We start from the raw sequence: 128,227 nt of genomic DNA, 5'->3' as shown, positions 1-128,227 counted from the left end.
CTCGCTGACGACTTATGGCACCAGACGATACCAGTGTTATGAGTTTGCCATGTTGTTGACAGTTGCGATTCCAAATATCTTAATGATAATAAATAGCGGAACAGTGCTTGGTATCTCCATACCGTTTTTCGGCTGATGACTAGTGATACCGGGAACGGTACAGTATAGTCAAGTTGTAACGAGGTGAAGCCGAGTGCGTTTTTGTCGTTTTCGATAGGCTGATTACTCAGAGGTTGCAGAGCCTCTCCTTGCTCAATACCCGTGATGTTAACAACTCGTTGCAACATCTTAATTAGGCTGACCTCGTTCATTTCTATGTGAACATCTTCCTTGAATGGGTCTAAAGACACGATACTGCCGGGCTGTCGTAAGACGAGATCCAGTAAAGACTGTAGCTTAACGATGTTGACGGATTTCACCGGCTTTCGTAACTCCGACGCGCTGAGTTCCATAAAATAGGTGAAATAATCGGACGGATCGAGGAAGAAATAATGCTTCAGTGAGCGTAATCTTGCGGGAAGAGCGTGCGTAGTTAGGAGCAATTTCATGAGTGATTCGTTCGCATGAGCATAGGCGTTATTGACATTATCCAAGAATCGCACGTCATCAAAAGATGTAGGAACATCTTGGGCGACTTTACTAACGTCAACCCCTCCACATTCTCGCACGACGTTGAGATACTTTCCTGCGAGGAGGACCTTGTCCTTGACGCCCTGCAATTGCGGGGGTATATCACGCTCGCGGATAGTGTATCTTCGCTCCCAGTAATCGTCGGTGTAGTCCTGTTCCAGTCGGTCTCGCCTGATGCTCTTTTGTTCTTTGATGAGAAATTCGGAATGGGGATCTCTGATCTCTCCATGATGGAGCCATTCGTTCAACATTGCCATATATGGTCGACTGGCATCGCGAAGCAAAGATGTTAACAATGACCTTGCAGCAGGATCTCCAGACATGGTGTCTAATCTCTTGGTGATCAAACCTATGACCACGCCACCTTTGCAAATCTTCTTTCCCGTCAAGTTCCCCGGCATGAACTCCTCGCCTCGCTGCAAGTTTGCTATGATATTATCGAAATCCTCCATGTCTTCATCTTCTTCCTCGCTCTCAACATCTAAAAGCGCGTTCCTCTTCAAAAACTCGTGGGCTAATGAATAAAGCTGGTACATCATCTGACTTGTGGGTAGGGTATGAACGTTGAGAAGGTGTAAGGTAAAGGTCTCATTGGTTAAGAACTGAGTCTCCAACTGAGCGACCATGACTAGATAGTCTTGTAAAAACTTCCTGATGGCAGCGCATAGGGCATGGTTGACAGCACCGAATTCATCTCTACTCTGCACATCGATGAAAGTCTCGAGGGCTGAGTAGTAGGTGGCCATTTTTAGCATTGACATTGTTAAATCCTGAAGACTGGGGTCGAGTCCTGGGAGTATTCTGAATTCGGGGCCTGCAAGTCGGTCCCTCTCTTCTTCGGGGTCATACGAGTAGGAGTAACGTATATATTGACCCTCATATCCCATAAAAACAAACAGTATATCCTCAATTATCGCTGCCTCCTGGGCTTCTAAGGATAACTCGTGAAGAGGTTGAGGCTGTAGAGACTGCGGCGCTTGGGAAGCTGAAGGGGGGACCGATACACGAATCGCAAGAGGCGCAGATGTGTGCGGTGCTAATCTAGCTACGGGCTCCCATACTGCTATAGATGGTCATGGAAGATTAGCTTAGATCCTTGAGGTAAGGGAGCATATACTTACCAGGCGCGGCGTCAAGCTTTGGTTCCTTCGGCTTCATCTCTGGTTGACGAGACTTTGGAGCTTCTTTCGCCTTCCATTTCTCCGGCGGGGGCGCATCTTTAGATCGTCTTTCTGGACTTTTTGTTCGCGAGGTGAGCTTTTCTTTGGTAGTGATAGTTGTGCGCTCAGTCCTTCGCTCTTCAACAGTCTTGTTAACCGGGCGTGGATTTCCTGATGCGGTCCGCTTGTGAGGAGGGTTTATATCGGCAGCTTGCGGGGATCGTGTACCTCGTTGATGTTGAGAACTTCGTGAAGCTTGACCACCTCCGCGGGGTCGCGGGTTGCTGTCATTATCGCTGGTGCCATTTGTGCGCCTCTCTGAATGATTGGAGACCCTCGAAGACATGGTCACTGGACGGCGACATCTGGAAACTCTTGTGATTCAGTACCATGCGTCTCGGATTGACGTAGAGTCGATGTCGCGAGCAGATGTAGTATTTAGGTCGCCTGGTAGCTTGGGTCTGAAGGTGGGAGGTTCGAATGTTGTCCAACGTCTAATGGATGCTTAATGTCCAATTGAGAACTTATCGATAATTGGGTGTCGCGTTGAACGGAAGTAACAGCGCGTTATATGTAGATAAGCATGATTGGCGCTTCGATTTGCGAATATTCTATTTACTTAAGCAGTATCTGCCCCCCTATTCAAACCCCTTTATTAGAGTATTCCATCTCCCCCCAAAATATCTATTTCTCCTTCCCCTTTCCCTTTCCCTTCCCCTTCCCCTTCCCTTTGCCTTTGCCTTTGCCTTTGCCTTTTTCTTTGCCTTCCTTCTTCTTATCTCCACCTTCAATCTTCGAAGTCTTCGACTTCTTTGTAAATGGCTCATCCTCTACTGAGCTTGATATCTTCCTCTTCTTATCCTGTTCTTGCTCAACAGGGACATTAGACGCTTCGACTTCGCTAGTTGTATTCACCTGGGGTACTATCTTTATCTGTTCTAAGTAGGAGAGCTTTGACTCGGTTTTCTCCTTTTTAGGTACTCTATCTGGGTACGCCACCTCGTAAGGCGGCCTTTCCCAGGCAATGTTGATTCCTTTTGACAAGCAACGGTCTTGAGTCATAGCAGGATCCAACGGGATATGCACGAGATGCGGCATCCGTGGAACATAATGTTCATCTTCCCACTCCATAAGAATTTGGTTCTTCGCTTTAGTACTGTCCAAGGTTTCTCTGCGCTTTTTGAGCCATCCATCGAGGTACTCTCGAAATTCCGTCAAGTCGCAATCCAGCTTTGCCTTGACTGGCCAAGTGGGCATTCGTTCAAGTACCTCGGAATCATAGTCAACTTCACCCTCCAACCATGTGTCCCAAAATCTTTTGTTTAAAGCCTCGTAGTCTTGCGTGACTACTGAGTATAAATTCCAAACAACGAGAAACAAATCATCTTCCATCCCGTTCCCTGAAATCGCCCGCGCTCTCTCGAAGTCGCATAGTAAAAGTCTATCAGAATCTTCGTCGATTAACATGTTGTCCAGCTTAAGGTCGGTATGTACGATTCCTAGCGACCAATTAGTATTTGCATATGAATAAACGTCATTCTAGCCACACTGGAGTTGTACCTTGGTCAAGGTGAAGAAAATCCAGAACCTCGGTAAGCTGCTTAAGCCACTTGAGCTTAAATGTCCGATCTTTCTTCGACAAAACACTGCCTCCTTTGATGAACTTGGTGGTCATGCCAATGATGTGACTCTTGTCATCTAATACAACACGGTCAAGGGGGACTATAGAGGGGTGAGGCTGAATCGTCTTCAGCACATTCATCTCATGCCAGATCCATCTCATTTGATAATCCTCAAGTATGTATTTAACGACCAAAGGAGCATCGGGCTGATCAGCTTTTAGCTTCACAAGGTCAACATTGGGCGTGAACCGGTCCAATTCGATCAATTGCGTATGCCGAAGTGTAGGCCAGCTAGAAAACGGAGTATCGGAAAGGAGTGGCTTTGGCATATCTGCAAGTGTCTTTATATCGCTTGTTTCTCTTAGGGAGTCTACTGCTGCTAGGTTTGAAGTGACCTCTTCCAACAGACCGTCAGCGTCCATACGGAGCATGATAGCTTCGGCTGAGAGGCTTGGAAGAAGTTTGTATAGCTTTTTCAAGAATACGTTTTTCGCATTCGCTTCATCCGTGAGAAACTCTGCTGGAGCCGTGACAAAAATCTCACGGCGGCGATCTGATAAAAGCAAAGTCATTGTGACCATTCCTGCATATTTCTTGCGGTGGTCTTCATCGCCGAGGTAGTCGTACTCATGATCACACTCCGAGATTCTCATGAATGTCTGTTCCGGGTCGATCATGATGAATAATATACTCCCGACAACGATTTGGATATAATATGACAGAAAGTATTTGAGTGAAATGAAATTGATGAAAAATCTAAAGCTAGCTGTACATTATACAAATCATTAGCGAGAAATTTTAAGGATGTGTTATTTATAAAACATTACTATCGCAGACAAAGAGGTGTTCTAAGTAACTTTCTTTATGTTATATCTGCCAACTCAGAACGTCATGCAAAGCCTTTCTAATTCCGGGCGTTCTTAGAGGTACCTGAGGTTGTACTTGAGACAATCTCACTTTATAGTCTTGCTATGATGTTGAAATATGAGAAATTAGATGCAATTTACTGAACAGTTTCAGATATTCCAGAAACAGATATTATACGGCTGGAAGATGACGTATAATAACAGATTATCAGGGGAGAAACAAGTAATATAATAACTATGGCAGAATATATATATATACATATATATCATTGCTAGAATTATGAGAATATGAATGTCGAATATAGAACTGCGCCTTATTCGACAGCTTATACCGCGATGGACGAACACTCTTACTTATCCCAGTCTAACCAAACGGAAGCTGACTCCAAGAAGAGGAAGCGTGCGCCTGGTCCTAAGCCCAAATGCACATGTGCTAATTATCAATATTATTCTGCAATTTATGAACATCCTACACAATTGATGAAATATAGATGCGGCGGAAAGATATCGAAAATTACAGGCCTCCCTGTCCTCTGTGAGGGGCCTGCGCCGTTGGTTAAATCCTCTGACGGTGTCATCTGCTCAAAATGTAAACATCGTATTCAGGGAAATCGTCAAACGGAACATGTTGTAAAAGCAGAAGATGGATGCGAAGAGCAGAAGGACAAAGGAGACGATTCCACCAATAGTCAAAAGACCAAGCGACGGAAGCTAGAGAAATCTAAAGCTAAAGGGGGAATTGGTAAAAATGTACCCAGACCGAAGAAATGACTGGTTGCCATTCGGAATTGCCTCGAGATGGTATATAGAAACTCTCATGTTATTTTCGTCTTTAGCTTCAGATGCACGGCTTGTAATGAGGAGGGAAGGTTGAGTGTTAGAAGACTAATGAGAATATCTAGGCAGTTTAGGTAGAATAAAGAGCTTCTTGTTGAACTTTCCCTTGGAAAAACATGTTAGCTACTGTTTCCCGAGCTCATTTAGATGCTAGCTTGATGTCTGAGAGTCGCGGCTCCCATCTTTATAGCCAGCCCTAGGGATATGTAGTAAAAATGGGAAGTTACTATTGACTTATGAACGGTAGACATTGACCACAAGTAGGGAATTTGTATGATATAAGTCCACCCACCTTATCGATAATAATATGAATTCCTTGCATCTCCACGTACCCAAGTACATACACGTAAATGGTCCAAGCTTCCAGCCCCCTGTCCGCGCCTAGCCCCAAACCCCGGTTGGTGCAAACAAGACCCGAGCTTCGTAAACGGTGTAGCAGCCTTGAAGCTTCCAAAGCTTCGTAGCCTCTTCGCCTAAGATATTCAGCCTCCCGCTTCCCCCAACTTCAACTCCCCATTCCTCTCCCGCGACATAAGAATTCTCGACGTCACTGGCCTCGTAACCCATTTTTTCGAGACGCATACCCTTTCCTCCTGAAATCCGTCAAGATGTTTATGTCAAGATCCGAATATGGTAAATCCCCCCTCCACCCCTCTTCAAAGCTTCCAAAGCTGGGTGTTATCTGCGACCTGTGTTAAGCTAACATGACGAACGACGACCAGATCGGGGTATCAAGTACGGCTCCCTCTCCCCTCCGCTCCGCTCCACGCCACCTACCGCTCTAGCCCTTCCGGCACCCTTACTAACCCTTATCCCAGCACCTTCTCCCCCGAAGGCCGGCTCTTCCAAGTCGAATACTCGCTCGAAGCCATCAAGCTAGGCTCGACGGCCATCGGTGTCGCCACATCAGAAGGCGTGGTCCTCGGCGTCGAGAAGCGCGTGACGTCGACCCTCCTCGAGACCTCGTCCGTCGAGAAGATCGTCGAGATCGACCGGCACATCGGGTGCGCGATGTCCGGGCTGCAGGCGGACGCGCGCAGCATGGTCGAGCACGCGCGCGTCGAGTGCCAGAGCCACGCCTTCAACTTCAACGAGGACCTGCGCGTCGAGTCCTGCACCCAGGCCATCTGCGACCTCGCCCTCCGCTTCGGCGAGAGCGCCAACGGCGAGGAGAGCATCATGAGCCGCCCCTTCGGCGTCGCCCTCCTCATCGCCGGCTACGACGAGGACGGCCCCCAGCTCTACCACGCCGAGCCCAGCGGCACCTTCTACCGCTACGACGCCAAGGCCATCGGCTCCGGGAGCGAGGGCGCCCAGGCCGAGCTGCAGAACGAGTATCACAAGGTATATTATATATATTCTATATCCAATCTTAATATTTGACGTTTTACGTAGCGTATAACTTGCTAATCACATTCCCAGTCCCTCACGATCGCGGATGCGGAAACGCTGGTCCTTAAGACCCTGAAGCAAGTGATGGAGGAGAAGCTGGACTCCAAGAACGTGCAGCTGGCGAGCGTGACGAAGGAGCGGGGCTTCAGGATATACACGGACGAAGAGATGGCCCAGGTCGTGGAGAGACTACCCGCAAATTAGGCGAACCAACCAACCTTAGGGGAATAAATAACACCTTGCTTCACTACGAGGAGTTTTTTTTTTTGGCATCCCGGGTACGGTAGGCCGAAAATATAAAAGCATGGATCGCAATTAGACGTGTCTATGGGGGGCAGAACAAGAGATTTCGCCCCCCCCCTGCTACTGTTACTGAACTAATCCCGATATCAAGACCTCTGAACTTTTGACTCTGACTCTTTGAAGTTTGAAAAAGCTGCGCGGGTGGGTTTTTTTATATAAAAGTGCCAACCGGATCCGACGGTACTATTTTTGTACTGAACAGGTATCCCCTTTTTTTCCGACGCGAGGTATCCAACGCACCTGTGTTTTTATTTCAACTCAAACGCCTGCAACGTAGTCTTCATTTCCATTTCCATTTCCATATCCATTTCCGCATCCGTATCTAATCCGTGCAATCATGAAACGTAGTGTCCTATTCCTAGATCTCCACGCCCTCTATTTCCCATCCCCCTCAACGTCACCCTATCTTCTCTTTCTACATACCTACCTAGGTAGGTATCTAAGTGGTATATAAGACCGCCAAGGGAACCCTACCGTCCATTCCTCTCGCTAGTCTCCAGATCCAGCCTCTCCAGGTCGTGCTCCACGGCCAGCAATCCGATAGCATAAGACGCCTTCTCGCCCTTCGCGAGGACGATCTTAGACTCGTCAAGATCGATCTCTTCAATGCGCTTGTCGAGGCGGCGGGCATGAACCCAGACCGAGCCGGGCGGATCGATGTTCAGGTTGACAGACCTCGCGTATGGCGGTCCGCGGCCCATCTGCGCGGCCTTGATCCACGCCGACTCGCACCCGACTGCGATTTGCCGCGCCGACTGCCACCCCGTCAGCCGCGCGATGTCGTGGAGACGCTGAATTGTCCACTGTCGCTGGAAGTCGTCGTGGTACTGCGATGGTAGTGGTTAGTTACGTGTTAATACGTGTATATATATAGGTAAGTACGGATAAATGCGACAAATAGGTAATTCGGATCGAATTTAGGTAGTCTGTTAAACGCAATCTTGCGGGAACTTACCTGAATGCCCGCCACGAACAACGGGAAACAGCACTCAATCAGCGCAGCTGCCATCAGCGTGCTGACGTTTGAGAGCTGCTCGATATTCTCCTCTAAGCCCGCCGCGATGCGTCCAACCTCCATACAATAACTCGCCGTAGTCCTTGCCGAGAGGCCCGCGGCCACCATGGCGATAGGTGGCATAGTCGGGTGAGCGCGGTGCAGTACGATAAGGCCCATGTAAAAGTTCATCCAGATACCTGCGATAGAGTATGTTCTGTAGTGGGCGGCGAGTCCGAATGGCGTCGCTTTCGCGGGGTAGATGTCGGCGCCGAGGGGCTGGAACTCGGGGCCGAAGTGGCCCTTTAGAGTCTCGAATGCCTGCCGGATCTCCTCCCACTCGCGATATGCCTCGGCGGTACTAGTGTCGAGGTCGATATTCTCGGGAGATTCGTCGCCGCCGGGCGACGTCTCCCGCGGCGGGGTGAAGCCCATCGGCACCGTCACCCTCTCCGGGTGGCGAGGTACCATGCCCGGAAACATTCCCGGCGAACCGCCGCGGCCTGGCCCGTTCGCCTTGAATGCTTCGCGCTTGCGGGTTAGGTCTTTCGACGTGAAGCTTGCTAGGCGACCGAGTAGCAGTATCAGATGATCGTACGTGCCGTATCTAGTAATTGTCAGGATTATCTAAATCATTATATAATTTGTGCGATGCGTAAGCTCACATGGCGTCAAGCCTCCCTATTGGGGCCCGCGGCGGACATTGAGTCCATTGGTTATACTCCAGGCTTCGTTGGTCAGCACAGTCATATCTTGAAGTGCACGACATGACGCGAACTTACAATAATCGAGTTCCGCCAAGAATGCTTTGGTAAACGTCCATCTTACAGTACCACCAGTAGAGATCGCTCATTTGTTGGTACCTCTCCATGTCCTTTTCCGTGTACTGAGCCCTTGACCTTCGATATTGGCTTCGTTCTTCTGGAACCATCCCCAATTCATCATATGATATATCTCTACCAGTTATCGCGCTCAGTAAAGGCACATCGATTAGATCCCAGTCTTTATGCAAAGGACCGTTTTCTTCATACGTTGGGAACATTCCGAACGCATCGATTGGAGATTGTTGCATCTCTTGCAGCCTCATCTGAAGCTTGATTGCCATCATGTTTCGTGTCATTTCGGCTAATGGTATTTCTTTAAATAACAGACGCGCCCCTAGCAGATGCCTACTCCATTTATCGTGGTCGGAATTCCACACCTCGTAAAATGATAGCACTAGCGTTGCCGCCAGGTTCGAAGGTTGGGCTCGCCTATTTGGCCGGCTAACGTTTCGCGCAATCCTTCTCAGAGCTAGGTGGTAGTGCTTCAGAGACGCTGTAGGCGGTACGGATTGGAGTTTCGCAATCTGCAAACTTGCGATGGCGAGAATCGCGTGAAGAAGAGCTGGGTGAGTCAAAGCTAAAATCGGAAATGTGTCTGGGTATGTGAGCATAGATTACAGGCACAGATGAAAGCGAGCAACTTACAGGTCCAAATATGCTGGCGTGCTTTCGGTATTGGCGTTCCTTGGAAAAGGGGTGTTGGGTCGAAAGGATGTCTTTCGTAAAGGGAGATACTAGGTCCGGTTACGTTTATAAAGTGCCAGAACACTGCAGCTATTCGTTTGTCGTTCAAAGGCGAGTTAGCCGGCGAAGGCTCATATGTTGCGAGGAGACTCTCAGGGGCAAAGGCGGAGAATGTTCTTGTTTGGGTGCCGAACATGTCATAAGGCTGATCGAGTCTTTGGAAAGCAACAACTCCCATTTCGTTGAAGTCGAGTGAGGTGCGCCGCTCACCAATCGGCATATCATCCGACTCCACCATGGACTCATCATCCGAGACAGGATATTCCCATTCCTCGAGTTCTGGCACTGGAACCTGGATAGTATCTTCGGGTTCGGCGCGAGCCTTGCCTTTGTCGAGCTGAGAGCTGCCTAGCTGTTGCTGTTGTTGGTGGTGTTGCTGCGGTGGAATATGAGAGACATTATGGCCAAGATTCTCAGGAGCAACAGGTGAAAATTGGCCAAAATTCGCAGGTTGTTCTTGCCTCCATTGATGTTGTGAGAACGCATCGACAGTCGCTGGCGAAATGAAGGTGTACTTCGATGGTGCAGGTTGAGGCCCGAATGCGTTCGGATCGAAGTTCAAAGGAGGGGGCGAGGTTTGCCCTGCTTGGCCGGGATATCCATGGCTGAATTGAGCACCAGAAAGCTGATGATATCCTACAGGTGGAGGTTTAGGGGCGATTATCTGCAAAGACTGCGACGAAGACCTTTGCTGCGCTGCCGATAATTGTTGCTCTCTTACCAACGCCTGAGGAGAAGGCGCCGGATAATGTATCGGACCAAAAGGGGCATTGGCGAATGCGCCGAGAGGGTCTTTAAAGACGACCCGTTGACTATATCCTTCACATTGTCGCTTCGACTTCAAGCAGTTGTTACAAGTTGGCCTTCCCTCATCACATTTTATTCGGCGCTTTCGACAAGCTTAATAGGAATGAGTCAGTTCCGCTCATAGAACACGGGCGGGAAGCTGGATGGATGGGGAGATTATATGAGTTACCACGTACTGAGACAACCGGTCTTCGTTCGCTTCCGAACAGTCGGTTTCTTAGACGCCGGATTGTCGTCGTCCTTATCTTCTGGCGTTGGCGGCCGGGGAGGCTGAGATTTCGAAGACGCGTCCCGAGACGCCTCATCTGTCGAATCCATTTCAAAAGAACGATCGTCGTTAGGTATACCACCTAATTCAGTCTCTGGATAGTAAAATTATTGTCTTGCAATCTAGCCGTTTAAAAGCGTTAACCCGTCACATGGTATATAGACGATAGGCCCGATCTGGGGCTAAGAAAGTACCGACTACAGAATGGCGCTGGACATGCTCGCGGGTAGTCCTCCCAATCTAGCGAATGGATGGGTCCTCAACACGAACAAAAAACTATGATAGTAGCCCACAACGTTCAGTCTATCTAATGGTCGAGTCCGGAAAGCAATTACGGTATGAGATAAGTCTCCGAAGTCCCGACTGGCTAACAAGATGGAGTATTCGAGGCAAATGCTGGATAATAGACACTGGTGGTAGGAATACACGATGAAGAGATTAATGACACGACCTGCTTGTAGGATATAGCTTATATCGTTCCGTGAAACATCTGGCGTAACGAAATAGGGCCGGAATATGCTTGCTCGCTGGCGTGGGCAATTGAGGCACTCAACCCTCTAGAAGTAGGACGGGGTGCGACGGGGTAATTGCGAATTTGAAGACGGCAGTTTTCTAGACCTAGGGGTCTTTCAATTCAGCGGATGTCCCAATATGTAATGTAGATGGTCGTACATACCTAGGTACGCACGGGGACACTGGACATTGGACGCGGGACAAGTGGTGGGAATTGGTGGGGTTCAGCTGGCTGTTACCAATGAGAGAACAGTCAGACGAGCGGTAGCAAGGGTAGCAAGGATACGGCACAGTGGGCAGTATTGAGATCTCGGCGTAGCTGGGCAAACTTGCTGGGCAGGCTGGGCTTAGCAATCCTTCAATGCTGTAGTGCCATTGGTTTTCTTCGAGCTAGTTCAGCTTTGGCGCCGATCGGTCCAGACCCGGCGTCAGCAATAAATTCGTCACTAGGCTTCGAAAGCCGGACGCCATCGACAGCCGGTACGAGGAGATGTGGGCTCAGGCCACAGTCGATGGTGACCAATTTGGGAATATGCGCAGTGAAATTGAGAGCCGCCACAGCAAAATAGACAAGGAAGATCCCGCGACAATTAAATTGTGTACATGCCATAAACAAACGCGAACGGCCTCTTTTGTATACAAAGGGGGTGCCGGACACCTGAACCGGAAGAGCTAGGTACCTAGCCTTAGCTGATTCCCATATGCAGCTCAATCCGCCCTATTACTACCCACCCATCACCACCAACGCCGAGGAACCTTACCACCAACTCCACGTGAAGGACGAAATATGCAGTATGATAACGGAAAAAGAGGTGGCAAGGTAGATTTGCCGTAGCAACCGGATACCGTATCCTTGCGGCATATTGTATTAGGCCTGGAGCCTGTAGGTAATGTAGGGGGGTCACGGCGGCGAGCTAGGGAGGTCCCATGAATGAAGCTGCTGCATACGACCAGAGTCGCTCAAGTTGCGGTAGATCGAGGTACGACATCTGATGATGCGCGACGATGTTGGGGCCCCATTTCCTGCAAGCTGGGAAATTTGACCTCGGAGAGAGCCAATTGCTCATACGGTCCACCTGTGCTACGCAGAAACGCGCATCCTTTGCAGTAACGACAAATTGTCCTACCCACCGGTTGTTTTCCGTTGGCTGGTCATCGATTCGCATCCCCAGACACACATAACATGAGTAAACCCGGGTTGCTTTTTCTGCGACCAGCTGCGCACACGTCTTGACCTCTCTTATCACGAGCCTTCAGGTGGATATGAGGATCCTTGGGCGGCACTGAAGGAACCAAGCCGACTAGTGAGCTTACGGACGAAGGAAGACCTGATTCCTTGGACATCTTTCCTCCCTTTTCTGGAGATTTTATGTAGGTATGATCAGCGGCTTCGAGCCGCCTGTTCGTACGTCATTCCACGACTTCACATAGCACATGACACAACGTCGTCAATTCGACGTACCCAGTCGACACTTGTCGTGGATGTTCTTCAAGAGCAAGAGATAATGAGATCGACATCATAGAGTGTCAACAGGCAGGCGATGTAAAGAATGCGTGTAGAAGCTAATGTACCCGCGTGTCTCGGGAGAGTGAGTCTCAGGTCCGCCGGTCGACGCAGCCGTGCATGGCATAGCGACCTAGGGGCCTAGGTACTTATGCAGGCTGTAGGAGTCGGGCATGACCACGATGATAAACTGTGCTCATACCTAAGTACAGCAGCAATTTCCGAGGCGCCATGGCCACGGCATAGAAACAGTGTTTCGTAGCGCAGGATATTTATCCCGTGACTCCGTATGGGCGCAGATGATAGAGTCCAGCGTCAGCGCCGGGATGCTCTTCTCGGTGAAGGGAGGACATGTCAATTGCCTACCTAGGTAGGTAGGTAGGTCATAGAACTATAGCGATCGCGAAGTAACCCCAGCCGTTGTGGCGATGATTAAGTCAGTATGGGTGAGACGGGTAGTGACATGAACCCTTTGGCTGGAAATCTGCGTAGACTGGAGCGGTTGCGCAAAAGTATCCATGTGGTACTGCAAGGATGAAGGAACTGCAAGAGGCTACGATATTGCCGTCCAGGCAGTAACCATAGCAGTCCTTAGGTGGTCTTAGCAGTCTTAGTCAACTGATATCGACACCAAAAGGCCCGCTCGCATACGGCCAGCCGCCGTGCCACCGTCGATCCTACGTAGAGACCCCCAGGCTTCCCTTCTCGGAGACTGGCCGGTCCTACTGGGACTTCTTCAGGACAATCTTCATCCTGCTTGTCATCCCACTCCATGACCATGACCTAGTTGTTTCATATAGTTTGCAGCCTCATGTGGGGTTCTGCTCATGTAGTGTACTATAAGCCTAAAACCATTAGCCGTATGAGAAAACCACGAAGCAGCTCCGTTGAGATCAATTGTTGAATAGAATATGAATGACATGTTGTTCTATAGCAGTTAGTAAGCGACTGACAATCATGTGGGAACCCGCGGTCAAGAGGTAAGATTATGAGACATGATTGTCATCAAACAAGGAAGGGTTCGGGAGGTTTGGTATAGAAGGTTTGATAACTTCATATCTTGTTGGGCTCGTGAAACGAAGCTATTCCGGGCCGAAGATGGTATAAGAGAGTGCTCCAATAGATTCAATCGATCCCCAGTATTAGCAAGATATATTTAGATAGGTAAACTGGGATCATATATGAAAACACGAATTTGAGCATGTATTCATTGGAAGAAATTGAAGAGAGATCCTTGAAATCGAACCTTCTGCTTCAGTAATTGATATAGTTCACGTGACGGTGGCATTTAGAGTTTCTTAGCTTCTATGGTGGGGCAGGTACGTCCGTATCGACATACCCACTTCTCTGTTAATCCCTGCAAAAAAGTTTCAACATCGACCTTCTTTTCAACTTGGATTGACCCTAAGCTTATCAAAGCTCATTCCTCAACATCAACACATCGAGATTTGGCCGTCAAGCGAAATTCGGACCGTGAAGCTAAGTTATTGGGCTCATAAGTTTGATTAGATATGTTTGCGGTACCAGGTTGGGCCGTGTCCGCGGACAATCTCAAATCAGAGACCGCGGTAGTTCCTAAGGCGACCCCGGATGAATCTACAGATTCCAAGAAGCGCAAGAGGCCATCTGGACCTAATGTCACGTCATCCAATGTTGCAGATCTTTGGGAACGGGTCATTGAAGGACGATCAGGAAAGAAGGCTAAATCTGATAAAGATCACGGTGGTGAGGGTGGACCTACAGAGCGCCCACGGAAACTAACTCTGAAGGAGAAAAAGAAGTTGAAGAAATTGAAGCTGCAGGAAGAAGCTCAGAAAGCTGTGGGTAACAGTGAATCTGTTGAGACCAGCAATGATGCCATAACGGGCAGGGAGGTAAAGGAAAAGAAAAAGAAGAAATCCAAGGATCGCAAAGAAAATGAAGCAACAGTCCAAGCAACCCAGGCCTCTGCTCCTCCGGAAGCGCCGAAGCTGACGCCCATGCAAGCCGCGATGAGAGAGAAACTCGTGTCCGCCCGGTTCCGCCATCTCAACGAGACTTTGTACACGAAGCCATCAGAGGAGTCGTTTAAACTGTTCCAGGACTCGCCCGAGATGTTCCAGGAGTACCACGAGGGCTTCCGGCGGCAAGTCGAGGTCTGGCCCGAGAACCCGGTAGACGGGTATATCAAGGACATCCAGCTACGCGGCAGCCAGAAGCCCCCCCACCGGTCGCGACACGGGCCCTCGGCACCGCCGCCCCAAAGCTCCAGCAACGTCGCCCCGCTCCCGCGCACCAACGGCACCTGCACGATCGCGGACCTAGGCTGCGGCGACGCGAAGCTAGCCGCGGCCCTGCAGTCCTCGGCCAAGAAACTGCGTCTCACGCTGCTGAGCTACGACCTGCAGAGCACCAGCAGCCCGCTCGTGACGAAAGCCGACGTCGCGAACCTGCCGCTGCCCGACGGCGCCGTCGACGTCGTCGTCTTCTGCCTCGCGCTCATGGGCACCAACTGGCTCGACTTCGTCGAGGAGGCCTACCGCGTCCTGCGCTGGAAGGGCGAGCTGTGGGTCGCCGAGATCAAGAGCCGGTTCGGACAGGTCGGCGGCGGCGCCAAGGGCAAGAAGAAGGCGGCCGGCGCGCCCGTCGAGCATAGCGTCGGGAATAGGAGGAAGGTTAACGGGAAGAAGCCTAAGGGAAGGGATGCGGAGGGCGCGGACGGAGAGGAGGATGAGGCGGAGTTGGCTATTGAGGTCGACGGCGCGGATGACAAGAGAGATGAGACGGATGTCTCGGCGTTCGTCGAAGCTCTACGGAAAAGGGGGTTTGTCTTGCAGGGCGCAGTTGACCTGAAGAACAAGATGTTTGTCAAGATGCATTTTATCAAGGCGGCGTCGCCGACCGTTGGAAAGGGGGTTGCTACGTTAAAGGAGCCCAGTCGGGGAGTTGGCCCGAAGAAGAACGGGGTCAAGTTCATCGATATGAAAGAAGATCAGGCTAAGCCGGAAGAGAGCTCTATTCTGAAGCCCTGTGTCTATAAGCTGCGATAGGCAAGCTAATCTGTTATCCATACCAGATATCCTTCACCTTCCCACGTCATGTGAATATATCTAGCCTGCAATAGCTTTAATTAGGGGAACCCAGGAGTATCTGCTCGAGTTTAGGCCAATGATGTCGTGTTCGGCGACCTGTTCTAAAGCCCTGCGGGCCGCATGCAAAATTCCTGCCAGTTTCCTATAGAGCGCCATCTACTAACTAATATCGAGTGGTGAGAACCCACACCTAACCCCGCCATGTTGCCAGGGCGTGCCATTGCGCCCTTGGACCGCGTGTGCTATGTTCCAAATGCAAGTGTAAGATTCACATCTTAGTTGTTGAAAAGGAGGGAAGCGGCAAATTCGACGTTGCCGCCGGTAGCTTCCAATGCATTAATAGCTTGCTGTCGGTCCCAACCTAGTGCCACCAATGTGTTGATGTCATTTTCCGGAAAGGTTCGTTGGGGTTGCGCTTGAGGTTGCGGTTGGGGAGGACGGGCAACGGGGGCCGCAGGTCGGGATGTGATGGGCGCAGAAGAACCAGAGGGACCTGCAGAAGATGATGCTTGGGGGCCAGTGACGGCCCCCGATCGCGCACCAATAGTTGTGCCACCTGGTCCCTGGACGGTTGGTTCCTGGTTAACCGCCTCTTCAGTTTCCTTGGGGATTTCCGATTCGCCGAGGAAATCTACCTCCTCACCCTGGATAATGAGCTTGTTCCGCACAAGATCAATAACGGCTTGGTGGCCCTTGAGAATGTCCAGGCCAATCAACAGGTCAACCGATTTCCCCTCCATGACCGTGAATGCGGCCGCAAGATGCTTCGTGCCAAGTTGGAGCATAGTGTAATGGACGCGACCTATAATGTTAGCGGTACCCACTCCGCGAGCGACACCGGCGAAGCGTCTGTCCACGAGGCGCATGATGTTGCATGCCTCAGCGCACGACGGAGACATGATCGTAGCTTGGGCACCCGAGTCAACAAGGGCCTTGACTTTGATACCGTTGACCTTGACATCGACGTATAGGAGGTGTACGCGACCAAATGCTGGATGAAAGGGTAAGTTATTAAGCGGCATTTGGGATATTTGAATAAGAGCATAACGTACATTCAGGATTGTACTCCATAGCATTCTGGAGATTCTCCATGACACCTTGTTGGCGGATCATATCCTCAATCTTGGCTTGTGCTTCGGGGTTAAACTCATCGTTGTTCAGAGCTTCTATCTCTCGCATACGGGCTCGGCGAGCTTCCTCCTGCTGGTCTGCGCTCTGGCGGAAAATCTGAGCAAATCTCTGGGGATTCTCGAGGGCACTAGCAAGAGTAGGGTTTGCTCGCTCCAACTCGCTTCTCAGTCGGGGGTCGCCAAGTACTTGCAGACGGATGAGTTCGGGGTCTTGGGCGAGGGTGGAAGCCTGTCGTCGCTGAGGCTCGCGATGAGTGGGTTCTACACCTGTGTTGCCACGCATATCCCGCACATGCAATGCTAACATGTCACCGTCAGAGATGTTAAGCTCTTGCAAGGTCTTGGAATTGTCGGTGATGAGTTGACCATTGTGGTAGATGTTCTGCGACGGCGCGGGTATTCCCTCGGCCTCGATAGAGCTTCGAAGGTCTGCGAGGGTCATATCGGGAGGAACGTCGAGGTTTATTAACTGAAGCTCTTGAGCCTCGACGGTCGGGTTGTTCACGTTAACGGTGATATGCCTGCAACGTAGAGTGCGTTAGCTGAGGTGTAACAGACAGTGGAACTCGGTACGAAGGGCGCGCAAAGGTGAGCTTACATTTTGGCTCAACACGATGGCTTGGGAGAACCTGTAATGGCTGTCGGGTTGGTCGCAAAATGGCTGATCTTGGAGTGTTAAGAAGGGCAAGATCGGAGTGGGGGAAAGACGCAAACGCCGCAGTTGGGTGCGGGCTACCTGATGGGCTACCTAAGTGCTAAGGTATGTCGTGTCGTGAACCAAAACAAAAACGAGAGTGGTGTAGTGCTGGAGTGTTGTGTTGTGGTGAAGTTTGTGGTGTGCGTCTGGATCAAACCGAATCGGCGATCAAAAAAATTTGGCGAGAATTATGGTGCAGAGAAGTTGGAAGGCGACGAATGGTAGGGTTGAATGAGGTGCTAACTGCCTTGACGATGTAACACAGGCACATGCAACAGGAACAATGGAGGACGAAGGGCGGGTAGGTGATCCGTGAAAGTGCTGGTTGGTAGATTTAAGGTCCAAGTTAAGGTAGGTAAGGTCGTATGGAGATGTCGTGTGGACGTTTAAGGAAGCCAAGTTCAAAGTGTTCCAGGTATTTCCACGACCGTTCAAATGGTTCAAATGTTGACACGGGCATGGACATGCCTAGGTACATATATGTACCTATCTGTAATATCTATCCCGCTAGTGTACCCGCGTACCAGGTAGGTAGCGTAAATTAAGGTAATTGGCCCCTCGCTCGTCCCCTCCTTCCCCAACCAACATCTACATCATCGCTTTCCCATCTTTCCGCACTCTGCACTACTTGACCACTTGCGACTGCGGACAGTCAAAGGTTCTCCACTTTATTAGGAAACAGTCCCGTCCCGTTGAACCCCGCTAGCAGAGCCTAGACCCTAAATAGATTTCTTATTCGCAGGGCTTGTAAATGGGTAACGTCTCCACCTGGCTAAGATCCCCCTTAGCTGAGGCCTCATTTGATCGCGTAGGGCTGGGGGTAATCCATAGTTCAAGGTTTTTGTTTAACAGTAACAATTATTACAGTACGTATCACTTTGGCATATTACATGGCAGCACGGCGACAGTATCAAATATCCATATAGATCAAACTATTACTTCGAAACCCCATTGAACTCAACTATAACAACAATAATGGTCACACGTGCAAATACCTCTGATATTAGATATTAACTAGGACTACGTCATGATGCCACTGATTATTTCTTTCTGCTGACTGAGATCCTTCGAAACTAATAGAAGAAACGCCTTATTAATTAACCCCTAGAGACAATGTCAGCCTACTAGGTACGTATGATATCGTATTGTCTATTCCAAATACATTCTGTTTCTCGCCCCTTTGCCTTCAACGTTTATATTGATCCAATGGCAATACAAATACTTCACCTCGAAGACTTTTCTCGATGATATATAGGATTGGCCTTCGCTTTGGCGAGGATGTAACTCAACTCCACTAAACTTGACAATTCAGATGGTCCCAGTTAACCGATCGTCACATGGGGATGCAGTATGCGGCCGACGACACGTCGGAAGTTATTCCAATCACGTATGAATGCATCTAGCTGTAGGTTATTATTAATACCAACTACATACATACCTAGGTACATATGTAAGTACCCAATATTATCTATAATACATAAAATACGAGATAACCTTTTGCAGGGATCGTACACTAAATTGATCGATCTTGGAATATTATACTTAACCCGTATTCCGATTGGCTTCAATGTTTATTTTTATACGGGACTTACATAAAGCTATTGATATTAGGAAGCACCTTACCTGGGCTGGTTGGCTGGTCATAAGCAGGAACGTCAACTAGCAGGAGGTCTAAACATATCCATAAACCACGTTGCGCCTCAACAAAGATATTTTGAAATGGATCTGAATCAAACATCGGAATACAACAGATACTTACTTACCTATTCATGTCTAACAGCACTAACAAACTCAAGAAAGACCCTGAGTGGATTATAAGTGATCTATCAAATATCTAATACACCATATACATGTAAAGGGGAGGTGATTATACTGTGTATTTCAAGAGATGTTTGAGAACAGTACTATAACTTGCTACTCTGCTCTTTCCTAGGTAATCATCTTCAATGATGCCTTTAGAGTTGCAGGTACGATACAGGAGCAGACTTTAATTAATATATGAGTCACCCATAACAGTATTTTAAGTTCTCCGTGAACTGATTGTCATATTCTAGGTAGGTGTATTGAGTATAAATTAGTTTTTAGTGGCCGCGTTTTCTACCTTGGACTCATATAAACCCATATCTCGTCTACCTACCTAGGTACTTCAAAGATTTGAAACAGCGTTCATCACTCCAGTGTGATACATGACAATTCATTCTTTGCGATGATTTAGAGATCTCGGACTGGAGCTACACTTTTCAATTCTTCATCGGATCTAGGAAGACACTTGATCTGAAGATAGCTTCTCACACGACATCCCGAAAATCTCCTCTTACGTTACCGTACCCATCTAACGTAATTTCCTTCTGACTAAGCGCTTCAACCTAGCTTATGACTCTCTCGAGTTCCTAGGTCTCGAGACGAAGTATTTGCTTTCATCATTGCCTGCCTTGACAAGAACTCGGTTCAACCAGGACAATTAGAGATGGACAAGGAACTGAAGTTCAGGCTATCCTGCTTAGAGAAGGAGATGACAGAGACGAAAGAGATCGCAATTAGTACGCGGGAAATGCTCAGTCAAATGGCAAACACATTACAGAACATCGAACGCATGCTATCACAGCTCACATCTTTGGACAAGAGAAAGGCTCCACCCACGACCGAAGATATTAGAAAATCCCGACGATGAAGGTCCCGACCTATGTGGCAACGAGAACGTTATTCTTTTATTTTTGTTTTCTATCGAAGAGGTAGATAGACAATGGGAATTGCGTACAGGGACATTTCAATATGGCTATACAGCAACGGCGCTACGGCTAAAGTATACGGGATAGTTTAGATAGATCCTTTAAAGACCGCCATTCTAAGCTCAGACTTAAGAATAACAACTGCATGCTCATCAGTACCATCTAAAACCGAATCACCTCCGTATCTAATTACGAGTCTGGCCAGTTCGGCTACGCAACCCCTTTCACAATGTGCCCCGAGCTGGCCTGTACACTTCCCATATTTACCTAGGAAATCAAGACACAAGGCTCAGTCTTTTTGGACCAGCAGCCAAATAAGGAGACTATAATCATCGGAACGGTGATAGGGATGAGAAGCAGAACCAGAATAAGAGAGCTGGAAAACAGAAACGAAAACATTGAAGCTCTTAATAAATCTTTACAGTATCTACTAAGCATAAATAGCTGTGATGGATAGGTAACAATAACCTGTCAAGTAAACTAGCACAGACACGCGTAACGCGGACGACTCTTCGAATCCGAACATCAGTCAAACTGGGTATCCAAAACTCCCATTTAAGATCGCTAGCTATATCGGCCATAAAACGTGTTGATATAAGAATGGGTTAACCCAATATTATTTCCATTATTACTTTGCGAAATGCTCTCGAAAAAACAAAATTCGGCGCCACTTTCCAAACTTGGTCTTCGTTAGATAGATAAATATCCAAATATAATAAATGTGGCTTCTCTTTTCAGCTTTAGCTTTTGTTTTGACAATTCCTTTTGCCTCCGAAATGATTTCCCTTTGGTCCAAACCCAGATGATATTAGATATTCTGGTCCCGTTTGATGAGTTGCCCCCCCCTGTTCTCCTTTCAGAATATTCAATGTGGTATATTATGTATATAGTCTTAATCAAAACATGGCCATCCAATTATATGCAGAAACATGAAACTTCGCTACGTATCGACCGGCTTCTTCTATAACTGACCTGACAACAATGCTTCGGTTGCTAGTGATGCCGTTAATACTTATCATTGTAGTGCGAGGGGAGAAGGAATACATACCACTGTTGATGTACAACCGCTTGGAATCGAGGGAGACGTTGAACCGCCTCTCTAACTCCTGCTTGATGCCCTTCTTCGTCACGGTCATGAGATCCGCCGTGCGCAAGATCTCGCGTATTTCTGCTAGCAAAGCATCATCGCTTGGCATGCCTGCGAGATTGGTCATCTCTACATCGTGTTGGTTGCCGAAGAATTGTGAGCCGCCGAAATGGCTCATTCGGTTTTCTGTCGGGGCAAAAGACATGCGGCTCATGTGGCCAGCGTTCTTCATGTCGTAGGGTGGCACCATGCCGGTGGTGGACCCCGGACGCGATGCTGCGTATTGGTACTCTGCAACGCCGAGGTGCATACCAGGTTTGGTTGCGTAGCTGAAGCCACTGATTTCAGAGCGAGTGTCATCACCACCTCGGCTGGTCTGAGCTTCCCATAGCTCGGCCTGGTACTCTTCCCACTTCTTGCGCGGGATGGAGGCAGGGTCGAATTTGCCTTCGTCTGTGACGACAATTTTCTTACCCTTTTCTCCGGCAACCACACGGGTATTACCCCAGTTGAAGTCGTCCATGTGCCAGAAGGCGTACAAAGGTAGAGCGAAAGAGAAAACGGGGACGGCGACAATGTACATCAACATCCATCCGATCATTTCCCACTTGCGACGCAGGATGAAAATGATAGCCTGGAGACCATAGATGGCGCCAAGCATGACGAAAGCGGTGATGGGAATGACGGACGTCGAGGTGCATACTAACACGATGAGGTACACGATATAGGCTATCGTTACGGGTTGGACAACCGTGGACAATAGATCAACGAACACGATGAAACGCATGCTAAAGCAGCAGAAACCACAAAGTTGGGCCATAGGGATAAGTTCCACCAAGTTGTGTACGGTCGAGTTAATCCAACGACGTCGCTGAGAGAGGAACACTTGCCAGGAGTCGGGAGCGATGGTCCATGCGTGGGCGCTGAAGATGTACTTTGTCTTGAATTGGGAGTGGAATTTGAGAAGCAGAGTCGTCAGGTAACGATCCTCACCAAGATGGAGCAGGTTCTTCATGTGGAGGGTATCGACACGAATTGTAGCGTAATTCTCCACGACTTCGCGGCTGACGAAGAGAGGCTTGCCCGTTTCAGCCGCGCGGATACGATACATGGAGAAACAACCCGGCAAACAAGTGACACTGCCGAACAAACTCTCGAAAGCTTTGACTAAATTGTGCGAGATGTAGTATTCGTAGACCTGGATCATGGTAACGAAGGAACCTTTTGCGTTGGTGAGGGCGGTTTCACCACATACAGCGATCAGCCGTGTATCGTCCAAGAAAGAGGAAACCATGCGCGTAGCCGAGTCGGGTGCCACGACCGTATCAGCGTCGATCTGAAGCATGAACTCGTAAAACGTGGGGTTTACCCCAATAATGTTCCGAATTTGGTGATACATCTCCAGCTCTAGCGGACTCATGGGCAGGTTGTAGTGGACACGGTTGAGGAAGCGCATCATGACCATCTGCGAATCTCGCTTACCACGGTTTCCGGGGCGAGAGACTTCGGACGGCTTGCCAACCTTGACGACGACCAAAAAGGGAACGATATGGCCCTGGACTTCATAAAGACCCGAGTAAACCTTGCCCATGTTGTGCTGCTTGAGACCTTCACCAAGAGATTCGAAGCTGAGCGGTTCGGGATCCACAGTCTCAGATACGCCCAGGATATCGAGCACGATGCGAGGGGTTGGCCTGTCATTGCCTTGACCGATAATCATACCATCGCAAATAACGACGAGCAATTTGCGCTTATCATCGTAACGCATACGAGCAGCTGAGTCGATGGCACGGCGCAAAGACTCCTCGTCTTCGGTATATGCAGGGATCTGGCACATGATGAACTTATCCAGGTTCTCTGGAATATTCTTGCCTCCGAATTGAAGAGCAGCAAAGAATTTGAATCCGATAATAGCGCACAGCAGGATAGAAACAACGAGAATGAGATACTGAGCGAACTGGCACTTGGTTGAATTTCGCGTGTCGACATCACCGACGTAGAAGAGGTTGTCGAGACAAAGTTGCATACGCTCACGCATGCCAGAGTCGATGTCGAGAGCGTTCCATAGCTTAGTTACATCAGAACCGGCCTTCTGCTGGAAGAGGTCGACAACAAGATCATCCATAAAATTGACAATATCGGGGTCAGTTGGCATGTCTTCGCCCTCCCTAACGACAACATGACGACCACCAACAAGATATTTGGTGAGATCGTACACACGGCCATTTAGAATGGCGATGGAGTTTTGCTTAGTTCCGAGGGTAGCGACGTATTGTGCGGAGTAACCAATCGTGCCCTTCTTCCAGGAGGCTTTCAGCATTTGCATCTTTTCATAAAACCAGAATGGTTGAGGCAGGTCGGTGAAGGATCGGAAGTCGTGGTAATGCGCGTTGAGATCCTGGCTGCTAACGACATTGGCGGAACCGCTGACGTTCGTCGTCTTGTAATCCAACGTGACGGCAGGATTTACTGACCCATCTTTGCCTTTGCATAAGGCCGATACCTGAACCGGGAACAAGGAAGTAATGTCCAACCCGCCATATTGAGTCAAAGTCTTGGTAGCAAGATATGGGGGATAGTGAGCAGGAGCATAACTGGAGATGTCAAAAACTTGACCGCGGATAGAGGCGTAGGCAGCATTTCCATCCTTGCCGTCATAGGCTGAAAGTTCTTCGGAACTGAAAACGTACTGCTTCGGGCAAATGAGTTGAGGGAAGACGACGATGAAAAAGGCAGCAATCAAGCAACTGAGCCAAATCATCATGTTGATAGCCACCTTTTCTCGCCACGCCTGTCGGACATCCTTGCGAGGCATCCTACCCATCCAGCGAATGAGAAAGTCAGGGATAAACCAGGTCATGAGTGTGACAATGAAGACCCATCGTTTTCGGCTAGGGCTATCCTTGAACTCTTCAACTTCTTCCAGAGACTTCTCATTTCCACGTTCAGCCATCTGTTCTCTGGTATCTAGATTCTTGAACATGTCACCGGCTCCAAAGGCTGAAGCCCCAGCATCAGAACGAGCGTCGATATCATTGCTGCCGAAGTACCCGCCTCGACCTTTGTCAGTGTATTGTGGTGTGTTACCCATAGCGAGCAACCGTTCCTTCGAAGCCCCGAATGGTAGATCGGGAGTTGATCCGTCTCCAGCATCGGACGCGTACCGGTTGGAGGAGCTGTCACCCAACCGCGCAATCTCCAACCAGCAGCGCTCGCTGAGGAATACACCAGTTGAGCCAACTTGTACTTCGTTGCTCGGCCACTGTTTGCTTTGGATGACAGCCTCGACCTTCTCTCGCTCACTGCCGACGAGAATAGCCTCGGCGTCATTAAGACCTAGGAACTCGCCGAAAGGTAAGAACAAGCTGAAGTCAGCCGACCTAAGCCGCTGACTTATCTCGGCAATGCCAAACGTCTGCACTTGGGTACGGACACATTTGCTGTCGAATTGGTTCGCGATTCGCCTATCGTTAGGTTTGAGACAGAATACGAAGTAGGCGTTGGTGTTTGGCGCCGTGATCGCCTGCTTCACGTTTTCTAGTGAGGACAAGAATTGCCCAGATGCTCCCTGTTCTGAATGATGCATACTGGGTTTCCTTCCGTCGCCTCTCGCCCGACTCTCGCCCCTGTGATCTCCTGCCTCGCTGCCACCAAAATCGTCTACAGAATCTTGTCGTCGCGGCCTCCGAGACCCCATTGTGCGGCCAGTCTTTCTTGACATGACACTGGGCGCTCGCATGGGCTTGGAGCTTACCGATGCTTGCATAACAGTAGTCCTCTCTTGGGGATGCATAACCGTTTGGAGGGCCTCTTGGCCAAAAAGACGGGTGACAAATTCGCTCTTGCTCGATTTGATCAAGTTCATCACGTCGCTGGAAATCACTTCACCATTCTCTTCGACCAATCCCTTGATGGGATAGTCAACCTCACCAGCAAAGTGCTTCACGGTGAAAGTGGCTGCCGTATTCTCTGACATGAAATTGCTTCCAGGTAGTCTTGCTGTTGCAGAACCTACGTTGATGGCCGGGTTTTTGCCTTCGAAGCGCTTCCTCAGACTTTCTAGAAGCTGCATGTCGGTCCGGTGTCGCCTGGTCTGGTCGTCTAGAATGCTTAGCAGACCGTTTCCAGGTTTTAAGAGTCCTTTAACAGCATCCGAGTTGTCGAAATAGCTCGTCGCGGGAACTGTTACTTCTTCGGTATCCAACATGTCGGCTTTTCTATCGAAGAAATTCTGGAGAGTCAAATTGTAGAGGGACTCGACGGCAGCATTGTTGAGTAGCTGATCAAGAGCAGACCCAGTAGAGGATTGCTGAGAGAAGCCAGGGAAATCAATAATATTGACAGTGTTTACAATCGATTCCTCAGGAGCGCAGATTTTCTGGTTGATATTCTCGATCACATATGCGACGAGAAGGGAATACAACGTCCTGGCCAACTCATCGGCGTTGGCGCGTGCACCGTTGGGGTCTAACATGACGGTTACACGTTCACGGTGAATCATTTTCGTTTTGTATCCCATGGTGTTCTGGAGGTCCTGGGAGCTGACCCCCAGGAAGGCGGCGATAATTCCTAACACATCCTTGTTCCGCGCAGCCGTGATATTCTGGCCACCTTCGTGAGAGAAACCACCACTGTCGTCAGCTGTTGCGGTGGTGTTCGCGGTCGTCTCGAATTCTAACTGTCCAATATGCAGGATACATGCCAGTATTTGACAGACCTCGGCAATTTCGCTTCTCGGAAACTCCAATTTTCGCAGGGCCGTCTTAAAAAGCTGAAAACCCTCAGCATCATTGATCCCGACCTTGAGCTGGGTGGGGTGACCCAGATATTTCCAACGTCTTTGCCCAGCAGCATCTCTTGGCGTATCGATACCCAAGTGTGTCTTCTCCGCCTCGCTGGTTCCCGAGAGAAGATAATATAGAATGTGGAAATTACGCTCTCCGGTTGGCACATCGGTAATTCTACTTCGCTCAAGACGATGATCCAGCAACTTACCACCAATTAGCATAGGGTTGGTAGTCGCGGCTGTATCATATTGAAGTTCGTAGAACAGACCGGCCTTGGAGGCTGTCGGCGTCGTCGCCGTCTTCGTGGTGGTAAGTGTATCGAAAACATATGCGGCAAGAGAAATCTTGCTCGATAGTGGCGTAGAGGACTTGTTCAGGAGCGAGGTTAGTAGATGAGATCGGATAGTCGTTTTACCAGAGCCAGATTCTCCCCTAGTCGGAATGTTAGTTTCTACCCATGGCCGCAATGTCTAACGTTTCTATTTGGCCAACGTACAGAAAGATGATCGCCTGGTTTTCAGTGCGATGTCCCAATCTAAGAAAAGCTCTGTCGGCCATGTCTTCAGCGCCGGCCATGGCGCTCCCTTCTTTACCTCCATCGAGGCCTTTGGTTGACGAGGTGTAGGTGTTTAAGGAGATGAGGGCATGAGAAGATAGACGGGCCGTCGGGATGGAGACGTGGAAGCGACTAGCGAGATGTGCCGTCAAGTGAGTATCGGACTGGAGATGGGCCGGCAGAGAGGGCAATGACGGTTGCGTGTGAGCCCCTCCGCCGCCGCCCATCGATGGGAGGTTGAGAGCCATGTTGGATCAAGGGCCAAGGACTGGCACCTATCGACGGACTGACGACTCAGTAGAGTTTGCTGAGCGCCGGCCGACGCTTCGTGTGCTTTAAGAAAGATACGTCGTTTCGGATCCGGGTAGAATACAGCAAACTTTTGCAACGAGCGACGTGGTCGTGCCCCTGATTTCTATCGTTCTTCGTGTTTCAAGGACGACGATGTTACGGATTATCTCCAACAGCAGCAACCAGAATTACGCGTAGTGAGTGTACATTAGTATACAGAAACGAGTGTATATTGATAAAATGAAAAGGGATGGGAAACAAACGAGAAAAGAGAAAAGCCCAAAAGAATTGAGGCTCTCTCCAAACAGTTGCTTGCTTCTCGGGTGGTCGGTTCGATGAAAGGAGACTTGAGATTCAATACGGGGACGGAGTCGCCCTTGAACAAGTTTATTTTTGTAAACTACGTAGATACCTGAGCTGTACAGTGCAACGGCTAACCACATCTTCCCTTGGTCTAGTCTTGACTAAGTACACAGGCTAGTCTAGCTGACAGGGATCACGAGGCGAAAGATTCACATCATACGAAGTCTTGGGGAGGGTACGCTGTGACCCCTTTGCCTGTCATTGGCTTACGTTTTACCTTCCAACCCTCGCTAGCTGCGGACGGCAGATCCAGGGAATGTACTCCGTATCACATACAGTGCCCCTGTACCGCTGGTACCTCCAGTACCTTACGCTAGCATTAATGCTAGCACGTTTAGCAGGTCTCACGAACCGATTGAATCGAACCGCCCGGAATTTTCTTGGATACCTGCATGATGGATGCGAGACGAGGATGTACGACCTTCGTCTTGTGCGTCTGGTGCATCTGGTGGCTCCGAAGCCTCGAATTGTTCTCGGAGCGGCCTAACCTTACCATCGCCATCATGGACATTTTCTGATCATGGCTTTCCTTTCCCCGTAAAATTGATCACCGGCCTCAATAAAACCGATGCGTGGAAGCCCAAGGAGCTGAGAAAGTAGTGTAATTGAACGTCTCTTTTACCCCCTAACTTTCTCGCGAGATCTTAGGAATCTGACCCATATGGCCCATATTAACCCATACCAGACCCAGCGCTTGTACGGAGCTAGCCAGCAGGGGGCTTGGATTTCCAATAAGTAAAAGCCCAGACGCTGACAATCACCTTGAAATCCCGGGTACAACGACAACGTCACTTCCAGGGGTCAAAAGCCGGTAATGTTAGGCTTTACCGGATTGTGGCATCGTGAGTCTCTTCTAGCAAGACGGAATCTGAGAATGATCTAGGCCTTGGAAAAACGAAGATGTCGACAACTACATCATAGGTCGTTTTCAATGGACGAAGGGATGTAATAGGCAATTGAATCAAGTGCTAAAGTAGGTACATAAATAGACAGTGCCGTATACAGTACCAGCTAGGCCGGAATGGACTTTTTGTTTACCTTTCACGTTCCTGATATATTATGCAGTTAGATTGGCGCATGTCAGCAATTTGAGAAAACACCGGCGACGACACCAAGAGGAGGAGCAGCATTTTTTCTTATTTACTGGGCGTAAGTCTCAGACACAATCAACAAACAAGCCCACTGTTGTCGTCTAGATTGACCCCGCGTGCCCGCGGTCCCGAATTCGATCTACATCTATTACTTTTGAGCATTATAGGTTTGATAGGGTGTGATTTGTCGGACGAACAAGAAAATTACTTAAGTAAGAACGGCATGCATGGTGACATACGCACATGTAAATAGATCCTCGGGGTTAGTCAGGATATCGTCGCACAAAGCAGAGGATGGCTGGCTACATACCCGCACACGAAGCCTATCAGTAAGTACCTATTACAATATTACAGTAAGTAATAATTGAGTGTATGTATGCCGTGTCAGCGTACCTAGAAGCCTTTTAACAAGCCAACATCTACACTAGCAACGCTTCCAAGGCTGATGTAGGATTGCGGTGGCTTTCTATCAACTAACACGACGGAGACACACGATATAAAGGAAGACGACTAAACAGCCTCTAAGCTGACGAGAGCAGCCTGAGTTGGCAAGGAGTTGGCTATCACACGTTGCTTTTCTTAATGCGAAAGTAGAAATCCAGTAATTCAGAAATTCAGACCGAGAAGTGCAGTATGGAAACTGTATTGTGTCTCATGGCATATGGCATCTACTTAAGGAATGCGCAACTTTTAAGCATTGAGCGGGATGATTCGCTCATTTTTGCTCGTCGTTGGCTGACGTGCTACAAGCGATGCAAAGGTCAGGGGAATACACCGCACACCTGGGCAACGCAAATAATAAAGTTGCAAAATGACAAGTCACAGTCGCACCAAAAAAGACTCCCGTCGACATGCAGAACACCAAGATTAAGGTTATTCGCGAAGGCCGGACTGAATTAAACATCCGTCAAAAACCGTCAAACCTCACCTTATAGTTAACCGTCTTATTGTTTTACCGGTATACCCGTCAACGATGATGTCGTTGTTTTTTCTTTATCTTTATCTTTTTTTCGCGATATTCTCGACGTTTGAACAATGTCGTAAAAGCATTAAAATTCTTGGTTGGCAAAACGACCTAAAATGGGTTGTTCTCGTATTGAGGATATGTGTGTGTATGCATAATGATCTTTATGTGGGCTGTGGCAATTGGAGTCTTGGAGGGCATAAGACAAAAATAAATAGATAAAAGTGGTACTGGCGAGTTCGAGAAGGCTAATCGACTGGAGTTGGCTGGAGCTGCTGGAGCCGACTGTCATTCCCATTTGGCCGCTTCGTATTTCAATTCTCCGCTCCCACCAAAAAGAAACCAAACGGCCTAACACGCGAACGGCTCGCAGGGCCTAGTTCGTGTAAAACCAGAATCATCCCATGCCAATTTGTCATGCGATAAACAAACCAACGAATTGGTAGAATTGCTGCTTCTGCCACGTCGATTCTTGTACTGTAGTTCTTTCGCAGCTGGTGCAGTTCTTGCAGTTCTTGCAGTTCTTGTCCCGAACTTGCAGGTATTGTAGCAGTCGAATTCTCTTTAGTTATCTTCCTGCTTGCCGCTCCCCACTGGCTTCGATACAAATCTCGTTTCTCTCGCTGTCTCGCTCGATCAGCGATCATCTTGTGCTTCCCTGATGAAATCCCTGTGATGCTTTCTGAATCGGGGAAGTCGGGCGAAACCCTGGAAGTGCCTGGAGAGAGACCTCCTAAAAGTGACCAGGGTCTTTCCCAGCTCTTTCCCTTACGCTGTTGCTAGACTCGCTTTACAGCTCGTAGGGTCCGCGAAAAAGAAGAAGGATCAGCACGCCTCACTACTAAAGGTGGTACACGATCCGTACTATCATGATTTGTACTATAATCCTATAGTGATCTGTTAGCGTAGGTACGGCTGTAACTTCCACCGTGACTGCCCGGATGCATGTATGTACCTCGTAATTGTCTGGCTCACTTGCCAATCTTACCAGTCTTCTCGCAGCTCTCTTAGCCTTTCTACATAAGAGCCTCCCCAGGGGGAGGGAAAAATTAGATACACGCTAGTCTATTCTAAGCCCTATGCCAAGATAGTTCTGGTCGCACTGTGCTTTGTACCTTTTCGAGGGTGTACCGATCTGCCCATATTTTCCCTGGGCCTTTTTTCATCATAGGGGAGCATTATCCCATACTGCCAAAGGTCTCCCTGTCTCACACTCGCTGTCCTTGTTGTCTTGTTGCAAGCATCAACTCGCTGTCGTCTTTCCTCTTGTTTTGCACTTTTACAACCTTCTCGTCTGTCACCTCACTCGCTTTGGTGACGATAGTCTATCGCTTCTAATAATCGCTATTGCTTGTAATCGTCTTATAGTATTGGGGTAGAGTGGTTTTGTTGCCCAGCGAACCACCCCATCTTGATCACCATAACCCCCGATAATACTATCCACTTCGAGAGAATCTATTCGACATACCTTCGTTAACCGCCCCCGTCGAACCCGTTTATAATATCATAAAAGTCTCTGTAGTCTTTGAGTTCCCAAAGACTATATGAACAACTTAATTTGAATCCGTCGCCGATATTATATAGATCCTCGATCGCTTTAGCAACAGACTTGGAGTGAAGGATTACCGTGATTGTCCGCAAGGACAACACGCTCCAAACGAGTCAAACATGGCTAACCACCAAGCCCGCATGTCCATGTACTCGGTGGCTTCCGATTCCATGGGAGGTCCCCGAGGTGCTGGGCAACAATCAACTCAAGTGTCGACAACTACGTTGCTGAACGGCATCCATAATATTTACCTGTCGTCCCAACCCTACCGATTAGACGCTGGAACGAGTCTCGTCGTCAACACATGGCTCACGGCAACCCAAGCGGGGCCAGACGGCAGGACGGGAGGGACTGTAGACCCTACCTTGGCAGCTAGAGCTTGGGAACATGCTCGACGCCGGGCAGAAGATGGTTGTATCATTCTAGGGTATGTAGTGATGTGTACTAATCCTGTTCAGCTGGTTGCTCACAAGTAATCTAGGTCTCTTCATCAGTCGACGCCCTCGCTATTGAACCCATTTTTGTCATCTCTACCCCTTTCTATCCCCTCATCCCTGTATACTGCTCTCGAAGTAATCCAGCCCTTCATACGATGTGTAACACCGTACAACCCATCAACACCACGTCAATCGGCACTGGCAGTAACATTGACTTTAAACCTCACTGGCACATTAAACACAGCCAGTGTGGCGCTGTCCCAGGGTGGCATTGATACTGTAAAGGGTCTGCTTGACATACCTGCTGAGGCCGGCTATCGCGCATTTGACGTCTTCTACTACCTGCTAACATCAGCATCAACTCCAGCTGAAAGGGAGTTTTTGGGTCTTAAGTCCGCCTCTACTTATTCACTATTGGCTAGATCCGGGACCTATAACCCCCCTTCCTATCTTCCCACGGCCGACGATGGCGCTGCGGCGGATGACTTCCGCACTGCCCTAAAAGAAATTGGTATCAAGGGCGCAGCTCATCGCAACTTCATCTCAACCCTGGCTGGACTTCTGAAACTTGGCAACACTCTGGATTACAACGTTGACGATGATGTTCTTGATGATGTTTGTGAAGACGTTGGCGGGTTACTTGGCCTTGACCCTGAAGTCTTGGCACGGCAATGCACAACGGATGATCGACGAACTTTAGTAGGAGGATTATACGAAGCTCTAGTTGACTGGGTAGTCACCAAGGCAAATGAAGCGATTGCTCTTCAAATGTCCCGTATACGAGACGGACAGGAGTCCCTTGACGGACATAGAACACCTACTTCAGAGGAGAATGGCGACACTGTTTGTATTACCGTGGTCGAAATTCCGGATCCCAACCTGGGCAAAGCTATTGCTATGCGAGGCATTTTCGATGACAGCTTAGGAATTAATGCCGAAATGAAAGAGGATGGAGTGGATGTAGTGGCTGTGGGAAGCTCGGTTCTACGAGAGACGCAGAATGCCGTTGCAGAGGTCGGACCCGATCTAGGTATTATGACTGGCCCAGTTGGACGAGCAAGGCAACACGAACTTGAGAAGAGAGAAGAAATCCTGGAGAAGGCTGGCTTCGCTAGTGACGAGGATGGTTTCTTGAAGAAACTGCTCTTTCCTGTTCCTGGTCAGGGTATCAACCTAGGCCAAAATGCGCGATTAGATCTCCCCGCTGTTCTAGGCGCTTCCCGTGTGTGGTATCATTTGTCAATTCATCCCACCGACGAAACCCCCGCGAGTCTAGCAGCCCTGCCTTCGATTACGTCAGCTTGGTCCGCTGGCACGGTCTCTCGCCAACTACGTGCCTGGAGACTACCGGAGTGGGCTAATCGCCGAAACAAGAACTTGGATTTCACCGCGGATTTTGACCTGGACGAGTTTTCCCAACGATTCGCTCCTCTAGGATGCAGGGAAGGCCGAGATGGCATCGAGACCTGGATCCTCGAGAGAGGATGGAGCAACGGTGAAGTAGTCATCGGCAAGGAAAGAGTTTGGATGCGCGAGACTGCCTGGTGGGAGGCCGAAAGCATGCTTGACCTAAAGCCTGCTCATGATCCTATGGGCGGCGGCATGGGTAGCATGTTTAGCACTCCTGGCCTCGAAAGGGGTTTCCCTAACGAAGGGAGCGGGTTCTTCCCTCCTCACATCCCCGACCATAACTCAAACAGTAGTCGGGATCAGCTTCTGAATCACCAGCGCAACCAAAGCCAGCTCACCTTTGCGCAGAGCCAGATGAGAGCGCCATCGGTTTCTCCCTCTGCTATGCGTAATGCTTCTAACGGTGATTATGGTCTTGGGTCAAAGGGAGATCAGCATCGCGAACAGCTCTACTATACCCCTGACGGTGAATTTATCGGCAACCTCGATGCTGCTGACGCAAAAGGCAAGCATGTTGAGACGACCGAACAAACCACAACTCGCCGCCTTTGGGTTGGTTTTGTCTGGGCTCTTACTTGGTGGATTCCTTCCTTTGCCCTTACCCATATTGGACGAATGAAGCGACCAGACGTCAGGATGGCTTGGCGAGAAAAGTTTGTCCTAGTCTTCATCATCTTGTTACTCAATGCCTTCATCGTGTTCTGGATTATCGTCTTGGGGCAGCTCATCTGTCCGAACTTCGACAAAGCTTGGCTACAGACGGAAGTTGCTACCCACCAAGGTCAAGACGATTTTTGGGTCAGTATCCATGGAAAAGTCTACGACATCACAAAATTTTGGCGACTGCAGCATAGTGATACCAATATTGAGACGACGAATGATCTCATGGAACAGTTTGCCGGCTTAAACTTGGACGAGTACTTTGTAGCTCCTCTTCCGCTTACTTGCCCCGGCCTGGGTATCTCTGATACCATACAGCTCACCAAGAACAACACTCCTACCTTGCCTCAGGGTGTCCATACTTCTGGTTATTTCCAACCCGATCAAACAAGCAAGTTACGATCTGCCACCTGGTACCGTGATACTTTTCAGCCGAAGATCAAGGAATACTATCATGGTGATCTAGTCTGGAATGCTCAAAATGTCAAGGATGATGGCACGAACAACAATCACATGTGGGTTACCTACGAAGGTAGTATTTACGATCTAACGGACTATTTCACAACGATCGACTACTACAAGGATCTTGCTCAGTACAACTTCTTGGACACGGATTTGACCGATGCAGTTTCAGACAATCCAGGACAAGATGTTACGACCCTCTGGAATAATGCAATTGCCGACGCCAAGGGAAACGCTACAGACACTGCCCTCAAGTTGAACAGTCTCAACTGTATCAAGGAAACCTTCTACGTTGGTATACCTGACTTCCGTTACTCGGCTAAATGTCAAGCAAACAACTATATTCTTCTGGCCTTCTCCATCGTCATCTGTTCAGTCATCGTGATTAAGTTCCTTTCGGCGTTGCAATTTGGCTCTAAACGACGACCCGCGCCACAAGATAAGTTCGTCATTTGTCAAGTCCCGGCTTATACCGAAGGTGAAGATTCCTTGAGGAAGGCACTGGATTCTCTTACCGCGCTACAATATGACAACAAGAGGAAGCTTATCTGCGTTATCTGTGACGGCGTCATCGTTGGTCAGGGTAACGATCGACCTACACCAAAGATCGTTTTGGACATCCTCGGTGTTGATCCCAAGGTCGACCCGCCGGCTTTGCCTTTCAAATCTGTCGGAACCGGCAGCGAACAACTCAACTACGGCAAGGTTTACTCTGGTCTATACGAGTATGAAGGCAATGTGGTTCCCTACATTGTTATCGTTAAAGTAGGCAAGGAATCGGAACAATCTAAGGCTAAGCCTGGTAATCGCGGCAAGCGTGACTCTCAGATCTTGTTGATGAGCTTCCTGAACCGTGTCCACCACCGTGCTCCAATGAACCCTCTTGAGCTCGAAATCTTCCACCAGATCAACAATATTATTGGTGTCGATCCCGAGCTATACGAATATCTCCTGATGGTTGATGCTGATACCTGCGTACGGGAAGACTCTCTCAATCGTCTTGTTGCTGCCTGTGCAAACAACTCGAAAATTGCTGGTATTTGCGGTGAGACCGGATTGCAAAACGAGCAGCGTTCATGGTGGAGTATGATCCAGGTTTACGAGTACTTTATCTCTCACCACCTGGCAAAGGCTTTTGAATCTCTATTTGGCAGCGTTACTTGTCTTCCTGGATGGTAAGTTCATCTTCTTCCTCATATAACTGGTTTCATGACTAATACCGTGTCTAGTTTCTCCATGTACCGTTTGCGCACTGCTGACAAGGGAAAACCGTTGATCATTTCCGACGGCATGATCAAGGATTACAGTATCTGCAACGTTGACACCCTGCACAAAAAGAATCTGTTGTCTCTTGGTGAAGATCGATACCTGACAACGCTCATGACAAAGCATTTCCCTTACATGTCGTACAAGTTCATTCCCGATGCTTATTGTCAAACTGCTGCCCCCGAAGAGTGGAGTGTCTTGCTTTCACAGCGACGACGATGGATCAACTCAACCATTCACAACTTAGCCGAACTCATGTTGCTCAAAGACATGTGTGGTTTCTGCTGTTTCTCTATGCGTTTCATCGTCTTCATCGATCTTACCGGAACGATCATTCTTCCTGCCACCTGTGTTTACCTGGGTTACCTTCTTTACAGAGTCATTACCCACACTGGTCCGCTCCCTCTCGTTTCCATCATTATGATTGCTGCAGTCTACGGTCTTCAGGCTCTAATCTTCATCCTTAAGAGACAATGGCAACACATCGGATGGATGATTATCTACCTTCTGGCCTTCCCCGTCTACTCGTTCATTCTCCCGATCTACTCCTTCTGGAACCAGGACAACTTCTCATGGGGTAACACACGTATCGTCATTGGTGAGAAAGGTAATAAACAGGTGGTTGCAGTGGACGATGAAGGCTTTGACCCCAGATCTATCCCATTACAACGATGGGATGACTACGCTGCGTTGAACAACTTGCCCGGTCGCCGTGGCATGCACAGCGAAAAGGGAATGGAGTACTACGACGATCAATATGAGATGGACGACATGAAATCCGTCTATTCTTCCGTCCGACAGCCCTCAGTTCTTACTGGTCTCCAGGGCCGTGGCGGATACATGCCGCCTCACTCGCCTGCTCCATTCCAGAACATGCGACAATCCGCATATGGCCCATACACTGACAACCCTGCCCACCGACAATCTACTGCCTCATTTGGTGATGTCAAGCGTATGCAATCCCCTTACCCAGATGCACCGAACCACCAACGTAGTATGAGCAACCTTCGCGCGGTATCGAACAATTCACCACAATTCGACATGCACCGTGCTTCCAATGCTACTCTCGGCTTCGCTGGTGGTGCTCGCCCGCCATTAGGCCAAGGTCATCAGTCCACCACGTCCTTCGACTTTCAACGAGGTCACATGGGACCTGACGATGGCATGATCATCGAAGCAATCCAATCCGTGCTCCGAGAGGTTGACCTCGACACGGTAACCAAGAAGCAAGTCCGTGCTCTGGTCGAGCAACGGCTACACACAGAATTGTCGGGCGAGCGGAGGACGTTCCTGGACCGCCATATCGACAACGAGTTGGCTAACATGTAATCGTCGCTTCGTCGTTTCGCGACTCCTAATCTAGGATAAAAATTTGGAGGACTAATCTGGAAATCTGGATGTACATATAATAAAGAAAACACAGGCTGATCATGTTTGATATGAACAAATGGCAATGTTTTTTTTGGGAGGGTCTGGGATCGTCCCCCAAAAAGAATCATGTCGTAAGTAGTTTGGTGTCAAAGAGAAGAAAAGAGTCACATGTAATTCCGCGGCGTCGACGTTATTTCAGACCCCCGATCGTTCATTTTTTTTTCGGTTTTAAGGATGCGGGGATTATCGGTTGGCCGGATTATATCTTTTATAAAGTGCGCTTGCATAGCATCGTTTCGTCGTTTTACATATCGTCGTCACATCACCATCGTGTCACGTTAGGTGCCATATATATATTGTCGTATCGCTGGGCTTCCTCTCTCCTTTTTAGGGTAGTAGTGAGCAGTTCATGCTAGGTAATATCAATCTCGAAAGCTTTTCAATGTCATTTTTGGGGTTCACATGTGTTTGTGATATTCCTTATGGCGAAATGTGCGTATTTGGCTTGTCGTGTATGTATTGATCGATGAGGCAGTAAATGGTAGGTAACTCGTTTCTTGCGGCTCTCGAGTCCACAAGCCCGTGACTTCTGTCTGCTGTTATTAGTTTTTTGCATGATACCATTATAGGAAGGAGTGACGGCCAATTAAGAATCGAGGTTGTTTCCCCGATCAAAAAATACTGATTACTGTTTTTTTCTCGTAACACAGGAGATGAAATGCGGCTTCTGCCACCGGAAGTCCGGATAGGCGCCTACCTACACTCACCTATATATACTCATATATCTACCAACCTATCCACCGAGGTCGATAACTTCTTAATACGGACACCCACTCATTGTCCAAGTTAAAAATAGATTCATTTCAGGTCCGTCAAATACGTAGCAATCAATGATAACTTTAACCTGTATTCTATATACAACCCGAATAGTCTGCATACCTACCTAATCGTAGGTACTCTACAAATACGCCCAACTCTCCGCCAAGGTACTTAAAGACTTTGCAAATCACGAAGCCCGAATCTCTCTCTCTCTCTCTCTCTCTCTCTCTCTCTCTCTCTCTCTCTCTCTCTCTCAAACCCTTTAGCACCCGGGAAACTTATCCATATTCCGGCATAAACTAGGTACCTAAACGCCTACACGCTAATCGTATCGTCGATCTTCCCCACGCCCTTGAGCCGAAGATACACATCGGTGCCCCAACCATACAAGCTCTGCACGGCGATGCCGCCGCCGAAGTACTCGGCGTAGGCGCGGCTAAGCGGCAGCCCGTAACCCAAACCGGCGATGGAGCTGCCGCCTCCACCGGCCGCCGATATGACGCTGAGCGCGTCCTTGTTGCTGCTGCCGCCACCGGAGGGCACCTCGTCCTCCTCGCTGAAGGTGGTGAAGCTGTAGCTCCAGATGTTGGGCAGGACCTCGGGCGCGATGCCGCCGCCGCGGTCGCGGATGCGGATCGTGACGCCCGGCGCGTTGTCGTCGAGCGGCTTGATGGCGTCGCCCCTGAAGGCGCCCTTGTCGCCGGCCGGCGGGTCGAGGGTCACGCGCGGCGGGCCCGCGTCCGGCGGCTCCGGCGCGATGGTTATCACGACGGGTTCCCGGTTGCGCCCGTTCTCGACGGTGGCGCGGAACGCGTTTTTTAGGAGCTCGGTCACGATGTACTCCAGGTGCATGGGCACGAAGGCGAATGTCGTTTCGGGCTCGCCGTCGATGACCCAGTGCGGGCGTACCCCGTACTTCAGCTCGCAGATGTCGGCTACGAAGCCCGCGCACGAGTCTACTACTTCGGAGGGAGAGAGCGCGGTGTCGATTACTCCGATGTAGGACGGGTGTTCGGGACAAGGTGTCGGAGAGGCGCCCGGATCGAAGTGCGGGAGAGAGCTGTAGTGCAGGGCGATGTGCTGCTCGGCGATCAGACGCGTGCCGATGCGAGTGCGCAGGTGTGTGTCGAGGAAGTGAGTCACCTCGGCGGGAGAGATGTAACGGCGGCACTCGAGGAAGCCCTTGGCGAGAATTGGGATGGTGTCCTGGTGCGTGTGCACGAGATCGGCGAGGATCTGGGTGAAGCGGATCTCGGCGTCGAGGTTGGCGATGGTGCGGTGCTTCCAGGGGAGGAGGGTCGAGAGAGAATGCAGGTAGTTGTGGTAGATCTTGCTGATGTTCGGGTTCGACACTACGATGAAGGGAAGGTTGCGCAGCGCCTGGATCCGGTGGGCGAGTCGGATGGGGAGGAGCGAGAGGGTGAAGTTGGCCGAGGAGAAGAGGGCTTCTTCGGAGATTGGGGGACGGCCATGTCTGGTAAATTGAGGGTTTGTTAATATATAATCGAGCTTAAGAATCGACGCTTCCAATGGTTACATGTGTAGTCCCTCTCGCAGTGCTACAGCTAGTAGCGGTGAATAGAAGTGACCTACTTAACCAGATCAGCGAGGCTCAAAGGATGTTGATGCTTGTTGGTAAGCTCGGATATCTCGTCATCAGCCACCGTCGCGGTGCTCGGCGGGTGGGACCATTTCTGGTGGGACGATGAAGACGAGGAGTTGGTGGTGGCATGTGATGAGTAGTAACACGGTCTTAGAACATTGCGTCTTATAATCGAGGCATTGGGTGTGTGTAAACACCGTAGCCGCCCGAGTATATTCCTCATGGCGGCATCGTGTGGTGTAAAGAGGTAAATGGTAAAGGGGGACGGTCGTATGTTGGAGATGTTGGAGCAGTTAGAGTCATAAGCGAGGGTGGAATTGAGAAAGAGAAAATTGATGATTTTGGATGTGTTGGAGTCACGAGCCAAACCCCGGAAACATCGACGTCAGTGCTGAAAATTGAATTGATAAGGGTCAGTTATCTTAGTGTGGCTGCCGATCTTACCTTTGTCGTCTAGCGAGGAGCCAGGGAGTCTAGGGAGTAAATGCTTAAGTATATTCCCCCCTTTACTATGTATTTAGAGAGCTCTTTCCAATGACTGATCTTTACTATACACTTCAATTATTGCATTGCATACATATTAGAAATAATTGTTACGAAATCTAATTAGATTGGGCATCTATTATTCTCTATTGTTGCATAAGCAAAGTCAGGTCAAGCTCTCTTGACCTTGGACTGCTCCAAGGACCCCGCATCGAATACGCGCTTGCTCGTACCATGTTCTGTTGCCCAATTGCCCCTCATCCCTGAGTCCTTATTGTGTTACCCATCATTGAGTTTTCACTTCTTGGTCGAGCTCGACGCCCTGGACATGCTCGTGGGACTCCAACGTAGTGACAGCATCGTTAGGGAATGTAACGCTAGGTAAAAGGAAAAGGTAAGTCAATATGCATTTAAGACGGATACGATCGTGGGGGATTACATACGAGAAGCCCTTGATAAGATTATATTCGTGACCAATCTTGCCGCCTTGATCCTGAGCGTGCTTCTTCGCTGCAGCAACCTGCTCGGGGCTGGCATCTGACTTGCAGGTAACCTATTAGGCAATGAGCAACATTATTCATACGACTCGTCATCTATGATGATATAGGGGAAGTAGAGGTAGGATTACAATGTAGGTAGGCATCTTGAAAGAGGCGGTTGTGTGGAATAGACGTTTAGTTGATAGTCTAGTAGAGTCTCTGCTTGCGAGGCAATACAACGAAGAAGAGAATGGGAGTTTGTGATGTTGAGAGATTAAACGTTGGGTTTGATGGATGGTAGAAATAGCTGGAGGAGAGCGCATGCCAGTTTAATAAGATTGGTCTAGTTAAAAGTACAAAGTGGTAGTGCCTGAACTGCGTATCACAAGGCGTTCTAACATCAATAAGAGTAAGGAAAGTGGGATAGCACAGCCGGACTGGTGGAAGAGCGAATACGTCATCACGGCCTGACTTTAAACACAAACTTCCCGTCCGGTTATCAGGTCGATTACATGTATCAGGTATTCACTATGTACTTACTTAGCGCCTTGGGGAAGCATTTAAAGATCAAGTACACGTCTGACAGGTTTCCCATTTCAGCAGAACTCCGAACTGGGTTTAACTCACACGATAGTTCATGCATGCAAAACGACAGCTGAATCTATTCGTCACCACTTTCAAGTGTCATTGATCGACTGGGCATATGGATGTTAAGAGGTGCTCTTATGACCCTGAAGCTGTCCAACATGAGGAGATATTAGACCTATGAGGCAAGCAAGATTGGTGTCTCTTTCATCGATAGTTGGTATGGATGCATTATAGTCAATAGACCGAGCTGTACCTCATTCCTTCGATGCCCAAGATATTAAATTATGCCGAAACTGCTTGGAACATTAAACCATTTAAAGCCGCCGATAACCTGCCGGCAGACGATCTCAGGGACCGAACGGTGGAATCTGCCTGCCCCACTTGATCTCGGCGTCGGACTAAGGTTAGAACCCACATATACTACCCACTTAGGAAGGTTCACGGTGCACGAAGTAGTGTGCGCTAGCTTATCTTATCGCATCCTTATCGATAAAGATTTATTCAAAGAAACCAAAGCATTTTTTCCGCCTTCCATTGAAGTAAGAACATAAAGTTATCGCAACAGCTTCGATAAATTGACTGTCGCATTCTCCATTGCAAAATCGCAATCATGGAGCAACAGACGCATAAGCCTCACCGTAAATCAAAAGAGAAGAAGCAGCATAATGGCGGTCGGTAGAGTCTTTTTATCTTATTATATATGATAACGTTACTGACGACTTCAGATCGCAATCCTAAAGCCTTCGCTTTCTCGAGGCCCGGCAAGCTTCAACGCACTGCCGCTAGGTCGCACGATGTATGTTCAATCCGGATGCATATTCAAATCCTGGGGTATGCTAATGTTATCATTTCAGGTCAAAGAAAAGCGGCTACACGTCCCTCTCGTCGACAGACTGCCTGATGAACCTCCACCTAGACTCGTGACCATCGTCGGACCGCCCGGCGTTGGGAAGACTACATTGCTAAAGTCGCTCATTCGCAGATACACAAAGGAGACAATTACGGACCCCCAAGGACCGATAACAATAGTCACGTCAAAAAAGCAACGGCTAACCTTCGTCGAATGCCCGAATAAACTGGAAGCGATGGTTGATTTGGCGAAGGTTGCTGATATTGTTTTACTGATGATTGATGGAAACTACGGCTTTGAGATGGAGACTATGGAGTTCTTAAATATTCTAGCTGCTACGGGTATGCCTGGAAATGTCTTTGGCATCTTGTCACATCTGGATCTCTTCAAAAAACCACAAGCTCTCAAGGATGCCAAAAAGAGATTGAAACATAGGTTATGGAGCGAGTTGTACCAAGGCGCACATCTATTTTTCCTCTCTGGAGTTATCAATGGGAGGTATCCGGACCGCGAAGTTCATAATTTGTCTCGTTTCCTTTCAGTCATGAAAAATCCTCGGCCATTAATCTGGAGGAATTCGCATCCTTACACGATTATCGACAGTTTCCGAGATATTACGCATCCAACCCAGATAGAGGAGGATGAGAAATGCGATCGGACAATCGCACTCTCAGGTTATCTTCGAGGAACAAATTTCTCAGGCCATAACCAGCGTATCCATATTCCTGGTCTTGGCGACTTCGCTGTATCAGGCATAGAGGCTCTTCCTGATCCATGCCCGACGCCCGCTATGGAACAGGCTCTTGCGAAAGCAACTGGTAAAACGGGCAGAAGGAGATTAGATGAAAAGGAAAAGAAAGTCCATGCTCCTATGTCAGACCGGAGCGGTCTAAAAATTGATGGTGACGCCATCTGGATTACCAGGGAGAAGGGTTTTAACTTCGACAAGGATGCCGAATATGTTGAGCGTGGAGAAGGTGAGGAGCTTATCATCGGGCTTCAAGGAGAACGACGGCTACTAGGTCAAACAGAGGATGGCCTACAGCTCTTCCGTGGCGGTGAGAAGATAACGAGTATTCCCGAGGAAGAGGATACCGGAAGGAAAAATCAACGTACCGTGAGATTCGCCGAAAGGGACGAGGATGAAAACGAAAATGAGGTCCCTGAAGACGAAGGCTTTGTGAGCGCAGAAGAGGAATTTAACTCCGACGAGGAAGCCGAGTTTAGTGAGAAAAAACTGGGAAAGGTGTTTAAGGAATCAAACGAGGATGGCGGAGAAGAAGATATCGCATTTGCCGACAGCGACTCGGACTTAGGCTCTATATCAGGTGATGAGATAGACGACGACGATGACGACGATGATGAAGATGATGGGGATGAAGATGACTACGATGACGAAGAGGCGTCTGCCCTCCGATGGAAAGATGACCTAGCTGGAAAGGCACAGATGCTTCACGGTGGCCGGCCATCTTACAGGACAGCAGATCTTGCGCGGCTCATGTATGATGAAGCCTTAACAGCGGACGAAGTTTTACGGAGATGGAAAGGAGAGGTCGAAGCGGATGACTCGGAAGAAAATATTGAAGATTCTGAAGATGAAGATTTCTTCAGGAAGGCGAAAAACGATGAGGATGCAGCATCGGAAGACCGCGCTATACCCGTATACGATTATGAGGACCTAGCAACAAAATGGTCGTTGGACGACAACATTGAACAACTTCGCCAGCGCTTTACGACGGCTACTTTGGGCGGAGGCGACGATGAAGACGGGTTTGACGGATTTGATGAGGATGAGGATGAGGATGAGGATGAAGACGATGAGGGAGACGGCGAATTTGAAGACCTTGAAACAGGGGAACAGCATAAGGCTGAACCCGAGCCAGCAGAAAGCCTAGAAGCGGAGCGTGAGAAGAACGCTCGAAGAAAAGAGGAGTTGAAGCTCCGATTTGAAGAGGAAGATCGCGAGGGCTTTAAGAATGATAAAGCTAATGCTAGACGCGAAGGTGGTGAAGACGAGGAGTTCGGCGAGGATGAATGGTACGATGCACAAAAGGCACTCATTCAAAAACAACTTGATATCAACAATGCTGAATTTGAAGCTTTGGACGAACGGCAAAGAGCCGCAGTCGAAGGCTTCAAAGCTGGAAAATACGCAAAAATTGTGGTCGAAAAGGTTCCTGCCGAATTCGTCACAAACTTCGATGCACGGATGCCCCTCATCGTAGGAGGCGTTCTTGCAACGGAGGATAGATTTGGATTTGTCCAAGTCCGTATCAAGAGGCATCGTTGGCACAAGAAGATCCTCAAAACAAACGACCCTCTTATATTTTCTCTTGGGTGGAGGAGATTTCAGGCGCTCCCGATTTACAGCATTTCGGATTCGCGTACGAGAAATCGTATGTTAAAGTATACACCGGAGCATATGCACTGCTTTGGTACGTTCCATGGTCCTCTCATCGCGCCGAATACTGGTTTCGTCTGTTTCCAATCCTTTTCATCCGCCAACCCGGGCTTCCGGATCGCCGCAACGGGAACCGTTTTAGCTGTCGACGAGTCGACCGAGATTGTCAAGAAACTCAAACTTACCGGAGCGCCATATAAAATCTTTAAGAACACGGCTTTCATTAAGGACATGTTTAATAGTTCGCTCGAGATCGCCAAATTTGAAGGCGCAGCAATCAAGACCGTTTCCGGCATCCGTGGTCAAATCAAACGTGCTCTATCTAAACCCGACGGTCACTTCCGAGCTACCTTCGAAGACAAGATCCTGATTAGCGATCTGGTGTTCCTCCGCGCGTGGTACCCCATTAAGCCGCACCGCTTCTATAACCCGGTGACCAACCTCCTGGGAGACTGGCAGCCGATGCGACTGACGGGCGAAGTCCGACGTGACCAGGGAATCCCGACGCCGCAGGACCGCAACAGCAAGTACCGACAAATCGAGCGGGCGACACGGCACTTCAACCCGCTGAAGGTGCCCCGCGCACTAGCGGCGGAACTACCCTTCAAGTCGCAGATCGTGCAGACGAAGCCGCAGAAGAAGAAGACGTACATGCAGAAGCGGGCCGTGGTGCTCGGCGGCGAGGAGAAGAAGGCCCGCGACCTGCTCCAGAAGCTAACGACGATCCGGAAGGACGCGGAGGCGCGCCGCAAGGCCAAGAAGGACGAGAAGCGCGCCGAGTTCAAGAAGAAGATGGAGGAGATGGGCGAGAAGAAGGAGGCTAGGGAGAGGAGGGAGAAACAGGAATTCTGGCGGAAAGAGGGGCGGAAGAGGAAGGGTGGCGTAGATGACGCTGGGGGAGGGGGGAAGAGACGGAGGTGATGGAGAGCAGAACGCCTAGCTAGCTTCTAAGTCGATAGGCTGGGTCTATGGACCTATTTTACCTAGCAGCCTGGATAAGCATGCGTATTTTCGGGCAGTAAGGGTTCGTAGTCGATGAGCTGGGGCTGCATACTAGGTTAAGATACATTTCCCGTGAATACTTCGCCTCACTGCGATTTCATCAACATGCAGAGATGCTTTCAACGCTGATTGGTCTGTGATTCACTTGCTCTTCATCATCCAGATCATCCAAGTATCGCCCAATGAGCTTTCACTTTATCACCCAATCATCGTCTAGCCAAGCGTTCCGTCATCGCCAAGCCATGCCTTCTCTACATATATATTATAGTTACAATGCGGAGCCTACCTGTCACCGCCGAATAGGGGATAGTTTCAACCACAGTGAGACGCAGACCAAGGGGCAGAAATTCGATTTTGGCTCGGTCAGGCGGTCGTCAGGTCAAGCCGACTGGGTGTATATAAAACTTCCTGGAAACTCCACCTTGTACCAAATCCTCGTCTAACACTACTAGTCATATCCACATCCATTACAGACAAAACAAACATCTTTTTCAATATCTACCTGATATTGAACTATTCACATTCTACGTTATACATAAACGACCAGTCTACATTATTCGCCAAACACGTGATTCCATAACCCATTCGTACCAAGTCAAAGGGTTTTAATGACTCACTTTCTTATCCACCCTGACGGAAATGGGGCTGCATGCCTTTGTGAGTCTCCAGGGACACACGTAGGTGCTGGAGTTGTTGAGAATTCCAATGAGATAGTCGTGGACCAGGCCCTTTATTCACCAGATTTCACCGATGAATCAGCTACTTCGATTTGGGGATGGAGTTCTAATTTAGTCCTTACGACATATCTCCGCAAAACAGCTGTAGTTTGCTTGGTGCGCCTACGCTCGGTATCAGACACGAGGGCAGCAGTCCGTTTTGTTGTCGTCATCTTCAGTCATCTTATGGGCATTGCTACTACGTTCTCGGTCAACTTAACGCCTAATCGCTCAAGAGACGCTCTTTCATCATTTGGTGATGACGGCTACCCAATCATGGTAGCTCAGGTTGTAGCATCGATGCTATCGCCTCTACTATTTAGCATTGTGTCGACTAAAGATAGATCGACTCCTCTTCGACAGAAGATAGCCTCCTTCTACTACCTTCTCCTTTCGATGGGGGTCCTCATGTCTCTTGTCTCCCTCTTGCTCTATTCATTGTGGCCGTCGGGGTACCGGATCACCAATTTGGCCATTATGGCTAGCCTGATGTTCGCCGTCCTGGGAGGTTGGCAGTTTCTCGAGAAATGCTGGAAAGAAACAAGCGAAAGCGAGGACATCGAGTTGGGCCAGCGACAAGCTTAGCTAAGTTATATAGAAGGAAAAGGTCTAGCCGGAATAAGTAGATGGTGGTGGCGGAGTAGATCGGATATTGTTACACCAGGTCAAGTAGCCCCACAACATATTTATGCCGCTTATGATTGATCGTTGGGATGGAATGTTGGAAAATGTCTTAGCGGTTTGGCATGAACAGACAAATGGTATAGGTGTATAGACATTCATTCGCTTATGTACTGCTGATAGTCATTTTCAATTATTTTAACCCTGAAATGCTCAATTTTTTTTAATAGAGGAGCTACTGATGGATTTATAAGATTCGATTCGATTAGACAAATGTACCTAGTCTTTCCCAGAGGTGGGAGATTTGAATTCGCCGTCAATTCAAAAGCTATTCTGGCACAATACTAATGCTTTCTTGGTGTTAACATGTCACCCTTATAAGCTCAAAGATTGAGGATTCCTCCTTTTCGTTAGTTGTTCATTGATTTCCTATTGTGGAAATCGTTTGCGCCTTATGGACTTCTCATTGGCTGATGAGTTTATACACTTCATACAGGGGTCTGGTTAGGTAGGGGTCCACTTGTTTCTTGTTGTTGTCATGACATCTTCATATTCCGCTTACCTATTCATTCGAGAGTTTCAAGGTTTCTAAGCTTGTATTGGATTCCAATTTCTTCCTATACCTACCTGGCATGTATTGTGCTAATTTTATGACTTCATAGTCTCTTCGTTTGTTGCATCATTCGGATTCATTCTACTACGGCCGAAAGATACATCGGTGATACTATTCTCCGTATATCAAAGTTGACCAGCCCCGCTCCTCGTATAATATACTTCTTCATCCTCCTCAACTATATGCATACCTATTCCTTGTTGCAAATACCTCTGGACGCAGCACGACAGAGGACGCAGCAGTTTCTCTCAAAGGATACTACGATGGCATCGAGCTCTAGCACATTCTTGTGCTGTAGTTTTGCGCTTGGCAAGCGCATGTCAATACAACTGGAATGCAATCACAAGTGTTCCTTCGAAGTTGTGATATTCACCTATTACATATAAATAATGCTTATGAGACATCAATTCCTTGAGATTAAAGATTTAAAGATATAAGAATGGCATTATTCAATACATATAATTCAGGATCTCTCTTCTATGAAAATCTACGATACAGGAGCTGCTTGACTTATTCTAGCGATGTTCTGCGCTAGGTCTCGCAGGGACTTGGCACCTAACAGATCAAAGATGGATATCTCACACTGCGTGGCAGGGACCAGCCAGTTCCGGAGCTCAACGGCGACCAGCGAGTCAACGCCGTACTTGGATAACGGTTGAGTCGCTTCAATGTCTTCCTCGGGCACCACAAACATGTCAGCTACCTTGTTTATTACGGCCTGCTCGATGAGCTCTGCCACCTCTTCGGTGCTCTGGGTGCCTGCGAGGCGCTGCTTTAGATTGGCCGCTGCCGAACCCCGGGCCTTCGTTGGATCAGAGGTTTCCGCAAGACTACTACCATTGAGCTCCTCGTCATCACTGGCTAGTTTGGCGAATCGCAACTCTCGTGTCCAGGGAGCAGTTGTGTTTTGATTCCTAACGGCGCTACCAGCAATTCCTGCAATGACCTGAGCTGTGCGGACTGAACGTACAGGCACGCGCACAGCGTAGTCCATCAACTGCCAGAGATCAGTCTCCTCCAGCGGCCGGAAATGACCAGAACCAAGAAGCCTATCGGCAACCGATTTATCTTCGGCCACGAAACCTACACTCTTGACAGGCCCTAGGTCAATCGTCACACACGGGAGGCCGCGAGCTGCCCTCCTTCGGGCGATGGCGTCTTGAAAAGCACCACCAGCTCCGTAGTTACCTTGACTCGGATTGCCGGTAACGCCCACGAATGAAGAGAGATTGATGAAGAAGTCTAGAGATGTCGGGTTCGAGAATAGTGTATCGATATTTCGCGTTCCCGTCACCTTCGGGCCCAGGGCCACCTGCCACTGGGCTGCTGTCATTCGCTCCAAGATGGAATCGTCGAGCACCATACCACCATGCACAACACCACGCACGGGAGGCATTGTCTTCCCACACTCAGCCAGCACATCTTGAAGATTGGCTAAGTCGCTCACATCGCAATCGCGTGTTCTTACTATGGCTCCCAAAGGGGCTAGTTCCGCTTGCAACGCTTGCGCATGAGGGCTTGAACTGGCGTGACGAGAGAGAAGAAGAATATTCTTCGCATCAACGTTGACTAACCATCGCGCAATAGACCGTCCTAGGCCGCCTAACCCTCCGATAACGATGTACGTGGCATCCGGATTGAGCCTGGCTGTGTTACGGACTGGCAAAGTCTGTAAAAGAGGAGTTTAGCAAGCCATACACACGAAGCCTTAAATTATAGAACTTACCTTCACCATATCCCTAGCCTCGGGTACCACAACCAGCTTCCCAATGTGTTTCCCAGCCTGCATCGTTCGAAACGCTTGCTCAAGCTTGGACATAGGGTAAGTGGTTATTGGTGATATATTCCGAACCTTTTTCGCCTTGAGCAAATCTATTACTTCGGTCAATACCCGCTGGACCACGCGACCGCGTTGGTCACTGAGTTGTACTAAATCAACTGCGGTAAAGCTGACAGCCTTTTTGAAGATGCCCATCTCTAGTGCCATGTTTTGATGGATGTCGCGTTTACCAATTTCGACAAAGCGCCCGTGGGAAGCTAAGATGTCCCAGCTCACTCGTAGTAGTGGCCCGGCGAGCGAGTTGATAACAGCATCGACTCCTCGTCGACCTGTACTTGCGAGTACCGCAGGGCCAAAGGAAGAGTCCCGGCTAGAGAAGATATCGGTATCAGAAATACCGTATGTGTCCTTGAGAAAAGCCCTTTTCTCGGGAGTGCCTACCGTGGCTAACACGTTGACCCCTTTCCACTGTGCCAACATAATGCAAGCCTGCCCGACGCCTCCTGCTGCGGCGTGGACCAGCACCGTTTCGCCGGGTTCTAGCCCTGCGGCTTCAAACATGGCATAATAGGCCGTTGCAAACACCAGGCCAAAGCCAGCTGCTTCCGGAAATGGCATGTCGTCAGGTATGGGAACGACGTTAGTCCGGGGCACTCGTACGCGAGAAGCAAAATGACCATGCAGGGTCAGTGCCATGACTCGGTCGCCCGCGCTGAGATCGGTCACGCTAGATCCTGCGCGGGTGACAACGCCGGCGCATTCGAGGCCTAGCTCCTGCGCTTCGTCCAACTGGCCCATGGCGGTCATGATGTCGTGGAAGTTGAGTCCGTAGGCACATGGCTGTATCTCTAACCAGTCGCCAGGTAGCGACATTCCAGCCTCCTCGTCATCTCGAAATATCATAGTATCTAGCTGACCCGGAATAGTGACCTCCATCTTCAGCTGCCGGGCTTCGGGCTGCATGAATGGTTGCATCTCGGGATTGCCCGTCGTGCCGGCAAAAGACGAACTCTCGTTTCCATCGCGTCCAATCCGCGGTACCAAAATTACGCCACCCCGTTCGGAAAACTCAACATCAAGAGGGTCACTAGAGGATGCAAAAGTAGCAGCAAATACCCGAGCCAAGATGTTGTGCGATACTGTATCCCATGCCGCACGGGCTGGATCTAGGTCGAGGGAAACGAGGCGGCGACTAGCATCTTCGGTCCTGAAGGTACGAAGGAGGCCTACTGGTAGTGCATTTTCGGGCACCAGACAGTCGATCGTGGATCCATACGTAACCCACAGCATGCCCCTAGAGGAGGTCATAAGAGATTTGATGGCATCAAAATTTGACGCGTCTATCGTATACGGTGCACCTTGGAGTCCAGACACGAATAAGCACACCTTATTTGTTACGTCGGCCTCTCCCATCTTCGCGATAACTGGAGTTATCGTTTCCCCTGTCAGACTGGAAATATCTGTCACGAGACCACGAATCCATGTCTCTGGGGGAGAAGCCGTGCATGAAGCAGCATCATAAACTAGGACTACGTCATGATTGCTGACAACGGGAAGGTCTTGCTGCCGCGCAGCCGTAGTGAGGAGTACGCTGGACGCTTGGTGTTCCTCATCCTCGCAGTCCCACACGTCAGCGTCTAGGCCGCTGAAGCCTGTATTCTTCAGAACACCTTGCCACATGTCAAGGGACATGTTTGGGCTCATGGCTCGTTCGGGTTCCTTGCTCAACCACCAGCCGGGAAGTGTGCCGAATATGAGATGCTGAGCGGGCCAGTCCTTAGTAGTCTCGACCATCAGCAGCCGACCGCCGTCCTTCAATAGCTTCCGTACGTTGCGCATTGTTGCATGTATGTCTTTTGTCGCGTGCAACACTTGGGCTGCGATAATGAGGTCGTAGCTATTCTGGCCAAACCCTTGTGGTATGGGATCTGCTTCGACATTCAACGGCGCATAGCTAATCCTCTGCCCCCAGAGGGCAAAGCGCTCGCGAGCCGCCTGGAAGAAACCGGACGAGATGTCGGTATAGTCGTAGTGTTCGAACCGAGCCGGTCCATTGCCGTCGCCACCTAGCGCGCGTAGGACGGGTTCTGTACAACCGCCGGTGCCGGCACCAATCTCGAGCATGCGAGCGTTAGGGTTCTCCCGGGCGTACATGGCTGCGACCTCGGCTAGCTGAGACGTTGATGCAGTAAAATGCAACATCTCCTTGTAGAAATTGTAGAGCAATCCACCCTCGAGCATCGTCTCAAGCGGAGCGATTTCACGCCGCAATATCTGGACCAGATGGCGCCCTACACGAACCGTGAGCTCCCCGGTCGGTCCGGTCTTAGCTACTCGGTCCAGTAACATCGCCTTGGCACCGGCCGAGGCTTTGGCCCACCTCGAGCTCTTTGGAGCTAGCTCGTCGGACGCGGCCTTTTCAAGCTGCTGCTGCATCCAGCCATACAGCTTCTTATGGTGTGGCTCGAGGGTTTGTATGTCGTTTTCTGTTAACTGGGCGACCGCGTCAGATATAAGGTAATAAGTCGCGCGTACTAAATCTTTGCCGATGGCTTTTTCTTCCGCGTTAACTGGGAGCCGTAGCCGCTCAACCATGGTGGCCGGGTCGTTGAGAGAAAAGCTAGGTTCGTAGTCGATGAAGGCACAAACGTCGGCGAGCACCTGTCTTGTACTCTTTTTGCTCTCAGCCCCGTATCCCACCGACTGGAACCGCATTCTGTCCAATTCGATCACCGGTGCGTGTGAGATGTCACCTTTTTTGCCTGCGGGAAGGACAGCCGATATCACTTCAAACCCCTGATGGTTATGGTGTTTCAGCTGGGAGAAAGCCTTCAGATGATCTCCTGGCTCTGAGCTGGTTTGCGCGGAGATGTACAAGGACTTGATAGAGCGAGGCACAGCTGTGCCTACCGTCTCCCCGGCCTCGGGAGAAAGAGTGGTGTAGGCGGCCTGGAAGACTTGATCAAGAGTGACGGGATGGATTACATGGGGTGGTTGGAAGCTATACGGCATCAAGGTTGCTGTGTCTAGCACCTGGAACTCGGCTGCAGAACAGTCGCTGCCTCCCCGAATATGGAGCAAATTCTGGAAGATCGGTCCGTGTGCGATACCGACCTTATGAAGCGTCGAGTATAGTTCCGCGGGCTTAATTTCGCGGGGCAAGTCGTCGTGGAAGTCTATATCGCCCGTCGATGGTAGTAAAGGAGAGCTTTGAGTTGACTCGCTCGTTTCAATGGAAATGAATCCTCTAGATATCTCGTCCCAACTGCCTTCTCCACCAGCACTGTATATGCGGAATTGGCGTTTACCTTGGTCCAAGGACTTCTCGCTGGTCGGCTCGAGAAACAGCTGTATCTCGACTCCTTCTGAGCTCTCTGGAATAACCACCGCTTTAACGATTTCTACCTCGCTTAGTTGGTACCCTGCGATAGTGGTCTGCTCTGATGCATGTACTTGGCGCATTGCCTCGACGGCCATGGCGATATAACCTGCAGCTGGATATACCATGGTGTTCTGTACCACGTGTTCTCTCAGCCAGGGCATTTCCTCGGCTCGGATGACGTGCCGCCAGATGGGAGACTTGTTGCTAGTACCTGGTAATCGTGTACCCAGCAATTCGTGTGGAGGATGTTCACGTTCTCTGTGCTCGACGCACATACGCGACTCGGACCAGAATCTCTGCGTATGATTCCAGGGATATGATGGAAGACCGGTAACAACGTGAGATGCGCCCTCTCCGTTCGGTGAGTTGACTTGTGCCGTGCTTACAGAATATCCTCTCTCGACAAGAAAACCTGCGAGAGTTTGTATTGTACGTACGGCGTCTTTTCCTCTTTCAAGGCAAGATGCGTACGGCACAGCCAGACTTTTGAGAGATGGGGATCCCTTCAGGATCTGGCGGATTGGACCAGCCAAGGCGCTATGCGGGCCGACTTCAATGACGATATCGACCTGCTGCTGTCCCTCTATCTCGTCGGAAATCATATTGTGAAACGAGCTCGCAAATAGCACAGGCTGCGTCATGTTTTGAACCCAATGCTGCGGACCGAGCCTTTCGGCGTCGTAGATCCGCTTTCCTGTTACAGGGGACACGAAGGAGACACCGTCATCGAAAGCTCTCTTCTTGTCCGGGTTTATATTCATGTGCTGCTTCAAGGCTGCGAGATATTCTTCCTCGAGAGGTAACATGTGGTGAGAATGGAAGGCAGCCTGTACTCGAAGTGCTCGGGCGAACGTGCCCTCTTTCTTGAACAGTGCTTCAAGTTCTTTAATCGCCGCTATGTCACCCGATAGGGTCACGCTGGACTGGCTGTTCACACAGGCCACTACGACTTTGCCAGATTGAACACCGTCGAGGTACGGCTTTACCTCATGGGGGCCTAGACCCACGGCCATCATGCCACCACTGATATCGTCGGCCTCGGCAAGGTGCTCGGAATTGATAAGACCACGGAAATAAGTGCATGCCATTGCCTCCCGAAGACTCAACGCGCCAGCGGCAAAGGCAGCAGCCACCTCACCACTTGAATGGCCGGTCACAGCAGTTGGTTCGAAGCCAAAGTCAATCAGGAGCCGCACTAGTGCCAATTGAACGGCACATGATAGGGGCATGCTGAATTCAACATCGTTAACGCGTGTTGTCGTGTCGCTGCGACTAAGTTCTTCTGTTTTGAATGAGCCAAAGCTACATAGAAAGAGGTGTCTACCATCGGGAATGGAGAAAGGGAGGGAAAAAACACACCAAGAAGAGACCACTTTGCACCAAATGAACGTAGAACGACGTCGCATTCTTTCAGCGTTCGAGCATACACCGGATACGCGCTGGCTAGCTCTCGACCCATACCGAACCACTGCGCTCCTTGACCGTTAAAAACGAACCCCAGCCGGGGCTTTTTACCTATGCTCGTATTTTGAATTGGCGGAGCCTCTAGAGCCGTGATTAAGTCTATTGGACTGCTGGCAGTGGCTGTCACGGTCCATGAGAAGCGGCTCCGCCGCTCACAGAGCGTGTATGCTAGATCTGCAAACGAAGCATCGTCAGCGTAGACGTCACGTCGCTGTTCGAGGTACTCCTGTAGTTCGGCGGCCATCCTGCTTGCAGTCGCCTTCTGGTGAGCGCTGAGCACGAACAGTTGGTTGCGGGGACGTTTGGGTTGAACAGCGAAGCCATTTGTGGCCGGCTTGTGGAGAAGCCCGTCGGCCTCTTCTAAGATGACATGTGTATTTGTTCCGCCAAAGCCAAAGTTATTTACTGAGGCACGTCGGATACCTGAAGATGACCAGGCTTGTAGACTTGTGGGTACCTGCGCGGTCTTAGCATATAGTACCAAGCGGATCTTGCTCCGGACTAAATGCGTTATCATACCTGAAGCCCCAGACCTTCTAAGTCAATATCGGGGTTTGGTTTTTCGAAGTTTATGCTTGGAGCTATCGCCTTGTGCTCGAAAGACATGACCATCTTGATTACCGATGCTAGGCCTGACGCGGCCTCTGTATGGCCCAAATTTGTCTTCACCGAGGCTATTTGTAGCCGCCTCCCGGGGGGTCTATGACGGCCGAGTGTCTGGCTGATAGCTTTGGCTTCGAGCGGGTCACCAACCGTGGTGCCCGTTCCGTGCGCTTCCACTAGATCCGTGTTGAGCGGATCTAAGCCAGCAGCGGCGTAGCACTCTTCTATGAGGCGCCGCTGGGCCTCGGCGTCGGGTGATGTGATAGTTGCCGTTTTACCGTCTTGGTTGGCTCTCGTTTCGCGGATCACGGCCCGGATCGGGTCTCCGTCCCGGACGGCATCCGAAAGCCGTTTTACTACTAGCGCCGCCACACCCTCGCCGCGGCCGTAGCCCTGGGCCCGATGGTCAAAGGCATAACACTTACCGTCTGGGCCACACAATCTGCAATCGCCGCACCCGGACTAATTAGCAAGGTTCCTTCCCCCCCCAGTTGAAATTTACTGCCTCCGGAATTCTTGAAATGCTTCTTACCCGACTGTAGATAATTCTGAAAACGGCTCAGGGCTCAAATGGAGGCTCGTGCCGCCGACCACGGCAGCATCTGTGTCTCCCGAACGCAGGCTCTGGCAGGCGAGATGGAGCCCCATTAGCGATGTCGAGCATGCTGTATCGATGGATGTGCTGTGCCCCTTAAGGTCGAAAAAGTGTGAAACGCGGTTGGCCAACATCGTGCCATAGTTTCCCGTGACAAAGGACCGTGGCGTGTGTAAGGGGTCACGACTTGCCACGTCGTCGTAGTCTCTGGTAAAAGCCCCGGTAAATACACATGTCCTGGAGCCCATAACCTTGCTCAGGGGTATACCAGCTGCAAGACGTCAGTTTCTCTTCGTCACAGCGCTATACGCAGGATCGGTTGAATTGAGTCACAAACCGCTCTCAAAGGCTTCGAATGCGATTTCTAGCTGCATTCGAAGCTGGGGATCCATTGCTGCAGCTGCTTCGGCAGTCATGTTAAAAAAGGAGAGATCGAAAGCGGCAACATCTTCCTCCAAGAAATAGCCGCCTTTCACATGCATCTACAGGCAGACTGTCAGTGAGGGACGTATGAGATGGCATGAAATTAACTCACTGTGGAAAGCCTGTTAGAATCAGGATGATAGAAGGCCTTCTGATTAAACCGACTGGTCGGGATTTCAGACCATGCGTCCCGGCCATGTGAGACTAGCTCCCAGAGCTTTTCAGGGCTCGTGGCACTACCAGCAAAACGACAGGCCATGCCGACAATAGCCAGCGGCATTGTCTTAGGCTCTGTCGTCGTGCCATTGCTACCGTCATGATGCGTCCCATTCACGCCGTTGACGGAGCTATGGCTATCACCCACCATCTTGCGAGCTAATACCTATTATATCTTAGGAGCAGGACAAGGTACAGGGTGAAAATGCAACCTGTGGCCTACGGGATAAGAGCAGGAAAGTACTAAATTCCGAGACATTATCCTATCCTTTGTACTAAATCATGTATGGTACCCGCGGCAAATTCTCTAAAGCTTCAATTATCTTCTGCGATAGTGGGACCTCACGATCGCATAGGTATCCTATCTAGATGCCAACCAGCCTCAGCTACCTGGACCCAGCTGCAGTCAGCAGCTACGCTGAATTACCTAATCCGACCAAGGACCGCCTTGTGGTAGGAAGACCCCTGACCCGCAAATTGCTCATTTTGGCATAAGCCGTGCTATCGCAACTCGCTATATTTCCAGATTCGGTAACTGCCGCACCATAAGTTATTCCAGGTACGGGAGTTATAAACGCTAAGCTAAAGGAAAACTCCCAGTTGGTACACTGCGAACTTTTCAGGCCCTTCTTATGATTGAGTATGAATTTGAGGGGCGGCCTTTCACTGGGCTGAAAAGAAAGACTATTAGGCGTCCTAGTGGACTTTTGCAGCTTACATGTTATGTGTTGTCAATGACAAACTCATCTCATCTTATTAGGTAAACTGTCTTAGTAGGTAGCACGTACTGTTCAGCGCTCTTCAAAGTTCTATGAAGTATTCGTACTCCTGCGATGCCGTAGGACCTTTCTATTGAAGTTCTGTAGAAAGTTGGTATTAGTACAAGTGTATAAATGCGTAAACTCTCGATAGACTTCCTCATATCTTCCTAGAGTGGCCAGGCCGTCCTTTATAACTCCCGCTGTCGAACATAATAACTTCTTCCGGAAGCATTCGATGTAGCTGAGACCTCCGTCCCTAAATACACTAAGTTCTACCGTTACAGTTACCGCAGGTAGTAGGTACTTTGATTGGTTGCCACAACGTCTGGTATAACGAAACTCCTATCACCAAATAATCCCCTTTACTAGACAACCCCTTCTTCCATTTCATTAGCTGTTGGACTCAGGCTACAATTTGTCTATACGTCAACAGCAGGCATGTCGACGAGTTCCAGGCAAAAAAAGATTCTCGTCTGCGGCGCCACCGGCAACCAGGGCTCAGGGGTAGTCCAACACTGTCTCAAGGCTGGACAAGCCGTGTTCGCTCTCGTCAGAGACGTAACATCAACATCAGCGCAGAAACTACAAGATAGCGGCGCCACGCTCGTTGAGGGCAACTTCGACGATGTCGAATCTCTGCAACGCGCCACAGCCACCGTGGACGCCGTCTTCTTCACCGCGACCTACACGCTCGGGTCAGAGACGGACCTGCGCCACGCCAACAACATCATAGCAGCGGCTAGGCAGTCCGATACCGTGTCGACTATCATCTACACGGGCTCGGCGAGCATGGACCGCATCCTCGCGCACCCTATGTTTGGGCCCGAGTACTCTGAGTATGAGTATTGGACCACGAAACGCCGGCTCGAGACGCTGGTCCGCGAGTCCGGGATCGCAAACTGGGTCATCGTAAGGCCGGCGTGGTTCATGCAGAACTTCCTCCCGCCTATTTCGGACTTCGTGTTCCCTGGGCTGGCTGATAAGAGGGTCATGCCTGTTGCGTGGAAACCGGAGACTAGGGTTGAGATGGTGGATGGGTCTGAGGTTGGGGTCGTCGCCGCGGCTGCGGTTGCGGATGTTGAGAAGTACAGCGGGCGGGTGATTGAGTTAGCTGCTGAGGCTTTGACGCTGGATGAGGTTGCAGAAGTGTTGAGTAAGGTCTCGGGATCGCAGGTGAAGGTTGATTATATGAACCCGAAGCAGCTAATGTCGCTACTGGGACCGTATGGAGGACATGTTGCCGAACACCAGGTCATGCATAATGAGCTTGGACATTTTATAGATCTGGAGAAGACGAATAGGGAGTTCAAGCTTACGGGCTTTGAGGAGTTCCTACAGAGAGCTCTTCATTAGGCTTTACATATATGGAATCGCAAGTAAAATATATTAAGGAGGTTCAGGTCAAAATTTTTGCATTTCTACTCGTTGGCTAGGACCGTATATCTGTATTAAGCTCGTACCGTGTGGCGCTTTGGTTTAGTGGCCAAGCTCTCTGAACTATAGTGGCTGTCCACTAGAGCTTAGCGGATAAATCGCTATCACTGTAGGTCCGAGCCTTCCAAACCTAGGGCTAATACAGTGTGCAAGACTTCGTTAGTACGAGGCTCATTGATCCATGAAGGAGCGACTTGAGATTGCCTTCAACTTTATTATCCACTCTGACATTTCCAGTGAAATATGAAATGTACTTAATCTGGATATTAACATGTGGTCTGTATGTGGTTATTTGAATATAAGAGTGGAGAACGCTCTACTAGTATCTTTTGATAACAGATCTGGATTAAGCTTCCGTTACCCCTGGCCGTATTTTTACTTCTATTTTAATATATATATAGTCTAAGTCTTTGAGACGACTATCTACCTATCTACCTAGGTACCTACCTAGATGATAGGATAGCTAGGTAGTGAGTCATCGTGCCTACCAAAGCCTGATGCACCATAGTCGCCTTTCTAGTGACACAACAACTGGGCATACTCGAGAAACTCGGGATCGCTCTCGAGCAGGGGCATCTCATCGGCAGTCAACGAAATGAGCACCTCAGCCCCGCCTTCGGCTCTCAGCGGAAAGACGTTGCAGTTCCGGCAAACGAGATCTAGGAGCCGGCGCTCTGGCCGGACATGATCGGGCACGCCGCCGTTGACAAAGAGCCGACCACCGAAGGCGATATCCAGCATCGGCAGCGTCAGCCAACTGCTGAAACACGACTCGGCGCCGTCGAACGTCGCGAAGGGCCACTTCAGCGCCCCCGCCGCGTAGCTGGGCAGCCGCGTGGCCGCTAGCCCGTACACCTCGAGCGCGCGCTCGCCCGTGACGCTGTTCACGGCGCGCCGGAACGCGCGCAGGACGGAGCGCAGCGGCGTCGACGGCGCTACGAGCTCCGCGAACGGGAGCCGCGTCGTCACGATGTACACCATCGTGCCCATGTACTGGCTCGGCACCTTGTCGCGGAGCAGGCCGCGCCCGTCTAGAGTGGTATCCAGCTCGGCGACGGCGTCGGGGGAGCTGTAGGATGGCGAGTCCGGGGCTGCGGTCTGGCGGGCGCGCATGACGCAGCGCCAGAGGAGGGCCATGAGCGCGTCGTTCACGGTGGCGGGCTCTTGCGTGTCGTCGCCCTTTTCGTCGTTAGTGGCTGTGGCTACGGCTGCTAGGCGTGCGAACGCGTTCGCTGAGAAGTAGAAGATGCTCGTTATCATGGGCGGCGCGGGTTTTATCGGAGGCTCGCTAACCCCGGGAGGGAGCAGGCCTAGAAGCCGCCAGTCCTCGGGGGTGCCTTTTGCTACGGGTGCGCCTGCTGCTTCCCACACGTCGTTTATCTTCTTGTAGTCGCAGCATTCGGCGGCGATGGAAAATTTGGGGGGAACCTCCCCTTGTTGGATTCTCATGTGTTTGGCCCAGGTGCGGATTGCTAGAACGGCGCTCGTGCCGTCGACGAGCGAGTGCAACATGGAGACGCCTAGTATCAACCCGCCTTCGACGTAGTTGGCCTGCACGAGGAACAGCGGCGTGCCGGCCTCGAGGTCGATGGATTTCCGGCCCGGTGGTAGTATTAACTCGCCGTCCATCATGTCTTGTGGGAGTCCTTCGTCCATCAGCTCGTCATAGTCGGGGTATACGGCCGACAAGTCGTTGCTGCCCACTTCGGGAGTCCAGTCGACGTGCTCGCGCGCCTCTAAACGCCCAATCGTCTTGTTGCTATCTGAGACTGGTATTTCGAAAGCTCGCCGCCTCAAGAGAGGAAGTTCTTCGCTCGCATTTACTAAGCTCTTCCGCAGCGCATCGAGGACCTGCTCGTATGTCGCCTCATCTTTCAGCCTGAATGTGAAGATCAAACTGATGAAGAAACGGGGCATGACGTTGTCCATCGCACTGAGCTCGAATTTTCGTGTGTCCGACATTGTAACAAGCTATTGGCGAAGCGCGCCACGTTACCATCCTTTGGTTGTCGTTGGGGGAAATGTCCTCACTCGTGGGTGTCTGTACACGTTAACGACATTGTATCTAACTATCTATGTCTGAGGGCACCGTCTTTCCCCGCTAGTACTTATGCATTTGGGGACATTACCATACTCAGGAATTACCCGAGGGTACTGCTGACCTAATAATAAGTGATTCAGCTCGTTGGGCCCAGATTCTCATGCGGATAAAACCCTAGAAAGTTGCGTACATACGTAGGAACCTATTATACATCTGTTTCTGAACTAACGAGCACCGCAAAACAATGACATAAAAAATTATACTAGATATGAAGGATACCTAATGACATAGAGCAAAAAGTCACTAGCTATATAGACGGTTTGCATTGTACATAATACCTAGTAGAGGCCAGGCAGATTTCCTACTATACGCACTTAGTAGCTGCAGCATTTTATTGTTATGTCCTTGTGCGACGCTCAGGGTTAGGGTTAGGGTCAATGTCAGGGTTAGGGTTATCTATTCAGACATGGTATATACGCGTTATCAGACTAATAAGAGCAGAGCTTAGCGTATTTCATGAACTCCTGATCTTCTTGCAGTCTCTTCATCTCGTCATCGAAGAGCGTTACCAAGACCTCGAGACCGTCACCCGAGGCGTTGGGCAATTGGATAATACGGCGGAAAAGGTCGTTCCACTCTTCGCCTGGCGGGCGTTCGCAGTCGGGGCTGCCCAGCGCCGGCCCAAAATCCAGTTCCGCTAGCGGGACGTGCCGATGGTTGACCATCACCATGGTAGGCCCGGCAATGCCGGCCAAGTTATACTGCAAGTTCACATAGCTAGGGAGATTGTGCACTACTCCGTAGCCCGCGAGAAGATCCTCCCGTGAGACAGAATCCATGGCTTTGTGTAGCATCTGCGCTAACTGACCGACCGAAGTCGACGGCGCCGTAACCTCAGCCAGAGGTAACGCTGCCGTGGCAAAGTAAGAGACGTCACCAAGGAAGGAGTCTAAACCGCCTTGGGCGAGCTTGTGACGTCCATTGAAAGCGATCTGGTATTCTGACAGCTCGTCTCCCGGCTCTGGATAACGTACACGCATAATACAACGCCACAAGAGTGCGTGAATAGCGTCGTCGGCAGTGATATCTGCGTCACCGGATCCCGCGATGGCGTCACGCTTCAGCTGCTGAAAAGATGTACCCGGCACGGAGAACATGCGACATGCTACCTTCTTTGTCGGATCGATGTTCGCATAGGCCCGGGCCATAACCTCGTCGAGCTTCGGTGCATCTTTCGCGCTCGGAGGGTAAAGTCCCACGACATCCCAATGCCTGTCAGAAGCTACACTCGTCTCGGAGCCTCCCTCTTCACGCCAAAGTCTCTCCAGAGCCATTCTGTCGTCTTGAGGAGAAGTCTTCTCTGCGGCGAGCCCTTGCTTCCATTTCTCTTCCCATCCTTGCTCGGTTTGCAGCTTTCTACAATGCGATGCCCAGTTTCGAGCAAAGATGTACGTACCATATGGGTCGACGGTATGGTGCCACATGGCTAGCCCAAGGAGGCAGCCGCCTTTGACGAAATTGGCTTGTGCCGCCGTGGTCTGGATACCAGCAGCCTCGTCAACATTGAGAGATTTTGTCATGAGAACTTTGGTATCGATTGCTTCCATTGGAAAACCATCTTTTCGTAGCTCTTCATAAGATATCTCGCTAGTCAAGTCTTTGAAGTCGAGAGGGTACGTGCCGTCCTGACCGACGTCTTTGGGAATGTAAACCTCGATCTGGTTCGGTTTCCACCCGGGTCGGTCCTGAGGTCGCGGTCGCGTGATGCCTCCACAGATGGGCATGTCCGCGACAGCCATGTTGAGACCTTTACGCAGGATATCGTACGTCTCGGGCACCTTAGCCTCCGCAGGCATGCTAAAATAAAATAACATTTTGACCCAGCATGGAATCATCCTGTTATCCAGGGGGCTCAAGGCCACGATCGTTCCCTCTTTGCCATCCATTGCGATTGTCTGTATCGGATTTTTGGTTGGTACACAGTGAGATCACGATGGAGGGGTGGAAGATAGTCGATGGAAAACCAACCCAACCCCTGAAATACGGCGGAAGTTCGAGCTGAAGTTGTACTCCTTCATTCCGGCGGTAGCTTCTTGTCTCGTCTGATGATAATAAGCACCGCGCCTCATCCGCGCCTTAGGACCATTTACTAGGTACATGAAGATAATTACATATATCAACATCTTTCATGCAGGTAGAGAAGCATTACATGCACGGACCTCATGTGCGGGAATTGCCCCTTATGGCTAGGTTCCGTTCCGAGCTTTGGGGTCTGACGGAGTTAGACGGATAGTCTTTCGGCCGCCTGTCCGCGGGCCCCGTGTTAGACAGGTACCTTCGTTCCCTTTTCCAAGGTTTACCTGCTTTTCCCCCATCTAGCATTCGGGATAAACCCGATCAACTCCCAACCGAACTAACGAGTAAAACAACGAACGATAAACATGCCTGGACTAAAGTTTGACAAGTCTACCATTCCGGACTTGGATGGACGAGTCCTTCTCGTAACGGGAGGTAAGTAAAGCTATTTTTTATTATTTTATTTCATGTGTTATATTCACCCACCCGCCTGTACTGACCGACGGTTCCACAGGGACCGGCGGTATTGGAGCCGAGATCGTCGTCGAGCTAGCAAAACATAATCCCGGCCGCATCTTTTTCACCGGCCGCAATGTCAAAGCTGCCGAGAAGACTACAGAGCGCATCAAGGCGGTCGCGCCTAACGTCTCTACTACTTTCGTAGCATGCGACCTGGCGAACCTCGCGACGGTTAAGGAAGCCGCCGACAAGATTCTCGCCGAAACTTCGCGTCTCGACATATTCCTCGCCAACGCCGGCATCATGGCCGTGCCGGCAGGTCTGTCGACCGACGGCTACGAGGTGCATTTCGCCACAAACCACATGGGCCACGCCCTACTGACCAAGAAGCTGCTACCGCTGCTCGAGCAGACGGCCGATATGCCCGGCTCGGACGTGCGCGTCATCTACACGACGAGCCTGGGCTGGCGCAACGGGACCCTCGACTTCCCCCATCTCAAGACGACGCAGGAGTCGGCCGTCCTGGGCCGCTGGATTCGCTACGGCAACAGTAAGCTCGCCAACATGCTGTACGCCCGCGAGCTGGCCCGTCGCCATCCCAAGCTGCTTTGCTTCAGCGTCCACCCGGGCGCCGTCGAGACCGGTCTGGTGAATAATCTCAAGTTTACCGACCGGCTTTTCGTCCGTGTCTCGATGATGGGCACGATCTCGCCGGAGGAGGGGACCTTTAACCATCTGTGGGCCGTTAGCGCTCCTCGGAACTCAATCAAACAGGGAGGTTTCTATGAGCCGGTCGGCGTCTTTCCCTCGGAGGATGCTGCGATTGCCAAGGAGAAGAAGTTTGGCCAGAAGCTTTGGGAGTATACGGAGAAGGAGCTGGAGAAGTGGATGAACTAGCTGGCAGGTGATGATGAAAAGACCACGAGAAATTGACTGCACTTTTGTCTTATAACTGCTATATACCTATACTAGTACCCTTCGAATGAACCCTTTATCCCTTTGAGCGTTAGTTATACAGTACATTTCATGGCGTACACGCTCTATAATTACGGGGGACTTGGCGCTTTACGGCGCTATATATGTAAGGACCTATAGTGAATCCTTAACATGGATTTGCAGTGGGTTATTCCGACCAATAGATGCTTGGAAATTACGCGATTATAGGCCTAGGGACAACAAGGGCTCAACCTTAGCTTGAAGGCAAGCATTTACAATTATCTTAAGAGATGCTGCGTATGGTGTACATTGACTGAAAATAAGGCTTTTGGTTTGATGAATTAAATGACACAGATCCCATTTTTATATCATTGAAACTCGCAAATTTATATACCTACCTAGGTACCTACCTACATAATATGGATTACGTAGGGGAGTCACGTGGATTGGTTCGGGCACAAAAGTGGTTAATTGTGTAGCTAGCTCCGGCGGAAGCAACTTAACAAGAACAACAACAATTATCGCAAGCACCACCACCTCCTTGTCAAGCCAACAGGTAGCTCAGATGTTGCTCCACTATTGTTGAGTAAGACTGAACAAGCTTGAGACTTGAGGGAACGTTGAGATGAATATACTAGCTACATCTAGTTTGAGCCTTCGTTCTTCCGATAGCTGTAATACACGGAAGTAACACGCACTTTCATACAGCCTAGGCAGGTAAATCAAGTCTATTCTTCCGGGTATGGGATGAACTGCTATGTTGGAATTTCTCCCTTTTACACATTTCCTCGTGGGACAAGACGAATTGGTACATCCTCAGGTGGGATGAGCGTCACAGGAGAGCCTCCGCTTCGTAGGCGAGCAGTTCTGAGATGGCGAGCAGCCGCGGCGGGATCCTTGTCGGCGAGCTCGAGTCGGTGATGCCGAAGGAGCCGGGCAATGAGGGACACAAATTCAACCCGCGCAAAGCTGCGACCGAGGCAGGCACGCGGGCCTTCTCCAAATGACAAGAAAGTACCTTTCCGGTTGCTTGGGATGGCAACCGAACCCTCGCGGATCTCGGCTTCTTGAGTTGCTGTTAGCGGCTTTGCCGGGTCTAATAAGTGCGGGTCCTGGACTAGCCAGCGGCGCGGTTCGATCACGTCGGGACTGGGCCAGATGGCCGGGTCGTAGTGGATCGCCGTGTTGTTCACCACTAGCCTAGTTCCCGCGGGAACGATAGCGGAACCTTTGTCCATTGGCACTCCCTGCTCACCAACTGCAACCCGGGCGAGGGTTTGCACAATGGGGAACACGCGCATTACCTCATACTAGGTACGTAGTTATCGTTAGCAAAACAAGGGAGTAGAGAGGAATTTCGTCATATTTGTGCAGACTTACCATAAAAGCAACAAGATAACGAAACCGCGGAAAGTCATTCTCGTAGGATAGTTCGGAGCGACCTTCCTTCTTCGCCTGGGCATACACGGCATCAATCTCTTGGAGTACGCGCTCCTGGACGTCCTGGTGGAAGGCAAGTACCAAGCTGCTAAATTGGACTGTGTTTGCAGTCGTGTCATATCCTGGAATGTTTTAGTATAGCTACGCACAGAGAGTCGCTGACAGGCTAGCAGCCCTATGAGTGCAAATATACTTACCGGCTACTAGGAATATAAAAACGTTGCCCCTAATCTCCTCGTCCGTCAATATTGACCGACCTACCGACGCATCTACCTTCTTTGCCGCAGCCAGGTTAGAGCGTACGACAGCGGTAAGCAGGTTCTCGCGGGAGGATTCGCTGCTGTTGCGCTGAAGCTTCTCACGCTCCTCGCCTAGAAACTCGTCGATGTAGCTCTCAACCTCATTAGCGGCATGATAGGCGATTGGCCAAGGCGTCCAGCGCAATAGCCAGCGCGGAAGAAGCAGAATGTGCGGCAGGTGCATAATGACTTCCGTCAGAGCGCTGACGAGAGAAAATTTGTGTCCGGCAGGGACGCTGCCAGGCGATTTACCTTCACCCCATTCTGCTTGCCGTCCAAAACCTACTAGTGACATGATGTTCATGGTCAGCGCATATATACGTTCACTGTTGCTCTCCTCAGGTTTCCATGCCGCTACCATCATGTCGACCTGCCGTGCCGTCTCGTCCCATACTAATCGCGCTACCGAGTCGGCCGCCAGGGGTGGTAGTGTGATGGCTAGATGGAATTTCCAGAGGTCCCCCTCAACCGATACGACGTTCGGGCCGAAAGGCTCGAGAATTTCTAGGCAGAGTCAGCGTCGAAGGAAAGTAAACGCTGGCTATATGCTTTTGTGTATAAAAGGATAATAAGAAATACGAGAGACCGACCCATCTTATCTGCAGGTTTGATGAACGCTTTCCGGCGCGTGACCAGCCGTGACGCCGTGTTGGGCTCGCTTATATAGCAGATCAGCCCGTTGGGCGTGACGACTAAGAAGCAATCACCATATTCCAGTGTCGCCCGGCGTCTATCTTCATAGTGCCAGTCCTTGATCATAAATCGAGCCCATCGCGGCCAGCCTTTACCCTGCTCCAGATAATCACGGTACCACCATCGGAGTATGGCGTCAGTTATGAACGCTGGTCCCTGGAGTTCGTGTACTAGCGACCATGTGTAAGGTAGGCCTGATCGCTGGGCTGCCTGTCGGTAGCGCAGGAAGCGAACGCCAGTGTAAATCAACTGGCCACCTACTATGGCCGCAACGAGAATGAGGTAAGTCAAATCCATTGGATGTATGAGTCCGACACATCTTGTCCAGATCCCGTTCCGCGGCGCTGCCAAAATAAGGCGCCCTTATAGTGATTACATGAGCCTGTCCTCTAGTAGAATAAGCCGCAGTTTGTTTTTGCTGGCCATCTTCTGTCGGTCGGTTATTACTACATCGAGACGCGCGCCGCCATCCTTGCACGGCACTATCACAGTGGCTAAACTGATTCGGATGCATATTTCCCATTACTTCTATTACACAAATTAGTTATTCCCTTGCGGCATGGTAAGTTCGTTAAGCGATTCCATACCTCAGCTCACCCCACATACCTTAGGGATTCTGAACGTCCCTCAAGCAAGTCAGAATGGCCAGTTCAGCTAGCATGGACTCCTTCAAAGATGGATTCATCAAAACTATTTCCAGCGATGTCTATGTTGGAAGACTAAGACAGATGCTGGACACTGAAAGTCTTGGGCACATCAGTGCTTGGGTGGGTTGGCGGGAGATCCTCGCCCTCGCCATCACCGCGGCCGTGCTACATATCATCTATAATCTTCACTTCCACCCTTTGGCGAAATTTCCGGGGCCCTTTTGGGCCAGAGCGTCGCTTGTAGGTAACATCTACTTGCGTGTACGCAAACCCATGCTGATACTTCGAGATAGCTATGGCGCTTCTGGCATACGATGCGCGGGCGGTCGCATCGCGTAATCCAGAACACGCACCAGAAATACGGTTCGCAATAACAGAAAAAGGAGAATAGAAGTACAAATTAGAACATAATGCTAACGTCCGCAAGGCCCCGTCTTCCGAGTCTCACCTAACGAACTCTCCTTCGCCTCGGCAACGTCTTGGAAAGCTATCTACGGCTACCCGCCTCCCGGCGCTGAGCAGCTCATCAAGGGCGAGTTCTATGACGTCTTTGGGGGAGCCTACAAGACGGGCTGTATCGGCTCCGAGCGCAACCCAGCCGTGCACACGCGCAAGAAGAAGAACCTAACGGCTGCGTTTGCCCCGAAGGCTCTTGCCGCCCAGGAATCTATTGTCCAGACCTGCCTCGACCGATTCGTCGACAAGCTCGGTCCCTTAAGCAAAGAAAGCAACGGAAAAGGACTCGATGTTGCCGTGTGGTTGGAGATGATCTCTTTCGACATCCTTGGGGAGATGGCCTTTGGGGAGAGTTTTGGATGCGTTGAATCAAGTACGACTCGTCTCTTTCTTTACAAATCATGGCCCCATTACATTTCAGAATGCATCTCCTTCATGCTCACTATCCGTGCATTTCCTTTGATCTGCGTGTCTTTTTTTCTTGGTACTGTTTAACTAATTTTACGTGATGCAACAGACCATCACCACAGCTGGATGGACCTCATCTTGAAGCATCTCTTCGAAGTGACTCTGGTAGATAACCTACGGCGCGTACAGGTCCTGGCCACTCTCGGAAAGTGGCTGCTCCCATCGCTTACTTCGGCTGTGAGGGAAGAACACTCGATGTATAGCCGTGCGAAAGTTCAGAAGCGGCTCGACGCCGACACACCACGCCAGGACTTCTTCACACACATTGTAAGTAAGGTCCGGAGTGGTGAGGTATCGCAGGAGGAGATGACCGCACACGCTTCCACGCTCATGTAAGTGCCGTTACTCAAGGCTCGCCTAGAAAGAAGAAAAAGATGCTGATATCACGGTATAGTATTGCTGGTGGCGAGACGTCGGGTACCTGTCTCGCCGCCGCTGTGTATTACCTACTCAAGACACCTAGAGCACTCGAAAAGTTGAAGAGTGAGATCCGTGGTCGTTATGCCTCGTACGAGGACATCGACGCAACGTCCGCGCTGCAGCTACCATACCTTCAGGCCGTGATCAATGAGTCCCTACGTATCCACCCACCCGGGTCCCAGGGATTTCCGCGAGTATCTCCCGGCTGTGAGATCGACGGCTTCTGGGTGCCGAAGGGGGTATCTACCTATGTGCCCTCCCCTGAATGGCAGGAGGAAGAACTTGCTAACTCGTACACAGACAGAAGTGTACACCAGTGCGTGGACTGTCACTCACGATCCCAAAAACTTCCACGAGCCCATGGCTTTTAAGCCGGAGCGATGGCTCGACGGTAAATGCAACGACATCAAAGAAGCTAGTCAGCCTTTCTCACTCGGTTATCGAGCCTGCATCGGCCGCAAGTAAGTCCCACCAAATTCAGCTCTGACAACCAAAGATGCTGATGATTAACACCTTTCCAGCTTTGCATACCTGGAGATGTCTTCCTGTTTGGCCAAGGTGTTCTATAGATATGATATGAAGTTGGTGGATCCCAATCTTGATTGGGAGGCTGCTTCGCGGTGCTATGTTATGTGGTGGAAGGCGCCGGTTCACGTGCTATTCGAAGAGCGCCAGGAAAAGTGAGCAGACTGCATGACTTGATGCTAATTCGACGATGGACGTCCAATATGACCGCCCTGGTAACTATAAGGAACCCCAGGTGCAGAATAGGTGATGGAGGCCGCCATACTGAACTAGGCTACTATAGATATAAGTAGTTTAAGACTGCAATAACAAATGACGAGAACAGAGTGATTTCTATATAGTAGGAATATAGTACTATGATAGTAGTGATTTAAAATGAATAGGTACCTAGGTAGTATCGTCGTGTTGCTTCATCCCCTGTTTTCAGCTCTATTGGCCGTCTACGGCAACTAATATTTCGGGTGCTAAAAACAGTGATTAGCACCTGGATGTCTTAGAATAGTGGATCCATCATGGCTTTCTTCCTTACTAGGCACCCGAGATTCCCTGAATTTAGTGGGGCTTTAGTCAGAATTATCCAGCAGTATACCACACTCATTTGTGTTCATCACCTTCTACATTTTAGCACCTGGCCCACCATAATTACAGTGGTTGAAGCCCTATATTCAGATCCAGTTACATGGAGAACTTTATTTAACACTCACGGCTCCCTGCATTTTACTACTATTCACCACACTAGCTAGATGTATCGAATATATCAATTCTATCGAGTTTGTAAATCTGATTTATGAAGATCTAGCTCTATATAATATAACAGCCTAGGTACCTAGGTAAGTAGCAGGTTAAACAGTAGGTAATATAATACATAGAACAAAAGAGTACAAGTTTACGCGGCTGTGCTGCATTATAGCTTAAACCCGCTGGTGATCAGATTCTTGAAAACTCCCAAGGGGTCGTACGCAGCTTGCACGCTGTTCAGGCGGTCCACGTTTGCTCCATCCCCCTTTCCATAGGTGGAGTAGGGTTCCTGTCCTGGGGCTGCGTCGCCCATGTAGATGAATTGGCGATAGGTGCCAGCATCCTCCAAGGATTGCTTGAGTTTGGTAAGCGAGCTGTTCACGAAGTCCAAGGTCTTCTGATCGTCGGCAGCGTCAACCCACGTCACGGTCATCAGGAGAACTACCGAGCATGTTAGCAATCTGTATGTATGTATGTAGGTATTGATGAAGAGGGGCACGGAAAAAACATGATTTACATACCAAGAAGTCCTTCTGAGGGGTCCAGGTCGATGGCGTATTCTCCCGCATCCTGCGCAGCCTGCAGCCAGTTCGTGCTAATCGGCTCGGGGCTGATCGCGACGAAGAGGCCGTTGACGTCGCTCAACTCGTCCACAGCCGCCTTTAGGATCGTGTCGATCATGAGCTGGGTGATTCTCGTGGTGATGGTAGATGCTAGGCAGCCAAACAGCTGTCCGTGTCCGTTTACGTCTGCGGTGTTGTACTCCTGGACGAGACTGGGGATGTCGACCCAGCTGTCAAACTGTTGGACAGAGCCGACGGAAGGTGCGTCAATGGCGGTAAAATTGACCAGCGACGATGGCTCCCCGTCGAAAGTACCGTTCGAAAGTGTTACCAAAACAGACTGCCACAGCATGGTGCCGTTGTCCTGTCGGGAGACAGTATAACTTGGGTTGATGTGTGTTTGGGCAGAAGCTAATCCTTCGGGAGAAAGGTAGAAGTTGTCCCCAGCTGCGGCCATCTCCGCCAACGTATCCTCACCCTCCCAGATGAGGATACCGCCATAGGCGCTCGTCGTAGGGTATGTCTTCATGTCATAGCGGGTAACGATGCCATAGTTATTCCCACCGCCCTTGAGGGCCCAGGACAGGTCGGAATACGACCCATTGCTCACTTCGATGATTGTTCCGTTGCCTAAGACGACTTGATACCCGACAATTGTGTTGACACCCCAACCAACATGGTCACCAAAGAAGCTTATACCGCCGGCGAGTAGGATACCGCCGACACCAACGTTGGAGTAACGCCCACCAGCGACGGCGAGCCCGTAGTTTGCTAGCCAGTCATACACGCCTTGCCAGCGGTTGCCAGGGCCGATAGACGCAACAGAGTGGTCATCGTTGAGCTCTAGTGTGTTCATGCTAACCATGGCGATCACGACGCCGCCGTTATTGGTCTGGGCCCCGGGGACTGGCATATGGCCGCCGCTCACGACGCTGAAGACCGCCTGGGTATCATGGATGATACCTACTGCCTTGGATACATCTTCCGCGGTGGTCGGTGTGAAGACACAGCTTGGGGCCAGTTGGCAGGTCATGGACCAGATATTGTCTGGTTAAGTAATCATGTCAGCGCAGCTGCTCGCGTGTATGCATGTCTTGTCGATCATCGACCAGTTTCACTCACCTATAGCGTTTAGTGTGTAATTGGCCGTATTAGGCGCATACATCTGATTGGGGAACGCGGCAGCGAGCTGCTCGCAGGCAGCAGTAGTGTTGGCTTGGCGTGGGAAAACTGCTGCGCTGGATGACCCTAGCAAAAGGGGCATCAGAGCCGCTGCAACCTTCATGTCGCTAAACATCGCTTCTTTTTTTCCCTTTTTTTCTTTAAAATGTGTCCAGAAGTTGGTTGCAAGACAGCGCGATGATGAGTGTGAATTTCAAAAAGACCGTGACTCCTTCGTTAACGCATCCTTTATAGTGCCAGAAGACTCGGCTACGGCATCATCAGCTGTCGAAATTAATTATAAAATTACAATGCCATGTCTATACTTAGCACTAGCTGAACAGCATGAAGGATCCTTAGAATATTCCACCACGTGTTGTTCAGGGATTCTCAAGGCGACGACCCCTGACCCCTGATGGCCTATGGGCTCACACATCGAACCGGACACGCGGCTCAGAGGCCGAGAACATCAGCCACATGGGATGGAAAAAGAGGCGCATTTCCAGGAGGCGAGCGGGAATTACTGGAATAGGAAATACTGAGGAACGGAGATTCGGCCTTCGTAAGCGTCCAAGGCTAAAACCCATCAGCTAGTACTTACGAAGCTATATTATCAGTGGAATTACCATGGGGCGTAGCTTGGTAGAACTGACCAGCTCTCATAGGCGAGCCATTCTAGCTTATCACTCTCTCCTCAAGGTATGCACGGAAACACGGATCTGTGGGCTGCTCTCACGGGCCTTTTTCTGTTTGCGGTACGTGATCCTTCTACTAACATCTTCGTCTTATCATCAACAGTTCTCTTCGTCTGAATGATTAATCCGACTAATTGGTGCTTACATAATCCAGTTCATCTTGATCCAAGTCATCGAGGCAATCTACGATGTATTCTTCCACCCACTTGCGAATTTGCCCGGGCCAAAAATAGCAGCCTGGAGCAACGTAAGTCAACCTTGATGATCATGAAGATGACATGTAGTTTTCTTCCTTCTTAGCTAATAGGGTGGCGCACGAACAGATTCCGTACAGTTACTGGTTCCACGGCGGTCGTATGCCTTACAAGATTTTAGATTTGCATGAGAAATACGGTAGGTAATTCACGAGACTGTGTAGGCAGCGAGTGCTGAAAGATACGATATGAGCTTGTAAAGTCTGTTTGCTTGTTTTGTACCTGCTGTATGAATGGAGAGAAAGTTCTGCTCATATACCTACCTACACATTCATGCCGAGATACCATGTATGGTGCTTGGAAGTAGTTCCTCAGCCCCGTACTTCCGGTAGCATGGATGGTATAATTAACCAAACCAAGACGTGCTAATCTTGTTCTATGCTTAGGACCCGTCGTCAGAATCGCCCCCAACGAAGTCTCTTTCAACTCGCCGCAGTCATGGAACGACATCTACAATTTCCGTCAGGGCCATCAGACCTTCGTCAAGAGCGAATTCTACCAGGGAGGGCCTTTTGCGAGCCGTGGAGTCCATTCTATCGTGAGCGAACGTGATGTAGACGAACATGGACAAATGCGCCGGCATCTGTCACACGCTTTTTCGGATCAATCTCTCAGGGAGCAAGAGGTCTTGATTGCCAAGACAGTTGATAGGTTCATTGAGGTAGTTGGCGAACGAGGTTCACAGTCGGGAGGATTCAACTTGGGCAAAGGCCTTGAAATGATGACCTTTGACATCATCGGCGACCTAGCTTTTGGAGAAACATTTGGTGGCGTGGACAGTGGTAAGTAAAGAAAAAGGAGAATACAACAACCTCTCTATCTTTCTAATCGTTATATTAGATCGACCTCATCCTTGGATTGACATTGCAATGGGTGCTCTAAGACAAGGAGCACTAGCAGACACTTTCAACCGCTTTCCGATGGCGTCCAAGCTCTTGACGGCTCTGTTCTCAAGTAAGATCGCAAAGTTGACCGAGGAGACCAGGCACAACGAAGATATGGCCATAGAGCTCGTCAACAAGTAAGCACCAAGCACTCAGAGAACCATACCCGAGTTTCTTAACTGACGAGAAACAAAGACGCATCGTCCGCCACGAAGACGCAAGAAAGGACTTCATGACACGCATTTTGGAACAGCGAGACCCCGAGAAGGTGTCGGACCTGCAGTTAGCAGCTCACGCCTCCGACTTCGTCGTTGCTGGTAGTGAGACGACGGCCACGGCGCTTTCATGTATCCTCTATTACTTATTCAAAAACCCAGCTATTAAGGAAACCTTACAAAAAGAAGTGCGGAGCAGCTTTCAGTCGTACGACAGGATTAACTCCGTGTCGACTACGCCCCTGAAGTACTTAAAGGCCGTCATCCTCGAAGGCCTTAGAATCTACCCACCTCTCCCTTTTGCACTACCTCGAGTTGTCCCCGCCGGCGGCGACACAGTAGACGGCCATTTTCTACCAGCCGGAGTAAGTGTTACCCTAGAAGTAAGGTTGCAATATAACTGATCTCGGTGTGACTAGACCATTGTGAGCACGAACCCGGTGGCGGCCAGCTTGGGGTCGCAATATTTCAGCGACCCTATGGACTTCAAGCCAGAGAGATGGCTAGCCGAGAAAGACGAGGTGCAGGGCGATATTCTTGCCGCAACACAGCCATTCAGCCTCGGACCTCGAAGTTGTCTGGGCCGGAAGTGAGCATCTGTCCACCTTGCAAAACCTATGTGTCAACCTCGCTAACAAAGTATATAGTTTGGCCTGGCTGGAATTGCGGACAGTATTAGCCAAGCTGCTGTGGACGTATGACATGGAGCTCGTGAATAACCACGTCGATTGGCACCGCGATTCGCGAATGCTTACTTTGTGGAAGAAGCCGCCGCTTTGGGTAAAGGTGGAGCGTCGAGCGTAATGGCAGAGTGCGAGAATGAGGCTATGTCTCAGGGGTAAACTAAGCTCGATTGGGAAATTCCCGACTGTGCAAAGCACAGCTCACTGTAGCCAAGAGACAGAGAGGATTTGTCGATATAATAAAACAAGAAATTAGAAATTTCTCTTGTAGAAAGGAAACCGAAGAGGGCATAACGACCAATGATTTAGTAAATTCTTGGTGATCTTTTGGGGAAAGAAAATCAGTAACATTTCTCCACCATACCATGGCAGCGCTCAGTATCGAGGATAGCGACATTCCGTCGCAAACAGGGAAAGTTGCCATCATCACGGGTTAGAAAGTCCAATCCAGCTAAATTAACATAGCGTGACTAATAGATATGCTGACGGTACATTTTTGCCAATATAGGGGGCTCCTCTGGCATTGGCTTGGCTGCTGCGAAGTTGCTTGCGGAACGAGGCGCAGTAGTCCATGTGCTGGACATCAATCCACCAGCTGAGAACGTATCGAATTTGCAGTTCCGGCACTGTAATGTAGGGAGATGGGAGGACCTAAGGAGTGCGTTTCAAGACGTCGGTCACGTTGATTATGTCTTTGCCAACGCTGGCGTTTCCGAAGAGACGGACTACTTTGCCGACCAGATGGATAGTGACGGTCGTCTTGTCGAGCCAGAATATCGCGTCCTCGACATCAACGTACGGGCCGTCTACAACGTGGTGAAGTTGGCCTGGAGTCAGATGCGGAGGCAAAAAGATACGCCTGGAAGCATTGTCATCACTACCAGCGCGTCGGGTTATGCGCCAGAGCAATCTCTTCCGGTATATTCCAGTGGCAAACTAGCAGTAAGTAATCTCCACTGCGTCCTGCAAAGGTACGCCATAAAGCTGTAGATAGACTGATACGGTTCGCCAGCTCGTTGGTCTGATTCGAGCGCTACGATCTGTGATTATCCGGGACGGTATCACCATCAATGGGGTTGCTCCTGCGGCAACCATCACTAGTCTACTTCCAGCCAACCTCGCAGCCCCGATCCTAGCTCAGGGGCTACCCGTTAGCGATGCCCACTTTGTTGGCCGGGCCTTGGTCTATTCCGCCGTCGCCCAGCAGCAGAGGCGGGTGCAGATGTATGGTAAGGATGATGATAATAACATGTGGAAAAGTGAGCGTTGGAACGGGCGAGTGATCCTTACTCTTGGAAATAGCTATACTGAGCTTGAGGAGCCCACTGCGGACTTGCGCCCTTTTTGGTTTGGTAGGGAGAACGTACGTAAGACGCGTGAGCAGCAGGCTGCGACCGATTTTCGAGGACCTGAGTGAAGCTCTGGCCCTCCTCGGCGTTTTTCCTATTGTAATGAAGGATTCGGGTATTCCTCTTCTCACACCGGCACTGACGTTATCAAGCTGCATATCGTAAGCTGCCTAGATACCAAGATCAACAAGTACACGTGAATCCTACGGTTTCGCTAGTTTTCCTCTTTGATAATTTGACGATAAGAGTATTGCCGTCTTTGTTAATCCGTATCAAGTGGAGATGGTGACATACGAGTTGTTAAGATGGCAGACCCTCGATCAGATAGCGTGATAGTCTACTACTGACACTTTGTTTCGCTATTCAGATTCACTACTCGACTCCAGTAAACATTTCTACTCCAGCACCCATTCACAATGTCTGTACAAGTCGAGACTCGAACAGCCGCCACACCTTTCAATGGAAAGCTGCCCAATGGGAACTTCGTGAAGGAAGTGCGGAAGATCCCGGCCTCGCGATGGAAGCCTATGATCCATCCACGAGCGGAGGAGGTCGGCAGGGAGGTTGAGGGATATTTCCTTCAACATTGGAACTTTCCTACTGAACGGGCTAGGACTATATTCCTCAAGGCAGGCTTTCCCCGCGTGACTTGCTTATACTTCCCTCTGGCCAAGGACGACAGGATCCACTTTGCCTGCCGTCTTCTTACGGTCCTTTTCCTGATCGACGGTACGTCCTAGATCTGATGATTCGTATCCTAGAACGCGTTGACCAACCTCATCTAGATATTCTCGAGGATATGTCCTTTGCCGATGGCGAGAAGCTGAACAACAGATTGATCGAGCTGTCCAAGGGCCCGGAGTATGCGACACCGGACAGTGAGTAACATCATGCGCGGTCTCCAGTAGGGGAGAAGTCTAATCCGAGAAATAGGATCTGTGCCTGCCGAATTCGTAATTTATGACCTCTGGGAGAGTATGCGGGCTCACGACCTCGAGCTTGCTAACCAAGTGCTCGAGCCAACCTTCGTCTTCATGCGATCTCAGACGGACAAGATCAGGTTAAGCATCACGGAACTAGGCGAGTACCTGCGGTATCGAGAGAAGGATGTAGGCAAAGCGTAGGTCATTCTTCTATTGCAATTGTAGCCGTTTTCTAACAAGAGAAGCTTACTGTCGGCGCTTATGCGTTTCTCAATGGAGCTCAACCCGACGCCGGAAGAGATGATAGCACTCAAACCGCTTGAGGAGAATTGCTCCAAGCACCTCTCCATTGTCAATGATATCTGGAGCTATGAGAAGGAGGTACAGGCTTCCAAAACGGGCCATAAGGAAGGCTCCTATCTATGTTCGGCTGTCAAAGTGGTGGCAACCGAGACAGGCCTCAGCGTGGCTGCCACCAAACGCGTGCTGTGGCATATGGTGCGCGAGTGGGAAATGACACATGAAGATATGTGCGAGGGCCTTTCTACCGGTAGCCAGGCTGTCAAGGACTACATCCGCGGATTGGAATATCAGATGAGTGGAAATGAGCTCTGGAGCGAGACAACACCTCGGTACTTGGAAGTAGATGAGTAGGCAGTGAAGGCATTATTACCTCGCCGCAGCTATTAGAGTAGCCTAGACTTAGAAATGGCATAGAGTATTGTCGAAATTGATACTCCGAGTAAGATGTCTTTGTGACTGAATGTGCAGGTCTTGTCTTAGGTGAGATTCCGGTCAGCAAGATCATGGCAGAAATTGATACGAGGTCTTGTCGGCATTCTCTGAATCGGGGATGGTCCAATCAAACGGTACGTGGAGCGGCCCTGAGTACACGCTAGCTGCAGAAGGCGTCGTGGCAATACAACGTCACAACAAGAACCCGCGTGTCGCGCATATGACATCGGTGGTAGACTTTGCTCTTTGGTTGGCTGCTTCAGAAGTCCCAGGACGCACAGGCAGGACGCCACTTGCATACATAATGCGCTTGGGTAAGGTGCTGATGTTTAAGATCCTTCCTTTACCCGAAATCTTAAGCGTTGCTTGCTGATTGGAGTCTTCGACACCCCGGTATCTTGGTGATCATGGATTAGTAGGCACTGAACTTTCTCTGGATAGCCTGCGCGGCAATAGTAGGTGGGAGCCTTTCATCCGCAGCTCACCTACTGTATCGATGGCTTATCTATACCATCGATTTATCATATTCGACACTTGATTGAGTCTGGCCTCCGGCATTAGGTACACATCGGAGCTTAGTCCGGGACCGATGCTGACTTGCTGCCCGAATCCGACCCCCTGTTGGCCAGCCTTCCGACGGGGGTGCCATCAGCAGGCATCAAGTATGTGCAATGCACAAAGAGTGGGATAGACCTTGCTAACATCAGGGAAGAGTAGTAGTGGTGGGCAACAGGGCGCACATGTCCCGACCAATATAATAGGACTGACGATGTTGGGACTGATCAGCTGCTGTAACGAGAGACAAATCACTTTGGTACGCAGTCACCGTTACATGAACTGTTCCAACCAACATGTTTGGAAGCTGGCGTGTCAACCCGAATGGGGACCATCCCACCACGTTCAGGAACAGCCCAGCCGGTCGGAAAGCATGCAAGAATTGCCGTGCAAGAAAGGTACGTTGTATAACTCCTCTCGGGGCTCCCCTTTACTCTGCGCATCGGCAGCGCCGATCACCCCGAGAAAAAGAAAGAAAACCCCCCAACAATAAACTGATCACAACTTTTCGCCTGTATTACAGGTCAAATGCACCGGTGAACTGTCGGGCTGCCAGAGATGTGAGACATTAGGCACAGAATGCGCTTACACCACCGGTTCTAGCAAGAGGCGACGCAGCTCTCCTGATGAGGCGGCCAAAAAGAATGGCAAACCGGCGGCGGAGCATCCGGGATCAGATGTGACACGGCCTGACGCCACGACCGGCCTTACCCAACATCCGCCGTCGGACCCCAATACCACCATATCTGACTTCGGGTTTGACGTCAGCACCGAGCCCGTCAATTGCGAAAGCGACACATTCGTAGCCGATATGGAGCAGTGGTCGCTATTCCCGGCATTTGGGCCGGACACGACGACTTCGGCAACAGGCAGGTCCGTCTTTTCACCTATTTCAAACACAAGCCGTGCCATCGACATGTCTTTCTGGAACGACACAAGTCCACCAAATCTGGGTGTCGAGACCCAAAATAGTACCATGACACAGCCAAGGAGAGCAACAACAGGCAGCACCAACACCAGCCATATCGGCACCACGGCTAGCAGCCCGCAATTTCAGCAACAGGCAGAGCCAGAGATGGAGATGGAGATGGATATAGATATACAGATTCAAAGGGATACACCGAGGGGGGCACTAGCAGTACGGCCAGTGCAGACATACGGGAGAGGACAGCAGGCATGCAACTGCCTGGAGCGCATCGTCTTGCTCATTAACGAGCTAGAATCGAATACGAACGACATATATCTGGAAGACGACCATGGCGACCACAATGGAAATAATGGTGAATACGATGATGAGGAAGAAGCGGACAAGGCCGACGGCAATGGATCGGCGCAGAATAGACGATCGCTCGACTCGGCGTTGGGGCTTCATAAGGAGACATTGCGCTACGGGGAGCTGATGCGACAGTGCGAGCATTGCTCGGCCCGAGTCGAGACCAGGATGATGTTACTGCTTCTAACTAACCGGCTGGTGGCACTCTGCGCCGACATGGTGTCGACCTACTCTCGAAAGACTCCGGAGACGCTATACGAGCTGACGATGGCCATAACAGTAGGCGAGTACGAGGTCGACTCGAACATCGAGCGCGGAGCAGTACTGCGGGAGCTGATCGGCTCCCAACTGCGAGCCCTTCACGAGTTCGCTACCTGTCTGTCAGACTATCGCCAGCCGCAAGGTGCCAGCTTTATAGCGGCCAAGAACAGGGTCATGAACCTGCTGAAGCGCCTACAAGCGAGCAACGCCGCGTAGGTTGCTATCCACATAATCAATTTTTAGGATGTGGTGTACAGGACACAAAAATTGTATAGCTGGCACCCAACGCCCCAAATAACACTTCGGCGTTTGCTCATATGAATAGTCCCTATCTCGGGCATCAAACCAACCTTAAGCATTCGCTTATTGGAATGAATGAATATGCTCTCCTAGAGACATGGCTAGTAGGTCAATCGTTCCACTTCGAGATGATATTTTCCAGGGTTCCTTTCTGATGACCGTACGTTGTCTACATGACCGGGCCTATTCATATGTAGATAAACCGAACACATGGACACGTCGATAAGAATATAGATTAGAATTCGATTATCATTTTTTGTGTAGGATGTTGTGTTGATTTCAAAATGTCTGAGACCTGATTTTTAGGGCGAAGATCTTAAATACCTTGCACAGTACTAGTCGCACCTTCCTAGCTTTTATCCCCCATCTAGAGGGATCACGATGCGGATAAAACCGGCTCATTGAGACCAAATGTGATTAGAGAGTCGCCTCAGATACTCAATTTCTATCATTTATTTGCCAGTTATAATTCTTCGATTATTGTTTGTCGCATTGTTCAGCTAACTGCTCTTAATATAGCTTCAAGTAAGAAATCAAGCCAATAAGCACATTAAAATGTGGTAATCACTTTAAATGCGTTTTTATCCCGGGCAGATCGAGGCGGGCTGGGCGGGTAGATTTAGCGTTATCCACCCTTCTTTCTGATCGGCGAATTAGAGAGCGGCATCCAGAGTACTATACTTGATCTGTATAAACTCATAAGGCCATGGGCTAGTAGTGACTATTTACTGCTAGGAAAGCACAAGGGATGAAATAACTTAAATTGGACTTCGTATGTACAGAGTTAGGCACTTAAAAAAAGAATGCCTACGGTCACGGGTGTCTCAGGAGCTGATTAGTCAACTCGATTATATAAGGAGCAACTCTTTTATCAGGTAAGGCTCCGAGCTGAGCTTACTAAGCAGCATCTTGCGAAATGCGGACCCACTTTAATATCAGACTGCTTACCTAATTAGCATCTTGCTAGAAGCCTTAAGTACTTAGAGCTATACAGGTAACCTAGCAATCAAGGGACTGCGTGTATATACCCTTACCAACCAAGCGGATTGGGAAGCACACTGAGAATCTAACCTCTAAGGAAGGATTTTTACTAGGGCCCTATTTCGACATAATGTCCTCGTGTTGATTCCTGCTTCCTTCCTTCAACAGAGCGGGTATAAGATAAAACCCTGGCAGACTGGTATCCCCGGAATGAATGCCAACGGCAGTCCCTGGTACTGAAAGAGGATCTACCATACTGCAATTCAGTGCAGGGAGCCGTGCGGCGGTAATGCATGAGAACGAAAGAGTAGAGGGAAAAAGAAAGCAGGCCTTGGAGTGGATCCTAGGCGTACATGCACTGGTAAAATGCCAATAGGGGGCTGCGCCCCTATCTACGCCTGGTTATGATTCTCTGCCTTGGTAAGCATCTTCTGCATTGTACTTATCATATACGATACCTGCCTACATCACGCCAACCTGACCCTTTCACTCAACTCAAGCGAGAGTTCCTTATTTTCAGTGGAGAGGACTACACTAATCCATAAATGAATAAGGACGCGGGTAGACTAAATAACCCCTGCAACGCATACCCTTGTTTTTTTCACGTAATCCAACCTGAAACGACGTCGCAAATATGGCAGGAATATCTGAGGCCCGTCTCCTCTCTCGTGATGCTTTGAAATCAAGCATTCCATGACATCGGAATGAGCCTCCGAATCGCAGACACTCAAGTGTGGTCAACATACCTATGAAATCCAGCCAAGAAAAACCCACCAAGAAGAGCCAAGAGAATGGGCCCCTGCAGCGCGTGCGCCAGCCTCACAGTCGAGGAGATCCGGGACCGAATGGCCTTCTACCACCCGAACCTGCGGTCCCTGCGGGACTCCGCCGCCGCGGGCTGCGCCATGTGCCATCTGTGCTGGACGTCGCTGCAGCAGAGCAACGTCGCCTCCGACGTCGAAGCCGTGCTGGCCGGCAAATGTCCAGGATCAGCAGACGGGCAGCCGCTACGCGACGAGCGGGTCTGGCTCACGGGGTCGTTCCAGGACAACTTCCGCCTCCACGCGGCCGCGGAACGGGATAAGGCGGAGCAGAAGGCGGGAAAGCCGGCGTCGCCCAGCATCCCGAGCTTTACCAGCCCGGACCGAGGCAGCGAGGTGTACATCTCTTGCGGGAACCGGGAGGACCCAGAGACGACCGTTTCGGAGCCGTTCCTCTCGGGTACGCTGGGAGTATTCGCGGATCCAGGTGCCGTAACCTCCTAGCACACATACATAACCTTTTGCCCTTGCCTCTGCTTCTGCTTCTGCTTCTGCTTCTTCTTCTTCTTCTTAGGCACATCTTGCTAACGTGTGCTTTTGTTTTCGCGGCCTAGAACAGGCACGCCAGCCGCGCACCGCTTCATCGAGCGGTACATATCCGCGGACCGGAATCCGCGCGGGCACGTCGAGTTCGCGCGCGCCATGGTCTCGGTCTGCAAGAAGCGGCACCCGGAGTGCGGCGACGCGAGCGAGGACGCGAGCCCGGAGATGCCGACGCGCGTGGTCGACCTCGGCGCCGGTCCGGGCTCGACGACGACGACGCGGCTCGTGAACGCGCGCGACCGCGGGCTCCGGGAGCCGTACGTGGCGCTCTCGTACTGCTGGGGGCCGGGCGTGCATCACACGATAGAATTGAGGGACGCGAACTACAGCAAGCTCCTAGAATCCATCGACGAGACGGAGCTGACGGCCGCGCATCGGGAATGCATGACCATCGCCCGCGAGTTTGGCATTCGGTACGTCTGGATCGACGGCCTGTGCATCATCCAGGGGAACGGGGCGGATTGGGAATACGAATCCAAGAGGATGGATGCCGTGTACGGCAACGCGACGCTCACCGTTGTTGCCGCGCGGTCGCCGGATAGCCGGCAAGGCTTCATAACTAATCAAGTGAGCCATGCCGCGCCCCCCGCAGCCATACCGCTAGGACGCAAGGACGCGGATGGCAAAGATATGGGGAATCTTTTCTTGTGTCTGCCACGCAAGGGTGGTTTTAGCGGGCCACTTAACGGACGGGGATGGTGTTTCCAAGAAGCGGTGCTAAGTAGACGAAAGCTCATCTTCGAGGTTGACAGGCTCGCCTTCTCGTGCCAGCGACTAGAGCGTTGGGAGGACGGCAAGGCCAGCCAGTCGGAAAAGCTGCGCGCGCAATTATTCCAGGGGTTTAAACTCGCCGATTCTACCAACTCTTACGTCGTGGACAAGGAGGAGCGGGAACGGATGCGATCTGAGATCCTAGACCTATGGTACAAGCCAATATTGTGGGATTTCTCGCGACGACTGTTGACAAATCCCTACGACATCTTCGCAGCGATGAGCGGCATCGCAAAGCTGGCGCAGATGTCGATCAGATCGCGCTACTTGGCTGGCATATGGGAAGTCGATATGGTCCGCGGCCTTCTTTGGCATACTTGGTTCTCTTTTGGCACAAGACCAAAAAGAGACTTCGGAACATTAATTTCGCCTCTAGCCACTATCGAGCCGAGAAGGCCTACTGACAGGGAAGGGAAGCCGGTGATTAGAGCGCCTTCATGGTCATGGGCTTCACTCCAAGGTCAAGTCCATGAACGCTCGACACCACGCGACGAGTACATTCTCAAGGATCCGTCAAACTACCTCATCCGGCCCAAGCCCAGACCTAAACAGCACTCGATTGACAAGCACGACGATGAATCGGAAACACCGAGTTGGACGGCGTTAGATAACCCTAATTGCGGTCCGGACGTCCTCCACATGCCATACTGCGAACTCCGTTTCCTCGGACGGCCGAAGCAGGTCCGTTGTTCAAAATGGACCGACATCGCCAGCTTCCCTTCTAAGTGGGAAGTCCCAAAACACCGAAAGCGTTCTCTAGCAGAGCAAGGATACATAGTACTCCTAGAACCGGCGAAGTCCGAGTACAGCCAGCTAAGCGAGCTCGGCCTCCTCCCAATCCAGGACACTCCGTGTGTTGTTTCTCTCGCTACTGATGGCGAGAGCACTGCTATTTCCCCGGCTCTAGTGTTTGCCGAAGCTTTTTTCGATGTTTTAGCAGATCGCGCTGGTGTTACTGAATGCTGGTTCCTACCCCTGATCAAAGAAAAGTGGAAAGGCTTGCTGTTGCGTAAGGATCCAGCAGACGGCAAATTTCGCCGTCTCGGCATGGTTTCTGTATCTAAGAAAGAGGTAAGTAGTTTTTTTCCCTTTTCTTTCTACTAGGTACTTTAGTACGACCTTGACGATATGCTAACTAATATCCAGCTCCTACCGTGGGTAGTCTCCGGTCCTGAAGAAGAAATTCGTCTGGTCTGAAATAGTGTACATATCATTCTTCCCGATTCCAGACTATGTAAATCTTTAAATATATATGTATATTATCATGTAAATGATGGTATATAAGTCCAATCTCTGCAAGCTTTAAGGAGACTCAAATGAATGTACCTATCAAGCCACCCCCTTTTCTCGATGCTTAGTCAGCCAAGTCGTATTATACGGAATTCGACCAAAACTCTATGATGTTCACAGCACCATAAATAAAACATCAAAATTCAATTCAATAGGACTTAGCTTGGTTCAATTCTGTACCTAAAGCGCCTGCGAAATCTCAACTCTTAGAGAAAGCAAGAGTGGCGCATCATCATTTGTCACTTACCTACCTGGGTACTTACTTACCTTTGTAAGTAAGTATTCTGGAATGCAAAATTGAAAAGACGAGCCTGCTAAGTTCCAAATCCATTTTTGTAGCCACTCCCCTACGTATCAGCGTTGCGAAAGTACAGGCAGGAAAAGGAAAATAATGATCATACCCATGGGCAGCAGCCAGTCTCATTAAATACAAAAGCCGATCCGATGCTTTACCGCCATCAACCATGCTATTTAGCCCATTCTCTTTTAGTTGATATCGAATAACGGCTTGAGCTTTATGATGAGTTGCCACTCGTCGTTCGACACTTCTTTTCGGTAGAATTCCTTCAGCGTGTCGATGCTAGCCCTAGAGATCAAACTATAGAGCACATCCTTTTCTTCGAGTTGTCGCCCGTAAGTAGGCTGATGGCCGCCCATTTCAACTTTGATAGCCACCGAAGGTTGACCCTTCTTACAAATCGGGATCTGCTTGTGATCTCGCTCGATTGATGTCCTATGCAGATATTAGTAAAGAAAACCATTAGGTACGTGTTGCTCTAGAGTTACTTACACTCTGCCTAGTTGGATGATCTCCTTCACACCGGTTGTAGGATTTGATTTAACAGCCGCAATCGGAGTGTTCACTCTTAGGTTGCCGTCAACTACATCAACACCTACAACGATGGGGCCTGTCTTATTGAAGACAGCAACGGTGTGGAGAATACAAGGGAAGACTGCCAGCATCTTGGATTCTTCCTTCTTCTTCTCCAGCTGCTCTTCCATGTGCTTCGTAAACGCATCGAAAAGGTGATAGATAATATCAGCGGTGAAAATCTTAATACCATTCTCTTCAGCGTGTGCTTGTGCTTCCTTGTCAATCTTGACATCAAAACAGAGCATGACTGCGTAGTCGGGGCTTTTCTCGAGCATAGTCGCGCATTGGACAACATCTCGCTTGAACACGGGGCCGATTCCAACATTTGCCACAGGGATCTTGCAATCCTTCAAGAAATCAAGCAAAGCTTCAAGGGAACCTAATGTCGAAGCTTGCACACTGACACCACGTCCTGTCGTGGCAACGCGGCTGAAGAGCTTGTTGAGATCTGACTCGACTTCCTCCTCGAGATCCTCTTCGTCATCGTCGGGACCAACCACGAGCAATCGAGACCCAGCAATGGCACCTTCAAGGCCAGGTGCGCTGATCTTGACACCCATGGCGGCCTTTACTTCCTTGTTGTGTACGTATTGAGACTTTACACGCAGTTCTTTCATAGTAGCTGGCGTTAAAAGCGCACGGATGTTGGTGGTAATAGCACCCTCCACACCACATACTACTATTCGGTCGCCTTCTCTCAGGATACCGTTAGATAGAATAACATCGATGGTCATACCGAAACCTTCGATAGCCTTGACTTCAAGGACGGTTGCCTGAACCTCGGAAAGATACATCAGGGATCCCGCCATTCTCTCTTGCGTTAGTTGAACGATGAGTTTCAGCATATCGGGAATACCCTCGCCGGTGTGGGCCGAAGTTGGCACCAGCGAAACATATCTAGTCATCGACTTGTTTTCATAATAAAGCTCAGCATTAAATCCTTGTTCGGCAAATGCGAGTTTAGTCTGCTCTAGTCGATTCCTGAACTCATTCTGGACACCCTTGCTCTGAAGAGCCAAGCTCTCCTGGAAACCGTTGTTATCAACCTTCTTCCAGCCGTAGAGTCGATCTATCTTGTTGAGAGCGACGATGAAAGGTGTCTTTCGGTCTCGAAGTAATTTCATCGACTCGAGGGTTTGGGGCTCGAGACCATGCATGATATCAACAACCAAGATGGCGATGTTGCAGAGCGACGAACCTCTCGATCGGAGGTTGGAGAAAGACTCGTGACCGGGCGTATCGATGATTAAGAGACCTGGAACCTTGAACTCGAACTGTCCGTTTGGATTAACAACAGCAGTCTTCTGCTTGATAGCGTCGACAGGGAAATAAGTTGCACCAATCTGTTGCGTGATACCACCAGCTTCGCCTTCCTGGACGTTGGTCTGTCTAATCTTGTCCAACAGTTTCGTCTTACCCGTATCGACGTGTCCCAAGATACAGCAGATTGGCGAACGGAGATTGTCCTTCGATCTAGCAGCCAGGGCGGCTTGGTGAGCCTTCTCGCGTCGCTCGGCAGCTTCCTTCTTTCGTTGAGCTTCTGCCGCCTGCGCTGCTGTTCGTTCTTCGTCCTCGGAGGATTCCTCCTCTGATTCAGATTCGTCGGATTCAGGCTTGGGTCTTGACGGTAGACCTTTAGCTGGTCCGGGTTTTGCGGCCTTTTCTTTAGCGGATGCCTCACCTTCTTCGCCCGATTCAGCGTCCCAGCTATCCTTAACATTGTCAGCAGCAGCCTCCCAATCATCTTCAACATCGCTCTCTTCTGCCTCTTTCGCTTTGGCAGCTTTAGCAGCAGCTTCGGCTTTAGCAGCAGCTTTGGCAGCCTTCTCTTCAGCTTTCTTAGCCGCCTCTTCTGCTTGTTGTCTCGCCCTCTCGGCCGCTTCGGCCAAGGCTTTTTCTTCGTCGACCTATTAAAGAGGGGTTAATCCAGATTTAGAGACGTAAACACCAGAAGGGGTTGTTAGTATAAATACCTTCTGGTCTGCCTTTTTACCGCGCTTCTTGCTGTCGTATACAACCTTCTTCTTACCCTCGCCAGCATCTTCAGAAGGGCCAACCTTGATACCGGCAGCAAGCATTTGCTGAAGCTTTCTCTCATTGCGGGCTTTCTCCTCCTTTTGCGCCTTAGTAAGGAACTTGCCTTCTTTCTTAAGTTGTTCGATCCTCTCCTTTTCTTTTTGCTTCTTGCGGGCCTTTTCTTCCTCTCTTCGTTTAGCCGCTTCGGATTCCTGGCGTTCTAGCTCCTCTAGTCGAGCTTTCTCTTCGATGGCATTACGCTCGGCCTCCTCTCGTTGCCGTTTCAACTCCTCTTGCTGTTTCTGGAGAGCCAGGAGATGAGGGGGTAGCTTCTTTCCCTTCTTGCCTCCAGCCTCCACCGCTGGCGCAGGAGTCTCCTTTTTCTCTTCTACGACTTGTTTCGCGGGCTCAGCGGCCTTGGGGGCAGGGGCAGGGGCAGGCGTTGTAGTCTTTTTCTTGGCAGCCTAGGATGCAGATGAAGTCAGTTGATGAATTTAGGCTTAAGTCTTTCAACTCTTTACGCACCTGTTCTCTTTTTCTTGCCTTCTCTCTCTCCTTTTTCAACTTCTCTTTCTCGGCTTTAGTCAATATTCTTCCGCCCTCTCCTGTCTCTTCGTCGCCTACATCAGCCGATGCGGGCTTGGCCTGTTGTTGCTTGTTCTGCTTTCCACCTTTCCCCTTCTTCTCTGGTAGTGCGAACTCGTCGTCCATGGTTGCTTCTTCAGGTGCTTTGACCGCGGGAGCGGGTGTGGGTTCGGCGCCGGGGGCGTTTTCGCCATCAACGAAGTTCTCAGACAAGCCCTTCTTCTTTCTCTTTTCTCGGTTCTTCTTCATCATGGCCATTAGACCACCGACCGGCGCTTCCTCCTCCTCATTGTTCTCCTCCGGCGCTCCAGCAGCGGCAGCATTGGCGTCGGCGTCTCCATTTGTGGGTGCGACCGACTCGCCTAACTCTGCCTCCCAATCATCGGCCGCCTTCTTGTTTCCCTTCTTCTTAGGCGGCATCTTGGTAGTGATGTGGATGTGAAAGAAATAGTATTTGTAGTAAAGTAACCTTTGAGACGAGCAGGAATATTTTGGTTAAGTTGCTTAAGTAAGCAGATTTGCTATTAAATTTTCGTCAAAAAGAATGAGGTTTTACGTCAAGTTGGGACGCTCAGAACGATGACAGTGGGGGTAAAATCGTGGACCCTCTGCAAAATGACGAGGGGCAATTTTTAAATCCGCCGAGCTCAGATGACAAGCCTCACGACAAGCCGCAAACGAGTCAGATTGTATGTATGGCTTAGGACAATTACCAAGGCAAATCTAATTGCGCCTAGTTTGTGGTTAGTTCACGCGAAATCTAACGAGAGGAAATGTTTCCTGCGTCGCAGTGTTCGGTGTTTGTAGATCAAAGAATATAGGAAGATATTAGTCGAATGGGACGTATGAGATGGATGTAGGAAGGGTTAGGGCCGCTGTTGCCTTCGCCGTAGTGGGGTAATAGACAAGACCAGCGCTGATGACGGTGCGTTAACGGTACCTATAAGAAGTACCTTACCTTCCTTAGTCGTGTTTTCTAAGAAATATTTTTGTGAATGGACTTTGCACAACAGTTATGAAAGATTAAGCGAACAAACTTCTTATCGATACAGATTGATTGATTGATTGATTAGATAAGAAAGCACAAACTAAAGTGAAGTATTCTATCCCTGCATTCATGGTATTATGTACAAGCTCCCCCCTATTCACCATCACGGGGTAAGGGGAACTCTAAGGTTACAACTTGGAATTCAATTGTCTAATACGAACGAGCATAAAGGTAATTTGCTTATTATTACAATTTCCTGTGAGAGACTACATAAACCTCTCATCTCCTAGATACCGAGCTTTGATGTGTATCCCCTCACTCCTTATCCAATAAAAACACTGTTCAACTTTACCAGCTTATGTACCATAAAGTTCGTGCAAAACATTAGAATATCATTTCACGTCATCGTCAATCATGAGAACCATATCTAGCCTCATTTTCATACCTGACTCTCCAGCCATTTTCAATATCCTACATTAATCTCAGAAAACATTCATTTTCATTAAACTACCTGGGTGGTTGGCCACCTGGACAACGTGTCTGATGTTGAGCATGTAGCGGAGATATGCTCATAACGTATAGGTCATCATGAAAGTACAGGCGAAAGATAGTACTTGAGAATACTATAAGCTAATTCGAAGTACGATTCATCGCTGCTGAGCCCTTCAGATGAGAGATACCCGTCCTCATCTAGAGGCTTAAGAAGTTCTCGGAACCGCTGCAGATATTTTGGGCTCAAAACGAGCCCCTCTAACGCATGTCTATCAAGACATATCCGCAGAATATCTCCGTCAACATGGGTGTTTGATTTCGGATATATATCGGGTTCTATATCAGGCTCGAGGAGGGCTAAGCCAGACGAGTCTTTCAACGGGGTTTGTGGGCGAATTGCTGGGAATGACATAGCCAGGTTTTGTATGAATCTGAGGAATCTCCAGGCATCCTCATTCAAGAGCGAGAAATGCTGAAGAGATCCATCAATGGTAAGACCTATGATATCCGACCCAGGTAATCCGGTTATGACGCAACCATAGCGTGGTCGGTTCTTAACCGATCCCCATGCAGCTCTGGTATATCCTCGAGCAAACCGCCTGATTGATGCTTGAAGCTCAGCTTGGAATACTAGGCTTAATGGTCTCTCTTCTTCGTCAGGAGCCCATAACCCATGTACACCGCACATCGGATCTGACAACAAAGTTATAGGGACAGCATATGTGCCTAGCTCAATGGCATGCAAGCTGTTTCGACAAACTTCATCTGTGTGCAGCTGAACCATCGTTTCACCTTCCACGGGAAGCTCTCGCTTATAGTCAAGGATTACTAGAGAGTGGTGTGTAGTAAGAGCGTGCAGATGCCCATTTACCACTTCCATCCACGAGGCTGGGGATGGTAGTTCGTGCGACCTCGTCACCTTAAACCTGCCGCCTTCGATTTGGTGGTATTGAATGGTATATCCGACGCACAGAAAGACACCGTAGTCGTCCGTTGCGATGGACCATATAGGACCATCCTTTATCTTCCGATCAAATTTGGTCCAAAATCGGACCGGTCGAAACGCATTAGTCTCGGTTGGTTTGTCACGTTCGGCTGATATTATCAAGAGGAGGCCTTCATTTTCTCTCCTCCGCATGGCGAGAACAATCCAGTCCCCACGAACATTTCCATCTCTATACGTCCAAGTTGCGAGAGAAACGGCTCTTGTTTCTATGTTCCCCAGGCCTGTTATATAGTCTACGTCATGGTAGGTATAAGCCTCGCCTGGTTTCTTCCTCTCGAGGGGTTGTGATAGATCTTGGCCTGTCTCGGGGTCAAGAAAATGCAATGAAGGTAAGCCATCTTTCGAAACGACAGTAACAAGGGCCCCCAACCTCTTAGAGTAGAGTATCTTAACTGGCGTTCCCCACACAGGGAAATAACGAGGGACAGGTTTTGGTTGGCGTTGCAGCTCGGTGATCATGATTCGCGAGCCGGAAATCATCACCATAGTCGAATCCCCGAGTTCAGGAAGTTGTTTACGTAGCGACGCTACAGAATTGATCGGAGGAGAAGCCATGCTAGGTCTATCTCCATCGGTTGGCCAGACGCGATATATCTCCTCGAATCGGCCCTCGCGGAGAGATACGTAGCTCGACATCATCGCGAGTTCAGTGTCGCTACAGACCAACACCGAGTTAGGGTCTCCCGCTGCAGCGCCGGAATAAACTCGAGATTGCGATACGTTAAATTTGTCCCGGTATATTCCATAGCTTCCAGGCTTTGATTGATCCAGTTCGATTGTAAGTACATCCCCCAATTTAGTTCCCGCTACAACGACAGCTTTGCTAGATCGTTCACCAAGATATACAATACTCGTTAGGGCCCCAAAAGGAGAGGGACCCGTAGAATCTGTGATCAACTCATGACTCAGACTTATTGCACCTATGGATGACGTTAATAGCCAGCCAGCTCGAGATATTTGAGGTGCACATACTTGGTAGCAACCTTATCGTAATGGGTGTTGCGGAAGCTTGTTGCTCTGATTCGGCAGGATATATCGCTATAATTGGGTCTTTGTCTCGGTAGAAACCGGCAAGGATGGCAATATCACCTGCGAACTTTCCTATCGCAAGACAAGTGACTTCGCCTTCAACGTCAAAGGCTCGTTGGAAGGAAACCTCGAGATCGACGATTTTAAGCAAAGCGATTTTGAAATCCGATCCAGAGTAGACTGCCAAAGCGATCATATTACCTTCGATGGCCGCATCTGCTACGACAGCAGTGTAGTCTCGTAGAATCTCGCTTGTCGAATTCTGAGAACTGAAATCCAAATTTGTCAAACTCCATCGCACATTTACTATCCAGAAAGACTTACCATCCTAGCGACATGACAACTGTAATATAGTTTGTCGTGATTTGCACGGCTACACCGTCAGCATCCTGCGCAGCTAGTGTTGTCGAGGTGAGATCGTATGGTGTCGCATCATGGTCTTTCTCAGACGCCTCGGAGAGATCTCGAGATAGATGTAGAACTGAAGATCCATTAGGGAGTGCTAGGAGCAGAAAGAAGCAATCTTCTACACCCCCATCGTAGTTGGATATAGCCCAACACTGCTTGACGTAGGACGAATACGTAAGATCCAAGCCGATCCTCGCCTGGATGCCGTGTCGAAACTGCGTAATAGCCCCTGTTATGCCTCTGCCACTACAAGCAAAAACTTTGTCTGGTTGATAGAGGGTCATTTTCCCAATATCCGAGCTCGAGCCATCACTGCTCTCATCGAGAGTCCCCTCGATTGTCACCGCAAAATCAACCGTTGGTGACCAATTCGGAATTGAGCCAATTCTCTGTGGAGATTGTCTCGCTTGCACCTACCGACAATGTTAGAAAGACGACGCTAATGAAAGCAAGTAGATATCAACTAACATTCCAAACTGCTCCGGGACCAGAGTCTCCGCCAGTAACTAGAATGTCACCAAACAGATGGAAGAGAGATGCAAAGGCCGTGTCAATGTTGCAGTCCACGGATCCCATACTGACGCTTGTCTCTATTTCTGATTCATCGCCGCATTCAAGGAAGTTTATGAGACCATCTTCTCTTGCCAGGTAGATGACATCTTTCCGATAGTGATATGGAGGATGACGTATGGGTCTAGTCCATGCCGTCCACAGCGGATCACCCATTCCGTGATGTAGTTGGGTGTTGTCACAATTTGCTAGTTCGAACTTGACAAATGTAGGCGGTCCGCTTAAAACATCCGAACAGGTAGCCGTGATACTCTCAGTTATGATCAAGAAGGCATTTCGGACTTTAAGGGGCACGACCAATAGCGGCATTCTGTATTCGTCGTCAAGCCTGTGACCAGGTTTTTCTTCGCGGAATATCTTCTTCCAATCATTCGTGCCAGTGCAGTCCCATTCGTACACAGTTAACTTGGAAACTTCAGGCTGGACCATGATAATCATCAAGATCACCTGTATTTCGTTCCCATAGATCGGGTGGAGGAACTCAATCTTGTGTATAACACCAACGACGTGTCGAGCTTCCCAGTCTTTGATTGGCTGCAAAGCATTTCCTTTAAAATATTGATGTTGTAGGTTTTCCATCGACTCGAGTTGGTAGACGATGAAGAGGCTCTCCGTACATCCGATAACCAGAAAATTCGAGGAAGGGTCAATAGCCATGTGCCACCCAGGAGAAACGAGTCTTTCTCCAGGCACTCTGTGAGTCGAAGAAACGAAGGCCCAACGGCCATCAGGACCTTGCTGCAAAAATAGAAACACCAAGTCGCCCCGCTCAAGCATAAGGACCAGTAGCTGAGGAGGGAGCCGTGGGTTTTTACTCCGGAATCCAGAAATGGCGGCACCCATGTCAGCCATTTCAGTATCGCTGTCCTCCACCTTAACATGGGTGCCATCTTCATTGCCTTCGTTAGCTTTGCGAGTATACTGAGGTGAACCCATGACTACCGCATTCCGTATTCGGGACCCGAAGTCTTTCTTTCTGATGACATCTTTGAGCTGCCTATCAGGTCCAAGCTCGCATATCTGGACACAATTATCCTAGACGCAAGTCAGAACCTAATCTTTGAGACAAGGGGGAGATTTAAGATATTTGTGTCATGTAATATGATTTTAAAAAGAAACCTTGTACATAGTATGAAGGTAGATAGGATTGAAGAATCAGGAGCCGCTCATCGGCTACAGTACGGCTGAGACTTTAAGGAAGAGAATAAGGGAACCTACGCCTATCAACGCAACATCATTATAGCGAGCGGATCGAAGTTGCACAGGCAGTACCCATCTTATTATGGGACTTTCGATGATCGTTTTTGTGAGCAAGCCGTAGGTGGGTGGCTTTGAGAGTGATTGTCTTCCCGTCTTACGACGAGCAGTGGTATTCTCTCTCAAGAGCTCATCTGCAGAAACCGTACGAGATACCCATTGATCATCTTCAAGGACATAAGTTTGGAGAGACATTGTTGTCCTCAGGTATGCGGATCCGGAGTCTAGAAAAAAGATGTTATGGCCAGCAGAACTGAGCTGGCAGCAACACCATACACAGGTAGGTGGCTAAGCTTGGTAAAGTTGCTCGTAATAAGGAATGTGAGCAGGGTTAGACTATAGTTGACGATAAAGTTAACACAGTACTGTGCGTCGGTATGCGAATAACACAGGGGTGCAATAGTTTCCTACCACAAGTAAAATGTCGATGTTCCTAAGGACAACTTCTAAGTACTATGTAGGTACTCAAAGTAGGTATCCAGGAAAGATGGATAATGTGAATTATTTAATCATGTAGGAGATGGATGGTATGAGAATGAAAGCCAGATGTAATCGATCCGGATATATCAGAGAAGAGGTTAGGTACCTGACTGGGATCGATGGGTCATTTGAAAGGCAAATCAATATCTCGATCTCTACCTAGGCTCTAGGGCAGGTTGAAAATAGCTCTGATGAAGGGAATTAGGCGTATTAAGTGTGCTATAACTTTTCTCCTTTTCCTTTTCCTTTAGTTGTGCCTGTGTCCGGGGAAACGGTCATCAACGGCGAAGTGCCCAGGTGTGCCCGGTGTTGTTTGGTGATTTAAGTCGAGGCCTAATCTTCAGGCGTCAGTGTTTAAAGGGGGGAAACAGTTGGTGTCCACAGGTACGAGGCACGATAAGTATAGTGGGCTTGGAAGAGCTTGGGAGCTGCAGTGCCTCTAAGGTCGATGCGGTCGATGCGGGGAAACAATCAATCAGTCGCGTGCCTTTGACCTTGCAAGTGCATGGTGAAATGTTTGGATCTCAAGCTTCCTGGAAGCTTCGTGTTTCTAATTTGAGGTGCATGAAGCCAAGCAATGTCGATGTGAGCAAAGAGAGTGCTTTCCAGTTTTCTGGATTGTTTTTGTTGTACAAGATGGCCTGCTGTCCGCCCGTACAAGAAGGTTCTACCCGGATAATGGATAGGGAAGCAACGGTGAGGGGTTAAACCTTTTTAGAAGTTTCAATTCTCTAGTAATCGAGTTTTTATGTACATGTACCTTTATCTTCACTTGAGGTCTATTTGTTACCGTAAATATTTAAACCTCACAACGTCCAAAAAGCAAAGGTCTTTCAAATACTAATGTTAGGCAGTTATGCTTTTAAAACATTTATCTAAAGTGAGTTCATGACACAAGATATATGCTGTTTCGTTAACATACTTCGGATATCATGGTCCCATTCGATCCCATAACGACCGGAATCCCATGAACTCCCTAATAACCAAAGTAATTTCGAGAGTGATCGGGCTCTGCACGATTGATCCATGAATTCTTTGTTGCATACCTTAGCGGGAATTAGTCATCCCTTACAAGGCTTGTGCAAGGCTTAAATAATATAAGCCATGCGTATAAATTTTGTCAAGAATAGAGTTTAGGACTTGTAAAGAGCCCTATAAATAAACCTAAATTTAGTGGGAAAGCACTATAAGAGCACTGTAATTATCATCTGAATGCACTATAATTAACCACTAATCCACTATAGTTTTATTGATTTCTAGGTCTATAATCCTATTGCTAATCCTCTTACCTACCTCTAATCCTACTGTTCTACTGTTCTACTGCTCTACTGCTCTACTGCTCTACTGCTCTACTGCTCTACTGCTCTACTGCTCTACTGCTCTACTGCTCTACTGCTCTACTGTTCTACAAGTCTACTGCTTTACTGTTTTATTGCTTTACGAATTTACTGCTCTACGGGTCTACGGGTCTACTATTCTAGTAACTGACCTATTGGTTTACCAATTATTTACCTGCACCTGGTTGTTGGGAACAGGTAGGTAAGTGGGTGTGTTATTGTTGTTGTTGTTGTTGTTGTTGAAGGAAGCAAAAAAGTTCTAAGTTTTTTTTTACCAAGGTGATATCGATTTAGGTCTTACCCAGGTGGTGTTAGTTGGCAGAAAATGGCGGTTGTTAAGGGTGATTGGTTCAAAAAGTGGACCTTGAGAATTGGCGGGTGGGTGGCAGATGTTTGCAGTAGGTTGATAATATTAAAGTCAAAAAAAAGTTCTAAGTTTTTTGGCTAAGGTGATATTGTTGAGGGTGCCCGCCAGGCGGTCGCGGCTGGCAGAAATTATTGAAGCTGAGCGTAATTAGTTGAAAAGAATGGGACGAAATAGCTTACAAGTGCTTGCAGCTGCTGTAGGGTGCTTTTAGGTGATTACAGCGTTGAGAGCGCTAAAGCTTTAGTGGTGTTTAGTGGTTTTGGTAGTGGTCAATGCCTTGAAAAGGGTTGTTTATGTATTTTGCTAATAAATTTGTATGGGAAGATACATTTGACTCATGAAACTGGTCATGGGAGCAAACCTTGTAAAGCCAACAACCCTTATAGCACTTGTACGAGCCTTGTACAAGCCCTAATGCACTTGCACCAGGCTTATAACTCTACAGCAGCTCCCCGCTATGTAATGATAATCCTAGGCATTCATAAGACTCGAGACAATACTCTTGTCGTCCATGGTATCTCTCTACCACTCCGGTGAAAAAGAGTAGCCGCGATGTATGTAGTTTCCAAAATTTAGGCGATTCCTTAATACATTCATCCACATCGTAGATACCTACTAGGTATGTAAAGGAATTCAATGTTACAACATAAGTTTGAAGTTGCAATATGATTATCGAACCATTCGAACGGAAACATAGAAGCGGGATAAACGTACCGATACAATGGGATATCTGCAGGAAACCTCCAGGGCTTGTTGATACTAAGGCCAGTTGGGTTAATCCTTTAGCGCTGGTGGCTTGCCGGGTTGCCCCATGGCACCTGCACAAGGGCGCCGCAAGGGTACCTCGCGGGACGGAAGGACCCACCCTAGCTCCCCGGACAGCTGCCAAAACACGCTGGGCATTCAACCTTCAGCCTTCCATCAACGAACCCATGGATGCAACGAACCCATGGATGTCGTTACTTGTTCTCATACCGTTGGCTAAGAACTTTATCACTTTACCGCTTCGTCACTTCATCAACTAAAAAATCACCTAAATATCCGATATTGAAACGTCATCAATCCCGTCAACCCTTCGAATAACACTTTTTTTATTTGATTTGCAAATTCGCTTCTGTCTCGCAAACACATAAAACACTCCCATCTCAAAAGGCCACGCTTATCAAGATAAGAGATACCTAAATAAATACCTAAATAACCAAGTAACCACATCTCTCAGTTGGACTTCCCCAACGGCGTATGGAGGTAGCGCAGCATCGTCTAGGTACACCAACTTCATCGAAAGATCTTTACCGTGTAGGAGTGTCTTAGATTAAGAAAGGAAGAAAAAGGGAGAACATCGGAGCTTATCCTGCTGCATATGGTATCAGATGCCACAGTTGCGACCCTGCCAGGAGCAGCGGCCTGTTATCAGTCCATCCACACGCGGACGCACACAGCAACAAGTGAGGCAACCTGACGTGCAGCAGCGGAGGGGATCGATTTTCCCATGGCCCGGGAACAGGAGGATGCCGACGGCAGAGAAGAGGAGAAAGATGTGAACGGCGCAGACGATCATCACCACGATGACGAACCCGCATTAGTCCTCGCACAAGAGTCCCGCATCCTGGACGCATGCAGGCGGAGGGATATCGACGATCTCCAGGTCTTAGCCGTATCGAGAGGCGGGTTCCTCTCCGACACCATCCGTCGCCAAGCATGTAAGTGACCCGCGCACACCTCACCGTCTCCCATCCCGCATCTCACCCACTCCCTCACTCGTCCGGTTAAATCTAGTGGCAAACGTGAGGCTCAACCTTCTTTGGCAGGGCCGGTATTATTAGGCTTCACCGTCGACGAGCACGGGAACCAGGACGGAGTCTCCGATTCGTGGAGGGAGCTCGCACGGCATAAAGACGAGGACCAGGTGAAGCTAGACGTTGACCGCAGCTTCGTCTACTACCCAGATGGTACGGAATGCAACCATCTCTCCACCGCGAATGGCGGTTGGAGTATACTCACCCGAGCGCTAACCAATCTCCAGATGACACCCAAGCGCAGCTCGACTTAAAGAAATCCGCACTCTCGGACCTCATCACCGAGGTGCTGCGGCGGCAGCCGCACCTCAGCTACTTCCAGGGGTACCACGACATCTGCCAAGTCTTCCTGCTCGTGCTGCCGCCCAGCTCGCGCGCGACAGCCGTGTCGCGCCTCTCGGGCTTGCGCATCCGGGACTTCATGCTGCCGTCGCTGGGGCCGGCGATCTCGCAGCTGCGGCTGATCCCGGACATCATCTCGGCGGTGGACCCGGCGCTGTGCGCGCACGTCGGGCGCACGGAGCCGTACTTCGCGCTCTCGGACACGCTGACCATGTTCGCGCACAACGTGCGGCGGTACGCCGACATCGCGCGCCTCTTCGACGCCCTGCTCGCGCGCGAGCAGGTCTTTAGTCTCTACGTCTTCGCCCAGATCGTCCTCACCCGCCGCGCCGAGCTCTTCGACCACGACGAGCCCGACATGCTGCACTTCGCCCTCTCCAAGCTGCCCCAGGACCTCGATCTCGACGCCGTCATCGCCGACGCCGCCGCCCTGTTCGAAAAACACCCGCCCGAAACCCTAAGGAATTGGGGCCGTATCTCGAACGCGAGCGCGTTGAAGACGGGACGCAGGGTCGACGTGTGCGCCAGGCAGGGCTTGGCGGAGGGCTTTGCGTATTTCGAACAGCAGCGCAAGGAGCTCCGGTGGGCGGCGCGCCGCGAGAAGGCGATGAAGACGGTCTGGGCGAATAGGACGGTGATACTGGCCGTAGTTATTGGGATCGGCGCGGTGTACCTCCGCAAGGCGCCGTTCTGGACGAATCTTGTTGCGAGGTCGATGCCGGGCCATTACTTTTAGAGCAGGGGCGCGGGATGATCCAGCTGTGTTGGATGGTGGTAGCCATGCGTCATCTGTAGATGTGCTTATGAGGTTTGTAGGAATAGGCACGAATGCTTTTCCTTGGTCGCTATGCAGTTGGTTGGGAGTTGGTGATAAGGAGTTGCCTTGCACGACTTCGCACTTTGGTAGATAACATGGGCCATTCTTGATTTTTTGAATGTTAGAAAAAAAATAATTGAGGATCGTCTCCGAGGATGTAGATGGGGAATAAGTCTATGACACTAAAACACGTTACATTTTTACAACCATAGTACAGTACAACACGGGGGTATTCAAGAATTCAAATTTAGCGACTCCTTCTTTGATAACCAAAACAGAAGCCATCCTTAGAACTGCAGTCTCATTTAATCGTTTTTTTCGATCTCATCATATCTAGCCCTGCCCATCTGTCGGTACCTAGGTACCTAGCAGTCATCCGATATCAAACCTAGGTTCTTAAGCCGCCTCCTGAAAAGCCGTCTTCAACCCCTCAAAGTGCTCCTGCTCCTCCACCGCCAGCTTGCCATGCGTGTCGCTTATGATAGTCAAGATCAAACTATAGTTATTATACAAAAACCTTTCCCTCTTCCTCCTGTCGTTCCCGAACGCCGTGCTGTACCTCGTCAGAAAGGCCTCGACCTCGCTGCGCAGGCGGCCGAGGCTCGTGACGACCGGCTCGTCGTCGCCGGCCTCCGTGCTCAGGGCCAGGATGCCGTGGAGCAGCTGTCCGAACCGCTGCGTGCAGACGTGCGGCGCGGCGGACAGCTTGCCCTGCTCCGCCTTGGACGTCGGCGGGCGCGTGGGCAGCGCCGAGGTCAGCGCGCGGACGGACTCGCAGTGCGCGTTCATGATGAACTGCAGGCGCGGCCACAGCAGCATGGCCGTCCCGTTGAGGTAGCCGTCCGCGGCGGGGACTTTGCGGCGCTGGAGCTCGAACTGGAAGTGCTGGTTCAGGCGGACGGCCAGGAGGACGCCGATGGCGTCGTAGGTATCCGCGATAAGCGTCTTCGTCAAGGTGTGGCCTAGCTGGAAGGTCGGGTCGAAGATGTAGGTGAAGTGGCGCGAGATGGCGGAGTAGCTCAGGGCGGGAGAGAAGAAGGACGCGAGGAAGGTGTATTCGGCCGTCGCGTTGTCGATGAGGGCGAGGTTGAAGTTGCGGAAGGGGACTTCGAGGTAGTGGGTAGACTGGTCTTCTTCGGCCAGGTAGGAAGAGAGGGCGCTTGTATTGTTCGTTCGTAGGAGGTCGATCCGACGGCCCAAGTTAAAGGCATCGTGGGGCGGACCAGCTATTTTCGAACTTGAAAGGACGGTGCCTTTGCGAGACATATCCTCGTTTCCTAATACATCTGTCTTGTCTAAACTATGTAGCTTGATTTTGCGGAGAGCGTTCTCGTATCGTGCGAATTGGTTGGCATAGTACCATCTCATAGTATTCAAATACGCCTGGCATATCTCGTCGGCCAAGGCGGAATGGTGCTTGTGGAGAAAGGAGTATAGATCCCTGAATTTGAGGAAGTTCTGCTGTTGGATGATCTGCGCATTGATATGTGGTGATCGTAGAGCTTTAATCTGGGAAACGAAAAAGTCTCTTATCCGTTCGATAGCCTTGAGGACTAACTTCTCTAATAAGGGACCGAGATCTTGCAAACCCTTGCTGCCCTGTGCATTCGATGCGTTTTTCTTGTGGGAGGAAGCTCTCTTGTCGATCTCGGCAACAACTTTGACCCATGATTCGTCGATATGACCGTCGGCGACTTTAGATACTACCGTAGGAGACACACTAATCTCCTCGACCACAGGTCCCAAGCCCTTCTCTACTGATTTTCGATTCTCCAATCGCACATTTAAGGCTGTCGATCGTGCTTGTAAGGTCTCGATATCCGCAGAAACGGTGGCAAGGTCGTTTCGAAAGTTATCCAAGTTAACCTCTACTGAACCTAACACCTCGTCGCAGGCTTGTATCGAACGGTGTAAGTCCTCAAACTTGGCTTTATCTCGGTCATCTAAGAAGTATAATTTGAGCATGGTAAGGAGAGAGACTTTAAGATTAAAGGGGGCATACATTCTTCGGCTGCCTGCGGTCTATATACACCAACTCCATCTACCGCCGACTCCTCCGATAATGCTAGCTCTCTGATAGACAACCCGCCAAAATCAAATTCCAGCTGGAGGTCTTCAGCTGATATAGAGCTAACTGATTCAGCCGCTGCTTTCGTGGCCGATCCCTCATGTTGTTTGTCATCTCCTAAAACCGTACTCAGAATCTCTATGGGGTCGGGGCCGCTGTATATTGTCCTCGATTCTTTTAATGTTGACCCATTGGCTCTTTTAGAAGAAGCTAAGAAAGAAGAGGCGGATGATTCGGAGGATGCTAGTGACAACGATGATGATCTCGGGGTGATGCCGAGGCCGGGTCTCTGTTGCGAGGTAATGTAGGGGCCTAGGCCGCTTGTAGTTCGTCGGGGGGCGGGAGAATAGGAGCGGCTACCCGGCTGAGAGGGAGCGGGAGAGGTTGACTGACCGGCAAGCCGATCGAGCCACATATTCTAGATGCGAGCTGGGAAATCGCTATAAGTCGGGCCGCGTCATGGCTCTTCTACGAGCTACAAACCGTATTAGCAAACTAACGACGTGAATACAACTCCTAGTATAAAAGATTTTAGAGTGTTGATTGAATTAGTCGGTGTCGGGGAATATAGAGGTCGTCTTGTTCGCGCTATAGGTCATATAGTTAATGATCCAAGCTGTTAGAAGAAGACCAAGACGAGGCCGTGCAACAGCCTCTCCTATGTCGCGGAATAAAGAACGGTGATTGGTCAAAGCTCAAGACACATGTCATCGAGTCTAATTACCATATCAGGATTAGACTCGTTTTATGTTTAGTATCAATCCACAGAGCAAGAGCAGAATCTGAGTGGGCAAGATCTAAAGGTGGGTCAAGTTTTAGTTTCTGATAAATGCGGAAAGTACATCCATGTACCTTCTTCTTCTCCTTCAAGCAGGTAGGGTTTATTCCTCAATGTTAAACGCATCATAGATGCCTTACGTGCACCGAGGTAACTGAGGTCTTCCAGTAAGAATTGGACCAATTCAAGGTGTAGAATAGAATATTGTACTCGAAATCCCAGTATAGAGAACTGTGTTAGTCAGTTTCCTTAGACATAATCAAAGACATCTTGGAACTATGGGAGCGCACAATTGCCTGAAGTTTTGAAAGTACGAAATTTGGAAGTGATTCAACCTTGGATATAGTGGTCAGAAGAGAACTTTTGCTCCCTAAAAACCTTAAAACTTTCTCACTTGAAGCTCAACAGTGAGGCCGCAAGAAATAGAATTAGTGCTCGGCTTTGTGTGACCTATTCTTCCTCAGGCTGGTCTAGGCTGCCTAAAAACCCCCCACAATTCCTTCAAGTCTTTCCCCAGCAAGTCCCAGCCAAACTTTTTTAACAGTGCTAGAAGAGAAAAGAGAGAAGGAAAAAAAGTACAAAAAGCTACTAAGAGAATTGGAGCTAATTCTTAGGTCTCGAGCCAATCAACCTATTAGACACGGTCTAAAGTGTGTGCCCAATTGGTCTGGAAAGAAGAAAAAAAATAAATCCCGTCCTTTTGCCTTTGACGTCCATCCCCTCCAAAGCCCTGGTCCAGCTCTACTTTTTTTTCTCTCTACCCCCTCCTCTGGATCTTCTTCACTCTTCAAAACCTCCCCTCCCTCTACAAATAAGTCCACCAACTTCAAGTTCGGTCTCGGACATCCAGCTTTGCCTATTGCGCATCTTGCTTTCTCTTCCACTTATCAGCTACTCACTTTCACTTCGGTCAATCCTTCAAAATGGCGGACGAGGTAAGTTGTAACAGCGGCGGCAGTCATGTCCCTCTTTTTTTTTTTTTTTTACTGGTGATCGCAAATAGGCGGCGGGAGAGTGCTTAAAATCACCCCGCATCAAGCATTACGCATTTGGCTCGCATCGCCAATGAACCCCGCGATGGCAAAATTCATGTCTCGTTAATCGCACACAATTCATATCTACTTTACATTTGTTTTTACCAATTTGCGACCGCTATCAGAAAGATTGGGGACGATAATCATGGTGCTGACAAGCCTCTTCCTCTCCGCAGTTCGAGATCGACAACCAGGGTGACGCCGGTGCGTCCAACACCTTCCCCATGCAATGTTCGGCTCTCCGAAAGAACGGCGCCGTCGTCATCAAGGGCCGTCCTTGCAAGATCGTCGACATGTCTACCTCCAAGACTGGAAAGCACGGTCACGCCAAGGTCCATCTTGTTGGTATCGACATCTTCACCGGCAAGAAGCTTGAAGAACTCTGCCCCTCCACCCACAACATGGAGGTCCCCGTCGTCAAGACCAAGCAGTACAACTTCGTGAGTAGGCTCCGGCAGATATTGATTGATGAAAGGTTGCGCTGACACAACTTTCAGTCCCACATCGAGGATGGTTTCCTTGTCCTTCACGACATGAACACCTCTGAGGAGCGCAGCGACATCAAGCTTCCCGAGGGAGACATCGGCAACAAGATCGAGGCTGCCGATGACGCCCAGACCCCTCTTAGTAAGTTTATCCTACTTCTAGTATGAAACCCGGGCTCTTGGAGGTTAACAGGATTTAGTCATCACCATTCAGTCTGCTATGGGTGAAGAGGCTGCCATCAAGGCCGACGAGCCCAGCCAGAAGGACTAAGTCTCCTACAGGGAGACTTAGAGGCTCGTGCGGACGATGTCGGGTCCTCAAGCTCTGCTAATGCCTCTGCCAACTTGGACATCACCTGAAGGGGATTCTTTAACTAGGAAACTAGTAGTTAGGCTCATGGTGGACAATCGTCCATAGTCGGTTCACCTTAGGATTTATTCATTGCTGTGCTATCCACCGTGGGGGAACACGGCGGGTCATGGCAGTTTGTACGGCAATCCTACAGATCTCGCATCTGTCCCATCTCTTTTGAGGAACAAAAACGATGTGCATTGGGAGGATCATAGCAAAACAGATTTCCTGTTTGAATGGCACATGACTTGTCATGCGGGATCTACGATATGATATTTTTCTCTTATGAACCTTAGTGATTTCGATGACCAATCTTACGTGATTTCAGGAATACACACGTGTTGAGGTTAATTGTGCGTGAAACTATCAGTAAATAACGCCAAGGACCGGTTCGGAATAATATTGCGCATTTCTAACGTCATTGCAATAAGTCACTTCCGAAAGTTGCCCCTTACTTGTAAGAAAGTAACATTGCAAAGCTTCAATCTAACCCCGGTTATTGGGTAGATAGGCTCTATGTTGGTCCAAGTAACAGAAGCATTCAAACTTCGAGACTGGGGTATTCTCTCTGGTATGATTTATCAGATTAAAGTAATTCATAGTCCGGATATAAATTGCATAACCTGAGCACTTATAAGATTTAGACTTTTCAGGGATGAAAAATTGTAAATATTCACCTTTAAGACAATAATACTAAACGAACGTCTATTAAGCATTGTATGACAAGTCTCAAGTCATACGTACAACCCAAATTCCATATCAACGAGATAAAGTCTATTTGCGGCTCGAGTCCCCGCTATTCCTTCAACTTCTCTTCTTTCACTTACCATACCGTCTTTTCCTACTTAGATAATATGGCTTTCGTACAGTGGACGGCGCCTAGCAAGTAAACGTAAATTCAAATCACGGCAATGGCGCCGACAAAGTACCACAAATTCCGCTCCGGCGAGCGGTGCGACGAGTGCGGCGCGCGGCAGTGGTACGCGCAGGACGCGCTGCGGTACTGCCGCAACGGGCACCGACTCGAAGGGTTCGCGGAGCACGAGGCCGACGAGGACAACTTCGGCACCCAGGGCAAGGTCAGCCGCAAGAAGAAGGAGAAGAGGCAGAAAGTCGCGGTCAAACTATCCGGCGACGAGGGTCGGGAGCTGTATCTCGAGGTGCTGCAGTTGATACTCGTGAAACAGGTGCGCTGGTTGGTCATCGAGAAGGAATTTCCCGACGATTTCGAGGAGATCGTTAGGGCGCTTTGGTCGCTGAGAGTTAGGAGCTTGCCGGTTAGGGGGAGTGGGAACGAGGAGGAGGGGAGGGGAGGCAGGGAGGAGAGTCAGCCGCTGTTTAGCTCGATGGGCGAGGGCACGGGAAGCGAGTCTGAGGAACTGGGGCTCTCGGATGCGACGACGGCGACTTGGGCCCCGGATGCGGGTAAGCGGTGGAAATTGCCGAAGCTGATCGACACGCTGGCGCTGTGCTACTTGGGCTGCTTGGTAAGGCGGTTACCGGCCTCGATGGCAGAGTTCTGCGGCTGGGCGCAAAGGGGGGAGATCGATTTTCTTGCGGCTGTATGGACTACACTTCTCTTATTACCCCTCTAAAAAGTTTTGGGGCTATGAGAGTATGCAAGTGTGCTAATACGGCTGCTTTATCTAGTTCAACGGCATCCCGCGCAATGTCCGGGACCGTCTTCCTGCAGAGTATCACCGCGCTCTGCAGGTTAGAGATCATATCCCGCCGGGTCGACTGCAGGCTGCCGTGCAAGATCTGGTGATAGCATATAAGGTCAATTTCGAGACCGTCTTTCCTCCGCTGAATTATGTGCCAATATTGGTGCGGTTTATTACGGAATTGACTCTCCCTAGTAGGTTTATACAGACAGAAACGAGTTGGGATTTACTAACTTTTACTTAGTCGAGGTATACATGGCAGTAAAATGTATGACTGAGATATTGAAGACGGATTACTCGTATCATACTGGAGGCAAAACAATTCGGACGATGGATAACCCAGAGGTCTTATTGGTTAGTCTAATCGTCGTATCTGCGAAGCTACTCTACCCATTAGACGGTATAGAAAGGCCGCCACGGAGTCACGAAGACCCTCGAAGTCTCAAAATGGACTGGGCGAAATGGCAGGAAGTCATGCAAGATGATACGGCGGGAACATCATCAAACTTACAACGAGGGGAAGAATACAAAGTAGGACCTGAGGATGTATTGACTATGGAAAAAACGAAGCTAGACGATTTTATGGACTGGTTTGAGAAGATGTGGATAGCAGACGGTGACGCAAAAAGTGAGTTACCACAACTTCTATTATAAAATCTGTGACGTTGACTCTTTACCTAGCCGACGAGCGAATTCGAGAACCATTTGAGAACCAAAAGCGACCTACACTCCCGAATCAAGAGTCGAACGGGGATGGGGGCAGTGAGCGTATAAGGAATAGATATGAAGCCATGAATAGCTCCCTCCAAGTAGTCGAACCGGTCCCTGATCCTGAAGAACTAGAGAACGGAAAGAAAGAAAAGCAAGATCGAGATTTCTGTCCAGTTTGGCGAACCGAAGAAGATCTGCCGGATGCAGCAAAAGTATTCTATGGAAAAGCAGCGAGTACTGCGGCCGTAACTTTGAATACACTGATCAAGGGTACTACACAGGTTGAGAATCGGTTGGCAGTTTGGTGCAATCAGAGAGTGAAACGAGAACGGGATAAGGGGAAGGGGAAAGCGGTTCTAATGGATGACGATTCAGATTAATATTATAATTGTCTAAATTAATGAGTTAACAAAACCGTCTATGGCATTGCTAATAATTACCTTGATTCCATATCAAGTCATTGCAACTTGCAACCTCAGAGTTGAAGCATCGGCTTTAAGATCAATTGACACAACGGAGGTACATTCATTGTACATAGTGCGTAGATTAAAATAAACGGTGTTACGCAACTGTTAGCGGGTGGTAGAAATTTCCTTGCAGAAGCGCCACATTCGAAAAACCAGAGTCAGGTGACCTTCAATCCACAGGTAGGGTTCGTTTGTGCGGAATTTCAAACCCCCACCGAATTTCCAAGCCGACATCATCTTCGACTTCTCCCCAAACCACATTATTCGCGACAGACAGCAAAAGTAAGTCAATGCCGCCATATAATTATATCTCGATGATTTTGATCGTATGATGCTAACCAAGATGTGTCTATAGTGCAGATGTAAGTTATTCCCTAACCGCGAAACCCAAATGCGCATCGCACCGCACAGCATCGACGACCGACCGAACCGAAAAACAGCTAACTCTCAAAAAATAGCTTCGTGAAGACCCTTACGGGCAAGACTATCACCCTCGAGGTGGAGTCTTCCGACACCATCGACAATGTCAAGTCCAAGATTCAGGACAAGGAAGGAATTCCTCCCGACCAGCAGCGATTGATCTTCGCCGGCAAGCAGCTCGAGGACGGCCGAACCCTCTCCGACTACAACATCCAGAAGGAGTCTACCCTCCACTTGGTCCTCCGTCTCCGTGGTGGCATCATCGAGCCTTCGCTCAAGGCCCTCGCTTCCAAGTTCAACTGCGACAAGATGATCTGCCGCAAGTGCTACGTGAGTTCGCCCCGGTACTTGGTTCTATAATGCGTTCAAGTCTTGCTGACAAGCGAATGAAATAAAAGGCCCGTCTTCCTCCCCGTGCCACCAACTGCCGCAAGCGCAAGTGCGGCCACACCAACCAGCTCCGACCCAAGAAGAAGCTGAAGTAAACTATTCGTCTCTATGTCCCATTTCTTCGGCGTACTGGTTTGGGGTGTATCATGAGCACGCTACGAATACGAATGGGTGGGATTAGACATTCTCTCGACCACTGCGATGGATTCTTCATGCGGAAAGTAGCATAGTCTAGTTCAGTGGCAATGGAAGTCGCGATGCACATGATTTGATGTGTCCCTGATGAAGTGAATGTGACAGTGGGTGCCAAGTGCATGGGACTTTTCTCTACATAGTCCAAAGGAAGCCTCATGAATACCTGTCTTCTGCGTAATTAGACCCTCGGCGCACCGTTGAAAATCGAACTCGGATTCTCATAGAAAGTTTTGATCGATACACCAGTGTTGTCAAATACCTACTCTTAACCAAAAATGACATATTGATATGTACAAACTATATTTACAGGAAGAATTCTATATTCTAATCAAATAATATAGATAGGTTCATAATCATACCCATCTGTAAAATACTGGTTATGTTCAATGAGGCAATGGGAAAAGTTAAGATTGAAAAGGTACTTGGGTACTTCTTAGTCAGACTTCCTTTAACCAATAAAAAGTCGTCGCTGAAGCTTGCACTAAGTAAATTAAACGCGGCCAATGATCGGCGTGCTTCCGTGTCCTTAAACAGTGACGAAGCTGCAGCTTCAACTACCTTACAAATTAATATCTCGAGACAACATATTGGGTAGCGAGCACACCTAATTCGGACATTTCGTACCAACCTCGACGTTTTATCAACCAGCTGTCTACTAGGACCTGACGGGGACGAAGCAAAGATGCCGAACGCAGGCTACGATGCCGTCGTCGACGTCGATGACGAGGTACGCTTCAACTCTAGAGCTCAGCACAGCACAGCATTGCGCGGCGTATGAATGATGCCGCAAATGCTACTATCAATCCATGACCCTAGACATACTACCGAGACATCTACTTGGCCACCCTCCAAAAGATATTAATATAAACTAACACGCTCAAAAATCGCAGGGCGACCTCGGCCACACAGACCTGCAAGAAGACCTCGAATTCCACAACTCGAACTTCGGCGACACGAGCCGCAAGGGCGCCTCGACCCTCGGCGCGAGCGGCCTGCCTCCACCAGCAACCGCAGGCCACTCGTCATCCGGGACAGGCGTCGGCTCGTCGAAGCGGTACCTGTGGTCGCTGCACTTCTACGCGCAGTTCTTCGACGTGGACACCTCGAGCGTGCTGGCGCGGTGCTGGGCCGCGCTGTACCCGCGCGCCAACTTCCTCGACGTGCTCGAGGGCAACCCGGACCTGTACGGGCCCTTCTGGATCGCGACGACCGTGGTGTTGATCTTGTTCCTGGGGGGTACGATTAGCCAGTACCTCGCTAGCGAGGGGAAGGGGCCGTTTGCTTATGATTTTAAGCTGTTGAGCGGTACGTTTTGACTATGCTTATACTTATATCCAGACCCTTTGGCTGCTTGGAGGGAGGAAGAAGGGGAGGAAGAGTGGAAGTTTAGAGTAGAGGGTATGAGTGAGCACATGCTAACGAAGATCTGCGAATACATATAGGCGCCGCCGGCCTCATCTACGGATACACGCTCGTCCTGCCCGTCGTCCTCTTCGGCGCGCTGCGGTACTTCGGGTCGGAGTCGGCGAACCTGCTCGAGTGCTGGGCGCTGTACGGCTACGCGAACCTGATCTGGATCCCGGTGGCGCTGATCAGCTGGTCGCCCATCACGATCCTCAACTGGGTCTTCGTCGGCGTCGGCTTCGGCCTCAGCGTCGCCTTCCTGCTGCGCAACCTGTACCCCGTCCTCAGCGCTACCGACCGCCAGACCAGCAAGGTCCTGCTCATCCTCGTCGTCGCCCTCCACGGCGGCCTGGCTATTGCGATTAAGGTCCTTTTCTTCGCCGCCGGTAGCCCCGTTTCAGGCGGTACGGAGGGCGATACGCCTCCTGCCGCTGGAGGCGACGGAGCGCCCAGACTGTTCTGAGGATTGTAGTTCTAAGGATTGTGATAAGAGGGTCGTGTGTGTTATGTATGTGTACCAGGTTCCAAGATTCGTGAGAGGAGAGAACGGAATACTTGCCGCGATGGCGAGGCGGATGTCGAGATTGTGGGCTGAGCTGGGTCGACTGGCATCGTGCTTTTCTGGCGTTTGGCAGGGTCTGAGAAAATGAACCGAACCGAGCCGGACTGGGCTGGACTGGACTGAACAGTGTTGCGTACACTACTAGCTGATACCTTTCATGTACCAATGTAATATCAACTTGGTCTGATCTGCCTAGTTTTGAACTGCATGATCTCTACGATTTTTGATGCTCAAGGAAGTATAGTATGTTGTTGAACTTAGGTCCTAGACAGCTGGTGTTTGTTTATTGAAGCTCGCTGCCCTGTTTACTTCATAGCTGGCCCTTGGAGATTCATTCCTCTGAAACCGTTTTTAAAATACATAAGAGGTAGGGGCCAGGAAAAGAAAACAGTGAGCTGCTTCATCTTCCACACATCCCCCTCTACCTCCAGAATCCACCCGCCTACCGCCCACCCTCGCCATCCCCCTTCCCCTTCTCCTTCTCCTTCTCCGCCTTCCGTACCTTACCACCAATCTGTATATCCCCACCATTCTTAACCCAGTCAAGCCAGCTGCCGGCGTACTCGCCGACGTTCTTCCAGCCAGCCTGCATGGCCAGCTCGGCGGCGGACCGGCTGCGCACGCCGGCCTTGCAGTAGAACACGATCTTCTCGTCCTCGCCGCCGTCGCCGGGCCGCTCGAACCCGTACCGGTCCCGGAACTCGTCCGCGCTGAGGAAGAAGCTGTCCGCCTGCGACATGATCGGCACGTTCAGCGCCCCCGGGATCCGCCCCGTCTCGCGCACCTCGTCCGGCTCGCGCACGTCGATTAGGGTTACGCGTGGCTTCGATGTGTTCGCTGGGCTGAGGGCTACTTTGATCTTTAAGGAGGGGTTGGGTTGTTAGTTATTTAGGAGAATGGTGGGTTTGGTAAGGGGTAAGGGTAAGGGGGGAGGGAAGGGAAGGGAAGGGAAGAGAAGGGGGCAAAGAAGAATGAATGAATGAAGAGGAGGAGGGGGGAAACGGCGGCGCACCTGCTCGAAGGACCAGAACTGACTCTTCGGATAGTTCGGCGGGTCCGAGTGACAGCGACGCTCGCGCGCAATGTTGCGCAGCATCCGCAGTTGCGGCCTCGGGATTGAGTTCCGTGGTGCTTGAGAAGCCGAGCTGAACGAAGCTCGCGGTGCGTGTAGACAAGGCGCAGCCGAGGCCGTAGCTCTTGCGCTTGCCCCGCGCAAGGAGGCGGCAGCTAATCGTCTCGTCGCCATTACGGTCGAAGTAGAGATATGGATGTCTCGCGACTGCGAAAAGATAGGTAGGTGTGCGCTATACGCAATTGTTGGTTCGGGGCCACCCACTGAAGTACTAATGTCTTTCGGTATCACAAATCGGCTTTATCGACGCTGAAGAATTGAAAGATCTCCGAGCTCTCGGATTGGTCAGTTTGGACGAGCTCAGCTAAATTTCCGTCAATGTGATGTCAGGGCCGCTAGTTTCCATTGGTACTTTATTGATTGGTACGTACACGATTATATGGAGTGCTAGAAAAGTCATCACATGCCTGCACCTCATCTACATTCAAAGTTGAAAATCATAATCTGGATTCCTTATGTTACACCCCTCGTCATTTATTCAGCTCTTTCCTTCCTCATATCTACTTCGCCCCCAATATCATCCATCAGCCATTCCTTTCATACCACTTCAGCAGCATCCATCCAGAAAGTTTGATTTGTTCAAGTTGGTCTAATTCACCGCTATGGACATTCTAAGAGTCGTTGATCGCGACCCATCCTCAGCGATAACATATATACAAGACTTCATTACAATTACTATTTTGGTTTCGTTTCTTTCGTTATACGATGTCTCGTCTCACCCTCACTTGCGCCAAGGCTTAACAAGATCCAACTTGACTGACATCTTTTTTACCATTTCCTCTCGTTGAAGGTCAACGGGCAGTCATCCTAACAGAACATTAGTCAACGGACAATTCCAAGTGGGATCATATAAAACATACCTTGGGGAAAATAGTGGCGAACACCTTGATCGAATCAGATTCAGGTGTCGCGTGGTGCTTCCAGTCCAGTTGGATTGCAGCCTTCCCGACCATGAGAGCCAAGTTGAGCTGAGCGTAGTGCTGACCGAGACAGTAGTGAGGACCAGTACCAAACACCAAGTAGTTCTTGGCACCCTTCTCCTCCGCATCTCCGGTGTAGTACCGCTCGGGGTCAAACTCATCGGGGTTCTCATATACCTCGGGATCACGAAGAGCCATGTAAGTGGTCGGGATAATCATGGCACCCTTGGGAACAGTGTAAGAGTCGGTAACGGGGAAAGCCTTCTTGGCCTTGTAAGGGACCATGAGGACAGGAGGGCGCCATCGCAAAAGTTCTCGGACAACCGCACGAGTGTACGTCATTGATTCAAGCTGATCCAAGCTCACAGGGGCATAGATGTCGCCGTTTCGCACACGGTAGTTCTCCTCGCGGACGCGGTCTAACACGTCGGGGCGGTTGGCCAAGACCTGGAACAAGTTGGTGGCAGCGCTGGACGTAGCATCCTGGGAAGCGAAAAGGAAGGTGAAGAGAGTTCGAGAAATCTCCATATCGCTGAATTCGCGAAGTAGAGGAGACGGCTTCACCATACCTTCGGTGGAAAGCCCCTTCTCATTGGCCTCAACCCACCTCTTGGAGTCGATCATGTCCTTGATCCAAGCGTCCATAATACAGGTGATGTCGCCGCCGGCAGCCATGCGAACCTTCGACTTAGCAGCACACTTAGCAAGCTCGTCCATAACCATACTAGCAGCTTTCTTGCCGTACCAGGTTCGGGTGTACGGAATGATGATCGGGAAGTTGACGAGGTCAAGAGCGGCAGTAACAAGGTAGTAGTCGTCGGCAATCTTCTTTAAAGCAGAGTCGGGCATATAGTATCCGGCAAAGGTACGAAGCGAAACCGTGCACATCAGCTCACGGAATTCGTGCATGAAAGGAACGGGCTGGCCACCAGCTTGCTTAGTAATGTTGAGGAATCTGGCGAAGTATTGCTTATAGACAGCTTCCTGGCCGGGGAGATAGCACTCGAGGGCTCTACGGGTGAATAGGCCATTCAAACCCTTACGGTAGTCAACATGGGCTTTTCCATCCAAGAATACCCAGCTGTCTTCTCCCAAGATTTTGGTGGCGATATCGACGACGCATGGCTTCACGTATGTTGGAGAGTTGAAAACCTTTCGAGACAAATCGCGAGTGGAGGCAATAACGACGAACCTAGATAAGAGTTTAGCGATGTTGGGAAAATGCGTCACGGACGGGGTAACTCACTTGTGGAAAATAGAGACGCAGCTTAAGGGGCCGCTGTTCCATTTCCCGACATACTCCTCGAACTTTGGATTTAGGGACTCGAGAAAGGGGCCCATGAAAGGCAACTTGAAGGAGGGCCCAACGATGGAGCCCTTCTGCATGAAATAGCTGACTGTTGCAGGTTTGGTTAGCCAATTCGGTCCCATTGGTACTATCTAGGTCTCTTGGGAGACTTGAGACATACTCTGATCATATGCGACAGCTAGAGCAAGGAGTGTGAAAACCCATGTCATGACACTGGCATTTGCGATACTGTCGAGAACATGGTCGACCTGAGGAGGCAGGTTGCCAGAGGCGAGCTTGAAGTCCGCCAGAGGCGAGGTAAAACTCGTGGCGTTCGCCATGGCGACCACGAGTGGAAGTCGTATCGGCTTACGCGCGGAAAGAGAGTAGTTTTATATATGCGCCGCGCGACCTATCAGTAATCGAGGAATCCAGAAATCCGTTCGCAGGCCAAAAGAAACTCCCGAAGACCGTGTCAGCGCCGGTCGAGGAGGGAAAGAGAGTGAGGAAGGTCAGGAGATATAGGAGGACGACCCTTCTTCAAAACAGAGAAGTAGAGACGCGAGGAGGGTAGGAGGGTAGGAGGATGAAGGGGTAAAGAAGGAAACCGAGAAGAGAAAAGATTGTGGATATCGCAGGGAATCCGCTAAATTTTGTTGATTGAGATTATTTGATTATCAGAGAACCCTTTTTTTTTTCTTACTGGTTCATACAGTTCATACCAAGGTACCCCTGCACAGTTATGTAGACGAACATGTACTTCTGACCGTCTTGGCAGTGGGAACTCGGCTACATCTAGGATACGGTCAAACTCAAAGTATCGGATAGTTCAATATCCGTTCATTACCTCGCTAGGTTCCATGATTGAGTCTATTTGACATACTAAAGATTAATGACAGACTATCTCTTTCCACTGATTGGCCAGCTTACACATGTACTTACCGTTCTTACTGCAAGAATGTTGCAGAAACTTGCCCTTGTTACCCAAATCGTTCTATTGTCCATTTGGAAGTTACAAGCATAGGAGATGCATGCAATCTTGTATCCTTGTGTTCCATTGATACTTTCTACTACGCAGTACGTATAACTCCGTCTCCACTATTACTCCAGACCATAACGGAGACATTTGATTTGTGCTACTGGTTACCCGTTGACAGTGACAGGGCTACAGTGCGGTACCTTTCCGTCACTTTGACATCCTATTTCCGCGCGCGAACCTGCGAAGTAGGAATGATACGATGATTTTCTCGTTCTGTCAAGAGGAGCCAGAGTGATGAGAGTTATTATCAGACTGCATCAGCTCATTCGTACATATAACACGCAAGCCGGTCTCATCTCCATTCCAAGCATCCAAGCTTTTGTTGAAAAATAAAGAGCCCCCCTGTCTGGGTGATGCAATGCAAATCACCACCGGGGAACTACCATCGCCAAATTGGCCAAATTGGGTTTCATTAGCATCGAATTGGCCAATTATCGGAGCTAGGTCCCTCACTCCTCCACTCACCGCTTACGCTTCGCGGGATAGCTAAAATACGAATACGACGGCAAAAGTCCGGGTGAGCGGTTACGCATGGACGCGATCGAAAAGTTTAGGGGGTTTGGCGACGCAGGGGTAAAAGTAGATGCTAGACTCAATACATCAATAGAATTGGTAATCTAAATTACATTCTCGACTTTATGCATCAAAAATTGCAATCGCTCTTTTAATCTCATATCCGATACAGCCTCAGCTTCCCGGCTTCCCGGAACGCACGTCATTATGAAGCGAACAATTCAGCAGCGTATTGGTGACCTCAGCTCTAGTAAAAGCTTGTCATCACCGGCCTGTTTGAAAAGAGCAGGTGCTACAATTATTTATGGTGGCTAATGAAATTAACTACAAGATATCGTGAATAAGGTTCGTATAATATTGGAGATTCTTAGCGAAACCTCATAGCCACAAGCCATCCAACCCATAACTACTACGTAGCTACGCAATTGAAACATTGGTTTGTTCAAAGCTTTCTTATTAACCAAAGGTCATAACACTTATATAAAACTAAACCAAAGTAACATTGCATAGAGGTGATGGCGATGTAGAATACAGGCTAATCGCATCCGCCCAACTCTACCATAATCCACTACCACAAACGCTCGATACCAGAAGCTTCAATGACAGGAGTGTTCTATTAGGGAAACCAACTATGCCATCACATAACTCTAGAAGTTTAAAAGGGGTGCAGTCTACGTATTCTCAATCTTGAAAGTCATGGTTATCCACGAGCTAGGCCGGTTCAGCAACGCTCAATGGTCCCATCATCGAAAGTTCATGAGGCATTCGCAATAATGCCACTTTTATAAATACCATACCAGGAACCCCCGCTATCGGACAATAATTTACCTTCCGTAAAAACCATAGCCCATTATCATTATAATACTTTCATTTAATTATAATTATCAAATAAATAATTATTAATAAATGTAAATAATTATTAAAAAATTTAAATGATTATTAAAAAATTAAAATATTTATTAAAAAATATATTTAAATAAATTTTTTATTTTTTATTTTTATTTTTATTATTATTAATAAAAATAAAAATAAAGTTTATAAATTTATAAATTTATAAGTTATAAATTTATAAATTTATAATTTTATTAATTTAAAAATTTATAAATTTATAATTTTATTATTTTATTAATTTATAATTTTATAAATTTATAATTTTATAAATTTACGCGTTTATATATTTATTATATTTTATTAATTTTTATAAATTTATAAATTTATTAATATTAATATTAAAATAATTTAATATATAAAAATTAATAAAAAAATATAAACTTAATATATAAATATTAATAAAAATATTAAAATATTATAAAAATAAATAATATATATATAAAAAATAAACGTATATATATATATAAAAAAAAAAAAAATTTTTAAATTTTTTATAATAATATATATAAAAAAAAAATAATTTTAAATTTTTTTTTATAAATATTAATTTTAATATTATTATTATTATTATTATTATTATTATTATTATTATTATTATTATTATTATTATTATTATTATTATTATTATAAATAAAAAAAATTAAAAAAAACGAATAAAAATAAAAATAAATAAAAAAAAATAAATAATATTAAAAATATTAAAACTTTAAAAATTTTATTAAAGTTTAAAAATTATAAAATAATAAATAAATTATAAAAAAATTATAATTTATTATCGGTTTTATTATTATATAAATTATTTAATTAATAACTTTAAAAACTTAATTTAATAATTATTTATTAATTATAAATATAAATAATAATTTTTATATTTTTAATAATTATTTAATTTCTAATAATTATTTAAATTTCTTAAGGTATATTAATAATTATTTAACTTTCAAATCATTATTAAGCTACGTATTTTCCCGCTATGGTACTATTGCGGCTACAACACCCACACTTATCTGATTTAAGCACATGGCTTTGAGGATCTCGAAAGGTGGTTCTAGACTTGAAAGAACTATGAAGTCGATGATCAGGACCGGTCTTACTCAGATGCTATAGAAAAAGATTGATAATGTGCCCGGTATATTAAGTTAGTGCCAAGCCAATCGAAGACGGAGAATAGGCACACTTAAAATCAACAGTTTTATTCTATCACAACTTGTTACAGTTAGGATATTGTTGGAAATAGAGAGTTTGGGGCTTGATCAAGAGAAGGGGCATAAGAAAGTGTCAAATGAAGATGGTAGGACAAGGATCATATCGACTCCTGTTCAACTATCTTCTGTTCCTACTACCTAGTCATGTCATTCTTCTCTAAACCTCGGCTGATTAATCCATAAAATATCTATAACATGCCTAGTTAGGTAGACAGCAAGGTAATGCGTTTATTTAGCCTATGTGATTTCTACCAATCCAGTTATGGATAACTAATATGTGCGTGTCTTTAATGACACCATCACTGAGTTTATATATTTGCTCCCATACGAATGTTTAGATTTACTTTGGTATGTAGTGTTGTAAACGGCTTGAGTTTGATTCATGGTAGCGTCAGGAACTGAGAGCAAGTGGATAAATAGCAGTTACCTAGGTAGTTAGCTACAGCCTATATAGAAAATAGGACGAACATTCAAGGGGCCGAAGGCCCCAAAGGAGTTTAGAGAAGGGACATGCGTTAATCAAGGTCTAGTACTACATACAAGTGAGCCAAAGACAAGATACCTGCTACTCCCACTGACTTTATAACACAGTCTTCGACGAAGGACTAAACCCCTGACAGGTAGCTACCTAAGTATTTAGGGGAGGGGAGAATGTATATGGTAATGAAGTCGTTAAAATGATATACCTCTTTTATCGAAGTTCAAAAATTAGAGTAATAAGGCACAATCGGCCAAATATAAACGACAATCATTGGTCATGGAATCACCACTAATAAGACATGATCACGACATTTCGAGGCCACGTTATGGACATAGTGAGTTGACACAACAAGCGTTGTGTCCAGTCTTGAGCTTTACCCCTATCTCGAACATCGGAGCCCATTGCTACAGTATGATTCGGATACTCACCGTCATGTAATGAATCGGGGAGTGCTTCCCGTAGTAGTATGTCTCCCAAGACATAGGTTCCTCTCAGCGTATACATTCTCTCGTGGACTGTAATATCATGCTAAGGGACCTATCCAGCTAAAGGCATGTAAAGCAGATAGAGTTGTATTCAAAAGTCGTCACCAACTAGGTGACATGCTCTATATACGAAGCCTGCATATGTGATGTCGACGTCTTGACAAAAGCCAAATAGTCGGTCAAGCTGTCGGCACCGAGAGACTCCAACTTGATGTTGACGACTCTCTTGTTCTATGTTCGCTTAATCTGATGTAAAAAGCCGAATTGAGAAGGAAACTAACAGTGCCTGGATGCACATTCTGACCAGTGAGTCACCTATTCGAAGAATTGACGTTGCATTCTCTTAGCTCAACTCCATATATGATGTACCCCTGATAAGCTTTGAAAAGGATTGAGGCTTATAAGCGGACGATGTGAACTACATACCTCCTCCACAGTATCTGCCTGACGAGATCCAGTCTGCCAGTTAAGAACCAGGCAACAACTACACCTACATTCTTCCAGGCAACCAAGATTCAGTGCCTGATATTTCCGGCGTGACGCACCTCATCGGCCGGCTTTTACCATCGGGACATGGCTCCAAACTCCGGGGCCGTCAGAATCGGATATCGGAATCCTGCCGAGATAGGCTTGGTCCAGATGCCTCGAAAGGCTTGGCGGCAAGATGCTATTTCACTTTCCAACATCTCACGCATTTGGTTGCGTATACTTGACTACGAATATCCTGTAGCCTGCTGAAGTCCCTTGCTTCAGAATTGCGCGTTCGACGAGCTTGACATGCGAGACTAATATATAGGTAAAATTTCAAGTTCTTCAACTAGTAGGCACCTACTTAATCAGACCTGTTTAGAACGTGGCCATCTGACTCATCGAATGCACCGCCTCATCATCGACATATGTGTGTGAGATGACACCCGATTAGGTAGTATCCCGGGAAAGAGTAAGTAGGGCTGGTAGGGTGGTGAATGTGTAGGCGGGATACCAATCATTTTATTAAGCATACCTCTTCATTTGTAGGATAAGGTATATAATAATCACCATCCCCTCTTCAACAAGACCTCCCTTGCTTTGCTGAGTACCGAACAATCGAAGCGGAGTTACCAACAACTAGATCAAACGAAACAAGCGAGCATATTCCTATAAGTAAAACATAAACTCTGCTCTACATCATAGTTACTCTCAAGCCCTTGATAAGTCTACCTGCGCGTAGCCCCTCGTGAGAAAAGACATCATGAGCCACACACAAGACAAAGCGCACTCGTCCGCCATGCTCAGCGCCATCCTCGAGGGTGAGAAGGCCCAGCAGCAGCAGCAGCAACAACCACAGACCTCCTCCGACTCAGCCTCCATCTTCTCGACGAGTTCCTTCGGCAGCGCCAAGGCCCTGCTCAAGAAGCACAGCAAGAGCAAGCCCACCAGCAAGAAAGACAGTTCCAGTTCCAGCTCCTGTTCCAGTCCGGGTTCCGGCTCCGACTCCGGCTCAACCGAAACCGAGCTTATGAGGACCGCGCAGAAGAACCAAGTAAAAATGGGTTTCTGACTAGCGCTGCAGTGACCATTTGCGGCGAAGCTGTTCTTGCTGTCTATCCTAGGCAGAGAAACGGCTGCTCATGGTCACTTCTTTGAATTGTGAATACCCGAAGAAGCGAGGACACGGGAGTTAGGTGGGATTGATGCTAAAAAGGCGTATCGAATCAACAAATAGGGGAATAGGAGGAGATCGATAAATCTCCCCCCTGCATCAACATTGCGGATATGGCTTCCTTATGCGCCGGGAAGGCGCACTTTGCCTGGGTTTGGGTTACGAAAGGGAGGAATCTCTGGCAATATTTTGGCGTTTCTCGGTTTATGGCTAGCACATATGAAACGCATTTCTTGAGGTGAGGTAGTCGTTTAGTTTGCTTGATGACGGGAACCAAAATACATATTGGGAGCAGTGAATAGGGGGTATCTCTTGTGTTTTGTCTACTTACGACCATAATAACGACTATTGCTACCTGATCCGACTTTTTGTGCGTCTTTCATGTATTACATTAGTAACAACTCTGCCACATTGCCTCTAGACAACAGCAACAACCAACTGGCCCTCAGAACGTGTCATCGAGGATATCCTGGTTCATCTTGACCAAAGTCGGACTGTACTCCGACGAAGTTTCCGGCGCCGCGCCGGCTGTGATGAGGATGTCATCGACGATTCGCTTACTCGCCTCTCGTGCTATTCGTTCCTATTAGCATTCACCCAATTCCTCATCAAACGATAGCGGAAGACCTACCAGGAGTCTGCATCAGCTTACTCGGCGGCAGCGCAAACTGGATCGTCTTCGGGGGACTGAACGCGCCGAACTCGTCATCATCATCATCGCTATCCCAGGTTATCTCATCAGGGTCCTTCTTCGCCTTCCCCTTCGCACCAACATCCACGCCCAGATTCCTTCCCCTATCCTTCGCCTCAGCAAACACGTCCCTCGTCTTCCGCGCCGTCCCGGGCGTCTGCACACTAACCCCAGGCGTCCTCGGCCCCTCCGCACCGGCACCAGCTCCTCCCGCGCGTCCCCTGCCGCCCAGCCGCACAGGCGACATATGGTACAAGTCGCTCCTCAGCTTCGGCGCCGGCATCTCGGGCGAGCTCATCGGGCTATCCGTCCACAGCGCGCGCCTCGTGCGATCCTCGTCTCCCTCGCCGGGCCTTCTCGCCTCCCTCTCGTCTTTCACCGGCGACAGCGGCCTGGCCCTGAACCCGCGGTCCAGCGGCGGCTGCGGCACGCCCTTGTGCGGCGTCGCCTGCAGCCGGTAGTTCTTGTCGAGCACGCGGTGCAGCAGCGGGTCCTTGTTCTTGCGCGCCGTGCTCTGGACGTCGGGCTCGAGGAGCGACGACGAGCGCGGGGTCATCGACATGTTAGGAAGTTTGCCCGTGCGCTGCGTGGGTAGGTCCGTGGTCTTGTCGTCGTCGTCGTCGTCGTCGTTGTTGTTGTTGTTGTTGTTGTTGTCTTCGTCGTCGTCGTCGGAGGCGAACTGCGCTTCTTCCCTAAAGATGGCGGTGTCGCCGCCGAGTTCGCGCCGCAGCTTTTCGTAGGGCGATTCGAAGCCGGCGAATTTCTGTTTCGGCTTCTGTGAGGGCTGATTTTGCTGCTGGATGTGTGTTAGGGATTTGGTGGCTGGGGGCCGCGGCGTACTGCCCGACATTTCGGTGTCGACGAGGAGAGAGTCGTCGGGGAGATTGTGGTGCTCTTGGTGGTGGTCTGCGTAATTGGAGGGCTCAGCTGTGGTGTCGGCTTCAGAAGTAGTGTTGTTGTAATCAGATGTGGTTTCATCGAGTGTAGTCTCTTCAGCGGTAGTGGTCTCGTCGTCGTTGGCTAATTCCTCGTATCCCGAAAGGGACACGTTGGCAGATGCTTCGAAGAACTGCTTCCAGAACTGTAACGTAGCAAGTTAGCAGCCGCTCTCTCGATCATAATTGATTTGGAGCTGTATATTATGCATATGCATACCTGAGAAGCTTCCCACACGGCCTTCGAGTGCTCGCCATATTGTTCCACGAGAGGCAGAATGCTGGTGGTGACAATTCGGTGTGCTTTGCTGAAGTTGTGGTCTATTTCTTGTAGGGTGAGAGTAATTGATTGCTCAAGTCTTTCTAATTCTTCTGTCAAAGTCAGGCTGCGGCCCGCAGACGGGCCAGGTCGAGACATATTGTCGCATTGGTAGCTATAAAATCGGAGTTGAAGAGTGAAGCCGAATGTTGCGCGCTGAAGGAAAACAATTTACTGGGTTGGGTAGCGGGGCTTTAGGGCTGCGCGTCACCAAGGCAGGGAACGCGATGCGGGGGCAGCCGCGGGGGTTAGTTACTTGGGGCAAGCAATTAAGGGGTTAATCTTATATTGAAGTCCAGGTCAGGGGCAAATATTGCTTCACGGCTTAAACGTAGTAAGGTAAATCCTCATAATATGAACATTATTTATTCGGGTATCTTCAATGTTTCTATTTAATCGTTCATCAAGGCCTCGTATGTCCGTAGTAACCAGACATCTCCAGCTTAAGTAAAAGCTTATCGATCGTGTTCTCCTTTATTTCTTCGCCGCGTTTTCCGCTATCAGTCATCGCCTCGTTTCTCGTCGACTTTCCCCCTTTTTCAATAAGACCGTGACATACAGTCATGAAAACGTCTACCTTCTTCTTGAAGGATGCATATAACTGTTTAGGTGACGAATCTTGGGCTTCTTTGTCTCTGCTACCTGAAGCTTCAATGTGAGCCACTTTGGAGAACTTGAGAATTACTGAAAATATATCCTCGAGCAATCTCATGACCGGCTGCTGCCGTTTTCTTAGTAATAACGTGTGCATGATATGATCTAGCATTCGTTCATGTTCTTCGCGCACCTCATCTGGGCTCAGCACTTGTACCCCCTGGTCGGGCTCCGATTTCGTAAGCACGTCCTCCACACCGTCAAGCCAGATCACGAAACGCCTCCATGGTATTTCGATGCCCGTATCGAAGAAATACGCAGTTATACTGGTGACGAAATGTTGAGCCTCAAAACGGAATCGTAACGAAGTATTATCGATGTCATGCCAATTCGATGTTCTTGCAAGGGTATTTTGGAAGAGTTGTTCCGTAACATAGAGCATTCGTAGCACCCGAAGCAGGAGTTTGAATACCTTATCATATTTTAATAGAATTATTGGAGGGAAAATTGGCGAGAGTGGCGCCGGAGGTTTGTAGGAAAGCCGGAGAAAGTCTAGAGCTTCTAACGAGCCAGGGTCCAAGCATTTATCGATTTCCTCATTTGAAAGATCTCGTACGGCAAAGCTAATATCGCCGGGTATATCGTGATTTTTGTCCGTCGTTGAAATTGTCTTAGATGACGGGGATATATAACTTTCTGCGAGTACGCCCATCAAAGCAAGTCGGAGTTCAGAACTTGCCGGGGGCCAAGTATCCCTTCCAGTCAGTCGAAGTCCCATTACACCACCAGTTAGAGCAACGCCCGACTTTCTTTCGGCCGTATCTAGGTTGGGGTCGAACAGCGCGTGGGAAAGGCGACTACAAAACACGCCATTGCCAAGTAAGTGGAATTGTTTCTGCAAGGATAAATGATCCCGCAACTGATGCGCACTGAAGAGCAATCTCATGTATTCCCGGTTGATAATGCGCGCCTGAGCTGCAACTAGAGGCCCGAAAGAGTGAAACGGTATTAGTGACCAATGTGGCGAGAAATCGGAGATCGTCTCTTTGGCCACAGATTCCTCATCGAATAGTTTAGAATTTAGCAACTTTGACAGGTTGTCTTCCTCTGAAGTGCTAGTTAGTGGCTTGTCGAGAGCCGCAATAGATGCAAGCAATCGTCTCTCAAGCTGGGCTTCTTCTTGCCCGAAGAATTCCAAGGTATAACGTCCGTCCGATGTATTTCCTGTCATGCTTGCCAATCGGGATGCTGTACTCGCATCTGTAGACCAATGTTGTAAACTTGCAAACATGCGCATCTCGTAGTTTTTAACGTCCTCCTGTAAGTGTCTGATAGACTTCCAATCGAAATGCCACCGGAGAGAGGGCGGATTGTTTTGCGTGGTGAACTCCACCTGGCATAGTGGGTGTTCTGGATGATGAGTACGAAGAAGTCGCAGAGTTTTACCCGTCTCGAACATGACTGGAGCCACTTCGCTGGGGATAAACTCTGGCATACGGGCGTCGTCGAGAAAGAAATCGCGCTCATCAGTTTCAAACCCAAAATCATCCACAATGGTAATGTTTTCAACCTTGACAAACCTATTGCCGGGGTTCTCTTTAGTTAATGGAGTGCTTTCTTCAGATTTGACTCCTATCCACTTCTCTGCGAACTGAGCCCATGGTCCCGAGACACGTGATAATACCTCGCGCATGATTTCACTAAGAAGCACATTGCTATGCTCTAGGTCTCGAGCTTCCTTGAAAATAAGGGATAATGTTTGTTCATCAGTTTTGGCCTCTGAAACTTTGACTATAAGGGCTCTGAAGTATGCAAGGACTGATTGGATAGGTCTGATGAGAGACTGAAGTTGTAGAAGAGATTGTGTCTGCCTTGCCCTGACTCCGAGGATATTCTGAATGACTAGAAGAGTCATATCCACAGATTTTGCGACAGCGACCCTAGCTGCGCCTGGATGTGTCTTATATGTGTTTTGTACATAGGCGGAGAGAAAACGAGTGGTATTTCCACATTCTAGGCAGAGTTGTTGAATACCTCGTAGAACTTCTGAAGAATGACCGGATATTCTCATTTGGTCTAATTCAGGGGCAAAGCTACTCTTCTTTTCATCCCAGGAGAAGAAGACTGAGCCTCTACCGAATGCAAGTGCCAAAAGCGCCGTTAGGTATGGGGTGGTTTGAATGAGGTTATCCTCCGCATTTGCAAATTTGAGAGGATTCTCAGCCTGCTTTAACGCGGCATCGTATGCACCTGGCCCAGCTTCAGTGAGAAATAAGGGTGTTGTCTGAGAAATATCCGGTGCTAGGAAAACATCCCATGTTTTGTACTCGGCATCGGCCACTTCTGGCTTGTCACCTTGAAGCCATGATTCGTCAAACACATCGAGGTCATGCAAATTCACATCATGAAGCGGTTTAGGAGAAGGAACTTCTTCGTGAACTGGGTCCTCAGGTGGAGCTAGGGAATCTGGTAGCTTGAAAAATCCATCGGTGACTGCTTTGGCGGGCTTGACACCGATGTGACCTTGGCTCGGCTTATCAGATTTTTCGAAATCTAAGTGAAAGAATTCAGTATTCAACCCCGGTGATAGAGTCAACAGTTTTGAAGACCGGTCGAAATCCGGGAAGGCGAATACGTCGGCAGTATACTGATCTGCCATCTTGGCTTCAGAATGAATGATATAGAATTCATTTGTTCTTGGTATTAGGATAATCCTAAGTCTTTATTAGGACTGATTACCGATAGGTGCCTGAGATCCAAGCATCGGGTTCATAAGTTGGTGTGATGAGTTGAGAAAGAAGAGATGCTCTAAGTACCTTGGTACAACGCGTGGTGTTCACATGTGTACAGTCGCGTACTTAACAAGCCACAAATATTACTCAAGCCACATCAATTAACGTGTCGTCCTTGCCCCGCGGTCTACTACGAAGCTGCTAAGCCACAGGTCCCTAGCTGCAGCAATTGTTGAATTGGATGGAAGCTCTAAAGCTTAAGCTCTTTTTAGAGTCAGTTCACATCTCATCGTTTTTATAATCAAGAACCCAACAATTCGCCTGCTTTTTTTCGAGACACCTTTTGAAACAGAATTAAGTGATTATAAGCAAGAATAACTAGACTCGATATCTGTATCAAAAGCCAATACCCCCTCAGAGGGTTAGAGTCAGTATGCCGCCGAAAAGGAAATCCAAGGCCAATAGCTTGGCAGAGGTGTCAACGCCAAAGGCATCATCAACTCCCGCTCGCGACGAAGATGCTATGGATATAGACACCCCGCAAGCTGCAGATACTCCACGTGCTGCCGATACTCCTACAGCTTCTAAGCCCAATCTGCCACCACCATCTGAGATCCTAAATAACCTATGGACCGACGATCAGGAAGCTTCACTGTTCAAGGCAGTTATTCGCTGGAAACCTTCAGGCATGTCACATATACCACACCACGCTACGTGTTAATTGTGACTCTGATATCTAATGTTACCTAAATATACAGGCATACACAAACACTTCCGTATGATCTCAATCTCAGAACACCTGCGCAACCACGGCTTCGACCCTGACGTCGAGACGCACACGCGCATCCCATGTATCTGGGACAAGCTCCGGCTCTTCTACAACATGGAAGCGATCGACGAGCGCGACAACTCCTTCGACTACGTCAAGGGCGAGGGCGAAGGCCAGGAGGAGGAGCCCGAGCAGAAATACGACGACTTCGACCTTCCCGCCCACGAGTTCCACGACCTCATGTGGGAGCGCGCCGCGGCCAAGCCCGGCGAGGAGTCGGCTCCGTCGGACGCCGACATCGACGTACCCAGCAGCAAACCCGCGCCGGTGGCGGGCAAAAAGCGCAAGCGAGGCGGCACGAGGGGCGCCGCGGATTCGACGGCCGATGCGGCGAGCGTCGCGGGCAGCACGACGACGAAGACGCGGGCGAGCACCGTCGAAGACACCGACCAGGAGACGCCGCTGCCCAGTAGTCCCGCGGCGCGAACCAGGGGTGCTCAGAAGCAGAAGCGCGCGGCCGCGAGGGCGAAGGCCGAGAGCGTCGAGCCGGACGTCGAAGAAGATGCCGAGGAAGAGGAGGAGGTGGTGGAAGAGGAAGATAACGGCGAGGAAGAGGCTGACGAGGAGGAGAGCGAGAAGGAGGAGCCTAGCGCGGCGCCGACTACGAGATCTGGGAGGGGAAGTGCGGCGAGAGGGAGAGGGGCGAGGGGACGGGGAAGGGGGAAGGCGGGTCGGAAGAAGGGTTGAGCAGATTGATGGCGCTTTGAACATTGACTAGGGCATGCGTTTAAATGATGTGCTGAAGTACCATCATACCATACCGCACTATCAGACATGGTGGAGAGTAAAAGCATTGCGAAGGATTTCGCGAGTAGTACCTCGACTGCAACTGGGCTAATTGAGACCTAATACGAGGTTTCTGGTCATTTACATCCAACGACGCAGTTCTGAGAGAGTGAGGTAAAGCCATGCTCATCCAGCTAGACTAGGTCCTCACTAACGAGCATCTCAGACAACCTTACACACAATGAGGTTATAGCAATCTTGCGTATTAGGAGAGATGAACGCTTTAAAGCCGTGCCTTCTAGAATTGGGATGTTGACTATAAGGCATAACAGTCGTATAGCCTTGTGATAAAACCCGCGAACCTTGCGGTATAGGCTCAATTATGTACAATCATGGTAGCATGGTATGTCTCACTCAGCCGACAATTAGATTAACACGTTATTAAATTGGAGATTCAATGATTGATCGATCCATCGATCACTAAAAACTTGTATGTCGTCTCGTCGTCCATCCCCTCTTTCTGCATCTCATGCGCATACAAATGCGTCCGATCATCCATATCCATATCACATATCCAAAATGACATGTCCTGCCTTCAGAGCAGGCTCGTATGTACGTATATACGGGGAAAAATAACACATCGCCTCCCTTTCCTTTCCTATCCTATCCCGGTCCAGCCCCAAGCCCAGCCCAAAAAAACCCGTTCCTTCTCGAATAGCCAGATGAGAAACAACGCCATGGTATCTATACTTTAGATATGGAAAGGAAGTTTTTAGCTAACTCATGAAGAAAAAAAGTCGCGGAAAATTCATTAGTTTGCTTGTGTTTTTTTTTTTTTTCTTTCTTTTTTTTCGTGTTCAGAATTCAAGAGAGATATAGATCTCCGATCAAAATCACCTTGCCTCTCCGCGCCCCGGCCCCAAGTCATCCTCGCTCTCGATGAAATTGCTCTGGCGGTTCGGACTGCTTGTGCTCCCTCCCTGCGCATTCCGCGAGTGCTGCGAGTGCTGGTGGCTGATGTAATCGTTCGCGCCGTCCATGGTATCCACGCTCGGCGGACTGACCGGCAGCGGCGGGCTGTTCTGCCCATCAAAGACCCCCTGATGTTGTTGGGGCTGCTGGTATGAGGACGGGTGCTGTTGGTGCGAGTCGTCCACGGTCACGGAGCTCACCGTCGTATCGCTGGCCTGGCGCATGTGTCCGGCGTCGCGGTCGCTGAAGCCGCTTACGCCGCTGAGCACCGTGTTGCGGTTCGGATTCGACCCGGCTGGCGGACGCGGTCTAGTATCTGCACCGCCCACGTTCGAGTGCACGTCGGAGCCGGAGTTGTTGTTGTTGATGTTGCTGTTGTTGTTGGAGACGGCGATGCCGGCGATGGATCCGTACTGCGCGTCGTTGGTCCCCAGCGGCGGCGAGTCCGGCCTCTGCGTGTACCGTGGCGGCGGCCCCTGGGAGCCGATGCTGGAGGCGTGGTCGTGCGATACGGTGCTGCCGAAGGGGAACTGGGTGGTTGGCGTGGTGATGGAGTGCGGTGTGTTTGGGTTCGAGGCGAAGGGGTTCTGCTTCGGGTCTACGAAGCCGGCGTTGTGGATGCTTCCGGTGTCGCTTGAGAGCTCGGCTCGACGCGGAGAGTCTGCACGTAATTGATTAGCGATCAGATCTAAGCTGGCTGTGAAGAAGAAATGTCAGTTAAAATAGGTATAGCTTACCACCCATGAGCTCTTGTATGGGTACGAGAGGCGTATCTGGCATTTCGGCGGGTGAGTACATGTTCCCCATCTCTGGATGACCTGGCGAGACGCCCCGACTCTCCATACCGTCGAACTGTGTTCGGGCGTCCTCGGCATCTACGGTTGGCGCTCTGCTGCCTTGCATATTTTGCATCCAGGACTTGACTTTGCTGTTGCCGTTATCGTCTGTTGATTGGTCGCTCCTGATGTTGTTATTCTTCTTCAAAAACTTTCTCTTCCTGTACAGGATGATACCAACTACGACGGCCGTGATGAGGGCGACACCGAGAACCACGCCTATTACGGCACCGACCCAACCAGGTGTGCCTCCTCCGCCACCGCTGTGAGCCGCGTCGCGAGTACCGTTTCCGGGGCCGACGGAGCTGTACGGATAATATGTCGTTATTTTTGACGTGTTGTACGGAGTACCAAAAACACTGCCGAGCGCGGGTGTGGCCCAACCACCAGGAGATGGAGCGGTCATAGTTGCGCCGCCGGAGTAGCTTCCTCCTATCATCATGTGGATCATCTCGGGGACACCGTACTCATCCCAGCTCTTCGGATCATAGGAATCCATCCACGCCGCCTGGGTAAGATTGTAAGCCTGAAGCACTGATGGGCTCTCCCCGTCGAGACATTTGAGGCTATCACCCTTTGTGGAGGTGCTACCTCCAATAGTGATCATCTGGTCCGGATATGGCATCACGCATTGGTGTCCGGCTCGAGCGTGCTCCGGTGTGCCACCGGAAACCTTCATCCACATAAAGCTCGGGAGCGTAAGTACCCATACATCATCATTGAAATCCGAAGTAGTACTAATGCCATCATACCCTCCGTAATAGTAGATATTGAAGCTGGATTTGTCTTGTGCGGTAGCAACTACAGCGCACCCCCTAGTTAATGCGGGAGGAGCCCCCTGCGTTGGTTGTCGATACCACTTGTCGCCGGCAACATCATATACGTCAATTGTAGACATGAATGATGGGCTATCAATTTTCTGTGATTTTATTAGTAAACACATTCCAATAATCAAAAGACCTTGACATACACTCTGTGCCTCGTTTTGAGACGTCCCATTATCGTTGTCAAATCCGGGATATGTGACACCGCCCACTACCACAAGTATACCTTGTTCACCAACAGGAACCCATACCATGGATGGACCTGCACGACTCTGCGTTCCGACTGGTAGGGTCGTGTTTGTCCAAACTTCTTGTTGCTGCACAGCCATATCGAGTGTCATAAACGTGTTCGACACATTTGTAGGATTGGTGGTAGAGTTTGCGATGTATATTTGACCCCAGGATTCGGAACGATATCCACCAAAATACCACGCTTTATTCTCTGATGGGGCATTGGCGCCTGCACCGAAAGTGACAAACCGGGTCATGCCATCAGGGAGATCTTCAGACCGAAATTGTACGTGGAAGGGGCGGCCATTGTCATTGTACTCCGATGCCATATATCCTAGCACCGATTTGCCATCCGGCAGTGATTGTGTCGATGTTGCTATGAACATTCCACCATATAGAAAGAATTCGGCATCGTTAGCAAGCAATGCTCCATCTTCGTAGTTGGGTGCAATGCTGGTTGCCGCGCCTTTTGGTAAAGTGCCAAGTATTGAGCTGAAATTTGTGCTTTTATCGAAAGGGGTACTAAAGTTATATGTCCAGATAAGTCCAAGTGGATTGTCTGTGATGAAGAGTTAGATCGTATCTGGCTTGAAGAGAATTGCGGAATGTATGGCATACCGTCTGAGAAAAGAGGCGCTGATATCGTTCCGTCGCTCAGACCCGCGACAAATCTTTGGTCGCCGCCATCCAGATAGACGACATCTTTTAGTGTTGCAACTATTCAGATGTTAGACTTATACATACGATGTCACGCAACGGCGATAGCTAGGTATGTTATTGTAGGGCCTCACCTCGAAGCGAACCCCACTGACACAACGTTGAATTAACCTGGTTAGTTATCCATCCGCCCCATCCGCCGCCGATTGGTCCAAAGATATCGTCCTGAGCGCGAATAGTCGATGACAGCAGACCAGTGGTACAGGCCAGCCATGCTATTCTATGTCGATACATAGTGTGCCTCGTCTCTGGATGAGAGAAACGACTACGTGATTATTTGAGTAGAGATAAGGTGTATTGGTGAGTGAGACTCATTTCATGACAGGGCTAGTATTGACAGAACGGAAATCCGAGGGAGTAAGTCGAGGCAACGTCACGACGACAAAGGAAACTTTGGGGTTGTCTAGATCCCACGGACGATGACAGCCCCGGAGTTCATTTGTCGAAAGACCCACGCTAAGTAAGTCGTCGAGGAGGGATATTGAAATCCGAGAAAAGATGTATCTATAAAATCAAAGGGGAGTGGTCTTTGTCTAAGGCAACCGATAAAGAGGTTTACACGGCGATCCCGAAAGCAAGAACGATGACAGTAGCAAAGGTGAATCAGGACAAAAAGATCTCTCAAAGCTACCTACTTACACGCGAGGCAGCTGGTCCG

General features: G+C 49.4%; 39 protein-coding genes across 39 annotated transcripts in view; 21 read left to right on the top strand and 18 right to left on the bottom strand.

Moving 5' to 3' along the window:
- F4807DRAFT_442138 (Spc98 family-domain-containing protein) overlaps nt 1-2,305 on the bottom strand; it is a 3,362-nt gene extending 1,057 nt beyond the window's left edge. Inside the window, exons 1-2 of the mRNA XM_047999448.1 lie at nt 1,752-2,305; nt 1-1,693 (exon numbers count right to left, since the gene is read on the bottom strand). The exon at nt 1-1,693 is cut by the window's left edge and continues 262 nt beyond it. Coding sequence (XP_047850268.1) covers nt 1-1,693; nt 1,752-2,136 — 2,078 coding nt within the window. The 5' untranslated portion in view covers nt 2,137-2,305. The remainder of the gene's footprint in view (nt 1,694-1,751) is intronic.
- A 169-nt stretch (nt 2,306-2,474) lies between these two features.
- Nucleotides 2,475-4,089, bottom strand: F4807DRAFT_464428 (uncharacterized protein; the record flags this gene model as incomplete). The annotated part of the gene is made up of 2 exons (XM_048002121.1): nt 2,475-3,289; nt 3,351-4,089. 2 exons carry the CDS (start codon nt 4,087-4,089, stop codon nt 2,475-2,477), a joined length of 1,554 nt encoding a protein of 517 aa, XP_047850267.1.
- Nucleotides 4,090-5,723: 1,634 nt separating this feature from the next.
- On the top strand, nt 5,724-7,187 carry F4807DRAFT_470936 (proteasome component PUP2; the record flags this gene model as incomplete). The annotated part of the gene is made up of 3 exons (XM_048002866.1): nt 5,724-5,806; nt 5,934-6,459; nt 6,538-7,187. 3 exons carry the CDS (start codon nt 5,724-5,726, stop codon nt 6,709-6,711), a joined length of 783 nt encoding a protein of 260 aa, XP_047850266.1. The 3' UTR covers nt 6,712-7,187.
- A 93-nt stretch (nt 7,188-7,280) lies between these two features.
- On the bottom strand, nt 7,281-9,610 carry F4807DRAFT_453851 (uncharacterized protein; the record flags this gene model as incomplete). The annotated part of the gene is made up of 5 exons (XM_048000511.1): nt 7,281-7,637; nt 7,766-8,411; nt 8,470-8,532; nt 8,587-9,223; nt 9,274-9,610. 5 exons carry the CDS (start codon nt 9,608-9,610, stop codon nt 7,281-7,283), a joined length of 2,040 nt encoding a protein of 679 aa, XP_047850265.1.
- A 4,173-nt stretch (nt 9,611-13,783) lies between these two features.
- On the top strand, nt 13,784-15,748 carry F4807DRAFT_273974 (methyltransferase-domain-containing protein). Its single transcript, XM_047994604.1, has one exon. It carries the CDS (start codon nt 13,976-13,978, stop codon nt 15,491-15,493), a length of 1,518 nt encoding a protein of 505 aa, XP_047850264.1. The 5' UTR covers nt 13,784-13,975; the 3' UTR covers nt 15,494-15,748.
- A 2,499-nt stretch (nt 15,749-18,247) lies between these two features.
- On the top strand, nt 18,248-19,451 carry F4807DRAFT_442118 (uncharacterized protein). Its single transcript, XM_047999447.1, has one exon. It carries the CDS (start codon nt 18,713-18,715, stop codon nt 18,956-18,958), a length of 246 nt encoding a protein of 81 aa, XP_047850263.1. The 5' UTR covers nt 18,248-18,712; the 3' UTR covers nt 18,959-19,451.
- Nucleotides 19,452-20,514: 1,063 nt separating this feature from the next.
- On the bottom strand, nt 20,515-27,148 carry F4807DRAFT_442115 (glycosyltransferase family 2 protein). Its single transcript, XM_047999446.1, has 3 exons — nt 26,462-27,148; nt 21,140-26,397; nt 20,515-21,084 (listed from the first exon to the last, which is right to left on the bottom strand). The coding sequence occupies exons 1-3, from the start codon at nt 26,767-26,769 to the stop codon at nt 21,053-21,055; spliced, it is 5,598 nt and encodes a 1,865-aa protein (XP_047850262.1). The 5' UTR covers nt 26,770-27,148; the 3' UTR covers nt 20,515-21,052.
- A 196-nt stretch (nt 27,149-27,344) lies between these two features.
- F4807DRAFT_442114 (uncharacterized protein) lies at nt 27,345-28,584 on the top strand. Its single transcript, XM_047999445.1, has one exon. It carries the CDS (start codon nt 27,432-27,434, stop codon nt 27,660-27,662), a length of 231 nt encoding a protein of 76 aa, XP_047850261.1. The 5' UTR covers nt 27,345-27,431; the 3' UTR covers nt 27,663-28,584.
- A 2,314-nt stretch (nt 28,585-30,898) lies between these two features.
- On the top strand, nt 30,899-36,671 carry F4807DRAFT_470932 (glycosyltransferase family 2 protein; the record flags this gene model as incomplete). Its single annotated transcript, XM_048002865.1, has 3 exons — nt 30,899-31,206; nt 31,261-34,923; nt 34,978-36,671. 3 exons carry the CDS (start codon nt 30,899-30,901, stop codon nt 36,341-36,343), a joined length of 5,337 nt encoding a protein of 1,778 aa, XP_047850260.1. The 3' UTR covers nt 36,344-36,671.
- An 848-nt stretch (nt 36,672-37,519) lies between these two features.
- On the bottom strand, nt 37,520-39,933 carry F4807DRAFT_453847 (alpha-ketoacid dehydrogenase kinase; the record flags this gene model as incomplete). The annotated part of the gene is made up of 5 exons (XM_048000510.1): nt 37,520-38,678; nt 38,798-38,898; nt 39,592-39,667; nt 39,734-39,843; nt 39,919-39,933. The coding sequence occupies 5 exons, from the start codon at nt 39,931-39,933 to the stop codon at nt 37,520-37,522; spliced, it is 1,461 nt and encodes a 486-aa protein (XP_047850259.1).
- A 975-nt stretch (nt 39,934-40,908) lies between these two features.
- Nucleotides 40,909-44,721, top strand: F4807DRAFT_442105 (DUF663-domain-containing protein). The gene is made up of 3 exons (XM_047999444.1): nt 40,909-41,028; nt 41,083-41,153; nt 41,212-44,721. Exons 1-3 carry the CDS (start codon nt 40,968-40,970, stop codon nt 44,527-44,529), a joined length of 3,450 nt encoding a protein of 1,149 aa, XP_047850258.1. The 5' UTR covers nt 40,909-40,967; the 3' UTR covers nt 44,530-44,721.
- Nucleotides 44,722-45,019: 298 nt separating this feature from the next.
- On the top strand, nt 45,020-46,205 carry F4807DRAFT_442103 (uncharacterized protein). The gene has a single exon (XM_047999443.1). The coding sequence runs from the start codon at nt 45,219-45,221 to the stop codon at nt 45,909-45,911; it is 693 nt and encodes a 230-aa protein (XP_047850257.1). The 5' UTR covers nt 45,020-45,218; the 3' UTR covers nt 45,912-46,205.
- An 842-nt stretch (nt 46,206-47,047) lies between these two features.
- F4807DRAFT_464417 (reducing type I polyketide synthase) lies at nt 47,048-55,174 on the bottom strand (the record flags this gene model as incomplete). The annotated part of the gene is made up of 7 exons (XM_048002120.1): nt 47,048-48,229; nt 48,287-53,004; nt 53,082-53,643; nt 53,706-54,231; nt 54,322-54,655; nt 54,722-54,866; nt 54,920-55,174. The coding sequence occupies 7 exons, from the start codon at nt 55,172-55,174 to the stop codon at nt 47,048-47,050; spliced, it is 7,722 nt and encodes a 2,573-aa protein (XP_047850256.1).
- Nucleotides 55,175-55,595: 421 nt separating this feature from the next.
- Nucleotides 55,596-57,185, top strand: F4807DRAFT_442100 (NAD dependent epimerase/dehydratase). The gene has a single exon (XM_047999442.1). The coding sequence runs from the start codon at nt 56,223-56,225 to the stop codon at nt 57,135-57,137; it is 915 nt and encodes a 304-aa protein (XP_047850255.1). The 5' UTR covers nt 55,596-56,222; the 3' UTR covers nt 57,138-57,185.
- F4807DRAFT_442098 (uncharacterized protein) lies at nt 57,180-59,319 on the bottom strand. The gene has a single exon (XM_047999441.1). It carries the CDS (start codon nt 59,178-59,180, stop codon nt 57,735-57,737), a length of 1,446 nt encoding a protein of 481 aa, XP_047850254.1. The 5' UTR covers nt 59,181-59,319; the 3' UTR covers nt 57,180-57,734.
- A 202-nt stretch (nt 59,320-59,521) lies between these two features.
- F4807DRAFT_442097 (uncharacterized protein) lies at nt 59,522-61,462 on the bottom strand. The gene has a single exon (XM_047999440.1). The coding sequence runs from the start codon at nt 61,203-61,205 to the stop codon at nt 59,748-59,750; it is 1,458 nt and encodes a 485-aa protein (XP_047850253.1). The 5' UTR covers nt 61,206-61,462; the 3' UTR covers nt 59,522-59,747.
- A 238-nt stretch (nt 61,463-61,700) lies between these two features.
- On the top strand, nt 61,701-62,822 carry F4807DRAFT_470930 (oxidoreductase; the record flags this gene model as incomplete). Its single annotated transcript, XM_048002864.1, has 2 exons — nt 61,701-61,770; nt 61,850-62,822. 2 exons carry the CDS (start codon nt 61,701-61,703, stop codon nt 62,689-62,691), a joined length of 912 nt encoding a protein of 303 aa, XP_047850252.1. The 3' UTR covers nt 62,692-62,822.
- Nucleotides 62,823-63,184: 362 nt separating this feature from the next.
- F4807DRAFT_470928 (cytochrome P450) lies at nt 63,185-65,459 on the bottom strand (the record flags this gene model as incomplete). Its single annotated transcript, XM_048002863.1, has 4 exons — nt 63,185-64,040; nt 64,111-64,292; nt 64,368-64,973; nt 65,060-65,459. The coding sequence occupies 4 exons, from the start codon at nt 65,457-65,459 to the stop codon at nt 63,507-63,509; spliced, it is 1,722 nt and encodes a 573-aa protein (XP_047850251.1). The 3' UTR covers nt 63,185-63,506.
- Nucleotides 65,460-65,549: 90 nt separating this feature from the next.
- F4807DRAFT_442087 (cytochrome P450) lies at nt 65,550-68,054 on the top strand. Its single transcript, XM_047999438.1, has 7 exons — nt 65,550-66,049; nt 66,103-66,172; nt 66,237-66,638; nt 66,783-67,065; nt 67,128-67,392; nt 67,454-67,614; nt 67,675-68,054. The coding sequence occupies exons 1-7, from the start codon at nt 65,804-65,806 to the stop codon at nt 67,835-67,837; spliced, it is 1,590 nt and encodes a 529-aa protein (XP_047850250.1). The 5' UTR covers nt 65,550-65,803; the 3' UTR covers nt 67,838-68,054.
- A 391-nt stretch (nt 68,055-68,445) lies between these two features.
- On the bottom strand, nt 68,446-70,325 carry F4807DRAFT_442083 (uncharacterized protein). Its single transcript, XM_047999437.1, has 3 exons — nt 70,102-70,325; nt 68,938-70,026; nt 68,446-68,857 (listed from the first exon to the last, which is right to left on the bottom strand). Exons 1-3 carry the CDS (start codon nt 70,274-70,276, stop codon nt 68,583-68,585), a joined length of 1,539 nt encoding a protein of 512 aa, XP_047850249.1. The 5' UTR covers nt 70,277-70,325; the 3' UTR covers nt 68,446-68,582.
- A 346-nt stretch (nt 70,326-70,671) lies between these two features.
- On the top strand, nt 70,672-73,114 carry F4807DRAFT_273364 (cytochrome P450). Its single transcript, XM_047994601.1, has 9 exons — nt 70,672-70,702; nt 70,758-70,895; nt 70,990-71,082; nt 71,159-71,228; nt 71,476-71,871; nt 71,930-72,110; nt 72,169-72,553; nt 72,608-72,777; nt 72,836-73,114. The coding sequence occupies exons 2-9, from the start codon at nt 70,842-70,844 to the stop codon at nt 72,990-72,992; spliced, it is 1,506 nt and encodes a 501-aa protein (XP_047850248.1). The 5' UTR covers nt 70,672-70,702; nt 70,758-70,841; the 3' UTR covers nt 72,993-73,114.
- Nucleotides 73,065-74,462, top strand: F4807DRAFT_273349 (short chain dehydrogenase reductase). Its single transcript, XM_047994599.1, has 3 exons — nt 73,065-73,303; nt 73,380-73,813; nt 73,884-74,462. Exons 1-3 carry the CDS (start codon nt 73,237-73,239, stop codon nt 74,286-74,288), a joined length of 906 nt encoding a protein of 301 aa, XP_047850247.1. The 5' UTR covers nt 73,065-73,236; the 3' UTR covers nt 74,289-74,462.
- On the top strand, nt 74,463-75,897 carry F4807DRAFT_273350 (Aristolochene synthase). Its single transcript, XM_047994600.1, has 4 exons — nt 74,463-74,949; nt 75,006-75,098; nt 75,154-75,340; nt 75,389-75,897. The coding sequence occupies exons 1-4, from the start codon at nt 74,637-74,639 to the stop codon at nt 75,795-75,797; spliced, it is 1,002 nt and encodes a 333-aa protein (XP_047850246.1). The 5' UTR covers nt 74,463-74,636; the 3' UTR covers nt 75,798-75,897.
- Nucleotides 75,898-76,041: 144 nt separating this feature from the next.
- On the top strand, nt 76,042-78,615 carry F4807DRAFT_442058 (uncharacterized protein). The gene is made up of 3 exons (XM_047999436.1): nt 76,042-76,540; nt 76,591-76,831; nt 76,957-78,615. Exons 2-3 carry the CDS (start codon nt 76,730-76,732, stop codon nt 78,181-78,183), a joined length of 1,329 nt encoding a protein of 442 aa, XP_047850245.1. The 5' UTR covers nt 76,042-76,540; nt 76,591-76,729; the 3' UTR covers nt 78,184-78,615.
- Nucleotides 78,616-80,039: 1,424 nt separating this feature from the next.
- On the top strand, nt 80,040-82,910 carry F4807DRAFT_470916 (HET-domain-containing protein; the record flags this gene model as incomplete). Its single annotated transcript, XM_048002862.1, has 3 exons — nt 80,040-80,469; nt 80,629-82,454; nt 82,530-82,910. The coding sequence occupies 3 exons, from the start codon at nt 80,040-80,042 to the stop codon at nt 82,578-82,580; spliced, it is 2,307 nt and encodes a 768-aa protein (XP_047850244.1). The 3' UTR covers nt 82,581-82,910.
- Nucleotides 82,528-86,683, bottom strand: F4807DRAFT_273262 (uncharacterized protein). Its single transcript, XM_047994598.1, has 4 exons — nt 86,089-86,683; nt 85,521-86,027; nt 83,464-85,454; nt 82,528-83,406 (listed from the first exon to the last, which is right to left on the bottom strand). The coding sequence occupies exons 1-4, from the start codon at nt 86,566-86,568 to the stop codon at nt 83,160-83,162; spliced, it is 3,225 nt and encodes a 1,074-aa protein (XP_047850243.1). The 5' UTR covers nt 86,569-86,683; the 3' UTR covers nt 82,528-83,159.
- A 1,039-nt stretch (nt 86,684-87,722) lies between these two features.
- F4807DRAFT_464403 (uncharacterized protein) lies at nt 87,723-92,093 on the bottom strand (the record flags this gene model as incomplete). The annotated part of the gene is made up of 5 exons (XM_048002119.1): nt 87,723-89,554; nt 89,607-89,932; nt 89,988-90,484; nt 90,540-91,676; nt 91,860-92,093. The coding sequence occupies 5 exons, from the start codon at nt 92,091-92,093 to the stop codon at nt 87,723-87,725; spliced, it is 4,026 nt and encodes a 1,341-aa protein (XP_047850242.1).
- Nucleotides 92,094-95,339: 3,246 nt separating this feature from the next.
- Nucleotides 95,340-97,195, top strand: F4807DRAFT_273176 (uncharacterized protein). The gene is made up of 3 exons (XM_047994596.1): nt 95,340-95,782; nt 95,891-96,031; nt 96,106-97,195. The coding sequence occupies exons 1-3, from the start codon at nt 95,572-95,574 to the stop codon at nt 96,954-96,956; spliced, it is 1,203 nt and encodes a 400-aa protein (XP_047850241.1). The 5' UTR covers nt 95,340-95,571; the 3' UTR covers nt 96,957-97,195.
- Nucleotides 97,195-99,672, bottom strand: F4807DRAFT_273163 (Vps52-domain-containing protein). The gene is made up of 2 exons (XM_047994595.1): nt 99,040-99,672; nt 97,195-98,980 (listed from the first exon to the last, which is right to left on the bottom strand). Exons 1-2 carry the CDS (start codon nt 99,518-99,520, stop codon nt 97,434-97,436), a joined length of 2,028 nt encoding a protein of 675 aa, XP_047850240.1. The 5' UTR covers nt 99,521-99,672; the 3' UTR covers nt 97,195-97,433.
- A 660-nt stretch (nt 99,673-100,332) lies between these two features.
- F4807DRAFT_442042 (translation initiation factor eIF5A) lies at nt 100,333-102,417 on the top strand. The gene is made up of 4 exons (XM_047999435.1): nt 100,333-100,818; nt 101,094-101,357; nt 101,415-101,544; nt 101,603-102,417. The coding sequence occupies exons 1-4, from the start codon at nt 100,807-100,809 to the stop codon at nt 101,671-101,673; spliced, it is 477 nt and encodes a 158-aa protein (XP_047850239.1). The 5' UTR covers nt 100,333-100,806; the 3' UTR covers nt 101,674-102,417.
- Nucleotides 102,338-104,580, top strand: F4807DRAFT_273126 (uncharacterized protein). The gene is made up of 4 exons (XM_047994594.1): nt 102,338-103,316; nt 103,405-103,612; nt 103,663-104,046; nt 104,100-104,580. Exons 1-4 carry the CDS (start codon nt 102,666-102,668, stop codon nt 104,507-104,509), a joined length of 1,653 nt encoding a protein of 550 aa, XP_047850238.1. The 5' UTR covers nt 102,338-102,665; the 3' UTR covers nt 104,510-104,580.
- A 1,558-nt stretch (nt 104,581-106,138) lies between these two features.
- F4807DRAFT_442031 (Yip1-domain-containing protein) lies at nt 106,139-108,016 on the top strand. The gene is made up of 3 exons (XM_047999434.1): nt 106,139-106,328; nt 106,492-106,906; nt 107,044-108,016. The coding sequence occupies exons 1-3, from the start codon at nt 106,284-106,286 to the stop codon at nt 107,466-107,468; spliced, it is 885 nt and encodes a 294-aa protein (XP_047850237.1). The 5' UTR covers nt 106,139-106,283; the 3' UTR covers nt 107,469-108,016.
- F4807DRAFT_273047 (Rhodanese-like protein) lies at nt 107,670-109,035 on the bottom strand. Its single transcript, XM_047994593.1, has 2 exons — nt 108,580-109,035; nt 107,670-108,426 (listed from the first exon to the last, which is right to left on the bottom strand). Exons 1-2 carry the CDS (start codon nt 108,811-108,813, stop codon nt 108,010-108,012), a joined length of 651 nt encoding a protein of 216 aa, XP_047850236.1. The 5' UTR covers nt 108,814-109,035; the 3' UTR covers nt 107,670-108,009.
- Nucleotide 109,036: 1 nt separating this feature from the next.
- Nucleotides 109,037-111,819, bottom strand: F4807DRAFT_442026 (cytochrome P450 61). The gene is made up of 4 exons (XM_047999433.1): nt 111,089-111,819; nt 110,866-111,016; nt 109,560-110,811; nt 109,037-109,506 (listed from the first exon to the last, which is right to left on the bottom strand). Exons 1-4 carry the CDS (start codon nt 111,246-111,248, stop codon nt 109,468-109,470), a joined length of 1,602 nt encoding a protein of 533 aa, XP_047850235.1. The 5' UTR covers nt 111,249-111,819; the 3' UTR covers nt 109,037-109,467.
- Nucleotides 111,820-116,498: 4,679 nt separating this feature from the next.
- On the top strand, nt 116,499-117,138 carry F4807DRAFT_272985 (uncharacterized protein). Its single transcript, XM_047994592.1, has 2 exons — nt 116,499-116,544; nt 116,614-117,138. Exon 2 carries the CDS (start codon nt 116,753-116,755, stop codon nt 117,059-117,061), a length of 309 nt encoding a protein of 102 aa, XP_047850234.1. The 5' UTR covers nt 116,499-116,544; nt 116,614-116,752; the 3' UTR covers nt 117,062-117,138.
- Nucleotides 117,139-117,522: 384 nt separating this feature from the next.
- F4807DRAFT_442020 (DASH complex subunit Ask1-domain-containing protein) lies at nt 117,523-119,453 on the bottom strand. The gene is made up of 3 exons (XM_047999432.1): nt 119,010-119,453; nt 117,795-118,935; nt 117,523-117,736 (listed from the first exon to the last, which is right to left on the bottom strand). Exons 1-3 carry the CDS (start codon nt 119,205-119,207, stop codon nt 117,609-117,611), a joined length of 1,467 nt encoding a protein of 488 aa, XP_047850233.1. The 5' UTR covers nt 119,208-119,453; the 3' UTR covers nt 117,523-117,608.
- On the bottom strand, nt 119,454-122,493 carry F4807DRAFT_442018 (Spc97/Spc98 family protein). The gene has a single exon (XM_047999431.1). The coding sequence runs from the start codon at nt 122,359-122,361 to the stop codon at nt 119,512-119,514; it is 2,850 nt and encodes a 949-aa protein (XP_047850232.1). The 5' UTR covers nt 122,362-122,493; the 3' UTR covers nt 119,454-119,511.
- Nucleotides 122,494-122,867: 374 nt separating this feature from the next.
- On the top strand, nt 122,868-123,950 carry F4807DRAFT_464392 (CT20-domain-containing protein; the record flags this gene model as incomplete). Its single annotated transcript, XM_048002118.1, has 2 exons — nt 122,868-123,150; nt 123,193-123,950. 2 exons carry the CDS (start codon nt 122,868-122,870, stop codon nt 123,948-123,950), a joined length of 1,041 nt encoding a protein of 346 aa, XP_047850231.1.
- A 580-nt stretch (nt 123,951-124,530) lies between these two features.
- F4807DRAFT_272872 (uncharacterized protein) lies at nt 124,531-128,001 on the bottom strand. Its single transcript, XM_047994591.1, has 5 exons — nt 127,644-128,001; nt 127,471-127,569; nt 126,768-127,411; nt 125,699-126,716; nt 124,531-125,622 (listed from the first exon to the last, which is right to left on the bottom strand). The coding sequence occupies exons 1-5, from the start codon at nt 127,801-127,803 to the stop codon at nt 124,883-124,885; spliced, it is 2,661 nt and encodes an 886-aa protein (XP_047850230.1). The 5' UTR covers nt 127,804-128,001; the 3' UTR covers nt 124,531-124,882.
- Nucleotides 128,002-128,227: the final 226 nt, after the last annotated feature.

The sequence above is a fragment of the Annulohypoxylon truncatum genome (genome assembly GCF_022578515.1).
Source record: "Annulohypoxylon truncatum strain CBS 140777 unplaced genomic scaffold F4807scaffold_40, whole genome shotgun sequence".
Taxonomy (NCBI): Eukaryota; Fungi; Ascomycota; class Sordariomycetes; order Xylariales; family Hypoxylaceae; genus Annulohypoxylon; species Annulohypoxylon truncatum.
This window is presented reverse-complemented; position numbering and strand designations above follow the sequence as displayed.

Bases quoted from the DNA above. Each gene is read 5' to 3' on its own strand.
- F4807DRAFT_273974 (XM_047994604.1), top strand. From the start codon at position 13,976: ATGTTTGCGGTACCAGGTTGGGCCGTGTCCGCGGACAATCTCAAATCA.
- F4807DRAFT_442118 (XM_047999447.1), top strand. From the start codon at position 18,713: ATGCGGCCGACGACACGTCGGAAGTTATTCCAATCACGTATGAATGCA.
- F4807DRAFT_442115 (XM_047999446.1), bottom strand. From the start codon at position 26,769: ATGGCTCTCAACCTCCCATCGATGGGCGGCGGCGGAGGGGCTCACACG. The intron at 26,398-26,461 runs GTACGTTGGCCA...CATTCCGACTAG, and splicing joins AACCAGGCGATCATCTTTCT to GGGAGAATCTGGCTCTGGTA. The intron at 21,085-21,139 runs GTATGTATTCCT...CGGCATCACTAG, and splicing joins GCGGTTGTACATCAACAGTG to CAACCGAAGCATTGTTGTCA.
- F4807DRAFT_442114 (XM_047999445.1), top strand. From the start codon at position 27,432: ATGTACTCCGTATCACATACAGTGCCCCTGTACCGCTGGTACCTCCAG.
- F4807DRAFT_442105 (XM_047999444.1), top strand. From the start codon at position 40,968: ATGGAGCAACAGACGCATAAGCCTCACCGTAAATCAAAAGAGAAGAAG. The intron at 41,029-41,082 runs GTCGGTAGAGTC...TGACGACTTCAG, and splicing joins GAAGAAGCAGCATAATGGCG to ATCGCAATCCTAAAGCCTTC. The intron at 41,154-41,211 runs GTATGTTCAATC...TTATCATTTCAG, and splicing joins CTGCCGCTAGGTCGCACGAT to GTCAAAGAAAAGCGGCTACA.
- F4807DRAFT_442103 (XM_047999443.1), top strand. From the start codon at position 45,219: ATGACTCACTTTCTTATCCACCCTGACGGAAATGGGGCTGCATGCCTT.
- F4807DRAFT_442100 (XM_047999442.1), top strand. From the start codon at position 56,223: ATGTCGACGAGTTCCAGGCAAAAAAAGATTCTCGTCTGCGGCGCCACC.
- F4807DRAFT_442098 (XM_047999441.1), bottom strand. From the start codon at position 59,180: ATGTCGGACACACGAAAATTCGAGCTCAGTGCGATGGACAACGTCATG.
- F4807DRAFT_442097 (XM_047999440.1), bottom strand. From the start codon at position 61,205: ATGGATGGCAAAGAGGGAACGATCGTGGCCTTGAGCCCCCTGGATAAC.
- F4807DRAFT_442087 (XM_047999438.1), top strand. From the start codon at position 65,804: ATGGCCAGTTCAGCTAGCATGGACTCCTTCAAAGATGGATTCATCAAA. The intron at 67,066-67,127 runs GTAAGTGCCGTT...ATCACGGTATAG, and splicing joins GCACACGCTTCCACGCTCAT to TATTGCTGGTGGCGAGACGT. The intron at 67,615-67,674 runs GTAAGTCCCACC...ACACCTTTCCAG, and splicing joins CGAGCCTGCATCGGCCGCAA to CTTTGCATACCTGGAGATGT.
- F4807DRAFT_442083 (XM_047999437.1), bottom strand. From the start codon at position 70,276: ATGTTTAGCGACATGAAGGTTGCAGCGGCTCTGATGCCCCTTTTGCTA. The intron at 70,027-70,101 runs GTGAGTGAAACT...TTACTTAACCAG, and splicing joins TTACACACTAAACGCTATAG to ACAATATCTGGTCCATGACC. The intron at 68,858-68,937 runs GTATGTAAATCA...CATGCTCGGTAG, and splicing joins CCCCTCAGAAGGACTTCTTG to TTCTCCTGATGACCGTGACG.
- F4807DRAFT_273364 (XM_047994601.1), top strand. From the start codon at position 70,842: ATGCACGGAAACACGGATCTGTGGGCTGCTCTCACGGGCCTTTTTCTG. The intron at 70,896-70,989 runs GTACGTGATCCT...TACATAATCCAG, and splicing joins CGGGCCTTTTTCTGTTTGCG to TTCATCTTGATCCAAGTCAT. The intron at 72,554-72,607 runs GTAAGTGTTACC...CGGTGTGACTAG, and splicing joins GCCATTTTCTACCAGCCGGA to ACCATTGTGAGCACGAACCC.
- F4807DRAFT_273349 (XM_047994599.1), top strand. From the start codon at position 73,237: ATGGCAGCGCTCAGTATCGAGGATAGCGACATTCCGTCGCAAACAGGG. The intron at 73,304-73,379 runs GTTAGAAAGTCC...TTGCCAATATAG, and splicing joins GAAAGTTGCCATCATCACGG to GGGGCTCCTCTGGCATTGGC. The intron at 73,814-73,883 runs GTAAGTAATCTC...ACGGTTCGCCAG, and splicing joins ATTCCAGTGGCAAACTAGCA to CTCGTTGGTCTGATTCGAGC.
- F4807DRAFT_273350 (XM_047994600.1), top strand. From the start codon at position 74,637: ATGTCTGTACAAGTCGAGACTCGAACAGCCGCCACACCTTTCAATGGA. The intron at 74,950-75,005 runs GTACGTCCTAGA...AACCTCATCTAG, and splicing joins GGTCCTTTTCCTGATCGACG to ATATTCTCGAGGATATGTCC. The intron at 75,341-75,388 runs GTAGGTCATTCT...TAACAAGAGAAG, and splicing joins GAGAAGGATGTAGGCAAAGC to CTTACTGTCGGCGCTTATGC.
- F4807DRAFT_442058 (XM_047999436.1), top strand. From the start codon at position 76,730: ATGTTTGGAAGCTGGCGTGTCAACCCGAATGGGGACCATCCCACCACG. The intron at 76,832-76,956 runs GTACGTTGTATA...CCTGTATTACAG, and splicing joins AGAATTGCCGTGCAAGAAAG to GTCAAATGCACCGGTGAACT.
- F4807DRAFT_273262 (XM_047994598.1), bottom strand. From the start codon at position 86,568: ATGCCGCCTAAGAAGAAGGGAAACAAGAAGGCGGCCGATGATTGGGAG. The intron at 86,028-86,088 runs GTGCGTAAAGAG...TCTGCATCCTAG, and splicing joins AGGCAAGAAAAAGAGAACAG to GCTGCCAAGAAAAAGACTAC. The intron at 85,455-85,520 runs GTATTTATACTA...CCTCTTTAATAG, and splicing joins GTAAAAAGGCAGACCAGAAG to GTCGACGAAGAAAAAGCCTT.
- F4807DRAFT_273176 (XM_047994596.1), top strand. From the start codon at position 95,572: ATGGCCCGGGAACAGGAGGATGCCGACGGCAGAGAAGAGGAGAAAGAT. The intron at 95,783-95,890 runs GTAAGTGACCCG...CTTCTTTGGCAG, and splicing joins CACCATCCGTCGCCAAGCAT to GGCCGGTATTATTAGGCTTC. The intron at 96,032-96,105 runs GTACGGAATGCA...ACCAATCTCCAG, and splicing joins CTTCGTCTACTACCCAGATG to ATGACACCCAAGCGCAGCTC.
- F4807DRAFT_273163 (XM_047994595.1), bottom strand. From the start codon at position 99,520: ATGTGGCTCGATCGGCTTGCCGGTCAGTCAACCTCTCCCGCTCCCTCT. The intron at 98,981-99,039 runs GTATGCCCCCTT...TATACTTCTTAG, and splicing joins ACCGCAGGCAGCCGAAGAAT to ATGACCGAGATAAAGCCAAG.
- F4807DRAFT_442042 (XM_047999435.1), top strand. The intron at 101,358-101,414 runs GTGAGTAGGCTC...CACAACTTTCAG, and splicing joins AGACCAAGCAGTACAACTTC to TCCCACATCGAGGATGGTTT. The intron at 101,545-101,602 runs GTAAGTTTATCC...AACAGGATTTAG, and splicing joins TGACGCCCAGACCCCTCTTA to TCATCACCATTCAGTCTGCT.
- F4807DRAFT_273126 (XM_047994594.1), top strand. From the start codon at position 102,666: ATGGCGCCGACAAAGTACCACAAATTCCGCTCCGGCGAGCGGTGCGAC. The intron at 103,317-103,404 runs GTATGGACTACA...TGCTTTATCTAG, and splicing joins AGATCGATTTTCTTGCGGCT to TTCAACGGCATCCCGCGCAA. The intron at 103,613-103,662 runs GTAGGTTTATAC...ACTTTTACTTAG, and splicing joins TACGGAATTGACTCTCCCTA to TCGAGGTATACATGGCAGTA.
- F4807DRAFT_442031 (XM_047999434.1), top strand. From the start codon at position 106,284: ATGCCGAACGCAGGCTACGATGCCGTCGTCGACGTCGATGACGAG. The intron at 106,329-106,491 runs GTACGCTTCAAC...CAAAAATCGCAG, and splicing joins TCGTCGACGTCGATGACGAG to GGCGACCTCGGCCACACAGA. The intron at 106,907-107,043 runs GTACGTTTTGAC...GAATACATATAG, and splicing joins TGATTTTAAGCTGTTGAGCG to GCGCCGCCGGCCTCATCTAC.
- F4807DRAFT_273047 (XM_047994593.1), bottom strand. From the start codon at position 108,813: ATGGCGACGAGACGATTAGCTGCCGCCTCCTTGCGCGGGGCAAGCGCA. The intron at 108,427-108,579 runs GTGCGCCGCCGT...CCCTCCTTAAAG, and splicing joins AGTTCTGGTCCTTCGAGCAG to ATCAAAGTAGCCCTCAGCCC.
- F4807DRAFT_442026 (XM_047999433.1), bottom strand. From the start codon at position 111,248: ATGGCGAACGCCACGAGTTTTACCTCGCCTCTGGCGGACTTCAAGCTC. The intron at 111,017-111,088 runs GTATGTCTCAAG...AACCTGCAACAG, and splicing joins AGCTGTCGCATATGATCAGA to TCAGCTATTTCATGCAGAAG. The intron at 109,507-109,559 runs GTATGTTTTATA...ATGTTCTGTTAG, and splicing joins TCGCCACTATTTTCCCCAAG to GATGACTGCCCGTTGACCTT.
- F4807DRAFT_272985 (XM_047994592.1), top strand. From the start codon at position 116,753: ATGAGCCACACACAAGACAAAGCGCACTCGTCCGCCATGCTCAGCGCC.
- F4807DRAFT_442020 (XM_047999432.1), bottom strand. From the start codon at position 119,207: ATGTCTCGACCTGGCCCGTCTGCGGGCCGCAGCCTGACTTTGACAGAA. The intron at 118,936-119,009 runs GTATGCATATGC...GCTACGTTACAG, and splicing joins CCGTGTGGGAAGCTTCTCAG to TTCTGGAAGCAGTTCTTCGA. The intron at 117,737-117,794 runs GTAGGTCTTCCG...AGGAACGAATAG, and splicing joins TAAGCTGATGCAGACTCCTG to CACGAGAGGCGAGTAAGCGA.
- F4807DRAFT_442018 (XM_047999431.1), bottom strand. From the start codon at position 122,361: ATGGCAGATCAGTATACTGCCGACGTATTCGCCTTCCCGGATTTCGAC.
- F4807DRAFT_272872 (XM_047994591.1), bottom strand. From the start codon at position 127,803: ATGTATCGACATAGAATAGCATGGCTGGCCTGTACCACTGGTCTGCTG. The intron at 127,412-127,470 runs GTATGCCATACA...TCTTCATCACAG, and splicing joins AGCGCCTCTTTTCTCAGACG to ACAATCCACTTGGACTTATC. The intron at 125,623-125,698 runs GTAAGCTATACC...AATTACGTGCAG, and splicing joins CATACAAGAGCTCATGGGTG to ACTCTCCGCGTCGAGCCGAG.